The 122,327-nt window shown below is 37.0% G+C and overlaps 22 protein-coding genes across 32 annotated transcripts; 11 read left to right on the forward strand and 11 right to left on the reverse strand.

The window, feature by feature from the left end:
* Window positions 1–346: 346 nt before the first annotated feature.
* On the forward strand, window positions 347–4,117 carry LOC120005543 (VAMP-like protein YKT61). Its single transcript, XM_038855229.1, has 6 exons — window positions 347–686; window positions 1,135–1,232; window positions 1,669–1,773; window positions 1,954–2,019; window positions 2,838–2,924; window positions 3,767–4,117. Exons 1-6 carry the CDS (start codon window positions 494–496, stop codon window positions 3,815–3,817), a joined length of 600 nt encoding a protein of 199 aa, XP_038711157.1. The 5' UTR covers window positions 347–493; the 3' UTR covers window positions 3,818–4,117.
* A 109-nt stretch (window positions 4,118–4,226) lies between these two features.
* Window positions 4,227–5,348, reverse strand: LOC120005544 (temperature-induced lipocalin-1-like). The gene is made up of 2 exons (XM_038855230.1): window positions 4,849–5,348; window positions 4,227–4,689 (listed from the first exon to the last, which is right to left on the reverse strand). Exons 1-2 carry the CDS (start codon window positions 5,221–5,223, stop codon window positions 4,504–4,506), a joined length of 561 nt encoding a protein of 186 aa, XP_038711158.1. The 5' UTR covers window positions 5,224–5,348; the 3' UTR covers window positions 4,227–4,503.
* A 795-nt stretch (window positions 5,349–6,143) lies between these two features.
* LOC120006444 (lysosomal Pro-X carboxypeptidase) lies at window positions 6,144–9,507 on the forward strand. The gene is made up of 10 exons (XM_038856484.1): window positions 6,144–6,741; window positions 6,889–7,069; window positions 7,325–7,458; window positions 7,555–7,664; window positions 8,041–8,164; window positions 8,288–8,443; window positions 8,617–8,769; window positions 8,838–8,917; window positions 9,020–9,069; window positions 9,239–9,507. Exons 1-10 carry the CDS (start codon window positions 6,343–6,345, stop codon window positions 9,379–9,381), a joined length of 1,530 nt encoding a protein of 509 aa, XP_038712412.1. The 5' UTR covers window positions 6,144–6,342; the 3' UTR covers window positions 9,382–9,507.
* A 1,166-nt stretch (window positions 9,508–10,673) lies between these two features.
* Window positions 10,674–13,624, forward strand: LOC120005741. The gene is made up of 3 exons (XM_038855541.1): window positions 10,674–10,973; window positions 12,733–12,756; window positions 13,191–13,624. Exons 1-3 carry the CDS (start codon window positions 10,775–10,777, stop codon window positions 13,490–13,492), a joined length of 525 nt encoding a protein of 174 aa, XP_038711469.1. The 5' UTR covers window positions 10,674–10,774; the 3' UTR covers window positions 13,493–13,624.
* A 77-nt stretch (window positions 13,625–13,701) lies between these two features.
* LOC120005738 (F-box/LRR-repeat protein At3g58900-like) lies at window positions 13,702–20,326 on the reverse strand. Of its 3 annotated transcripts, XM_038855538.1 has the most exons (5): window positions 20,010–20,326; window positions 19,746–19,862; window positions 15,039–15,794; window positions 14,784–14,927; window positions 13,702–14,051 (listed from the first exon to the last, which is right to left on the reverse strand). In XM_038855538.1, the coding sequence occupies exons 1-5, from the start codon at window positions 20,055–20,057 to the stop codon at window positions 13,725–13,727; spliced, it is 1,392 nt and encodes a 463-aa protein (XP_038711466.1). In that variant the 5' UTR covers window positions 20,058–20,326; the 3' UTR covers window positions 13,702–13,724. The 3 variants fall into 3 exon arrangements, with proteins under 3 accessions (XP_038711466.1, XP_038711465.1, XP_038711467.1); XM_038855537.1 differs by lacking the exons at window positions 19,746–19,862; window positions 20,010–20,326 and adding an exon at window positions 16,042–16,511 and having other exon boundaries at window positions 15,039–15,896; XM_038855539.1 differs by lacking the exons at window positions 19,746–19,862; window positions 20,010–20,326 and adding an exon at window positions 16,042–16,510 and having other exon boundaries at window positions 13,702–13,898; window positions 15,039–15,896.
* LOC120005740 lies at window positions 18,095–19,734 on the reverse strand. Its single transcript, XM_038855540.1, has 3 exons — window positions 19,006–19,734; window positions 18,768–18,911; window positions 18,095–18,488 (listed from the first exon to the last, which is right to left on the reverse strand). Exons 1-3 carry the CDS (start codon window positions 19,618–19,620, stop codon window positions 18,174–18,176), a joined length of 1,074 nt encoding a protein of 357 aa, XP_038711468.1. The 5' UTR covers window positions 19,621–19,734; the 3' UTR covers window positions 18,095–18,173.
* Window positions 20,327–25,950: 5,624 nt separating the features above from the next.
* Window positions 25,951–28,904, forward strand: LOC120006227 (bHLH transcription factor RHL1-like). Its single transcript, XM_038856184.1, has 7 exons — window positions 25,951–26,510; window positions 26,595–26,699; window positions 26,796–26,990; window positions 27,119–27,184; window positions 27,434–27,499; window positions 27,590–27,658; window positions 28,182–28,904. The coding sequence occupies exons 1-7, from the start codon at window positions 26,067–26,069 to the stop codon at window positions 28,521–28,523; spliced, it is 1,287 nt and encodes a 428-aa protein (XP_038712112.1). The 5' UTR covers window positions 25,951–26,066; the 3' UTR covers window positions 28,524–28,904.
* A 3,270-nt stretch (window positions 28,905–32,174) lies between these two features.
* Window positions 32,175–33,406, reverse strand: LOC120006307. Of its 2 annotated transcripts, XM_038856311.1 has the most exons (4): window positions 33,245–33,406; window positions 33,003–33,140; window positions 32,821–32,896; window positions 32,175–32,424 (listed from the first exon to the last, which is right to left on the reverse strand). In XM_038856311.1, exons 1-4 carry the CDS (start codon window positions 33,326–33,328, stop codon window positions 32,417–32,419), a joined length of 306 nt encoding a protein of 101 aa, XP_038712239.1. In that variant the 5' UTR covers window positions 33,329–33,406; the 3' UTR covers window positions 32,175–32,416. The 2 variants fall into 2 exon arrangements, with proteins under 2 accessions (XP_038712239.1, XP_038712238.1); XM_038856310.1 differs by lacking the exon at window positions 32,175–32,424 and having other exon boundaries at window positions 32,497–32,896.
* A 2,813-nt stretch (window positions 33,407–36,219) lies between these two features.
* Window positions 36,220–42,863, forward strand: LOC120006367 (AP2/ERF and B3 domain-containing transcription factor At1g50680-like). Of its 3 annotated transcripts, XM_038856384.1 has the most exons (3): window positions 36,220–37,176; window positions 37,360–37,408; window positions 41,595–42,849. In XM_038856384.1, the coding sequence occupies exon 3, from the start codon at window positions 41,602–41,604 to the stop codon at window positions 42,613–42,615; it is 1,014 nt and encodes a 337-aa protein (XP_038712312.1). In that variant the 5' UTR covers window positions 36,220–37,176; window positions 37,360–37,408; window positions 41,595–41,601; the 3' UTR covers window positions 42,616–42,849. The 3 variants fall into 3 exon arrangements, with proteins under 3 accessions (XP_038712312.1, XP_038712311.1, XP_038712313.1); XM_038856383.1 differs by lacking the exon at window positions 37,360–37,408; XM_038856385.1 differs by lacking the exons at window positions 36,220–37,176; window positions 37,360–37,408 and adding an exon at window positions 39,433–40,656 and having other exon boundaries at window positions 41,595–42,863.
* A 2,630-nt stretch (window positions 42,864–45,493) lies between these two features.
* On the reverse strand, window positions 45,494–47,367 carry LOC120005889 (CBL-interacting serine/threonine-protein kinase 6-like). Its single transcript, XM_038855772.1, has one exon. The coding sequence runs from the start codon at window positions 47,068–47,070 to the stop codon at window positions 45,769–45,771; it is 1,302 nt and encodes a 433-aa protein (XP_038711700.1). The 5' UTR covers window positions 47,071–47,367; the 3' UTR covers window positions 45,494–45,768.
* A 5,398-nt stretch (window positions 47,368–52,765) lies between these two features.
* Window positions 52,766–57,747, reverse strand: LOC120004896 (RNA polymerase II C-terminal domain phosphatase-like 4). Of its 4 annotated transcripts, none has more exons than XM_038854238.1 (10): window positions 57,529–57,746; window positions 57,405–57,431; window positions 56,273–56,457; window positions 55,887–56,011; window positions 55,464–55,576; window positions 55,148–55,328; window positions 54,446–54,726; window positions 54,036–54,221; window positions 53,908–53,946; window positions 52,766–53,520 (listed from the first exon to the last, which is right to left on the reverse strand). In XM_038854238.1, exons 3-10 carry the CDS (start codon window positions 56,455–56,457, stop codon window positions 53,206–53,208), a joined length of 1,425 nt encoding a protein of 474 aa, XP_038710166.1. In that variant the 5' UTR covers window positions 57,405–57,431; window positions 57,529–57,746; the 3' UTR covers window positions 52,766–53,205. The 4 variants fall into 4 exon arrangements, with proteins under 4 accessions (XP_038710166.1, XP_038710164.1, XP_038710165.1 ...); XM_038854236.1 differs by having other exon boundaries at window positions 55,464–55,579; window positions 57,529–57,745; XM_038854237.1 differs by having other exon boundaries at window positions 55,464–55,579; window positions 57,523–57,745.
* Window positions 57,748–58,140: 393 nt separating this feature from the next.
* Window positions 58,141–62,826, reverse strand: LOC120005119 (reticulon-like protein B21). The gene is made up of 9 exons (XM_038854590.1): window positions 61,459–62,826; window positions 61,305–61,364; window positions 61,124–61,226; window positions 60,951–61,025; window positions 60,706–60,850; window positions 60,537–60,606; window positions 60,136–60,201; window positions 58,707–58,829; window positions 58,141–58,483 (listed from the first exon to the last, which is right to left on the reverse strand). The coding sequence occupies exons 1-9, from the start codon at window positions 62,630–62,632 to the stop codon at window positions 58,314–58,316; spliced, it is 1,986 nt and encodes a 661-aa protein (XP_038710518.1). The 5' UTR covers window positions 62,633–62,826; the 3' UTR covers window positions 58,141–58,313.
* Window positions 62,827–67,987: 5,161 nt separating this feature from the next.
* Window positions 67,988–80,777, reverse strand: LOC120006435 (formin-like protein 13). The gene is made up of 19 exons (XM_038856473.1): window positions 80,625–80,777; window positions 80,428–80,530; window positions 78,501–79,201; window positions 77,520–77,741; window positions 76,824–77,439; window positions 75,863–76,730; window positions 75,635–75,758; window positions 75,062–75,133; window positions 73,977–74,075; window positions 73,767–73,808; window positions 72,784–72,864; window positions 72,645–72,695; window positions 72,476–72,557; window positions 71,334–71,428; window positions 70,227–70,298; window positions 70,024–70,140; window positions 68,669–68,737; window positions 68,507–68,573; window positions 67,988–68,277 (listed from the first exon to the last, which is right to left on the reverse strand). The coding sequence occupies exons 2-19, from the start codon at window positions 80,498–80,500 to the stop codon at window positions 68,099–68,101; spliced, it is 3,630 nt and encodes a 1,209-aa protein (XP_038712401.1). The 5' UTR covers window positions 80,501–80,530; window positions 80,625–80,777; the 3' UTR covers window positions 67,988–68,098.
* A 1,207-nt stretch (window positions 80,778–81,984) lies between these two features.
* LOC120006301 (eukaryotic translation initiation factor 5A) lies at window positions 81,985–84,076 on the forward strand. The gene is made up of 5 exons (XM_038856304.1): window positions 81,985–82,175; window positions 82,771–82,893; window positions 82,995–83,051; window positions 83,560–83,634; window positions 83,755–84,076. Exons 1-5 carry the CDS (start codon window positions 82,053–82,055, stop codon window positions 83,857–83,859), a joined length of 483 nt encoding a protein of 160 aa, XP_038712232.1. The 5' UTR covers window positions 81,985–82,052; the 3' UTR covers window positions 83,860–84,076.
* An 82-nt stretch (window positions 84,077–84,158) lies between these two features.
* On the reverse strand, window positions 84,159–86,951 carry LOC120006300 (probable purine permease 5). The gene is made up of 2 exons (XM_038856303.1): window positions 86,796–86,951; window positions 84,159–85,485 (listed from the first exon to the last, which is right to left on the reverse strand). Exon 2 carries the CDS (start codon window positions 85,475–85,477, stop codon window positions 84,419–84,421), a length of 1,059 nt encoding a protein of 352 aa, XP_038712231.1. The 5' UTR covers window positions 85,478–85,485; window positions 86,796–86,951; the 3' UTR covers window positions 84,159–84,418.
* A 202-nt stretch (window positions 86,952–87,153) lies between these two features.
* On the forward strand, window positions 87,154–91,274 carry LOC120005437 (probable WRKY transcription factor 32). The gene is made up of 6 exons (XM_038855059.1): window positions 87,154–87,672; window positions 87,737–87,774; window positions 87,829–87,887; window positions 88,743–89,449; window positions 89,585–89,743; window positions 90,688–91,274. Exons 1-6 carry the CDS (start codon window positions 87,410–87,412, stop codon window positions 91,043–91,045), a joined length of 1,584 nt encoding a protein of 527 aa, XP_038710987.1. The 5' UTR covers window positions 87,154–87,409; the 3' UTR covers window positions 91,046–91,274.
* A 333-nt stretch (window positions 91,275–91,607) lies between these two features.
* On the reverse strand, window positions 91,608–96,256 carry LOC120006302 (probable GMP synthase [glutamine-hydrolyzing]). The gene is made up of 6 exons (XM_038856305.1): window positions 96,098–96,256; window positions 94,856–95,875; window positions 93,167–93,224; window positions 92,987–93,070; window positions 92,740–92,881; window positions 91,608–92,240 (listed from the first exon to the last, which is right to left on the reverse strand). Exons 2-6 carry the CDS (start codon window positions 95,331–95,333, stop codon window positions 91,869–91,871), a joined length of 1,134 nt encoding a protein of 377 aa, XP_038712233.1. The 5' UTR covers window positions 95,334–95,875; window positions 96,098–96,256; the 3' UTR covers window positions 91,608–91,868.
* A 939-nt stretch (window positions 96,257–97,195) lies between these two features.
* Window positions 97,196–101,138, forward strand: LOC120006289 (SUN domain-containing protein 1-like). Of its 2 annotated transcripts, XM_038856284.1 has the most exons (3): window positions 97,196–98,457; window positions 100,143–100,334; window positions 101,001–101,138. In XM_038856284.1, exons 1-3 carry the CDS (start codon window positions 97,426–97,428, stop codon window positions 101,034–101,036), a joined length of 1,260 nt encoding a protein of 419 aa, XP_038712212.1. In that variant the 5' UTR covers window positions 97,196–97,425; the 3' UTR covers window positions 101,037–101,138. The 2 variants fall into 2 exon arrangements, with proteins under 2 accessions (XP_038712212.1, XP_038712211.1); XM_038856283.1 differs by lacking the exon at window positions 101,001–101,138 and having other exon boundaries at window positions 97,197–98,457; window positions 100,143–100,679.
* A 306-nt stretch (window positions 101,139–101,444) lies between these two features.
* Window positions 101,445–106,058, forward strand: LOC120004758 (transmembrane 9 superfamily member 10). 2 transcript variants are annotated; one of them, XM_038854048.1, is made up of 7 exons: window positions 101,445–101,931; window positions 103,323–103,588; window positions 103,677–103,786; window positions 103,891–103,999; window positions 104,101–104,213; window positions 104,323–104,473; window positions 104,580–106,058. In XM_038854048.1, the coding sequence occupies exons 2-7, from the start codon at window positions 103,409–103,411 to the stop codon at window positions 105,735–105,737; spliced, it is 1,821 nt and encodes a 606-aa protein (XP_038709976.1). In that variant the 5' UTR covers window positions 101,445–101,931; window positions 103,323–103,408; the 3' UTR covers window positions 105,738–106,058. The 2 variants fall into 2 exon arrangements, with proteins under 2 accessions (XP_038709976.1, XP_038709975.1); XM_038854047.1 differs by having other exon boundaries at window positions 101,448–101,931; window positions 103,424–103,588.
* Window positions 106,059–106,894: 836 nt separating this feature from the next.
* Window positions 106,895–108,573, forward strand: LOC120004855 (ribonuclease 1-like). The gene is made up of 3 exons (XM_038854180.1): window positions 106,895–107,284; window positions 107,392–107,593; window positions 108,419–108,573. Exons 1-3 carry the CDS (start codon window positions 106,991–106,993, stop codon window positions 108,460–108,462), a joined length of 540 nt encoding a protein of 179 aa, XP_038710108.1. The 5' UTR covers window positions 106,895–106,990; the 3' UTR covers window positions 108,463–108,573.
* A 1,024-nt stretch (window positions 108,574–109,597) lies between these two features.
* On the reverse strand, window positions 109,598–117,871 carry LOC120005615 (probable cyclic nucleotide-gated ion channel 5). The gene is made up of 8 exons (XM_038855363.1): window positions 117,707–117,871; window positions 116,428–116,515; window positions 114,697–115,279; window positions 113,380–113,592; window positions 112,570–112,874; window positions 111,767–111,878; window positions 111,419–111,655; window positions 109,598–110,592 (listed from the first exon to the last, which is right to left on the reverse strand). Exons 2-8 carry the CDS (start codon window positions 116,484–116,486, stop codon window positions 109,888–109,890), a joined length of 2,214 nt encoding a protein of 737 aa, XP_038711291.1. The 5' UTR covers window positions 116,487–116,515; window positions 117,707–117,871; the 3' UTR covers window positions 109,598–109,887.
* Window positions 117,872–119,300: 1,429 nt separating this feature from the next.
* LOC120006699 lies at window positions 119,301–121,427 on the forward strand. Its single transcript, XM_038856834.1, has 3 exons — window positions 119,301–120,159; window positions 120,244–120,393; window positions 120,951–121,427. Exons 2-3 carry the CDS (start codon window positions 120,250–120,252, stop codon window positions 121,272–121,274), a joined length of 468 nt encoding a protein of 155 aa, XP_038712762.1. The 5' UTR covers window positions 119,301–120,159; window positions 120,244–120,249; the 3' UTR covers window positions 121,275–121,427.
* Window positions 121,428–122,327: the final 900 nt, after the last annotated feature.

Consider the following 122,327-nt stretch of genomic DNA (forward strand, 5'->3'; position numbering starts at 1 on the left):
ACGTTGGGTCGTCGCAGCTGTGTGTGGGTGTTTATCCCACATCGGTTGTTCTTAGTCCGCTTAAGTAGTATATAAGTTCTCTCTATCACACACTTTTTTGCCTGTGATGTAATACTCACAGGTACTATGTTGTAGGTTTACTTATATAACACTTGAGTAGTATGTTCAAAAAAGTTTGATCTTAATTTTGTTGTAAATAAAAATCACTGAAAGAAAGAACACCTAAAAAGGAGCGTATCACGGACCCCACATTTTCAAAGAATCATATTCTACTGCGTATATTTGAAGCTGCCATGATATTATATGACGGTTGTGATGCCAGATTCAGTTTATCCCGAACAAAGAACGGTCAGATGTCTCGCGTGCCAATACAGCTACCTGCATACACCACACCTGATCGTAACTAGTTTTTCCATTTCTTCCCTCTCTAACGAGGTCCCCGACATCAAATAGTTCCACGCAACTCGTAACTGAGAGAGAGAGAGATTTTGAGATGAAGATCACGGCACTTTTGGTATTGAAGTGCGATGGAGAAGGATCGGATCCGATCATACTGGCAAACGCCTCCGATGTCAGCCACTTTGGCTACTTTCAGAGGTCGAGCGTCAAGGAGTTCCTTGTCTTCGTCGGTCGCACCGTCGCCAGGCGAACCCCTCCTGGCCAGCGTCAATCAGTACAGCACGAAGGTTTTGCCCCCATTCCCTGCCTTCCCATCTCTTTTTCTTTCGCTTGATTCAGTTTTGGCTGCATAAGAATCTCTTATCGAATTTCGTTGATTATGTGTGGGGTCGTGGTAGTTCTGTGTCATACGAGCTTGAATTGTGAGTTTTCACAAGAAGTTGTGGGTCTCTGTTGTGTCTGGGTGTTGGATTGGGATCTTTTTAGGATTTGTCGGTTGTAATTGGGATTGGGAATTTTATTGCTAATGTATTATTGATTGCTTCCTGTTTTTTTTTGCATGGTTGTGGATTTGGATTCTAAGTTTGTGTTTTGCTTCAATTGATTAAAAAAATTCAAATTTCTTGTACCTTCAATTGAGGAGAAGTAAAAATTGTGTTGATGCTGATTTTGTTATTCCTTGTTGAACTTGCGGTTAATTTTGTGTAAATTTCGTCCTTAATGTTTTGGGTGCAGAGTACAAGGTGCATGCTTATAACAGCAATGGCCTCTGTGCGCTGGGTTTTATGGATGATCACTATCCAGTTAGGAGTTCGTTTTCCCTTCTTAATCAGGTAATTTCAAGTCTTTGAAATCCACAGAATCAAAAGGTGGAGGAAATTTTGACACTTTGTATTACTATTTTTGAGGTCAAAGTTAGTGAACCCTTATAATATCTGGCTGCGCTATCACTAGATATAACTGCTGCATGTCAGATCAAGTTTTATATCGGGCGAAGGTTAAAAATCGCGTAGTTTAGCATTCACACGAGGAAAAATATTATGTTGTAGATTTTCGTATATTTTCTGTAGTCCTTCAGAATTGGTGAACCCTTGTGCTGTTGTTACTTGTTGACATCAAAGAATGATCATTTTCCTTGATGGATGACATATTGACATTTTTTGCGTCCTTAAATTGTTCCGTGTCTAGAACTGTTTATGGTTCGTAATATGTTGGATACTTCTAATTGCTTAGTTTCTTGGTCGGAAAATGAACCATTGCATTTGGTAGGTGCTAGACGAGTACAAGAAGAATTTTGGTGAATCATGGAGGACTATACAGGCAGATAGCACACAACCATGGCCTTATTTGACCGAAGCATTGGCTAAATTTCAGGTAAATCTCTTTCGCTTGGGATCAGTTATAGTTATTGTGCTGTAGATTGGTGAATTTTAATTGATTTTTCTTTTTGGTTGAAAATTTTCTAATCTTGTTTATTCTTTGATGGGAATCTTAGATGTCAAATATGGGATATCTTTTTTCTTACTAATTTTATTTCCAATTCTGAATATCCAGGACCCTGCTGAGGCGGACAAGTTGTTGAAAATTCAGAGGGAGTTGGATGAGACAAAAATCATTCTTGTAAGTTTTTATAGAGCAGTATTTTTTTATCCTATTTCCTTTTTCTGTTAATACCCTGAGATATGTTTGTGATTATGTTTACAAAGTTTAAATGACATTTTTTTTTCAAAGTAGGCTTCCTTAGGAATTTTTTAAAAAGATTTTAAGGCAGTTCTAGCGTACATTGCTTTTTTAAATCTACTAGAGCAAACTTCAGCATTTTCATATTGTATTTTGATTAAAATATAAAGGTATTTGGTTCTTTTAGAAATTGAATTGTAAATGGCACTTTGTTGAAAGTCTTTGATTTCAAAGCTTGCCAATTTATTACAAAAAGGGTTGGGATATGTTGAATTTTATTCACATAATCAATTAAATTTCACCAAGGTAAAGAGTAAACAGCTCACGTGCACAAAGTTCCCGTAGTTGGCGAGGTCGGGGACACATGATGTACACTGACCTTACCCCCACATCCCCCACATAATATGTGAAGAGGTTGCTTTCAAGAATTGAACTTGTGGCCTTTCGTTTGCACCATTGCAACTCTACCGTTAGGCCACATATTTGCCTGTAAATTTCACCATCTGAAACAAAAAATTCCTCCCTTCAATAGTCAATTATTCCAGGTACAATGTGTTACTCAATATAGTGTGATTAACTTGGTTATAGAAAATAAGTTTTAGCCACTTGGTGGGTTATCATTTATGCAATCACGCATATTTATGATTAGTTTTTCACATGGATCAATTGGATCAATTCGAGGCATGTTGTATCTCTCTCTCTCTCTCATGTTTCATTTCTCTCTCTTACTCTCTCTCATGTTTCATTGTTTGATACAGCATAAAACTATTGATAGCGTGCTTGCGCGAGGTGAGAAGCTGGACAGTTTAGTTGAGAAGAGTTCAGATCTGAGTGCAGCATCTCAGGTACGTAAACTCTGTTTTTGAATTTTTGGTTGGGTTGCTACTTTAGACTCCAACTGATGTGCATTGGCTCGTGTGTGTATCGATATAAGAAATTGCACATGAGCACAATTCAGCACATTAATGATTGAAACTATTTTGAATGCTTTGAGCAAAATATTGACCCTGCAAATTCTTTGCAAAACTTGAAATGTTCTGCACAAGAGCATTAGATCCTGGATTATAAAGGACAATCACTCTTCATTAGTGTGGAGGTTTACCGGAACTGTACCTGTATGATAGATGTGCTTTTGAATTCCATTCATCTCATGGAGGTGTGGTGTTATTTAGATAGCAAAATTTTAATCAGTTATGTTGATTCTGCTTTGTAGAGGCTCAACTGTCTTCTGTCTTCTTTTTAATTTTCTTTCCTCTGCAATAAATGGGGCCTTGGTAGTCACCTTGTCGTAGGACAGGAAAGATAGAGAACAGTATATCTGAACATTCTGACTTATTGAATGCCAATATACACACGGGGTTCTATTTAGGCACCCACGGTTTGTTTGCATCAAGCAATTGTATACCCTCTCGGAACCATGGGAACATTATTCTGCAGCTAACACTTTTCCTTGTGCATTCATCATGTATCGTATTTGCAATTGCATTATAGCTTTACTGGTACATGAATTGTGAAAACCTGGACGTAGAGAGTAGAGACCTAGGCTGAAACAGAGAACCTTTGATATTAGTTTATGGAGTCTGGGGATTGTTACTTTCTGAAATTTGAGGCTCTGGATCTGATATGGTCTGCACATCGGGTAGAACTTTTCTTTGTAGCTAATGCAGTTCTTATATCTTTGAAACAGATGTTCTACAAGCAAGCAAAAAAGACCAACCAGTGTTGTACCATACTGTAAGCTTCTGAGGCATGCGAGCTAAATGCAACTGCTTTCACTTGAAGCAGATGGATGACAGATTGATGATTGTAATATGTTTATACATTTATCAATTGTTTTGCGTCGCCGAGTCCTGACCTTGTCCTTCTATATGTTCTTGTGAATTAAAGAAGGGAGTGGATGATGTTGGCGAAAGATTTTCTGATATATTACTCAGTATCTCCTGTTCACTGGCCTAGCTCACATGTATCCGTTTGTATATGCAGTACACTCATGTTTTGATTTTAATATTTATACAGTATTCACAAGTATGTTTGCCAATTCTTTTTAAGCTGTTTTGTCCCAATGTTCATATGAAGTTAACCATGTGCAAAACAAGTTTTAGCAGTTATGGTAGGAATCTCAACAATTATGATCGGAATCTCAGAGCTGATATCAATGTTGGGATCTTCATCATTTTTTCGTATACCGGACGTCATCAGAACTTCCACTGAACAGAGAAATATTCGAATTTCGTAATGTACAAACACACATTCATAGACCAGGTGCCAAAACTTGGCACTAATAAAGAACAAAAAGAAACGCCAAACAGAGTACAACTATTTCCAGTTACAGCAAAAACACTACTACACAGGAGTTGTGGTATACTTGTCTGCATTCAACATAACACGTTCATCAAGCTTTGGTTCAGTAACCCCCAGCATTTCCTACTTCCCGAATATGGATTTGATCCACCAGAAACCTTTTTTATCTACAGGACCCTCGACACCTTCCGGAGGTGGATCACTCTGTGGAGTCTTGTGCAGTTTGCTCACATCGTAGCCCTCATCTGTGGCCTTCTGCAGAAGCATGCTGTAGATCTCATCGTCCAGATGCGTCTGTCTGCAAAGTATCTGTAAAAATGCCATAGAGAAAGATAATCACTCTGATAGGCTTCTTTCAATCCACTCTTTTAGCTCCCAGAGAGTAAAAATCCAAACTTTCCATTCTGATGGTTTCAGAGAAGGAAAAGAAGAAGAAATGATTGATTTAAGAGAGTTTAGAAAACATACCCAGAGATACTTCTTGGTAGGTCCTCCAATCAAGGCATACTGATAATCATCATCAATATACAAAACCCAGTAATCCCCTGTTACAGGAATGATGGGCAAGAAGGGAGGCACATAGAATTTCACTTTCAGCTTGGCTTCATCACTGTTAGGATCAGCCTTATAAGCAGTCCCTTCTATAGAACTCTTCTTCCCATCATTCCATGTCTCATTGAGAACATTCACAGTCCCATCATCCTTCAAAGTGTAGGTAGCTCTTGTATTCACTCCATTCTTGGGCTGGAAAAATGAAGGAAATGATGCAATCTCATACCACCTACCCATGTACCTCTCTACATCCAAATTCCTCACCACTTCAGTTTCTTTCTTAGCTGCCATGGCTTGTAACAAAAAGTTTAGGTTCTTTTTGACTAAATTGAGAGAGAACGAGGCTTGTGGTTTAAACGGATAGAAATTGGGCTACCTTTAATGGGTATTTTCTGTGATTCTTGATAAGGTAGTGTAGTGATTGATTGCCGCGGTGATATAAAGATTTAAGAATGAGACGTGGAGGATTAAGGGCCTCACAAGTCACAAAGTGTGTGTTGCGGTGTGAATGCTTGAAATTGCCATACGTGAACGTTTTGGATTGGGATTGTGAAATTGTTGTGCATGCATGTGTAGATAAATTTCTAGGCTGTTTGTTGCAAGCGTTGGGCTTCCATTACATCTAGCCTGTCACACCCAAACCTGGCCACTTGGGGCACAACTAAACTTAGTAATGAAGGAACAATTTCTACTTAGTGACGAAGTCTAGGTCAAATCGTGGGGACGAGGCCAATCCAGAAGAAAGCCGAGAGAATCGTTTGAAAAGACGTAAAGAGAACAAGACGAAGTGGGGTGGGCCAGAAAGAGAGGAAATGATAAGAACATTATCTTTGTAATTTGGGCTTAGACCTCATGACAAGAATATTGGGCTCAACAGCTCAATATTTAGGCCCATACTTGGGCCCATGGGCTACCTTCGTAAATTGACGCACAGTGTCAGTAGCAGTCGACACCATATAAAAATGGCCGGACCTGATGGGCTGGATATTTCAACCTAGCCCGTGAGAGGTATATGGGCCGGGTCTAGCAGGGCTCCTTGACTTTGATCAACAGACAGATCTGGCCCAGCCCCAAACAAGCCGGGCGTGTCGGGCTCACATGCCGCTGGCCGGTTTGTCATCTATACATGGTAAATTGAAGAATAAGATAATTTCAAGAAGTTGAATAAGAGATTTTTTTTAAGGTAAAAGATTTTGTATTTTTTTGTGGGTGTAGTGCTTTTCAGTCTCTGTGACCTTGTTCTTGACATTTTCTGCAATCATCATCTGTTGCCATCCAATTTTAGCTGGATGACAACCTTTGTTCTGTAGAGATTGTTTGCTTGTACTGAATTTGCATTTACTTTTCCCTGCCAAATCCCAATAAAACAAAAAGGCTAATGATATTCAGAGAGCACAGTCACAGACCACAATGAGAGGGAGAGAGATAATGGGTTCTTCTACAACGTCTCTTCTTCTCCTTCTCTTTCTCTACTCCACCAATGTTGCAACAGCTACAACCGTAAAATCACTGCCAGCACTTTTTCCCCGAGCAACCTATCAATCCTTGAGTGAGAATCCTAAGAAGTTGAAACCAAAGATTCCGTACAAGACCCACTACTTCCCTCAGATTCTAGACCACTTCACTTTTCATCCAAGAAGCTATAAAATTTTCCACCAAAAGTACTTGATCAACGATCGATCCTGGCAAAGGGGAGGACCAATTTTTGTTTATACTGGCAATGAAGGTGACATTGATTGGTTTGCTTCCAACACTGGGTTCTTGCTCGACATTGCTCCCAAGTTCCATGCCCTCCTAGTTTTCATCGAAGTACTGAAACAATGATTAACCATCTTGATAGAAATTGCTTCTCCTTTTTTTTTGTTAATTTATTGTGATTTGTGAGCAAAGTTCAGTTTTGTAATTGGGTGTGAACATTCTGTGATGCATATGTACTTTCTTATGAAATATTTCCAGCATAGATTTTATGGGGAATCACTGCCATTTGGAGATGACTCTTACAAGTCAGCTGAGACATTGGGGTTCTTAACTTCACAGCAAGCATTGGCTGATTTTGCAGTTTTGATAAGGAGTTTGAAGCAGAATCTGTCCACTGAAGCATCTCCTGTGGTGGTCTTTGGTGGTTCCTATGGAGGAAGTAAGTAAAAAAATATGACCAAATTGGGTTTGAAAAAGCTAATGAATTCATAATCCTGTTTTCAATTTCGATTGTGTTACATGAGAGTAATAAATTCAGTGGCACTGCACCTTTGTTCTATTTGGCATTAATGGAACAGCCATAAATGTGTTTTGTAGCACTGTGCTTTTAGTTGGTTTAGTAGTAGTCTTTACTCTAGTTGGAAATTTTGTTTTAGGTTGTGTTCTTCATTTCTGAAACTATTCTCTCTTTTAGTGCTGGCAGCATGGTTCAGACTGAAATACCCACATATAGCTATTGGTGCCTTGGCCTCTTCAGCCCCTATTCTGCAGTTTGATGACATTACACCATGGTCAAGCTTTTATGATGCAGTTTCCCAGGACTATAAGGTTATTTCTCTCTCTAGTGGATCAAATTGTGAGAGTTGTTTTGAATTTCGGTGTTCCACTTCTACTAAGTTCATTGTGTATAATTGATATGAGCAGGAAGCAAGCTCGAATTGCTATGAAGTGATCAAGGGAAGCTGGGCAGAGGTTGAGTCAGTAGCTCACAAGGAAGGTTTAGCTGAACTAAGCAGAAATTTCAGGGCTTGCAAGTAATCCTCCCCGTTAACTCCTAGAGTTTATAATGAAAATGACAGAAAGGAAAGGGATGTAAAACAAACATAGGACAATTTTCCATGAAATCTGCCCTAAGAGTTTTCTTTCGATGGATGAGCTAGTGGAAGTAGACTCTCAAATCCTCAATGAAATGCACTAATATAATCTATGAGGCTTATTGCAAGCTTATTATCATTCAAGTGAATTCAATTCACTTAAAAGGGGTTATAAGTTCCAAATTAATTCGTATGTGAGAATACGAGAAAGTTGACAACATGGAAAATTACACTGCTTTCCATAGCTTAGGAATGATTTTGGTCATGCCTTGGTTTGTAGACCTTATACTAGTAGTATTATTTTATCAACATGCAGGCGCATTAAGTCAATGTATTCAGCTCGGGACTGGTTAGAGGAAGCTTTTGTTTACACTGCTATGGTGAATTACCCAACGGAGTCCAATTTTATGATGCCATTACCTCCATATCCTGTGGAGAAGGTAAGACTTACACAAAATGCACGCCTATATTAGCATTGCTGAATATCGATTTAGCTTTAGTTTCAATCCCCTAAAGGCTCCGCAATAATTTTATTTCCTTCAAATTTCTTCTTTCTGTTGAAGATGTGCAAGATTATTGATGGATTACCATCCACAGCTTCCAAGCTTAGCAGGGTTTTTGCTGCTGCAAGCCTTTATTACAACTATTCAGCAACTGAAAAGTGCTTCCAGTTGGAAAATGAACCCGACTCTCATGGTCTTCATGGTTGGGACTGGCAGGTGCATACTCTTTTGTCATAACAAAGATTCCACTGATTTTACTCCTCAATATGTAATATTCGGACTGTTCTTTCTGATTTATCAGCAAATATCCACTTTATAACGACAATCAATGATTTATGTCTGAAAGTTTGTGGTTGCATGAATAAATATTTTTCTCTTTAATCATGCAGGCATGTACAGAAATGATGATGCCAATGAGTTGCTCAAACGATAGCATGTTTCCTTCATATGATTTTGACTACAAAGAGGCCAAAAAGGACTGCAAGAAGAGCTTTGGCGTTACCCCTCGACCTCATTGGATAACTACTGAATTCGGGGGAAAAGTGAGTTCCTCTTTTCCATTAAAATAATGTTTGGAATTTGAAGTATTGACTGTAGATTGTCTTGGCAGAGAATTGACCAAGTATTGAAGAGATTCGGTTCCAACATTATATTTTTCAATGGAATGCAAGACCCTTGGAGCAGAGGAAGGTAAGTCCATCCTCTCTTCGTTTATTCTCCAGTAGCAATCATAATTCCAAACTTTTTGGTTCTCTCAAAAAATTCTGTGTCAACTTGTTTTGTATTACTCAGTGTTCTGAAGAACATATCTCGCAGCATTGTTGCTATTGTCGCGGAGAAAGGTACGCAAACTTCAAGTCATTCTACATACCTTTGTCAAACCATATTTCAAACCTGAAGCTATACATATTAGCTTCAACATGTAGCATTGTTGCTATTCTCATTGCAGACATGTTTTGTGATTGCTCTGGATGATAGACCAATTAAAGCTCTAATTTGCTATATCATCAGGAGCACATCACGTCGATCTCCGAGCAGCGACAAAAGATGACCCAGATTGGCTTGTAGACGTGAGGAAGCAAGAAGTCGAGATTATTAAGAGTTGGATAGATGAATACTATGCTGATCTAAAACAACGTTACAACAATGAATGAAGTTTTCCCAACACATCCTCAAGCTGGTTTTGGCTGAGAAGTATTTGTGGTGCATAAATATTGTATTTGTATATCATAAATTTCAATTGCCATATATCATATGGATCATGAATTCATGATTGATTTGGATAAGGCAAATGCAATGGTTGCTTATTTGCTGGGTCAACAAAAATGTTGACCCGGTCCCACCTCTATTACACAAAATATTACACAAAAAGTCAAGTTAAACACGTATTCTAATACAATCATATCAGCAAAACACATATTCCAATACAACCACATCAACAAAACATAAATTTATGTATAATTTCTCTTCTCATCCAACATGAAGGCCAATAACATTTCATTCCTCTATATTATCGGGATGGGTGTGGCTGGAATAATTCCACCCATCACAGCCATTGCATCATCATTGATTGCACTTAATTACCTTATCAATCAAGTGCTATCAATGGCTGGGATGGGTGGAATTGGTTGGAAAACACTTATCCCAATACAGTCAGATAAGCAAAACACATTTTACAATACAGTCACATCAATAAAAGACAACATCTTTATTGACCCAATGATACTTTACCATTGCATTTGCCCTAAATGGGAGGAGGTGTTCATTTTGTGACAGTATTGGGCCCAACCTACCATGTTGGGTAAAGGCCCTTTATTAGGCATTTAACATCAAGACAGTTGTCTCTGATGTTCCATTTTGTTTTGCAGAAAAATATTTGCCTTCACTTGTTCTTGCTTTTCAGCATTAAATGGTGCATATTGTGTGCTCATCTCTAAGAATGAATTTAACAGAAATACAGCGTAACACCCGAGTCATTGATTGGACTGATAAGTATAATGTATATACAGATGATCAGGTTTCGATCCTCTTTATTTCAAAAAATAGAAATACGGCATATACAATTATCTGAAGAAAACCATCCCGATGGGTATTTGCCTTTACTAAAGTGAATCTTATAAATAATTGAAAAAGAGAGAGAGAAATTATGGGCTTTGGGAGATCAAATCAAAGATCCACCGACTCATTGATTCTTGTAAGGATAATGTTAGAGACCCTAAAATTTAACTCTCAAAAATCTCTCAAATTTATGTGACATTAAAATAATCATTGATTAAAAACACATATAAAACCTACTTTACATCTAATACTTCATATTAAATGGGGGTTTTTGATCACCTTTTGGGATGTCAAGCATTATTTTTCTTCTAAAACTGAAATATCACACACGGACTAAAAGCGGCTGCCCCGTGCACAAATGTAGGAAGAGAAGGAAAAATGAAAATGAAAGAATATTTACCAGAAGCGGAGTGTTCTTACTCATTAGAGTATTGCACAGTACACGCGCATTGAGAAAGAGAGAGACGGAGAAACAGAGAGTGGGGAGAGATGTCAAGGCGATCAGGGGCTTGCTTGAGGTGTTGTTTGGTGATTTTTGCGATAGTATCAGCTCTGGCCGTGTGTGGCCCTGCTCTCTACTGGAAATTCAAGAAGGGCGTGAGATTGGGTGGTTCTGCTTCTTCTTCTTCTTGCCCTCCTTGCATCTGTGATTGTCCACCTCCTCTTTCCCTTCTTAAGATTGTTCCGGGTATTGCTCTCTCTCCATATTATTACTACATCCTTTTTTTTTCTCGTAGGGCATTTTGGGATGTTTGTTTATGTGGGTTGTTGCCAATCATTGATTTTATTCGATCATATGTTGCATAGAGTACTGGATCTGCTATTGTTCCTAATTTTTTATCTTGAGCTCGTTCAAAGATAGGCCAATGGAATAGTTCTTGATAAAAGTGGAACCCAGTTGTTTATTGAAGTTTATTTCCTAAGTGGTGTCCATTAACGCTGTGTGTAAGGTACCCGGTTCATCAATTCCCTTTATTGATCTGCTGTGATTGGTGTATGGGATATGAGCTTCCTCTTTGATAGGCTTCGTGAATGTTTCCAACAGGCAAAGTACATATATTTCGTCATATTTGTTACATTCAGTTGGTTACATACTTACATAGTTACATCCAACTGGAGTGGATTATAACTTGCCTTTTCTTTCCTTCTTTGGGAATTTCCTTTCCTCGTTGTTGTGTTTCCATTGTAACTTACCATGTAGGGGGAACACCAATTTTAGTTTTCGATGTTGAAGAGATCAAAGTAAACAGAACTTAGAAGTGTTTCGGAGGATTATCTGTTGTCAAAGTTTTTGAAATTGGACTTATGAATGAATGTTCAGGCTTTCATTGAGTATGTCTTATGAATGAATGTGCTGTGTGTTATTGAACGACTCTATATTGCTTCATGAAGAGGTATTCTGAATATTTGCATTGGCATTTTTAAGTTTCTTGATGCTATATTAGCAAATTGATTTTTATTCATAAAATCTTGTTGGGTAGCAAGGCTATTAGATTAATCTCATGGTTCCAAGTGCTGCTGGGATTGATTTGAGAAATTAGCAGGAATTTTGTGGCTAGAAACACACTGCAAGTAGATATTGGATGATTATGTTCATGAGTACAAATAGTTGAGTTCATTAGAAACATCAGATCAGGAACAATTCGTAATGGTACCGCATGCAGTTTTCTGTTTGAGAATTATTATATGATATTGATATGCATTTTATGGATCCTTGTGACCTTTATATCATTTTGGTCAGTGTAGTTTCATGGAAAACTTGACAGTCAATAGTGATGTAACCTTTTCTTTGTCAATGTTATAATTGCCATGCCCTTTCTGTGATTGTGAACTAACTTCTGTTACTTTTCTAGCTTTTCCTCTGTTGTCAATAACTGATGGGCGCTAATGTGTTCATTGTGTGTACTAGTTTGATGGATTATGTAAACTTGTGTACTTTAGTATTTTTCGAGCTTCGTTGTTTTGTTAGGTGAATTATCCTATCCCTGTCCTGCATCTTTGTGAAGTGTAGCAAGTGAATTATGGTTGAGAAGATACACATCCAGATATTAGTTTCTTTGTCGAGAAGTGCATATCCCTTTCATGGCTGTGATGGATAAATTGAGAATTGCCTTGTGGCTGTAAGACGAAAGAAAATCCATATCTCAAGAGTCAAGAAAGAGAAACATGTCCTTATCATTTTAACATGTTCGATTGCTTGTTCATATTTCCTTTGTTTTTTTCCATTTCATCATGCATTGTGGTTTAATTCAGTGGCATCAGCCCTTTTCCACCTGATCATGTGAAGCTATTTTAAATTTGATGCTAAATCAAGACTCTTTTTGCTGTCTGATTCTTCATATTCTGAGTGATAGTACTTTTGTTTTTCCTCTTCATGTTTATTGTGTTTTGAATGACTGGCTTAAATATATATGGTAACCATCTTCTGCTGTTCTCACTATTTGCAGGGTTGGCCAATCTCTCAGTCACAGGTTAGAATTCATCCTTGTATGCCTAGCAAATTCTTGTCCTCTTAGGTGATTAAAAAAAAAACTAGTGTATTTTTTCTCTCCTTTAGCTAGAAATTTAATCCCCCCGTTACTATTGTGACTATTATCAGCATAAGCACAATTTCATCAATTACAGTAGAGGTTGGTTGTCCTTTCAGCCTAGTTTGCACGAGTTTATGTATTTCTTTTTCTTTTTTGTTCCCTGTTATGGTAGATATTCTTTTTTGGCAAGGTAATTGAAGAATTTCTTAATAAAAAGGTTAACAAGAGTATCAATTTAGAAGCTTTCCCATGTCAAATTTCAACCATCGAAAGGTTTCGAGTTTCGACAGCTGCCTCTTTGTATGTTGTCTCTCCCATATATTTGTGGAATTATGATCACATATGTTTTAGTATTGATTATGCTTACAATTCAGATTGTGGAAGTAATGACCCGGAACTCAAGCAGGAGATGGAAAAGCAGTTTGTCGACCTCCTAACGGAGGAATTAAAATTGCAAGAAGCTGTTGTTGAAGAGCACAACCACCATATGAACATCACACTGGCCGAGGCAAAAAGGGTGGCTTCCCAGTACCAGAAGGAAGCAGAAAAATGCAATGCTGCCACAGAAACATGCGAGGAGGCAAGAGAATGGGCTGTGGCATCGCTTACAAAGGAGAAAAAGCTTACTTCCTTGTGGGAGAGAAGAGCCCGCCAACTAGGCTGGGGTGGAGAATAATTGTATGATTTTGAACCATTACGCTTTACATCCTCCGTAATTTATACTGGCAAAGCAAGCACAGCACAGTGCTTGTCTTCTTCCAATAGTGATGCTCGAACACATGTACTCTTCGCAATTGAATTGAATACATCAATACACAATAATTTTTCAAGGAGGTGAAATTCAAAGGATAAAGATACAATTATTTAAGTCTCTCGCAAAGGCACAACAAATTATCCTAAATTAAAAATCACCAAAAATTGCGAAGTATTAATTTGTCTCCCAGGGAAAATTCATATTTGAGTTTCATTACTTGCTCCTTGATAATTTGTATCTCCTTAGATTTATCGTCCACGAATGGGCAGCGTCCCATCCGATATGAATCCATAGGAGCAATGATAATTTTCTCCAACGCAATTGCATTCTGAATCAAATATATTGCAAATTCCATGTCAATAGCATGCCCTACAAAGCCATCAAATTCCACTTCTTTAAGGCAGTGGTGTGGACATTTTGGGGTCTTCTTTCGATTCCTTCGACTCCTCATCTTTTCCAAAGTTAGCTCAATCCAACAAAACTACAATGAGAGCTAGCTAGTTAGGAGAAATAAAATACACCCCTTAAAGAAGACAATTCACAAGACAATGTTAATAATATGATTTATTACTGAGAGTAAGATATACTGGACTTGTCTAAAACTTGTCTTTTTTAGATATTGGTTGTCTGATGGTAAGAACTCCTACTGCTTATCAAAAAAAGACAATTAACAAGACAATGTTAAGAATATGATTTATCATTCAATGTAAGATATAAAGGACTTAGTCTAAAACTTGGCTAGCTTTGTTAAAAAAAATTCTTTTAAGTACTAAATATGTTCCCACTGAAGGAATTTGGTGCCAATAACTACAAGTAAGCCATGTAGACAAATAGATTATTCAAGCTGCGATTGGATTTTGCATCCTTCAACCTTCCTTCTCATATTACAGCTTTAGTTAGCTTGGTCATACCTCCTTAATCTCCCCCAACTAAACTATACTTACTGTTTTGCTGTTAAATTGCTGTTTCAGTTTTCAAAAAGAAAATCTTGATTAAAATACAAGAAATATCTAGTGCTCCTCTAACATTAGATTGAATGTCACAACTCACAAGAACAGACATAAGACAAATATCTATGGAAATTGCAATAAAGGATTATTCATTTATCTGTATCTTGATCTTGTAAAGAAAATTGCTGTGTGCTTTTTATAATGACATGCAGCCAAAGTAATTCACCAGTGTCAAAAGAAAAGCGTAAAACTAGAACACTTACGTCCAATGCAAATCTAACCAAAGAAGGAGCTGCCTCGATCAAAGGAGCAAAGGCAAGAAGAGTCTCAAACTCGCGTCCATAAACCTTCAATTCAAAATTATTGAGGTGTGCAAGCAAAGGGAATTTACGACGTTTTACCTTTTCCTAAATAACATCAACATCATAGACACGCATAAGACAACATGATCCAATCAAATTAAAGAAAAGAAATCTAGGAGAAGAGAAATAAGAAAACATAATATGAAGCACGCAAACCTCGAGTTGCGGCACAGCTAGTTTAAGCGTCACTAGTTGAGATGCAAAATTTGAAAGATGGGGAAAGTTACGGATAATGTATTCAGAATAGTTCCCCCGAAAAGATAGTTCAACGAGTTTGGGTACATTCGCGAAAGTGATCTTTGCCCCTAGACCACGATACTCGAATGATAAGAGATTTGCTGCAGAGATATATATGCTTCTCAAATTGTCGCAATATGCTAGCTTCAAGTACTCCAAGCAAAGTGATTCTCCAGAAACTTTAAGACCAACCATAGAATCTGAATATTCAACAGATAACTGCCTAAGAGATGGGCAACTAGCTATCAAGTATTCAACAACACATCCACTTATGTTTACACCAATCAACTCTAGAGCTGTAAGGGATCTTCTACTCTTGAAAGTAGTGTCACATAATGGGGGGAAAGAGTAAAGCTTTTTATTATACGTAGCCATTGAGTACTCCTGAAACTCCATCACCAGCCGTTTAACTTTCTTTTCAAATGCAAAGTAAACCCATTTGTCAATATGACAAGAATGTTTTTCATCCAAATCAAACTGCACTCGAAATTCGTCTACGGAATATCCCTGATATGCCTCCAAGGCAAGATTTACCCAATCGATATATTTGTCCACAAGCATCTTATTATCACGTGCTCCCAATATTTTTCTTCGTTCCTTCAGGGCAAGAGAACGAAACACTTGTGAAGGATCAAAATCCAAGTTGGGAATAAAAGTCCAAACCTTGCGCCATCGTCGCGCAAGGACACTAGTCCTTGCTGCTTCTTTCATTGATAAAAGAGACAGAATGGACAACAGAACTTCATCTGGTAGTCCACTTATCTTATCCTCCTCTCTCTTCTCTCAAAATCAAAAAAGAAAACAATTTAGACATCTCATCAATATATCTCTATTCTACCAAAAAAAAATTAAGAATAAATTTTAAGATTGATAATTCAAAACTTCAAGATGATGAACAGGTATGGAATTCTAAGTTTTGTACCTTTTGTTTTTTTGCACGTACAGATTTTCGCAGCCACTTCCTTCCCGTTATAAGCTTAAACATCATTCTTAGAATAATAAACAATAAACAAGATGTAGATCCAAAGGATTCTCACAATCGAAAGATGCGAAAAAAAACTTTGACCTTTGACAGAAAACACGAGCAGTTGTTAAACTCTCCGATGGGCGTGTCTTGTGAAAAATTCTTCGCCTCAGGTTACCTACCAAAGAAAAATACTTCGCCTCACGCCTCTTGTTTTTTTGGAAATATCAGTCTTAAAATAGTAATGCCTGAAAGATTTTCACAATGGCTTCAGAGTTGCGAAAAAAAAAGCTTAAACACCAGCAGATCTCGTATTTATTAATAGTTTATAGAACTGTGTGAGCTCTCTCCAGCAGAACCCCCTTCTTCTTCAAGGTTTTGTTTTGATGTCGTATTGGAATTATATATCGGAGAAACAAAGGAATCAGGGTTAATATAAGAAGACACTCACCAGCAGAACCCCCTCTTTAAGGTTTTGTTTTGATGTTCTATTCGCACTATATATCAGAGAACAAAGGAATCAGGGTTAGATGGCCCATAAGCGAAGACGGGACTGTTCCTGAATATTGGTTTGAAGCCCAATAGACCCAATTCTAAATAGAATACTGAAGTCCACAGATCCTGGCCCAATTCATTCTAATCTAACTTTCAAACACATATAGCCCATGGCTTAAAACCCCAACCTAACTCAATTTTTTTTTTCCCAAGATGAGATTAAGAGTTAATACAATTTTTGGTAACTGAAAATGTTGGCACATTCCAACTCAATCACCAAATATTCAAATGTTACAACTTAACAACTTAAATTTGTTCCAATCTAAAAATCCGATAAATTTCCTAGCTGCTGACGTGACGTTAAAAAGTGTCAAGGTGGCATTAAAAATTTAAATAAATAATTTTAATTAATTTGCTTCTCTTTCACACTCTCTCTTAAACAAGAGATTTATCACCAAATCCATATCTATAAACATCATTCTTGTTCTGCTTGTCAATTATCCAACCCGACCCGGATCGCTCCCCACCCGAATCTCTCCCCCCATGATTGAAACCACCAGACCATCAAGTACAGATCCAGGCCCCCCCATTTTGGAGTCTTCATCTGCAAATGCCCATCAAATTGCAGACGATTCAAAATTCAACAGTGGAGCCCATTTTGGAGTCTTCATCAAACCATAGTCCACAATATATAAAGACTTTGTTAATGCTAACAGGCCCAATTAAAAGCCCAACTTTTTGTAGAGCCCATTTGAAGTCCTCAATTAATTTATTTTATTGATTATTATGAGCTGCCAAATTTTTTTTTGGTCTAACCTGTTTAATATTATATTCTTACTTTTTATTACGATATGATATTTTCAATTGATTAATGTGAATATATATTATAAGATTTAATTGATCTTGAACCACATATATTAATTTAGGTACTTAATTAGAATATGCTCTTGTCTGGTAGATGACCAGAAACAATTTTCTTCTCTATCTTCTTCTTATTTGATGAGAAACCTACAGATCCCTAATTGAAATATAAAAATTCCTACACCATGTAATTAATATTGTTCTAATAACAAAAGTCATGAGTAGACATATAGTTTATGCCAAGTTGGTACAAATTATGAGCTTAATTAATTGCAATGAGCCAATGAGGCTGGACTAATCATGATCGATTTCCAACCGATTGTTCAATTTTATTTTATTTTCCGGATTTCAGACAATTAGATTTTGATTTTAATGGAGAACTATGTAATTTTTTTTAAAAAAAAGTATACCAATCGATCAATTTAGATTTTTCGGATTTTTTCTTACGACTCTTAAAAATACCAACAAACAGCAATTAGAGCAATCAACATCAACAGTATATCCATTTGGCAAAGGTTTTTTTTATATAAATTTGAATACATCAATGCAAAATAATTTTCATCAAGGATATGAAATTTAAAGGAGAAAGATACAATTATTTAAGTGTCTCGCAAAGACTTTAATGATGCACACCCTAATTAAGTACGAAAAAAAATTATCCTAAATTAAAAATCACCACATTAAAAAGAATAAATATACATCTAAACACCACATTAAAAAGAATAAATATACATCTAAACGTCAAAAAAATTGCGAAGTTTTAATCTGTCTCCCAAGGAAAATTCAGATTTGAGTTCCATTACTTGCTTCTTGATAGTTTGTATCTCTTTCAATTTCTCGTCCGGTGGGTAGCTAGTCCAAAATGAATGCAGAGGATCAATGATAATTTTCTCCAATGCAATGGCATTCTCAAACAAATATATTGCAAATTCCATGTCAATAGCCTGCCCTACAAAGCCAGCAAGTTCCACTTCTTTAAGGCAATGGTGTAGACATTTTGGGATCTTCTTTTGTTTCCTCTTTCTCCTAGTATCCTCAAACCAATGGAACTACAGTGAGAGCGAACCAAGTTAGGAATAAGAAAATAAAAGAAAATAGACCCCTTAAAAAAAACAATTTACAAGACAATGTTAAGACGATGTTAACATTCGATTTAATATCACAACTCACAAGAACATAAATAAGACAAAATATCTATAGAAATTGCAATAAAAGACTATTCATTTATCTGTATCTTGTAAACAAAATTGCTGTGCGCATTTTACAATGACATGCATCCAAAGTAATTCACCAGTGTCAAAAGAAAAGCGTAAAACTAGAACACTCACGTCCAATGCAAATCTAACCAAAGAAGGAGCTGCCTCGATCAAAGGAGCAAAAGCAAGAAGACTCTCATCCTCACTTCCATAAGCACTCAATTCAAAATTCTTGAGGTGTGCAAGCAAAGGGAATTTACGAGGTTTTTTCTTTACCTAAATAACATCATAGACAAGCATAAGACAACATGTTCTAATCAAAAGAAATCTAGGAGAACAGAAATAAGAAAACATAATTAAGCATGCTAACCTCGAGATGCATCACAACTAGTTTAAGTGTCACCAGTTGAAATGCAAAATTTGAGAGCTGAGGAAAGTTACGGATGATGTATTCAGAATATCTCCCCTGAAAAGATAATTCAACGAGGTTGGGTACATTCGCGAAAGTGATCTCTACCGCTGGACCAATATACTCGAATGATGAGAGATTTGCTGCAGAGATATATATGCTTTCCAAATTGAAGCAAAGTGCCATCTTCAAGTACTCCAAGCAAAGTGATTCTCCAGAAACTTTAACATCAACCATAGATTCTGAATATTCAACTGATAATTGCCTAAGAGACGGGCAACTAGCTATGAAGTATTCAACAACATCTCCACTTATGTTTACACTATTCAATTCTAGAGCTATAAGGGATCTACAATAATGCAGCCTCTTAAAAGTGTCACATAATGGTGGGAAAGAGTAAACCTTATCATTACGCACAGCACGTAAGTACTTCTGGAAATCCATCACCAGCCGTTTAACTTTTTTTTTCAAATGCAAAGTAAACCCATTTGTCAATAGCACACTTATGTTTTTCATCCAAATCAAATCGAACTCTAAATTCGTCAATGGAAGATCCCTGATATGCATCCAAGACATGATTTACCCAATCGACATATTTGTCCCTTTCCACAACAAGCATCTCATTACCAAATGTTCCCACTATTCTTTTTCGTTTCTTCAGGGCAAGTAACGCTTGTGGATCATCAAAATTCAAGCCATCGTCGGGCAAGGACACTAGTCCTTGCCGCTACTTTCATTGACAAGAGAGACAGAATGGACAACAGAACTTCATCCGGTAGCCCACTTATCTTATCCTCCGCTACATCATATTCTCTCTTCTCCCAAATAATAATTAAAAAAAAAACAATTTAGACATTTATCAACATTTCAGGAAAAATATATATATTCAAATTCAAGATGAACGATGAATACAGAACAGAACACAAAAGAGTGCCGTCAGTCATGGAATTCAATTTTTGTAGCTTTTGTTTTTTTGCACGCAGCCACCTTTTTCCCGTTATAAGCTTAAACATCACTCTTGAAATAGTAAACAACAAGATGTAGATGCCTGAAAGATTTTCACAATGGCTTGAGAGATTCGAATAAAGCTTTGAACTTTGACAGAAAACACCAGCTGATCGTATTTATCGATGGTTGATACAAACTGTGTGAGCTTTCCAACAGAGCTCCTCCTTCAAAGTTTGAGGGTTTTGATGTTCTACTCCCATTATATATCGGAGAACAAAGGAATTAGGACGAACGTACGAAGAGCTGGTTAGGGGTTAGGACACTGTTCATATGCTGAGACAGATGAATTAGGTAGGGTTTGAAGCCCTAAATACCAAATTCTAAATAGAATACTGAAGCCCACGTCCTCATATCAAGGCCCAATTAATTATAAAGATTAGTTTCAAGCACAATAGCCCATGGCTTAAAACTTGGCCCTAACTCAACTTTTTTTCCCACGACGAGATTATGAGTTAATACAATTTTTGGTAAGTAAAAGAGTTGGCACATTCCAATTCAATAACTAAATATTCAAACGTTACAATTTAATAACTAATGTTTAAATTTGTTCCAATCTAAAAACTTGGGTAAATTTCCCGGCTGCTGATGTCACATTAAAAAGGTGTTAAGGAGGCATTAAAAATTCAAATAACTAATTTTGATTAATTTGCTTCTCTATCATCCTCTCTCTTGTTCTGCTTGTCAATTATCCAACCCGACCCGAATCTCTCACTCCCATGATTGAAACCCACCCGACCCATCAAGTACAAACCCAGACCCGATTTTGGAGTCTTCATCAAAAAAAAAAAATTAAAAAACTTTGTTAATGCTAACCGGCCCAATTAAAAGCCCAACTTTTTTTTCTTGTGGAGCCCATTTGAAATCCTTTAATTAATTTGGATTAATTTATTTTATTGATTATTCGGAGCTGCCAAACTTTTGTTTTCCTAACCTGTTTAATATTCTATTCTTACTTTTTATTACTATATGATATTTTCAATTGATTATTGTGAATATATTATAAGATTTAGTTTATCTTGAACCACATTTATTAATTTAATTAGAATATGCTCTTGTATGGCAGATGACCATAAACAATTTTCTTCTCTATCTTCTTATTTGATGACAAATCTAAAGATCCCTAATTGAAATATAAACATTTCTAGAGTTGACTACCATGTAATTAATATATTCTAATCACAAAAGGCATGACTAGACATATAGTTTTATACGAAGTTGGTACAAATCATGAGCTTAATTAATTGCAATAAGGCTGGACTAATTAACTTCATTAATGTTAATCTCAACTACTAAAGATAGTAAAACAAATGGAAAGAAAAAAAAGGGGAGAAGTTTACTTGTTAACCAATCATGTATGAGTGGAATTTTTGATTGAATTTGTGATGAAAGATCGATAGTTGATATAAGATGTCATGCTGTTGTGAAAAATTAATGTATTTAATTATACCTAGATTCAAATATGTTCTAATCATTACGACGAGACTTTAGGAGATCTTGTTGCATATTAATATTATCCCCTTATCCCACCAAGTAGATTACATGTTTTATTTGGAGTTTTCATCAATCAATTTTTAATTTTCTCATTGGGTATTGATCATCAATTATTTTGCACTAACTAAAGGGAAGTTTGTTCCTTAAAGAGATTTGTCGGACCACGCGTTAGGATTCAGTCCAACTCACATTATTGTCATGTGAGAAAAAATTTCCGTGCGGGTTTGATTTTTGAGATTCATATCGAATGTTGTATAATATCATACTTAGTTACCATAAAAAAAAAAAGTATTGGACCAAAGTTGTTCATATAGTTAGTTAAATGAATTTTGGATGCTCAATTTGAATTATTCTATGCTGCATAAATTAGATTTGGCATACAAGGAGATTGATTGACAAAAAGAAATTTAAGGATTATTCTTGGAACCTGCTTGTCTTGATTCTTTCATTAACATTTGAAGAAGTAACATTTCTTTATAACATACAACTATATAAACATACTATATACAAATATGATGCGATTAACCTGTTGTATTGTACATACCAGGCAAGATAATCATGAATATATATATATATATTATATAATGGAGTTGGGAGTAGTATTGGTTTAGGTGGGTTGAGGTGTAAAGAGGGAGAGGCGATCACCTGAAGTGAAGATGTGATTGGTACAAAGACAAGGACATATACCCACAACATTTTCGCCATTTCCATTCATGTTTCTTTTTTTAACCATATCCTTTAAACATCTAACATGATCTAAACTCTATTATTAGATCCGTGCGCACACAATTTTTTATTCTAACGATATGATAAGTTGGATCAAAGCACAACACGTGACCATAAAGAATTGCTCCCAATGAGTATCGAATTCAACATCGTTAGAGTCCATACGGTTTGGTTTCAAAGAAAACCCATTTTATTAAAGATGTTAACGTTATTCATCAGTTACAGGCAAAACCATACCCTGCCTTCCCTATTGATTTGGTCACACACTTGCCTACGCAGAAAATGTCAGCTTTTGTTAGAAAATATTTGATCTTCCACAATGGTGATGATGGGAAGTACAAGAGTATTAATAACCAATATGTATTATAGTGTGGTCCATGTCTAAGACAACTCAAAATTCCATCATGCTTACCTACAATAATAATTATATTTATCCAGAACAATAATAGTACAATATTTATAGGGATTTGTTCACATTTTTAAAAAATGTACTTCAAACAACTATATTATACATTTTATATTAAAGAATTTATCTAGAAGATCTCACAAAGAGTCAATGATCAAGGATCATGTATTTGTATATGTTCATCACAATTAATTTCTTTCTACTCCTTTTATTTAGTTTGGTTGTGTTAAGATTCGTATCTCATATTAGTTCGTTGTAAGCCATCGATGTGATCATTTATATATAAAGTTTAAATCCCTCTCAACTAAAATGATTCTTTTAAATGACAAAACCATGTAGGCCTTAGACCTAGAGAGGATAATACATTTTCGAATTGTTTATATTGAATTTAATACGGTGCTTTCACAAGTATCCAATTATCTTATATTTGCTTAGTTACCTAATTCAATATACGGTTCAATGAATATGGTTTCTAGACAGCTAACCAAAATTGGGTGAACTAGTTAAGGTAGTAGTACTACTTAGACGAAGACAATGTCATCATAATACCATTCATGTGTTGTTGGTCGTTGATTAAGCAAGCAAATCAAGAATATAATTTCAAAGAGAATATTTAAAAACAAATGTAGTCGTAGACCCAGCCCACATTGAGTACCGGGACAATGTGTTGTAATCAAGATCCTGCATGAGTCATAATATCTTTATTATTGTGAATTAATATTGTCATTGAGAAATGAAGAGATCATAGTTGTAGTAATATTTATTAATTAAAATTAATTATATATATTTAAATTTTTAAAAGAAAAACACACATACAATACACCCCAAGTTATGAAGATAAATATTCTCTTTGGAAGGGGCAAAATTCTGAATTGGGACTCGGAAATTATACATTAATATATTTTGTCTAAATATGGGGATTTTTGTTGTTCCAATGTATACAAGAAAAACAACCAAACACATATATTAATGTAGTACTTGTGAATTCATAAAGAAATATTGTGTTTGGACAATGTATGTGGCTCGAGATAGAACCCCTAGAACAACAAGTGGGTTAATGTAGGCAAGTTGGATAAAATATTAGTACAGTCCTAATTAGTGGTGTCTAGTGTCTACTTTTAATTATTAGAGAATATCTTGTCATTTTTTCATTTTTTTTAAATACCGTTAAGAAATAACTTCACGTTAAAATCGAATATTGCACACATATATGCCTAATCCAGTCGATTACCAATCGAATCACGTTGATTTATTTTTTTCATCTATAATTCAACTTCATACTCTTTTTTCCATTGAAAATAACTATGATATGCATTCATTGAAATTGGCACCAAGAGCTCGAAAATTTTAAAAAAAAATTCCTAGAAAAATAATATTTTACCGAAAAATGAGAGATGAGATGATAATAGGCATGCATAAGCTAGTGTCATATTAGTGCATTACATACAAGGATTGCATAATCGTGACATATATTCATATTTTGTTCTTACCGATAAAAGCACTACATTTACCATGATATCTTCTCATACTTCACTCGATCGTACGTGTTAGTAAAGAAAATATAATTTTGTATCATAATTATAGTAATAAGTCAATTTATCCATATATATTTACACATAATTGTGTGATTTTGTGCATTATATATTTTTTTTGTGTTGTTTTAACTACCTAAACTCTAAATCTTTAAATCCATTACAAGGTGACCTCATGGAAAATCAAAAGAGTTATAGTTTTGCAAGTGAGCCGTTAGTTAAACGACAATCACATTGCACATAAGAAATCACCCACCCATTAGGTCGTAGGTTTGAATCCTATCCCCTCCCTACATCTCTGTTTCAAAAAGAGCCATAGTTTTGAGTTGCAATTCATGTGTTCTTGTTCTTTAAATCAAAAATATTTTCCATCGTTTAGAGTATATTTATTTGGATTCCAGGGAGTATCGGTGGACTTCGTTAAACCCGTTTATTTTTTAGCCGTTAGATCATAGGATGTAGATATAACGGCTTTCATTTTTAAATTTTATTAAGAAAATTATTGTGAAAGAAAAAAGAAACAGCCGAAAGTGGGGGGAGAGGGATTTAGAAATCGGCGGTGAAATTGAAGAAAGGAAAAGAAAAACAATTTTGGCGGCCAAATGTGAGGAGCGTGGTGTGGTTAAGCATACTCGCGGAGTTTGTTTAAACTAATGAACTCGCTTTTACTTGCTGACACCTAGCGAGTACAGCTTGGGGCTTCATGATTAGACTTTAAGAATGCCAGTTAATAAGCAATTATGAGTGATTTGTCTGTTATTAGAGGTTTTGATCATAACTTATTAGACGCGTACGAATGTCAGATAGCCACCTTAAAAGCGATCCCTAATGAGACGGACCAGATCAATGAACCATTTTATCTTTTATCAAATAATTTTTTAAAATTTTAAAATAACAAATGATAAGTAAGCATAATTTTGGCGTTAAATCATGTTTTCAAGTGTTCCAATTTATTGAGAACCACGACCAATTCAGATGTTATTCATATGTATGGTATTTTAAAGAAGTTTCAAGTTCGAACCTCCTCATCATTTTTCCTAATATTCAAGGAAAAAAAAGTGTTCCAATTTATTTTGTTTAATGAACTTTTTTTTTAAATGAAAAAAAATATAATCTGATTTATAATCTTACATACTTGTCACTTAAGAGCACTTGCATCAATTTATCTTACCGAATTTTCTAAGATACAGATAAAATGTTAATGTTCTCGGTTTTACATATTACCTATCGAACTACTACTAAATCAAATTGTCTATCCGTTTAAAAAAAATAAATTATCTATCATATTCACTATTTTATTAAAAATAATGGTTCACTCTTTTTTTTAATAGTACAAAAAAGGATGACAGAGGAATTTTGTTTGAGTAATATGATGACGATGTCATGATATTTTTATGAAAATTTTAAAACTATTTTGTATGTCAAAATGGGCTATTTGAAGTTTTGAACATCTTCCAATTAGTTAGTGATTAGAGGTTATCCCAATACTAAGAAGTGATTATACAAAATTACTATTAGTCTATTTTATAACTAAGAAGTTGAGCAGACGCGCTTGGATGCGAATGCAGAAAATACCCCACATAGAACCAGAGGGAAAAAAAAAACCATTAAACGAAAAAAAAACTCCCAGTTTTTTTCTATTTAATCTCTCTAAACGAGCCATCAAAGAAACACACAGAGAGAGCTTCACCTGACAATAATAATAATAATAATAATCATAATAAATTAATAATAAACATAAAATCAAAGCCAGCTACAATGTTCCCTCTTGGGTTTCTCTTCCCCTAAAAACACAGTCCTCTCTCTCTCTAAATTTCTTTATATAGAAGTGTGAATTTCGAAAAGAGATCAATCGATCGATGCAGCCTTGTAGCAGAGAATTGCAAGCAATGAACTCTCTCATAACCCAATCCCTTCAAGACCAACAACAGACTCACCAAACCTCCCAAAACCCTCACTTCGATCCCACCTCATCCTCTCACGACGACTTCCTCGACCAAATGCTCTCTTCTATCTCTCCCTCTTCATGGACGGACCTCAAATCCCCCTGGGACCTCACCTCCAGCGGCAGACCACCCGCCGACGACACGGCGCCAGAGAATGTTGGATTCCACTTCGATGAGTCTGCCATTTTGGCCTCCAAGCTCCTCCAACACCAGATCAGCGGCGGTGGCTCGGCGAAGATGATGTTGCAGCAGCAGCAGATGTTGATGCCGGCTAACAGAGCGGGTTTGGGGCCTATGCCGTTGTCTCTCGGGAATGGAAACGACGTCGTGGACGGGTTCAAGTCGCCTACTAGTCAGGTAAGTAACCAGAGAGAGGGATTGGGGGTATTGATGTAATTAGCTGCGATTGGATAAATCAGGATCGCGCGTTTTGTTTTGTAGGGAGGAGATGGTACCGTCCAAGCCCTGTTTAACGGGTTTACTGGATCTCTGCACGGGTCGGGTCAGACACCGAACCATGGTCAACAGCATTTTCACCATCCACCGGTACATCTTCAGCTCTAAAAGCAAAATTGTTCGACGTTCTTGAGATAACTGTCTTTTAATCTTTATTATTGTTGTTTATTACTGCAATTTCGGCAGGGAGGGACTATGCAAGCACATAACTATGGTGTTCCGGGGGCAGTGATGAATCAATCTCAGGCTCCGAATCCGACTCCGGCCCAACCAACTGGTGGTCAAGCAAGTGGTTCAACTGGTGGTCAACCGGGGCAGCCCAGGCAAAGAGTCAGGGCTCGAAGAGGTCAAGCCACTGATCCCCATAGCATCGCTGAAAGGGTACATGTTATTTGCTTAATTGTCTCTTCAAGACCTGTTTGGATTTGTCAGAAAATGATTGATTGGCATCTAAAATCTCAATTTGTCTTGTATTTATTTCTCTGAACGTAAATATGTTATTGGCGCAGTTAAGGAGAGAGAGAATTGCAGAGAGAATGAAAGCTCTGCAGGAACTGGTTCCCAACGGAAACAAGGTAATAAAATAATTGTTTGTTTCTTGAGTTTCCCTGCTATGGCGGTTGTGAAATACTGAACTCTGTGTCTCTGTGTAACCTCTTGTGTAATATTACTAAAATCAAGGGTTATTTTGGTCACTGAAATTTTCTACTTCCATGGTAGTCATAACTCGTAACTCCCCTAATATTCTGGCAAAATTATTCTATAATTCTTTGATTAGTTAAGTGAGAAATTCTGATGCATGGGAGTGTTTTGTGGAATGACAGACGGACAAGGCTTCAATGCTGGATGAGATCATAGACTACGTCAAATTTCTCCAGCTCCAAGTCAAGGTATCCACATTTAAACTAATCCACTCAATTCATCTAAACTAATATACACTAATATAGATGACTTCTTTTTTTATGTACAATTAATAATAGGTCTTGAGCATGAGCAGACTGGGTGGTGCTGCTGCTGTGGCTCCTCTTGTTGCTGATATGTCTTCTGAGGTAAATCAAACCGAATCAACACTCTTATGGATCTCAATATTTTTTGTCTTAGTTATCTCAGATACATACACGATTTGATATGAATCACGTGGGAAAGATGGAGATCATTAGCATTTTCGAAACCATATTCGTAGTAGTTTTGATCATCATTTGTTTGTATTAAGGATATTAGTTTGATTATCATGAAACTGTGAAAGAAAAACATATGAAGATTTCCATTTAAAGAAAAGAAAAGAAAAGAAAAGGGAAGAGGAGATATACATGTGAAACACGTAACATCAGGAGTCGTTTTACTAGTTCTCTCTCAAGCACGCAAAGAGACACACTGGCAGTCTCTTTTAGTCCAGAACCAACCACACTCACCAGACCAACTATCAAATACCTAATCACCACAAAACGACAAAACAAAAGCAGCACGCGTGCTCCCCCTCACTCTTTTACAGATTCCATCTCCACGAGTCCTTTTCATCTCTCTCTTGTGGATAAACAAACGTAGAAACACATGTTTTGTTTGTCTTTGTAGGGTGGTGGAGGTGATTGTATCCAAGCAACTGCCAACGGTGGGGCCTCTAACAGCAACGCCGAGAGCCTGACGGTGACGGAGCACCAAGTGGCCAAGTTAATGGAGGAAGACATGGGCTCCGCCATGCAGTACTTACAAGGGAAAGGACTCTGTCTCATGCCCATCTCACTTGCTACAGCTATATCAACCGCCACGTGTCACACCAGGAACCCCATCAACAACCCACTACTCCAATCCAACGGTGACGGCCCGTCCTCGCCTAGCTTGTCCGTGTTGACTGTCCAGTCAGCCACTATTGGTAACGGCGGAGGGGTTGACGGTGCTTCTGTTTCGAAGCCGTGATCACGGCGCTGACTGGCTTTTAGCTTTTTTTATTTTTATTTTAAGGTAAATAAAGAAAAAAGTTGAATAGATAGTGTGTGGAAGCCGTTTCAAAGTCTACGAAAATAGGGACGTCAATATACCTTAATGGTTAGACGACGCCGTATTTACTAGGACTTTGTTTTGGGTAGAGGCTTAGAGCTAACTTCTTTCAACCAGCACCACCAACAGGAACCAAAAAAAGATCACATCAAATCCCGAAAACAAGCTAGTCTTTGTTTTCTTGGGAAGGCTAGGTTTTCTTTTTTTAATTTGTTTAATCGTTTTGATGTAATTTTTTATATAATATATGGATCAGGATTTGGTGTATTATGTAATGAGAGCGTTTTTATTATATTCCATCCATATCATTGATGTTGGTATTATTAAAATCATCTGATTAATTAGTATTTAAACTTTAATAATTGCTAAATTATTATTTCGCCATGTCAATAATGATGAAGGCAGCTTTGATTACTTTTGAGGCTTTTGTCTTTGGATTTGTCCAAGCTTTTCCTTGTGATAGACTTTGGCCAAAAGAAGAATGAATGGAAGGCAATGGATTAGATTTAAAGTCAACTGCGTGTAGCTGTTGTTTTGTTTTTGTATATTGTAACAAAAAGCAATCAAGTCTGAAAAGCATACACTAGAGATTAAGACTTTTTTTTTCTGGGAAGATTAAAGCATAAAATGACAAGTTTTTTTTTGTTTGTTTGAATTTTATTGTGGGCAATTTAGAAAGTGACATAACCCTTGGAGCCTTGACCTTTGTTTTGGAAGTTAATAATGTAACCATGCAATTTTTTTCTCTCTCAAACATACATATATGAGAATATGATTATTGGAGGATCATAATTGGGCATTCCACATATCACATATAAATAAGTAAAATAGGAGATTTTTTATGGGTAAATTGGAAAGAATCTTGTTATAAATCGTATAATTATATTGTTTGCTCTGCACTAAAGTCCATATGATTTTGTACTTAAAACGGACCTTTAAATTGAGAGTGATTGTATCTTTACTTATAAATCATATTGATAGTTTATACATAACCGATACGGGATACAAATCTAAACATATGCAACAAATTTTGGCACAACCAAATAATAGTGCATAGGGTTATAACAAAAACACCATACTCCAAAGAAGCACTACAAAATTGAGCATTGAAGCAATTTGATGTTGAGGTAAGACGAGTTTCTTATACTTGTAAATTAACATTCTATCCAGTGATTACATCAATTGATTGGAGCAGTTAGAACTGGTGAAGGGCTAGGTATGTTGTCCAAATCAAAGATGTTATCCTAAACACAATTGTTTGACCATAAAGTAGCAATAATTCTATTAGGTTTACATTATCGTCACTGTCTTCCATTGTAGTATATCTCTGTCCCTTTTATGTTTTCTTAGAAGTAGGAGTTACGTTTAGACAAGATGTGTGTCGTTTCTCTATTGTGGGAACCAAATTGAAAACTGTGACATTCTTTTCTTGCAACAACTTTAAATTTATGTGCAATGTCTTCGTTAGGTAAGGACACATCACGACCACAACATTTCTCAAATTGGAGAATTGGACGGTCTAGATTGAGAGACCAAACAAAGTGGGAAGCGACTAAGGAGGACTTGAGTTTTGACCCATTACACAATCCATACAGGGAAATGTTTTCTCCTTGACGCGTGATGCCGTTGTTCCGTCTTCCCTGGTGTGAACATTATTCTTTTTGTAAAAAAATAATAAATAAAAATTCTCGTTTATTAATTTTGATCGAGACCCAATTTTGAAATGAATCATACAATAAACAACATTAATCATATACTAATTTTTTAAAACTGAGAATGACACCATATGAGTTTGTTATTTGTATATTCAATATGAACCTAAACTCGGTCATCAAGCCTGCGCAAACAAAATTTATCACCTGACGACCGGATAAGTTAGACTAAAGTACAGTGCGTGGCCACAAATATATTGCTATGTGTGGAAATCGAACTTAGAAGCTCACCCAAGTGGTTTACTTTAAAACATGCTGCCAAACATAACTTAGGGTTTTTGAGTATAGTGTACCTCTTGCGGCCTTCTACAATCTTATTTAGCTGAAAGGACTGTGTGTATTCCTATATGAGTGCTTACCAATTAAAAAAAAAGGAGGTAAGGTTTATCTGCTTCCAGAAGCACTAAAAGCAGATTCTACCAATCTTGGCAGAATGTCATCGTCACACACAGCATGGCTGTGGTAAAATGAATATTTGGAACTGAAATTGGTGGCAGAATGAAGTTCCGAGGGATCTCAGTCTCATGAGTATCAGCTACAAATTGAATGTCAACAAAAGAGGCACATGGGGGATTCTACTCAAGACATGTAGTCCACTCACTACTTCAATCCTCACTAGACACCACGAACTTAATATATCGCTTATTGAGTTAAACTAAATATATTTGCCCATACGTCCACTTCAATGTGAGAGCCAAGTCAGAGCAATATATAGTTCTGTATTACTCTGGAACAAACTATTTAGAATTAGTTCTTCCCCTCTTTAATTTATGTAAACTTTGATTTTATTTTCTTTTTGGCGTGCCGGGCTTATCCGCGACCGTTTGAAAGTTGAAACTCATTCCCAGGCCAGGCTGGGATCCCGGACGGAGCCCCATGAAAGTAAAGTGGGCTGGGCCTAGCACGACCCATGAACACACTGGCTGGTTAGTCCGTTCCCCAATTTCAAAATAAAGCATCCACCATCCTCTGCAGCAACTTATTCCCAGTCCTTGGCTATGAAATCAAAACTGCTTCACATGCAAAACCCACTATCATTGCACGGGTGGTTTTACTTTGGATCTCAAACAATGCCATACTTTGCTTATTCAATCCTGTGGTTATTAAAACGCCACTCTATTTATTTGTTCATTCATCATTGCTGATTTACAATAATAAAATGGCCTAAAGAAGGATGGGTAGTCTAAGCAGATAACAGCGGACAGCATAGACCAAAACCCTTTTACATGAAGAGAGAGATGCGACATGTACAAACTTAGATATCCACTTAAACGATTCATTTTCAGTCCTAGATATGGTACTATGCTTCAATATTTCTTTCTGAAATTTCAGCTCCAATAAATAAAACGAAAATAATTGACCACAGTGACCAAAGACTGAAGTGTGGTTAGAAAACATTAAGCTACCGTTAAAAACTGGTATAACCGTATAAGTAATCAATCTCTACAATGACAATGGATATCAATCAAGGAACTTCAGCAAACGCATGCAAACCTCCACTCTCCATGCCATATCAAGCTAATAAGTATTGACCAATTGCAATCCTCTCCCTCTTACGAAACCAACACAAACACAGACACACACAGAGCAAAGAAAAAGAAAAGGGAAACCATGTTTAGAGATTATTACCAAATAAAGAAAAAGGGTTTTTTTTTTTGGGGGGGGGGGGAGGGGGATACTTCTAAATCTCTCAAAAATGCACTTATGCAACCATGACCATATACTCATCACATAACTTCCACTTCTCTGTTTAGGTGTAACACTTGTGAGGCTCTATTCTATGAGCACTGTGCGCATATAACAATACATTAGATGACGTTAGATGATCAGGCAAAAAAAAAAGTTTGCAATCTAAAAATAAAAGAAAACAAAGATTTGCAATTTACCAAGGGTTACATTATTTAATAAGCAATTTATCTCACAATTCACGCTAAAGATGAATATAATAAAGCTCAAACACGTTTTGACTCACTAACTCTAAGAACGACAAAAGATATCCCGTAGCCTACAGCCTCACTCTCTGGCTTGCACAAGGCACAAAAGATTCACCAATGATGCACCATATAATTGCTTCCATCATCTTAAAGGCTGAGATATGCTTTATACCCCTGCCAAAAAGGGATTACTTACCTCATAAGGGTACATTCACATCAAAAACTCCTACTAACACAATGCTCATGTACTCCCAAAGAACCAAAACATAGTTCATTAACTTTAATTAATAAATTTACTTTAAGCAGGAATCTAGAAAGCTTCAGAATAATAAGTCAGCAAATCAGTGAGCAGTCACAGTAAAGAGTGATAACCTATTTGCAGCCTAATACAGAAAAGTAAACCGTAGTTTCTATCTATTTAACTATAACCCCCATCCCAGTACAATTTTATTAAAATGACCAACAAAAACACTACTCAATTCCAGAATGATCCACCACATAGTGCACCCAAATTGTGGAATCAAGCAGTATTGGGCTTAAAAGTGTAGCGCTGTGGAAGGGACAACGGACCTTTCCTCGAGTCATTGTCATCCAGCAGCCTTTGCACTCTCTTGTTTCTACAGTACAGCCTATCAAAATGCTTCACCTGCACCTCCAAAGAACCACACAATCAACATGAATTAATCAAAAAATACTTCAAATTGAAAATTTGAGAACGAAAATTCAATTATCGAGAAGAAGATTTAGGTTACCCATGAAGCGCGACAACTCTTCTCATACTCAACCCTGGATGATTTGCACTCAACCGGGTACAAGAGCCCCACGCACCCAATTTCGGTGGGTTTCTTATCAGATTCTTTCTCAAAGCAAGCATAAAAAGCATCACGAGCCTTCCAAAATCCATCAATTTCAGAAATCAGAGTCTATAAATTCATCTAAATATTTCAAAAAACGAATAAACAAAAACAAAAACTTAATTGAAAAGAAAGAATACCTTGTAGCAAGATTCTCTGGATTTTGAGAGAACGTCGGTGTGAATTTCTACCGGATTGTTGGAGGCGTAGGTGCCCATAGTCATTGTTAGGTCTTTGGATACTGGAGAATGCCTTCACTGTTTTACTTCCCCTCTTTTTGTTTGGAGAGCAGGGCAATCAACGATGGGAGGAGAGTAGATTCAACGAAGTTGGGCTGGGCTTTAATTCTTCTAATCCATTAGTGATCCTATATGGGCTCAACTGGTTACAGGCCCATATATTTATTCGTGACATAGTGGGCTGGATCTAGTCATGATTGAATGGCTAGGAAACTATATCAGATATGGGCTTGGGCTTAGGCTTGTCATGCCCAGTCCATATATGACTGATCCGCTTTCAAGGAGCCCAATCCATATCAGAAACAAAACTACTCCAACAAAATTGGACCAAACTTCGCCAAGCCCAATGCACAATGACCATTAGATGTTTTTTTAGCGACCAACACATATTGGTAAAGCTGGATAAGAAGATAAATAGTTTCAATAAACACATCATATTCCGCCAATGTTGATGTTAGCTTGGTGGCAAAGTTCATGTTAGTAATGTTCTCCCACTCATGCATGAATTTGCCTGACATGCGTAATTTATCTTTGTGGACTAGTACACAAACCCAATGAATTTCTCCAATGTGCATCCAAATAATAATAACAACAGATTCCATCATAAAAACACACATCATATCTCATATCCCAATTAAAAGAATTGTATGGAATTACAAAACCTGTGTGATTTAGATTTATATGATCTAGTTGGATATCTAATAAATGCTGGAACAATAGGACACCCATTGACCCCTTAAAATGATCTATTTGCAACGATCTGTCACTTCAGTCATCAATCAAACAACTTAAAGTCGTCTATAAAAATTTTGAAAAAATCTTGTAGTCTCAAAGTTATCTTATCCTAAGAACATACAATTGATTGACAAATGACAAACAAATACTAGATTCATCGAATGAAAACGTCTATTTCAAGAGTCATGACTAAGAAGATAAAACGCTAGTTGCCCCAATTGACTTTACATTTTTTTGAGGATGTAATAAAGAAAAATGTTGTCAACATTGTTCACACCGAATTGGGCCATGTCGGATCAAATAGGGTATATATATATTTGCAGTTTCATAACAGTACTGTAGACGACTCGATGTGAAGATTATATAATTTCTAAGATCGTTATATTTCGTCTTTTTTGTAAAAAAAAAACACACTTTAGTTGATTAATAATGCAGATTATGGTAATAATGATGTTTTGTTTATGTATAATTTCCACCCTGTCACTTTACTGAACTGGAAAGAAAAGGCATTATTATCTTCAGAGACCTGTAACATTATATTTAATAAAGAAATCAAAAAAAAATTGAAAGTACTATTGGAATGTACTACTAATCTTCTATTTTGCATTGTAACTTGTGAAATGTACTTGAATGGCGTGTGTTGTGTTGTGTTTGTGCTTGTGCTTGTGCTTGTGCATGCTTTGACATGGGGAACCAGCTAGGATCTTTAAAATCTCGCAAAAGAGACCCTATTGCCATATTCTCTTATTGCTCACAATCCCTTTTTCTTTTTTATTCAACATCATGACCACTACTGTACCGAGTTCATATCCACACCCCAATCTTCTCGTGATAAAGGGTAAGGGTAAATCTTATCAGTTGATTCTTATAAAAAAAAAATCTTATGACTAAACAATTACTCGTAGCTTCCTCGATGAGGTGACATCGTTGCTGCTCAGGGCCCCATATTTTTTAAAAATATCAGTATTATATAACCAAAATTAATTTAAATAATATATGATATTTTGAAGAGAATTCCATTTTTAGACTTCGCATAAGATCCCATAAAACTTAGGTACGTCATTGCATACCAGCACGCTTTGAATGAGGGATGATTGCATGAGCTAGAAAATTAAATACTGATAATTCAAAAAAAGTATTCTCTAACAAAAAATTAAATTGATATATTATTTAATTGAATTTGGATCACTATAATACTGATAATTAAAAAAAATATATATGAGGTCCTGATCGACGATCCATGTCACCTCCCCCAGGAAGTAAAAATTTGAGGGCTGATGAAGATTGGAAGTTGTATAACTAATTAATTATGACTAATTCCACACACTTGAACTTGATCTTAGCTAAAAGCGTTAAAAAGACTAATTCGTATCCTTGTCGTGTTTAGGTCAATTTCTACTTCTGGTTCTGGATGGACCCCATCGGGCACTTGATGTGTGATCCAACGATTGGAAATTCTCCTCCAATCAATTAATTAAATAATATCTACAAAGTCAAGCCGTCAAACAAGCCCCATTCACACCATCTTATCTTCAGCCCATAACGAATTGACACATCACAATCACTGTCCCTCCCCGTGTTCTTCACTTCTTCTTCTCTCTAAAACTCGTGTTATGGAGCATATGAATTGATTTTGTCCTTGAAATTTCCTTCCATGGCCAAACCCAGTCACTCTTAACAAAACACACCAGCTACTCTGGATAGTCTCAACTTCACCCAATCGAGAGAGGAGTACAAAGGTGGTTCCTATCCTATCGTATGTAGAGATAGAGAGAAGAAAAAGTAGCAACCCTAAAAATGTTGTTGTGTCCGTGACTCTGTGGATTCTTGGAATTATGGTATACATATAGGTGTTTTTTCCACAGATCTCTAGAGAGAGAGTGACAGAGAGTTGCCACAGATCTCTAGATAGAGTGAGAGAGAGAGGGAAACAAGAAAAACTGACAGAAGAGAGTGAGCACCCTCAGGCAATTGTACAATGCATATTCTTTTGCCGGTGCGTGCTCATTTCTCTTTCTGTCAGCTTTAGTTTTCACTCTCATCAACAACAACAATACGCAGCAGGTGTCCTCTCTCCCCTCTTTTTCCACCTATACAGCTGTCGCTTCCCTTCTCCATATATACTCACAAATGGCTAGTACCAGATGGTTTTCGAGTGGCTAGTACCAGATGGTATTCGAGGCGGTGACATATATGAATCGGAAGAGGTAAGTCTGCTACTGCCACCAATACTACTAGTCTTCGCTATTTTGATGTCGTTTTTTGTTTTTTAGTTCATCAGAGCAGCTTGACTCGTCGACTATTTTATAATATAATACTTTTTGTGGTAGAGCTGTAGTGAACAACAGTTGTACCCGGAAACTGGATTAGCGTGACTTTTAATGGTCCTTTTTGTAAAAAATTTGTTGACGATGATGCGGTACTACGCTTCCTCCGGGCGTTATTCCGCCCATTTAACGGAAAATGGTACTTTTTTTCTTTAAAAACAATGTTATCTAGGGTTTTTTTTTTAATAACTCTCTCTTTTCTTCTCCATTAATTGTTCTGGAATGCGAGGGGAGGGGTCTGTTTGGTTGCTGTAAAGTCATATCACGCTAAATCTGGCACCGATTTTGGTTTTTCTTGTATTCCCTACGGGATAGGGTTTCGCGTACCAGATATTTCGATTTTGTTTGATTACAGTACTGACGATGCAGATTGTTTCAAGTTGCGAATACTATTTGGGGCTTCTCGATTTGGTTTTGTTGACATGGAAGAGGAAGAAGAAGAAGAGAAGGAAAGTTCGGGAGTTGATCTCACAAATATGGGAAGTATATTGTGTTTCCTCTTCGTGTGCAGATCATAATCACTATTTGGCAGTCATGGACACGGTTTGTAATTAGATGATGCATAATCAGCTGACTTAATTCTCTTGATTTTTTATTTTGTTTCCTATTTTGTGCGATCTGATTTTGGTTTTTCCGACTCATTCGTTTTTTAGTGTTTTCTGTCTCTTTTATTTAAAATCGTTAACATGGTTTTGTTAATTGTACAAGACACACTTGATTGTTTGGGCGGCGAGAAACAGCTTCTATTTGTTGCAGCTTATTCTCTCTCAGGTATGTATGTCTTGGTGATTAAGTTTTCTATTGCATGTTTAGCATCAGTTCTCATTATTTTTATGTGGAGTGTCAAATGTGTTTAATTTTTCATCTTAGATTTGGAAAAAATCTGCTTCTAATGGTTGGTTAGTTTTACATGATTTTGTAAAACTTCGCTTCTTTTACACGTTGCTGTTTTAGGAACCCTCATAGAGCCAGTCCAGCTTTGGGATTCACTAAATTAGATAAGGTGACCTCTTTTCGTTCGAATTAATTTACAAATGCTGCTGGTTATAAATGTATGTCATGGATTCAAATTCCCCATTGTTCTGTTGGTAGGTTGAGATAATTGACATTTTTATATGCCTACTGGAATTGGAAATATTTGAAATAGCTCCTAGATATGTTAAAGAGAATATATCGTTCTAACACGGGGAGTTTGAATTTGGAAAATGTTAAAAGCTTTCAAGAAATAATGTGATGACGTTATTTTATTAAAAAGGAAGAAGAGAGCATAGGCAGTGCCTATTGTTTGTGTTGATTTGAGTTCTGTACCCCAAGTTAAGAGACAGTGAATAGCAGTTATATTCATGATTGATTTTCCTTAATTGGTTCTGTGAGCATTTAGTGTGAAAGACAGCGTGTTTTATATTGCATAGGATGTATGCGTTTTATCAACTTGAAACATATCGCAAAAAATTTCTTATCCTTAAAAAGTATTTTTGTGCATAGAGTACTACCTCAATTAATTTGAAGTGGTCATAATATGATGAATAAATGTTGTTGTCTTGGCAATGAAAAGGCTTGCCATGATGCTGATTTTGACACTTTAGTAGTGCTGGTACTCTCTGCCAATCTACCTTTGCAATGTATTCTTGTAGATGCCACACATCACCACATTTCTCATGCTGCTTACTTGTAGAAACCGCAAATGTTTTGTGTCATCTCTTGCTAGCTACGCATCATTGATTTTTGTCAAAGATATAAACATGTTCTGTGCCTTAAGAAGGAGCAAAATGATACTTTAAAGCCTTAATTTACAGGATTCCATGATTTGGTTATATAGGTTTATAAACGATAAGTTATTTGAACAGTTTTCAGGAATTCTTTTATGTGAGCTTGTTAGAGTGGCTTGTAGAAATAGAAACTATTTTATGTAACAAAACGATTACATTGAGACAAGGTAAATTATAAATTTAAATATTTATTTATTTTACTTGAACATGAATCAAATTGCTCAACTGCAATGCTTTGTTAGGTCTTTTTCTATTAGGTGACTGTTTAGTTTTTTGTAGTTGTCTTACTGTCCTTATATAGTTTGTTGTGTTTGTCTACGTCTTGCCAGGCTTATGTCTCCTTAAGCCTTTTGTCTATGCCTTTGATCAATAAAATTCGAACTCCGTCATAGAGAAAAATGATATTATTGAATATTGATTGTCGCATTGTTAAGAAGTAGCTGTCATTAAAGGGATGTAATGGAGATGAAAATGATCAAGACTAGTGTGTATTGATGTCCGGAGAAATATTTGCTAATTAATTTAGAATTAGCGCTAATTGAAATTGGAGCAAAAGAAATTGATTAATATTTGCTTCAAGATATAGAATGTGGGAATCTGAATGCCTTGATGTAGAAATTTTAAGCACAAAATATCTAAGAATAAGTGAGAGAGGTTAGAAAAGACTCGAATAAAAGTTATTTGAACAAATATAGAAATGAAGTTGTCAAACTTATATGAACAAATAGTTGTCAAAATCACCTCTCAGGCAGGAAAAAAGGCGAGATGATAAGTTGGGCCAAATTGGGGTTCAAGATGTGTTCTTAAGCCAAATTTGAAGGTTTAGAATTGGGTTACATAGATCGGACAAGCCCATGTGGTTTGGAACCAAATTTGCTCCTCTACCATCAGTAATTAGAAGTGTGAAACGAGAAGAAAATCAAAGCAGAAACGGTATGCATCATTGACTGAAGAGCAAAAACACTATCTCGCAATCTCCTCTTTGTTTTGCTCAGTAAATCGAACAAATCATCCTCGGTAAGGTCACCTGTTCCTCTAAAATATAGAATTTTGATGTATTTTTTTCTTTCTCGACTAGATCTTGCCCTTTTAATCCATTTGAATTTCAGATTGTACAGGTTACAATGTACACTCTCTCTCTCTCTCTCTCTCTCTCTCTCTCTCTCTCTCTCTATCTCTTATTTATCAAGCCTTTTCTATTTTTTTTTTTTGAACCAAACACACACACACAACAATAAACCTAGCAATAAATCTAGGTCTTCCCTAGTTATTTTTATTTAATTAATTTTGAGCCTAGTGTCTCTCAATCGAGCCTCTTATAGTGCGCCTTGGGCGATAGGAGCCATTTGCTCCTTAAGTACACATCTAGCATTTACAACTATGTAACTTTTACATTAGTTTTTTGTTGGATCGGTGGTGATGGTTAAGGCTGTTGTTGCTGATAATATGCTTACTTTGGAAATTGAAGTGTCCTTTAAAAATCATGTGTAAAATAACTATTTTTTTTTCCTGAATAGCTTGGTTTTGTGGAAGACTTCGGTGCTAGTTCTATTCAGTATTTCATACATATATGTGGTAGGATTGTTTCACTTTAAGGTCGTGCAGTGTAAGATAAAGGAATACATGCATTAAGAGTATGATATGGTGTCAACCTTCGCACAAGCCTATTGGTGGCCTACTTCTTATTGATTTGAATCAGCTGGACAAGATACCGGGTTCTATTCTCCCCCTCCGTTCCCCCTCTCGCTAAAAAGATCATAAATTATCGAGAAAAAAAAATGGAGTCAATCCTTGTCAGTCCGTGAGTACTTCCCAATTGTGTGTTCTTGTTTACCATATTATGATTTTTGGCTGAAGGTTTATAAGAACAGTAACCGGTTTGTGACATCTGCCAGCTTGTCTTGTCACTTTCTTGGCAGATCTATAAGTTCTTCTCTCTATATCATTCTTGGGGGAGAGTTTGACCAAGGTTTAGTGCATGCCCTTCGTAGCTCTGTTTATTGTTTCCAGTTTTTCCGTTCTTGTATTTTTTACTGGATCTGAAAATGGATGTTTGTATGGCCATTTATTGTGATATGAACTGGAGACAAAATTCTTAGGTACGCACAAGTGTGTATGATCTCTTTTCTGACAAGTTAATTGAGAAAATTGACAGCGATGAAATGAGATTGTCTCTGAAGGGCTTTCATCCGTTCATGCCTCGATAGAAATGTAGATGACTATCTGTTCACCTTCATGCATAAGTGTGCATCTTGTGCAGGATGTGAAGTGAGATTGTAAAACTAATAGTTGGACAAGAATTTTTGGCCATTCATCTTGGCTGTTTATGTGTTTCAGCTGCAAAGAAAGTACACAACATTCTTTTTCTAAAAGCATTGAAATTTTCACCATATGTCTTGAGTATCGCATAAGGTACTTCTTTTGATGCAGTCTTAGGTGAGTTTAAGGAGTTCAGTCAACCTAAGCATTTCCCACTAATCAGGTATCTGTTTTGTTTCAGCTCTACTGGGTTGTATAATCTTATTGTGAACTAAGTGCACCTGGCCTTTGTGTTTTTGTTACATCATGAACTTTTCAGTAGTATCCTTGTCTTAGATGTCTGTCTTATTGGTAATATATAGTTGACATATCTCCATGCTTCCTTATCATTAAAAAGGATGTATTTGCATTGATGCCTTCGATTTTTTTTCTTTTGGTAATTGATTGAATGATTTGAATAGGTCACTTTGTTTGTGATACTCCTTTTGCCAGCCTGCCCCTATAATATAAGCCCATTTTGCCCTTAGTAGAAAATCTGGCTTCATTCTTTTAACTATCTTGCAAGCAAAAGTCTCAATTCTCGAGAGAGAGCTCAAGTCTTTGGGACTAGTTTTGAGTTCCAATTTTCAGTTCTTGGATGATAATGCAGGCATATGACGTATGCATAAGCATTTACAGAAAAGGAGGTTCATTAGTGTCAATAAATTTTGTCGTTCAGAAAGTTCAAGCTACATAGGCAATAATCAAGGAATAGATCTTATATCTTGTGAAGGAATAGGATTTTCGCAGTCTTTCGAATTTGTGGTTGTTAACTGAAGTTATCTATTCCGTACTCATACTGACTTGATTTCAATCTGGAGTTTTTCATACTTTCATATCATTAGAAAAAGTGAGAAATATGTAGTGTAGCATGCTTGATCTTTGCCACATTATTTCAGTCACTAGGAAGTTTTGATGTGTTTTCTGGATTTTGTACATGTATTTTGCTTGTCATATTGACTGTTTTGATGTTTTGGGTTTACAAAAGCCACACACTTTTATTTTCCTATGCCATTTCTATCTTACCGTTGCAGTAAAGTCCATGGCTATGATATGCCTTTATTTAAATGTCAACTTTACCTGGTTCTGTCGGATGAATTGTTGTATATTGTTTGTTTTCAGATTTCCAATGGAAGGAGAAATGGAGTGCTTGATTTCAAGTAGCATGGTTTCGGATTCAAATAGCAGCACCCATCAGCATCCTGCAAGCAAAGAAGGCAGGTATGTTGGCAGTAGTTTAAAATTCAAAGGTGTGGTACCACAGCAAAATGGTCACTGGGGTGCACAAATATATGCTAATCACCAAAGAATTTGGCTTGGAACTTTCAAAGCTGAAAAAGAAGCAGCTATGGCTTATGATAGCGCAGCAATCAAACTCCGCAGTGGAGATTGTCACAGGAATTTCCCATGGACCAACATCACTGTCGAGGAGCCAAAATTTCAGTGTCTCTATAGTTCTGAAGCAGTTCTTAACATGATAAGAGACGGTTCTTATGCATCCAAGTTTGCAGATTATATAAGGACTCGTTCCCAAAGCGTGCAGGCCGGAGTTGGTCTTAATCCGGCAACAGCGCCTGGCAATGTAGGTGTATTATTCAAACAAATGTTCCAAAAGGAACTCACTCCAAGTGATGTTGGTAAGCTGAATAGGCTAGTCATCCCAAAGAAATACGCTGTTAAGTTCTTCCCAAATATGTTTCAAGATGCGGAAGAACTTATGATTGATGGGAAGGCGGGTGGCGTTCAGCTAGTTTTCTATGACAGGTCGATGAGGCAATGGAAATTTAGGTATTGTTACTGGAGCAGCAGTCAGAGTTTTGTGTTCACTAGTGGTTGGAGTCGATTTGTGAAGGAAAATCACCTAAAGGCTAACGACACAATCACATTTTATAATTGCAAGGCTGAAGAGGCAGGTGCATTTTTCATGATTGAAGCTGACAAGGTTGAAAGTAACACTGTTACTGGAACTCTGAAGATGTCCAACCAGTGTGTGGAGACTCAAGCTGAATTGCAGCTCGGCGGAGTTGCAGATAAAGAATGTGGGAGGGTGGTCGAAGAAGACGAGGAACCAATGCAAGCTGAGCCAACATGTGATGGTGAGAGAAAGTGTTTAAAACTTTTTGGAGTACATATCATGATCTGAAGGCGAAGTAGGTGTTTTGACACTGTTGACATCTTTAAAAGGGTTGTCCAAAGGTTTGGCCAAAGTATTAATATGGCCAAACCATATTGTTTCGTAATTAGTTTCTTTTTTTTAAAAAAAAATTATAATCTTGGTTGCCAAAAGTTTGGCCAAAGTATTTATATGGTCAGAACTTATTGGAAGCTTTTGATAACATTGTTGGGAGTAACATTTGTTTCTTTTTCTTTGATTTCATTTTCTTCTTATCGTATAAGGTGATTTATTTATTTGAATAAAGTATTTTACTTTTTATGTATGAGGTATTATCTTTAATTAAAAGAAGAAGAAGAATAGAAATAGATCAATAGACTCGAAGTGCATTATATTATTTAAAAGGCCAAGTACAATTTGCAGGCCCAGCTATACGTCAAAGGTTTGAGGCCCAGCAGGCTACTTTCAATTCATGAACCCTATCTAAGTTGGTCCAATTACAGTTAAAACCTAAGCCCAAAGCCCATGAACCTTCATAACAATATAGCTCGCCCAAAGAAGCTCGTCCGTCAGATGAGAAATATGCTGCATTTGCAGACCTATCGTCTACTTCCGCCTGTGAGGTGTTTCTTGCGAAATCTTTTACTGGATATGGGCCTGGAATGTCCAGCTATTAAAGGTTAAAGACATTGGGCCCATTATAGGTCCATTTGACAACTACATACTTCCGTACCTTAGCATACCTATATAATGGGCCCCATCAATGTTGTTTGAAGAATCAAGAATGTTTTGGGCCCATGAATATCGGATGGTCAATATACACTAATTACTAATTAGGCTGGTTTACGAGTCATAGACGTGTGGGCCCGTGGCGTCCTCAAGCTAATCACCTACCCTACAGCAAGCATTTCATCGTCAAATCTTGTCTTTCTTGTGACAAAGATTAATTATGACAATTAAACAATGATCTGTTAGATTTCATCATCAATGGTAGTTTATTGGATTACTCGTATTATATTATATAGTTAGAACATGTGTTCAGTGTTAGAATTGTAAATGTGCAACTTAGAGGTCACACGTTCAATTCTTGAAAACGGTCTTTCTACATATTATAAGATATGCGTACATCTTGCATGTCCCCGACTCGACATGTCCCAGAACTATTTTATTAAGTATGTATTTGTACAAGGTAGTGTGATTAATTTTATTTTGTATAGGAAATGCCGCATTTAGAATGCATGATTGTACTTAAAAATCAAGAAGTGTTCAATTAATCAATGATACTATAATAATCCAAAAACTTTATTGCTGATAATGTAATACATCCATATGTTATGATAAATAGGCACGTGGAAGGTCTCAAAATGAACGTCATAGCTCCATTAGCTTGTGACCATCAAACCGATAAAACTTTCTTAAATGAGTAATTGAATTAACTTAGGAGATGAAGTTGGCCAGAATTTGGTGTATGAATTGAATTGATATTTTTCCTTCCCTTATTTCATGAAAAAGAAGAAGAAATCTCTAATTGGGGATAAATCGTATGGATTCGGAAGGTCATGAGTTCGATTCCTACTAGGATCAATACTCTTATTGTCGTCAGGTGGAAAACTTCTATGCGCAAAAGTTTTTGATGGCCGAGTTTGTATCCATATAGAATGTTTAAAGGGTAAGGTTGTTTGATGATTACCCAAAAAATAATGATCAAAGTATAGCAATTATATATGTATATAATGTGTATATTATACGTATACTTTTTCTAACAGCTGAAGTTAGGTACCTAAACCAAATAGATGAATAAAAGGGAAGATAAGGCATGGATATTTCCCCCCTTCAATAGAATTTTTCATTCACATGAGAAGTCAATTATTCAATAAGGCCAAGAGTATGTATGTGTGGCTAATATTATTACGTTACAAAATCAGTATGTATACCAATCAATGCATTAATTTGCACATGTATGGACCATCAAATTATTGTAGCAAACATGTATTTGAGACCTCATTGAGGAAGAAACGGGGAATGAAGAAACAATGCAAAGAGAGTGGCCAAATTCATGTGAAGGGAAGCAAGCCTAATTAATAACCAGGAATGCATCCAACACTTTGAAGCCCAACATTTGTCATTTTGGTACCAGAAAATTAAGAATGAATATTCACAATTGCTCTCAACTTGCAATATTTCTTGTCAAAATTGGCACAAACAAACCTTTGCTTACTTTGTCTTCATAGTAAAGATTAGATAACATATTAGTCATAAAGTATTTTCTTGTTTGCTTTTAATCTCTCTTTTTACCTAACAGGCTAACAATGAAGTCGACGACAACAGTTGGTATGTTTGACAAAACCACTTAGGTGATAACCTAGTTGGTGAATCTCTTTAGAATCAAATCGCATACACTCAAAAGGTTTTAAGTTCAATTCTCACTAGACAATATATTTGTGGCCAAACACTGAGCTTTGTTATTTACTTGACATCATATTAGGGTTGTTGGTGTATGTCCACCAATACCCCACCAAGTATGGATGGAGGAATTCTGAAGTTTCGCAGACTCATAAATTCATATCTAAAGGTGAATAATATGACAAAGTTATGTGTAGAAGATATCTGACAAAGTTATGTTTGCGCATCTACGAAGCCGATGGAGAGAATTGCAGACCCCGGGATTGCACCAACATGAGAGACATGAACAGGAGAGAAATCAAGAAAGTAAGACCCAGTCACATCAATTGCACTTTCTCCTGTTTTTATTTTTTCAGAATGTACGTAAAAAAGGTTTAGAGGTTATAGTGAGTGTGAATGAATTAATAGGACAATAATTGAGAAAAAAAAAGACGTTGGCATATTTCGAGATATGAATGAAATACGACAGAAAGAAAAAGCTTCATAATTGCAAATACTCCAAACGTGCCAACTCTTAACAATTATTCTAGGAATTAGCTTTGAATCTTCTTCAATCATGGACCAGTGGTCTTGACAACACTTGAACAGAATGCTAACAAATATGAAGAAAGAAAACGAAAACAAAAGGAACCCACTCCATTTGAACATTTTCACAAACACAAGGAAGACATCACAACAAAACCAACAATGCTGATGTTCTTGTTGATGGATACAAAACGTTGAGAATGATAAGAAGAAGAAGAACAATAACATAAATACTGGTAGGTTGAACGTATGAATTCAAGCTAATGTTGAGTTCTCGGCCGGCGACGTCCAGACGATGTCCTTGAGCGCCGGTCTGAGCTCGTTGCTACAGAACTGGTTGTATTCTAGAGTGTCACCGTTGTCTTTCTTCACCTCCACAACCAGGAACGACGGCGTCACTGCCAAGATGTCCGCCACTATACCCAATCTTCCTTTCCGACCACTCTCCTGCCCCTGTAATCTCACACAAGTCTCGCTTTTCTTGACGTTGAATTTCGTCGACTTCGCCACATCCTCCAGTCTGGAAATCACGCTGCTGGCGGGCCTCGTGGTTGCGAACCTCAGCTCCTCCTTTTCCTCCCTCTTCTTCCCTTCGAACATGGGAGAGAGGTCGAACCCCTGCGATAGAGATATGATGTGAAAGGCGTTGAGTGTCTCTGGCTGTTTTGATTTGTCCCCATCCAAAGTCAAGGCATCGAACTCCATTTCTGCTTTGCTTATCATGGACTTGGGCACCGATTTCTTAAACCAAGAAGAATCCATCAGTTTGGCTATGGTAATTCGACTATTAGGGTTTGGATCGAGAAGCTTTGTGATTAATCTACGAGCGTCGCCGGAGAACCACGGTGGGCATTTGAAGTCTCCTCTGTAAATTTTTTTATACATGGCGACGATGTTGTCCTCTTGGAAGGGCAAGAATCCGGCGAGGAGAACATAGAGAATTACACCGCAAGACCACAGATCTGCTTTTGCACCATCATAGCCTTTCTTCCCAATCACCTCCGGCGCAACATATGCTGGTGTGCCACAAGTCGTGTGAAGCAAACCGTCTTGCTTCGAGTTCTCAGCAAAGGCACTGAGTCCGAAATCCGTGACCTTCAAGTTTCCGTCCTCGTCCAATAACAGATTCTCTGGCTTCAAATCGCGGTGGTAAACACTGCGGCTGTGGCAAAAATCGATGGCCGAAATCAATTGTTGAAAATAAACTCTGGCCGCGTCTTCCCTCAGCCGGCCCTTTGCGACCTTGGAGAACAATTCGCCGCCACGAACGAGTTCCATGGAGATATAGATCTTGGATTTGCTCGCCATGACCTCGTGTAGCTCGACGATGTTCGGATGCTTCACCATCTTCATCACGGAGATCTCGCGCTTGATCTGGTCCATCATACCGACCTTAATCACCTTCTCCTTGCCAACCACCTTCATCGCCACACTCTTCCCAGTCCGAAGGTTCCGCGCATGGTAAACCTTGGCGAAAGTTCCGTAGCCAAGCATACGGCCGAGCTCGTACTTTCCGTCCAGCAAGGTTGGGTTACCGCCTCTGACCTTCTCTGCCATCTCTAGTAGATTCGCTACAGAAAACTATAAATATCTACGGAAATTTTTGGGTACACAAAGGAGCTTTGGTTCCAGGGAATGTGCTTGATGAATGTTGTGGCAGAGACAGGGGGGAGACAGAATATGAAAATCGAGAGTCCGAGTTGATCGCCCGTCCTCGACGTGCTTTCTGTGACAATTTCTGCCGCCGGTGCTCCTCTTGGAACTCCCACTCAGTTCAGGCTTTGTCAGCGAAGTTCCTCTCATTTCTCTGCATTCCCCACAGAACTCTCTGTTTCTGGTCCGGCTTTCTTTCGCAGCATAAATGGTTCATTATATAGCGGATTGATGGTTGAGTTTACGCAATGACGGTTCTAACCCTAACTACAGTAACCATTTTTGTAACCGTGATCTGACGGTTTTGAGTCACGTTTAATGTCTGCCACGTATCATGATCTAGATTACGTGGACCAGGAAGATTGATCCGGATTTCGTTTATAACATAGTTTGGTGGTCTGGAACCGCCAAGGCGCCACTGGTAAGTTTGTAATGACAAATTTATCCTTGAAACGGTAAATTACAAAATTTTATATAATACGCCATAATAGCTGGCATGTTCCCTGTTGGTTTTCAATTATTTTTGTTGATTTTTTGACATAAATTTAACTGATCGGTCAATTATTGATTATTTGATGAGTTTTTTCGATCAATCTTCACTAATATGTATTTGACAATAACTAACTAAATGATCGGTTGACGATTAGTTTGGTTTGACACGATTTTTTTGTACAATTATAATACTAACAAAAGTTTTAATAAAAATTAGGTGGATCCATCTTTGAATTTTCAAATTGAGCCAAAATGTAAATTCTAGAAACTTGGATTGCCCGACTCTTTTCAAATACTTGATATGTCGCAAAGTATTTATATGGAGAATTAAACTTTGATCTCTCCATTGAAATGATTTATTCCCACCAACTCGTTCACCCACTGATTAAGTATATAATCTCCGGATACCTCAACAAATTAAATAAAATATAAAATAAAAATTGGTAAGTTATAAGTGTATGTTAGCCGTGAAAGATTGTTGTAAGTTGTCATATAGATAAACATGAACTATTAACACGTAAAGAGCAGGTTTTAATTCTTATGTGGGATTCGTCTCAAACTTTTAGTCTGAGAAAGTTCCAAATTTAATTTTTCAATTTCAATTAATATGGTATATAATTTTTTTTTAAAGGAAAGGAAAATTTGAAACTAATTTGGAGGATATTTCAATCTCACCTAACACCTGCCAATGTAAATCCTTACACTTTCATTGCTAGTTATTATCCTTTAACAATTTTATTGCGATATTAGCAGTTTAAATTGTTGATAATTATTAGGTTTTGAGTCCATCCTGCTATATTAATCACTTAACTTTTTTATAATTATCTCGATTGAGAAGATAAAAATACCTAAAACTTACATTTATCCTCGCAAAAAAATTTTAAAAAAATAAACAAATTAGTGTTGACAAACTGGTTGGAAATGCAGTTTGCCGAGCGGACTAGAGGACCATAAGACTGTTGGATGTCGCATTGTGAAAAAAATGTAATCTTCAACGGCATGACATGAATCCAATGTTTACTACACAGCCAAGCATCGTTTTTGGTTGCCACAATAAAACAAAGTTGCCACCGATATATATATATATATATATATGAATGCCTATTTAGTAACATGTATGTGTGCATGTGTATATAATTATATATGCTATATATGGGTAGATAATTGTATGCTCTTGTGGACTTGGAACAGAATAAAACGTGACGTGACATGTATTGTTACTTGTTAGTCGACCAACGAACAAAAGTTGAAAAGAAAAATAGAGATAATATAAATAGTTTGTAGAAACAAATTTACAAAATTATAATAAAGAGAGGCGTATGCTGACTGCTATTTTCTGGTTCGGGTTGGCCTTTTTACATGTTGATATTAACATGTCCCACTCACCATATGGTCTTCCAACTTTATGTCCATATATATATATATTGATTATTCTGGACGATATAATTTAATAAAAAAAGATTTATTAAATTTTAGTGTTACACATATAGGATATATATGTATTAATTTTATTATTGTATTATTTGTAAGATAAAAGAAATCGTTATTTTTTTCCTCATTCCTCCTCTTTATTCATTATTTAAGAAAAACGACCCGATTCATATAAGTCTGAATTGCCCTTGTTAATGTCATTTCTTATATATATATATATATATATGCCACCTGTTTTTATTGACGAGAGCAGATAAAGAGATTATAATTAATTTCATATATACAAACAAATCAATTCAGATTTAAATTGATAATTAATAATAATTGGAATTCAATAAACTGAACTAAGCCAAACACAAATTAACCTAACTAGTTTCGCAAGTATAATATATATGTAACAGTAACATACGTTTTAATTTAAGCAATATCAGTGCACTTTACCTAGCTAATCACTATTAAATGGATGGTTGTGGTGGTGGCTGTATTTTTATATGACATCAGGTAATATTGGAGTAATTATATATATATATATATATATATATATATATATATATAATTTGCAAAATGAAGAGTCTTGTGCCTTTGCAGAGGACAAAATGCCCAATTAGTTTCTGGACCCATTAAATAAAACAAAATAATTACCATTAAATATAAATAATTTGATGGGATAAAAAGATTCGTCGTGTATTACAGCTATGCATGTTGTTTGATTTGACTACACTTTGGACAGCAACATTTTTTTATACTCGCATGCAGAGCCGTTTCCATATATGGACAGCCGAATAGGAGAATATCTACGAACGATACATACATACGATATCATTTTCTTTCCTTCTCTCTTGTTCCGGCAGGCCATGATTTCTGATAATTGACTCACCAAATTGAAGCCTAGACCATATCACCATCAAAATCCCATAAGCCTTGATCATCGATGTTCCGTATTTCGATCATAATCAAGTTCAGAAGATACATACATTGCAATGAAGAACAACCCCAATCTAGCCATTAGTAAACATCATCACCAAAGTGTTTCTTAGAGTGTGTTTGACCTAACTCGCCCCTTAGTCAATTGGAGAAGCAGTTGAAAACGAAAACAGAGATAGACATGAGTGAGAGACACGGGAAGGAAAGAGAAATGAAAAAATCTCTCATTTTTCATCATTGTTCAGAATCGACGGTTGAGATTAAAATGTTCATAAACAATAAACAATAATGTTTACAGACGTCCGTAGCTGAGAATTCTATATAGATATAGTGGACCCAAAACATGATATTCGAATAGAGTATGTGGGGATAGGGAGTCATTAACGCTTGTAGAACATGACCACTGCTTTCGTGGACATTCATTGCAAGTATACATACATATGAAACATAAAAACAAAAATGCATAAATTAGTGCAACAGCCTTTAATTATGCTTTAGTAATATTAATTGTTTTATGAAAACTCATATGCTACGATGCAAGAAATATCTTTAAAATTTCCGTTGATAACTTTATTTTATAATTTCCTTTCTGTCCTGGTCCGTACGACTAGTTGTTGAGCTTTCATTTTCTTTTAATTCATATATTTTTTTTCTTTAATTTATCTTATTATCTATGCCACGATAATATTCAAATCCAAAATTGTCAACCCTTTGTTGCTTAATTAATTATTTTATTAGTATGATTGATTTTGATATTATGTGTGTCTCTTGTACTTCTTTATAATTAGTAGTCGTATTTATTAGTACTATATATGAATATATAACTAATATACATATTAATTTTACTTCTCCGAGCTATTATGAGTGTTGAGCATTGAGAATTAATTCAGCGAAAATTCAATATCCACTCTCTCACTTGAATACATGACCTTTTAATAGTGAATCACGAACAAAAATAGTTTAGGTATGTATAATAAGAGGAAATACTTATTCACAGAATATTTAGTGGCTCCAAAGAATCTTTATGAATCAACTAATTAATCAAAGAATAGGTCAATTAATGTAAGTAAATATTATAATTACTTATGACGTGAGACATGAAGAACAACTTGAGCCAAGCATAAGAAATGCAAATCATATTCAAAACAGGAAAATAAGAGCCACATATCATTGATTCACAGTATTGGCCGGTGAGATAAAATTAAAGAAGCTAGCACAATCACTAGCTAGAATACAGACATTGACCAATTTGTCTTTTGCAATTAACATATATACAAAATCTCCATCTTTTTTCAATTTTTTTTTATAATAAGATAACTGTTTGCTTTAAAATATTGTGTTTAAGTCAATAATTACGGATTGAAAACATATAATATGTTATGTTAATATTTGTATATATTCCATATCGGTTAGGTGTAAGCCATCGATATGATTTTCAAGTAAAAATTTAAACCCTCTCAATCAAGATGACTCTTTTAAGGACAAAATCGTGCGGGCCCGTAGAGTTAGAGCGAACATTACCTCTTAAAATTATATGGGTTAGATTTATGTGGTCTTCAATATTCGATTTATGACAAATATAATAATATATCACTGAAAAGTCAAATATTTTATTTGCTTGATAAATAATTCATTCTCTTTGCTTGGGATCTAGAATATGCAAGGACTCATCATAAGTTAGTTGATGGAAAAGTGTGGGTGGAGGTCCAAGACAACGGAAGTACTACTCTCATGCATTTGATATCGACCTTCACGAGAGAGGAGATGATGACATTCTAATAAAGTAAAAGATAGAATATCTTTTTAAGACATGGGCAATAATAGAGAGTAATACATGCCTTTTGTTCAAGATAAGCTCTCAATTAATTTCAACTGTCTCAACGAACAACATGTTGAATAATGTAACTCCATGAATGATGAATCAATATATGTATTCAACCCTTGAGCATGATTGATTAGTCTGGCTAGCTAATTAAGGTCTCACACATTGTTTTGTCACTTTCAAATATCGTTATCTGGTCCTTAGTCTCAGTTACCTAATCGACAGCAAAAAAACACGTGGAAGTGTGTAATAACAGAGAGAGCAACTATTGTTCTTTTCTGTCGTATGCTTTTCTATATGTGGTTGGATTTTCTAAACTACAAGTCCCTTCTGGTTGAGGGATCGTTAGTTGAGACTTGACTTGAGTGACAAATCATCGACTTACCGTAAAATGTTAAAGAGGAACACTTGCTCATGCATGCATGGCATTGTCGACTTCAATCGGTTGTGAAATAACACAGGCTCAAGCGACAAAATAACAAAGGCTCACACCTAGAAGAGCCCAATAGACCCACGACCTAGGCATGAAGACCACACAGGCCCATAATGTAGAAGAATCCAACAGGCTCACGGCCTGGACATGAAGATTTAGATGATTACGCATATCCAATTATCCATGGCCTAGAAGAGCCCAACAGACTCACAACCTAAAGCAAATGTCAACTTCAGGCCCATTCTGAAAAATCTCCTTTCAGAATGCTTTGTACTACTACTACATATTCTGAGGACCGACTTCAGCCTATCATGAAAGAAAATATGCTACAGAAGAATACGTTCCCAAAATTTCCTCTTTTTGGATCCGAGGCAAAGTCCAAATTAACATCAGACTACACTAGCAACTTAGAAACCATAAGCTAATTTGAAGGACCTAAAATCCTTCAAGAAGTTTTAAGGAGTTGGACGATGATTCAGAACAACAGCTATCAATGCTATGGGAAACCATATTTACATCTCAAGAAACTTTAGTGCGCACACAATAAAAGCTCCAGATATGACAGATAGCTATAAACAACAAGAAATTCCACAGGCCTCCCCGCAAAACAAAAATGAGAAATCACTGCAATAGGTAAACTGATGACGACAATAGCATCCAGTCCTAGGCTACGAATTGTGCGCTCTGCAGCAGAACTAGGCATGTCATCTTACGATTTGTCCTGAACTCATGAAAACGAGAATGCCTCTGCATCATCCAGGAACTGGAAATGCCAGTAGCAAACAGATTCAACTGATATCCAGGGACATCATTTTACCCATAGTTTACAGTAAATAATGGTCCCATGTGATTTTGAGTGGCTTGATCTATTATAATGAAAATGAAGTAACTCCTACTATTCACAACTAGGAGGGCGTGCATCTATGCAAAGATTTCTCTACTGGTTCTTTTGTTGGTTGACGGCAAAGTTCTCCTCAGGTTGCCTTTGCCACAAATAGTTGGCTGCCTCTATCCACCTTGGATGGACCAAAAACTTCTTCTCTTTCACTGCCCAACGGGACTTCTCAGTTCCAGCGTCTGTCGAGACCACATGAGTGACTGTTTGATCAAGTTCTGTTGAGCAAGAAGCTCCCAATTGCTCAGCCATCTTCCATAGCTGGTGCTTTTCAGCCTGGAACATGGTAGTAGGGAAAACACGGCTGAAGACAAGTTTACAATTCTTGAGAACTTCCTTTCGTACTGTTTTTAGCACCTGAAAAAATTCAATTCAACATCCAGATTAGAGAGACATTCTTCATAAGTCACTAATGAAAAACCAGCAGTCGCAATTGAGAAACGGCAAAATGGACCAGAGAAGGGAAAAATACATCACCTTGATTGAAAGGTATAACACAATTAATAGAGGAGTCCCAAGACATGCACTAGACCAAATCAAAATAATGGACTTTTTTTAAAAATATAATAACAATGCTACATCCAAAATTATACAATGCCCAGATTCCCCAAGTGATGCGAATGCCCATCAATTGGGGATCCAGGACAGTGAACAAATATGTTTATCAGAGGAGTTAATTGTTCAGCGAAAACAATGCAATGAAAATGAAAAGTCATGTTCAATAGTCTCCAGAAATAATTTTACCTGTCTCACATCTCTGTCATCAACAGTATCACCCAGCTCCTACAAGAAAGTGCAGCATCAATAAATCAATTGCAAACAACCATATGCTCATAGCTCCATCGGGGAAGATGCGAAAGAGCAATACATACATCAAAAAACAAATTGTGAATTTGCCTGAGAACTTTGAGAACAGATGAGAGTGCTCCATCAGACTCATTTTCATCACTCTTCAGCTCAGAAAGAGATTTACAATTGAAGCCAAATTGGTGGCAACTTGAAGCAAAGAAATGATATCTCTCCATTAGTATCAGATTGTCTTTGTGCTTTGTCCATGCCTTTACAATAAAATGAAACTATCAAAATTAATGTATGAGAAAAAGAAAAGAAACGGTTGCATGCAATGGTACTGCAACATAACTTTTGTGACAGTTTGATTTGGCCGGAAAAAGGAAAAAAAAATTATGGGACCACATTGCAGATGAAGACATAAATCATGGCATAATGTGATATTGATAGAATTAGGAAGATATATAAGTAGTTTGATTGCACATTTACTTACATTTTCCGTATCATCAAGGATCAAAACAGTGCTATCTTGTCCTAGAACCACATCAAGACCCTTCTGATGTTTCTCAGTACCATCATCTCGAGAAATAACTCTAGAATCAAAGTACTCTCTTCTGGGATCAAGCAGCTTAGCCATTTCCAATGCATAAGATCTATCACCCATCGTGTATATGTACATCTCGAACATTGCACTTGCTTCTTTTAGAAAGGTATGAACAAAGGGCCTTAATTTGGTCATCATATGCATAGAGTTCAACTTGAAAAGGCTGCCTTCTGAACATATGTTGATAATTGAAATAAACCAAGTGAAACAAAATTGAGGATTAAGAAGGAAATAGCCATCACAAATGCTTTATTGAAGGACACAGATGCAAATGCCCAGAGAGAAAATACAAAAATGAAGGCTAATAGACATGTAAGCATAATAGACTGTATTCTCAAGTAAGATTGAGTTTAGGCTACAGAAACATGGCATTGGATAAAGAAGCATGTTACTTACCCAAAACATTTAAAATAACGGTTTGCGGTTATTTTTGCTGTAATCAAATTAAAAGGTGTAGATCCAATTTTATACAGATTTATAAAAATTCCCTTGATAAAGAGTAATTAATTTGCAAAGCCAAATAGGTATGCCCATTATAAACGCTGGAATTCAAAACATTGCATTCCAAAATACCAATTTAACAGAACATACCTTGCAAGGAATCTGTTTGTTCTTTCAGGTATTCCTCCTCTGCCGTCAAGTGCAAAAGTAGAGTGGAATTAAGCAGAGTGTGATCAAGATCAAGAACTAAATAGAGCTTCTTATGACGCAGCAAATTCTTCATGTCTGTAGTGCGTAGCCGAACAATCTCATCATTACCAAGTCTTAATTCCTGCAAGTACAGTTGTTCTTTCTATCTTACTAATTCTAATAAAAAAACAGGGAATATCAGATGATCAGATTAAATTTCGGCAAAGGTTTATTTCCACGAAAAACAGTTTTATTTTTATTTTTATAGAAGTTATACCTTATGGATATACCGTAAAGTCACGCCAGATTCCGAGTCCAACCTTTGGCCACAAACTATGCACATTTCACCAAATGATCCCGGATGTTTACATATATCCTTCTTCCAGGATGCTTCTGACGACAAAAACATGTTAATAAAAAAATAGAGCCAAGAAAACATAATTCTCAATGAAAGCAAGTCCAGAAGATGCATCAAGGGTAAAAACTATGCCCGTCAGTTGCACCCATATTCTGTACTTGAGACTAATATCTTACATCGAGAAATAAATTCAAACATCCTAGTGGGGTTCCTAGCTAAAAGAAATAGAAGACACAAACTCACTAGCAGAACACCTTTCCTCACTATACTCCTACCCATAAAAAATGCAGACACACATGAAAAGCATGCATCCACTCACAATCCACTCACAAAACACTTTACCTAAGTGCTGTTCCACGAACCCATGAGAAGTTGACCACTGGGTTTCTCCTAACTGCTGTTCCACAAACCCATTAGAAGTTGACCCCTGGGTTTCTTCTATGCTCTCCAAATTCTCCACCCTGGGCCTTTATTCGGCAGTTTCAATAAAAATTACTCGTGGAGGGTATACAATAAAAAATGATTAAATAAAATGATGACAACAATATCCACAAGCATGGTGGACACATGCACGGACACAAATATAAAATGGGATGAAAAAAGAAGAACAAGCTTCTTCCAACAAGCAAAATAAAACTATAAAAGAAGAAAAAGGAGAACAAATAAATACTTTCAAAACTTTTCTCAGAGACCAGAAAATATGATAAAAGAGAATAACAAAGACATACCTCTTTCTTATGAGATTGCAGTCATCTTTAGCTTCTTTGTCAGAAGAATCAGAATGCACATCAGAAATTGCTTCTTCATCTGGTGATGAATCTGAAGATTTAGAATCCAGCGTAGCATCAAGAAAGGCTGCAAAATCACCGCTGCTACTAGATGAGTGTACCGGAGAGTCAGTCACAAGACTCATCTGAAAGATCAATCAGCAATCGATATCAATTTTTGTGGTTCATGTGTAGCAGGCTCGTGTGATTCCAAAGCCAACAGAAAAGACCAGCACAGACAGTTAAATAAAATGCAAAAAAAAATTCTGAAACCCCAAAACCCTAATGTAGTTTGAAACTACTGATGACGAATTTGTTTTTAGGATTGAGCAACCAAAACACCAATTTTTAGAACAGTTTGCCCTGGTTCTCTCATGTAGGGACGGATAGTTTCACCTTCCCCTCTCAGCATCTCCCCTATTTGTGAATTATTGTTGTAAAATTTCAGACTACTCATAACTAAGGCAAACAAGCCTTTAAATTGAAGTTACAATCAAATCCTAGCAGAATTAGAAAACCTAGAATCACATAGGCTTCATGGGCAAAGGCTGACCGCTGACATGACCTGCAATTTAAAGGAAATCCTCTTATCATAAGGATTCCTACAAAACCCAAATTAAAGGAAATTATACTCTAATAAGGATTCCTACAAAACCTAAATTAAAGGAATTCTACTCTAATAAGGATTCCTACCCCTGCATCAAACCTTCACAGCCTCACAGAGAATTCCAACAAACAGTTAAACGAAAATGCCTGATTATTTTCAGACAGTTAAAGAAAAATACCTAAACCCTCACTATTTTGCATTCTAATCATTTTAAAACTGATAAATATTGATTAACCCCCAATCTCGGCCCCCATGCTTTTCCAAATCTATCAAAATTTTGATTTAATAATGAGACTATCCAGACCATAAGAACTTCCATAATGCAACAACTATCGAGAGTCACACGGTCCCTTCACATTTATATCAGTCTAGGTCTAGGTTTAGGTCTAAAGATCATCAAACAAACAAAGTCATAAGACAAAAATCAACAAGAAAAGAAAAGGTAATGAAACTGAAGAGAATCGTGGGGAGTGTAAAAGAACTTACAGAATTCTATGTCAAGAACAACAATATCTGCAAATTTCAACGAAAAAAGGGACAATGAATCGAAAGACGAGAGTTCAACGTTCAAAAGAACCAATCAACAAAAGCCGAGAAATTGAACCCGAACATGCGTGTATGTACGGACTGAACGAGAGCAGAGAACACGCCGAAAACGCCCGAGACGAAATACGCGAGACGAAGTCCGAAGACGGGGTCGGAGGTCGCAGAAGCCGGAGAGAGAACTTTCGGGTCGTTGACAACTGAGCCTACGAATATGGATTTCCCACTTTTCCTTTCCTGAACAAGATTGATATTTTACCGCGCCTCTGTTTGGCTCCCGAAAATTTCCGGTTCGCTTAACCGAATGTTCACAAACCGGAAAGTTGGGCTTGGGCTTTTCAATGTTTGCAATGTTAGGTGGGTAACTTTAGTCACCACTAGTTTTTTCTGAAAATACCCCGTCAAATGATTTTTAGAAATAGTGAACAACTTAGATTGACGTGTCTTTAGAAAAAATCGGGATATGACTAAAGCTATCCATGTTAGATTGAGCCCAATCTTCTACCGTGTATGGAATTGTAATTGGGCTCATTTCCAACAGTTTGTTCCATTAAACGTCGTAACTGATCATAACCTGAAATAGCCCAATCGGCCTCTTATTCCATTGGTTCTCCATTTTCCATATTCTTTTACTAATTTTTTCCCAAAAAACTGATTAGATTTGCCGATTCTACTATTCTAGACAAAAAAAGAGGAAAGTTTTCAAAGCAAAGATAATTATACATTATTCATACATGTAGTCTGCTTCCACACTGGACTATGCTAGCTGAACAATGTCACATGCACGTATTTACAATAACAAAAAAAAAGGAAATAATACAAATAAGAGTTGCCTAAGCGGGAGGAATGTGCTTAGGTTCCTTTCTTTGCCTTAATTACGTCGACTAATGTGGGTCCACGCCTTTGTCCTTGTCCTCCAATCTGTCCATCCCATGCTTCCTCACCTGCTGCCTCGTCCTCTGCCCATTCATCCCTCACCAACGAATGCTGATAGTATCGGACGGCCACAAACAGCATGAACACTACAAACAGTGTATCCAAATCGCACATTAGAAAACCCATAAAAACAACCAGATTTTTAGCGTCCTAAATGTCTCAAATATTATGTGTCAAGTAACGAGTGGATTTAAGTGGGAATTTTGCAGTTAAGTTTAAAATAAATTAAACAATTTATTGTGTGACACATCCTATTTGGAACACTTGAGATACTAATTTTCGGGAACTTTATTACTGTTGAATCCTCACCTGCCCAAATACGAGCAACGATTGAAGATAAATTCCACACAAGGGTAAAGAAAGCGAACGCCACTGCTTTCTTGTGTGCACATGACTCCCAAGCATCACCAAATCTTCGCACCCAGAATTTAGCTTCACAAAGTTTTCATCAATCTTTAATTAGTAATCCAAACTATGATTAATTAATTAGCTTAACAAGAGAAAAACAATCAATGAATCATACTTAATACACAAGTTCTTGCCACCACTATAATCAATGACCTCTATTTGAATCCACTTGTTTCACCTCGCATAATCGGGTTCACAAGTGTGAAGAGTGTCAAAACTTATTATCCCACATCGGATTAACAAAATCCAATTGAGTGACATCTAAACAAAGGTAAAGACCTCTCGCACAACAAACATGTTTTATGTGCCTAAGTACTACATATACAGTTTAGAAAAACAAACCCGTACGGATCCGTGATCAATAATGGACAATATTTATTGATGTGTTTGAGCTTGAATTTGAATTTGCTGATATAAATGATTCATCCTTAGAGTGTGTTTGGATTGAGGGATTTGGAGGGAAGGGAAAGGAAGGGAAATAGAGTTGCCTTCCAATTCCTTTGTTTGGATAGTTGATTAAAAATTAAGGGGAGAGATTTGAGGGGATTTAGGAGGAAGATTTCATTAAATTTTTGTTAAAATTCTTTCTCTCCAAAATGGAGTCATTTGGAGGGAAGAGATTACTAATTAAGTCATTTGTAAGTTAAATATCTATTTTACCCTTGTACATAATATTTTAACATAAAAATAAGGATAAATTCGTAAATTAAATAAATTTTATTTCTTTCTTTTTTTTATCTATCCAAATATGGAAGAGGGAAAAATAGTCTCCCTTCTCCTCCCTTCACTTCTCTCCCCCTCCCCTCCCTTCTATTCCCTTTCTCCCAAATCTCTCAATCCAAACACACTCTTAATCTCGGTTACTTTTTGGTAGTTAAAGCCTACAAATTCATTTTCTTAATTTGAATCCTACAGATCCTATAGTCGAGGGATTCCATACTCTATGATTTAGAGATAATTTAGGCCAACTGGCAAAGACCAGAAGGAGCCCATTATCGTGGTAGGGCCTACAGATAAAAAAGTAAGGCTTACTCAGGACTCAGGACCCAACAACTTATGACCCATTTCGGCCTTAGGGCCCATAAAATCCTAATCATCTGGGGTCCAGAGGAGTAACGAAAGAGCCGTTACATGATGTGACACAGAACCTGCCATTAACTACAAAGGTCCATTGGGCCCCAACTATCATAATTTTGTTGACAGGTCACATTGACTTCGAATCTACGATCACCAAATGCAAGTCTACCATTTCTCTGCTGATCTGAAGGCATGCTATCATAACCCAAATATGCAGACAGACAAAATGGCATTAAATTCAATGAGATTTTACCATATAAAGTTAACTGTGTAGAGTACGAAGAGCAGACTTTTGGTACAGTGAAAACTCCAAAGAAACCTGAGCAACAACCATGTGTCAGCAAAAGAAAAAAAACAAAGAAAGTGAAAAGAACATGCAGAGAATTTAACAGTAATGTACTCCTGTTTGGCTCCCCAGAAAATTTTTAGAAAAAAACTGCTTAAATTTTCCTACACCCCTCTTTGTTTTACTTTTTCAAGTAGCAAGTCATGCCAAATGACAACGTGGGTTTGGTATATCATGAAATGGGCCCAACAACAATGGTGAAAGACAATTACATCACCATGAGGTCCATGACATTGGCATAATTTATTTTTTGCAAAATTGGGTTTTCAATTTCTTTTCGTTGATTTGACAATTCTAGTGAAACTTACCCAATTTTGCCATCTTCCAGATGGTTATGGAATTGCCACACCTGCCCAGTACAAACAGAAGCACTGCCAACTGCCATTGTCACAGAAAAAGAACTTATCGTTTGTGCACTCAAGGAAGATAAAGTATTCAAGAAATAAACAAATAGGAGAAGAAAAGCATGAAAATAACCTTCATTGTAGTAGCAGGCTCTCCAGAAAAAAGTGCTTTTAGTTTCAACAGGAATTCATTTATATAAGGTAAAATCAATCTCAGCAGCCAAACAGCTTCTTCTTCTCCTAGAACATAACTTGCATCATCTATGTCTATGATTCCTCTGAAAGTAAAACAAACAAGGTTTACTGTAACAAATGAGATCAATTTGATTTATCTGTTTGTTGTCTAAAAATTTGTTGAAAGTCGTCAAGAAGTGGTACCTGCGGATAATGGATCTGTAGAGGAAGATGGCAGCAAGATAAACAAGACCCAGATAGGAAACCACAGAAATAAAGCTGTAGAGGCAATTACAAACAGAATTTAGTTTTGGGGCTCTGTTTTGAAACAGAGGATGCCAAATGGGAATTTAAGTCAATAATGAAGGAATCTTGACCTGATGTTTAGATCCTTGGTGTATGATGAGGAGACTATAATAAATGTTCCAATTCCAAAGATAAATGCTGATCTTGAGATATCTCTCCACATCACCAAATCCACTGAAAAATAGAAACTATGGAAGTGAATTTCAAATTTCAGGCAAAAAAATAATAACCAAGCAAGATGTGGAATTTCACCTAAACTCTGCAATTTGCTCTGGGTTTGTGGGTGACTTTGGTATCCATCTGAAACTGGAACTGAAAGGAATCAAGGTATTAAAAACAGTAAATTAGGAAAACAAACCTGAGAGTTTAACAAGAACATTGTAGTAAATCAATATAATAAGCTTACCAGAAGCAGGTTTTGAAGGATTTTGAAGATTTTGATAGATAGTAGCTCTCCTTCTAACTGTGGGAGGCTGTTTAGTCACAATGGGAGGTGTAGGTACTTCTTTGACGACCTTATTGGGTGTCGTCTCTTCATTCACAACCTTATCAGGTTTCTTTTCTGGTACATTGATTACCTTCACATCAATATTCTTCTCAATCTCAGTTTCAACTTCCTCATCCTCCTCTTCAAATTCTTCACCAACATGTTCATCATCATCATCAGCATCATCATCATGTTTCTCCATACCCACAGTGCTTACATTACTCAAAATGGCCTTTTCTTGGCATTCATCAAACTCCTTACAAGAATCATCCGATCCATTCTTCTCAATTTCATCTGGGTTTTTGTCAATTCCATCCACAGGCTCGCCATTGCTACTCCTCTTTCCAGATTGTTTCACAATCTCAATAGGCTCTGACTCTGCCCTCCTAGTCTGAACTGAATTCCATCCAATTTCACCTTCACTGTCACCAAGATTCTTGCCAGACTGATTCATTACCTTATTTGTCTCTGATTTCGCCTTCCTTAATTGATCTGAATTTCTTTCAACTACTCTCAAACTTGATTCAACATCCTTACAAAATTCACTAGACCCAGATCTTGGTTTCCTTATCTGAATTGGACTTCTCTCATTTCCATCAACAGATGCAACAACACCAACCTCCTTGATTCCCTCAGATCTTCCCTTCTTAACCTGAATTGGGCTTCTCTCAATTCCATCAGTAGACAAACTAAGCTCTCTACTACTGCCTTCAAATTTCCCCTTCCTTGTCTGAATTGGACTCCTTTTGACTCCATTCACAGAAACACTAATTTCGTTGCACTGTTCCTCAAAATTTTTGTCAGAATCGGATCTTGATTTAGCAATCTGAATTGGGTTCCCCTCAGATTTCCATGTCTTTCTCTTCCCACTGACAGCAACCCCACCAACAGAATTCTGGGTTTGCCCTCTCTTCACTACCCTTTTCGAGGCCGGACTATCCGAAACACCCTCTTCTTGATTACTATCTTCGCCACCGCCATTGAAGACCTTGATTCCTCCTTTCACTTCATCAAGCTTCATTCTGCTTTCCCACACAGACCCTGCAGCAACTACACTACTCCTATCCCCACCTCTTCTCCTACTCACATCCATCTCTTATTTATCTCTTTATCTCCCTTTCTTTCTCTCCAGTAATTGAGTACTACTCTGACATGGGAGTGTCAATGATGATTATTTGGATATGAAGCTTTAAGCTTAAGAAATGGTGGTTGGTGAGGAGAGACGCATTGGGATCCCTTTGTCTTCACAAAGCAATTTTGAGAGAAAGAAAGAGAGGATTGTGTTATAAGACATGCAGGTGTGCTTTTGTCCGTTAACAAAAGTTAATGGTAACTCTGACCAAGTCACAAACTCACAGTGGATGATTCCCCCTCTCTCTCCTTTCTTTGCTTTTCTTTTTGTGTTTTTATTCCTCAAAGGATATCTGTGAACACTATTACCAAGAATCCCAAAGTCCATCAAGTGCCACATGCATGTATACAAATACAACATATATATATATATATATTATAATATATGGACAGAGAGAAGCAAAATTTGCTGATTTGCCTGGAAATGAAAGTCAAGAGACACACGTGATGTTAAAGACTGCAAATTTGTTGTAGAAGCAGAAGCAGAAGCTTTATGGTGACATTCTAATATACTAATCCCAGATTTGGGCCAAAGCTTATGCAAAATAATCATGGCGTGCAAAAACCTATTATAGCATTTTATGTGTTCTTTTTCCTCAAATCTAAAGTGGGTCTATGGTTATCCTATTCCAATACCATAACTCAATAAAGAGTTGTTACTGAATGGGTAATAGAAATGTTTGGGGACCTGAAGTTGTAGAAAAGATGTGATCTTTATGACAAAATTATGATTATGATAATTAAATAATTAATGGATAATGTTTGGAAGTAATTAGACTGGAAGACTTGTCGGTGAAATCCGAAATTTTTTTTTTTTAAAAAAGAGAGAGATAAAGGTGGTGCAGTACAACTCCAAACCAACCACTGAGTCACTGACCATATGAAGCCAAATTGTGCTCTCAGAAAACTACAATCTAAGCCTCTAAGGTTCCTCACACCGACACAAAAAACACCAATAATAATTAATAATTTTTTTTATGAGTTAAATTATATTTTAATTGTGTACACACACTCGGTGTCTTATTTTTTTGTTAAGAGACACATGCCAAGTCGTCTCCGAATTTAATTACTCATTGGAGAACAAATCTTCTTCCTTCTGAGCTAACATCTTCTGGTTCAGGTGGCTGTATGATAAATTACAAAAAATAAAAGTTGAAAAGACAAATATTACTGATTTTATGATGTTTATTATTGTAAAAAATACTGACATTTGCAAAATCAAGGCCGAATAAAATAATTTTGCACAACTGATGATAGTTTTGGGAGGGGGATTGGGATCTGTATTTGGATTGTGAATGTTTTGGGATTGTTGAGGATTATAAGGTGATGGTGTCTATTATTTTGTAATCACCTGAGTGATAGTATAAATAGTGAATCTCCATGGTTTCAAATCGTACGGATCATAAAGGTATTAAGTTTGATTTTCATTAGGAACAATACCTTTATGATCATGCGTTGATTTTGACTCAACTTGTCATGTCATTAGGTAAGCAACTTCTGTACACGATGGTTTAACAGTATGAGATCAAATCCATATCGAATGTTCAAATGAAAAATTGGTGAGGTGTTTTTTAAAAAAGAAAAGAAGAATAAAGAGTGTATTGTTTTTGTGCCCGTTGAGGGCACGTGATTAGCCATGATATATTAGTGACTTGGAATTTCGGACACAACCCTCTCACCTGGGAAAATTCCAATATTTATATAATCATGTCCACCACTACAAATTAAAAACTGAATGATTGCTAATAAAGCCTTAAAAAGTTGGTTGATTGCATACTACTAATGTTTACCTATGAAAAAGAAAAAAGAAAAGGGTAACACTATTAAAACCCCTTCCTATATCTCTATAAACCCCCCTAGGGGTTATTTATCCAAACCCAAAAGAAAACTTAGTTGAGGCATTATTATTATTTTTTTTGCGAATTTAGGCCTTCAACTTATTAAAATTGGAAAAATTAAAAGATTTTGTTTGGTATGTTTATATTTTTATGTATTCTTTGTTTTATTTTTTTTAAAACAAAAAAATCCCGCAACACATGTTTGATTCTTATTTTAGAAAATTCAGAAAATAAGAAATCACTTGAAAAAAGTTTGAAAATACAAAACGAAAAGATGACATTTTCCTAAAAAAACTTAAAATAAACCAAATGGAGCCCAACGAATTCCGTTTAGGTCCGTGATCTTTAAAAGAAGTAATTTACGTTAATAATGTTTTTAATTAGAATTAGTTTGTCACGTGGACCCACGAGACATGTTCTGTCAAGTTTAACGGCAATTGGCAACTGAAGGGGCGGTGTTTGCCTCTTAACGAAAGTTTTGGGCGGTGTTTCAGAAATTAAGGGGAGAAAATGAAATTTTCAAATAATTTAGGGGTGATCGTTGTTATTTCATTCATGTACAGTGGACACAACTACGCATACATGTTGGCGCGGGCAGCTGTCACACACCAAATTTCAAAACGCAACTCTTCTTTGCCGCCTTTTCAAACTGGTTTCCTTCTATTGCACAAAACAAATCTCGGACGAAATCGGGGATCTGCTCTCTCACGCAGCTCATCTCTTGGACGGAATCAATATGTCTTCTCGGTGAGATTAATCGATCGCTCACACCGTCACGGCTGGTGTTGATTGTTGTAGGCAGCTAATCTTGGTGTCCGAGATTCGAGTGGATACTGTTTGATTAGGAGCGAAAGACAGGTAAGGAAATATATGTCGATTCGATTGCTCACACCGTAACGGCTATAATTTTGGTTTTACTGGTGTTGATTTCATTACTGATTTCCTTCTCTTGCACAAACCAAATCTTGGACGAAATCGGAGATCTGTTCTCTCACGCAGCTCCTCTCAATATGTCTTCTCGGTGAGACGAATCGATCGCTCACACCGTCACGGCTATAATTTTGGTTTTACTGGTGTTGATTTCGCTATGTGAAAGTGATTTTTGTAGCAGGAACGATACTCCCATGGCAGCTAATCATGGGATCCGAGATTCTGGTGGACACTGCTTGAGTAGGACTGAAAGATAGGCAAGGGAAATATATGTAGACTCCTCATGAAGGTCAATGAATCATTGTCGTAAGTGTTAGATCTTCATCTTCTTTGCTGTATAATGATATTTACGTGTGATTTCTTCTTTTTCCTAACAAGAGTGTCCGATTCCTTTATCTGACTATTCATAAGAAGATTGGATACTGCTACAGACGCCTCGGCTGATCCTTCTTCGGATGCTCCTAGACTCCTAGTCCATTCCTACTGTATAGGTATATAGCTTGATCATACTCATACTCATAGCGTGGAATGGTTAGCTTGGCCATACTCATTGCGTGGAATGGTTAGTTTAGTCGTACTCATGGCATGGAATGGTTAGCTTGGTCATATTTATGGAATGTTACATATGGTTTGGTTGGTCTTATTGCCTACCCTGTTCGCCAGATCCGCGGGGCAGAGCAGAGCACAAGTGGCGCCTTGGCAACCAGCTATTGCTATCGCCCCCAGCGGGGGCTCTCGTTAGTCTCACGCTCCTCCAATGAGACTTGGCTGCAAACACTATATACAATAGCCATCACTTATTCTCACAAATCACTCCACATTGATCTCCCCTTATCTCTCTGTAAGTATACATCTTGTCTTTTCTCATGAATCTGCTTGTTATATTAATGTTATTACTCTTCTATCATTGGCCCTGTCCACAATAGCCATCGCTACCAACCAAGAAGATTTTCTGTACCACATATCCACAGTCACTCCTTGCTTGCTCAAAGCAACAATGCTACAAGCTATGAGATGGTAATTTCTAACTTGCACTACTTAATTTCAAGATTCATTGGAGAATTGCCTCTGCAATGAAGGGGGTAGCAGATATTTATTTTTTGCTGATAATCTCCGGAATCACCTTTTTATTGTTGATCCTCAACCATCTTCATTTCTGGTGGAATTTTTTTTAGGACAGCCACAAGTTCCTCAACTAGCTGTGATGGACACTGGAAGTGGTTATACTTCCAAATCCTCCACGTAAGTTCCTAAAACTTTACTTGTCTCACATTTGCAAAAACAATAAAGAAGCTCCTTTTGAATCAAATTTGTGTCATATTTCAAGATGGTATGGTAATCGGGGATTGCCATATCAAGGAACCATTGCAATTTTAAAAAATCTCGCTCAATACATAAGATGATGTCAAATTGGGCAACGTAGTTCTGTCAAGGGTTCTGTTTGGTGTGGTACTAAGGATACAGATTTTTTTTGGTAGTGTCGGAGTTGGACCTGATAGTGAGCTTCTGTTGAATCATATGTACTCCAAATTTGCCTAATGTGTTGGGAACGTGATGGACGCTAGTTATAAAAGTACCTTGACTCGTTTTTGGTGAGCAGACATATTCCTCAAGGATATTCAACGCCGTTAGATTTGGTTATCATGTCAGACATAATGTTGGAGAGGAAAGACTTGACATCCGATCTTTGCTCCATACTCTGAATGTCCATATAGGCGTATATTGTGCCAAAAGATGGTATAAATATGGGTTCTTACAAACTAAAATTGTTCGCAAAAATGACACGGTCTTTGAAGACGTTTTGATCTATGTTAAGTCTCTTCTCTCCAACACTTATGTCTTCCATTGTAACATGTTTACAAGCTAAATCTAATGGCGTTGAACATCCTGCAATATATGCACAATGAAAACGAGTATTTTACTTTTATAGCTAATGTCCATCATGTTACCTACACAAGTTTCCATATAGAGCATAATGAGCGAAGTACGTTAACATCTTTCTAAAAAATTTTGCTGTCTGAGTTTACGATACATGACAGGTTAATTAATATACAATCCAATTTTGAAAACTGAAGAAGTAATTTAAATCTAATCTTGGAACTTATTGAGAGATATATCAAAGTTAATGGAACAGAAGTTCAAGGGGAAAAAAAAAATCTAATACCAAAAGGTCTGTAAAATTACTTGCGACCGATATATTTATTCTGTCAACTATTTACAACTTACAAGTAATATAATGAAGGAAAAAAAAGAATGGCGCTGACCCCCAATTGCTGCAAAAAGAGGAATTACTCAAATTGATAATGCAAAAAAAGGCGAAAAAATATTTAAAAAAGGAATAATTGCTCAAAAAGTAGAAACTGGTTTATCTAGCATAAGACAGGTAAAAGGGGTATAGGTTAAATGCGGCTGACCTTTTGGAAGCTAAATTCAACCTTGTCAGAATAGGTGGAGAGGTTATTCCCATGAATTGAACTTATGACCTTTGTCATTAGTTTCATGTTATGCTGAATTATGTCAGATTTGATCTCTACTCCGAATTTACCTTCTTCTCCCAACACCAACAAGATCCTTCATACTTTATCTCACTAATTTTGGCTGTTCCGCAAAATTTTCGTTTTTTTTATCCAGACAAGGGGATACATTTTGTGTCTCTTTGATCATTTTACGTTGCTACTCTGGATTTGAGTATGTAACAAGCGTTCGGACTCCTTATGTGAAGCACCAGTCTTCATCCTATCACTTTCTGCTGATTTCTTCATCTCTAACTCAAGCTGCTTGCAGTTGTCCTCGTGGGCTTTCACGAACATTCTCACAAAATTAAGCAGAGTGGAAATAGCTGCAGCAATTTAGGTCATAAAATATCAGAAAGTAGCAGGCATTAAAGGAAGAGGTTAAAGGGAGACCCATTCTGTCCACTCACGCTGCAAGCTCGCAGCTCTAGCATGCTATCTCCTATTCTACTGATAATTAGGCTAAAACAAAACCTCATCATCATCATCATCTCTCATCTAAATAGTACATGATAACAATCCTTTTTATCCGAATTTATAGTAAGTAACAAATACCTTGTTCAAAGGTACAGCGAGCTGGATCTTCCCCAAAGTAGACAATCAATGCATCTACATTTCTACCCTGGAAAAGATCACGGCCAAGTTTAAATAATGATCTCACATGATGAAAACTATAGAAGCATAATGAATATCTTCAAGCAGAAAACCGGGACATACCACCACAGAATACAGTGAAGCCAAGGTCCTTACTTCAGCTTCAGCAAAGTGAAGGAATTCCTTTAAAGCCTTAACAACAGAAAACAGGCCGTAAGTTTTACAAATGGTGAACACATGGCGTAAGCACATAACATGCATCATGGAAGCATACAAACAAGCACAGTCACACCTTTCATCAAGACATCCATTGTACTAATGCGGCTACAAGTTCCCCTCAATTCAATATCCAAAATTTAATCTTCACCTTGACTCTGAAGCCTTTACTTAATTCTTAAAGAAATTAAGCTCTTGCTTCACCATCTTCTAAAGATAAGTGAAATTTGAGTCTGTCATTATATCCTTCATACATGCTACCACGATAGTCAGCTTCAGTTTTCATTCCCTTCACTCTATCATCATGACTAAAAGCATATGTTTGCCATTAATCCCTCATATTGACTAATTAATCTAACTCGAAGTGCTAAAACTCTCATATCCTCTTCTTTTCTAACACAGACAAGCGCATGCATGGGTGAGCCGACAAATGTCAGTCCTCAACCAGATGCACCTCCTTCCAAAATTGCATTGCCGTGGGACCCCATTGAGTGACCCCAACCAACTGCTATGACACAAATTTGTACTTTGATAGCCTCCTACTGATTAGAAAGAGCATTGGACCAGGTGGAGGAGCAGTTTTTCATAATTGTAATTAAATAGGACTGAATTTACTGGATCAATCATATCTATTTTGGAATACATGTTATATCTACCAGAAGGAACAGTTCGAGACAAATACTTAAATGGATCAGATTATTTAACCATTACCATTATGTCCAATTTTATCAACATACATATGTCACACTCAGATGATGATGCATATATCACAGCCAATACACCTGTCTCAAATAAAAAAAAAAATCCATACAGCTCAGAGCCTGTAAAAGCATCATGACCAAAAATCATAAACAAGAATTATAAGCACAAGAAAAGTTATAGACAAGTGTGCATTCACACGTTATGCACATGTACAGATATGTAATTCCTTATTAAATCCATCATGTTGGTATTTCAAGTCGACTCGTTTCAAAAAATTTCCATACTTGTTATTCTTCAATGGGTCAATTAGTTGTTTGTGTAGGGTTGACTAAGTTGACATAAAACTATATCCTAACCAAACCTGTGAAATCCCTACTCTTTGGGTAGGTAGGTTGATCAAGTGATTCTAGCAGCATAATAAGTTCAGACACAAAACCCATGAAAATGAGGAACAATGAGGTCTGAAAAATATAGCAAAGCATCTCTGCAGTGACAGTTACCAAAACACGCAACTAATATGCATGAAGAAGATGTCAACATCATTAATACGCTTAGCATACCTTACTGAAGTTTTCTGATATGGGCCCATCATTCTCAGAGGTGGACAATTCTTGCACCACTTTTTCTAATCCTTTGCTTATGGCTTGCATTTCCTCTGCCAAAAATTTCAGTTGTATCTACATGGAATAAAAAGAAACATTAATGAGGCCAAATTTAATATAATAACGCACAGAGCAACTTGCACGTTAAGAAAACAGAGTACCTTTGATGAAGGTTCCAAACTGGTGAGGTCTTTTGAGAAATCTAGAAGTTCTGGCAGTTTGTCAGCAATAACCTACAATTTATCAAGAAATGAAGAGTATGGCCAACTATAAATACAATGTTAATGACTTGCCAGTAACAGATAGCTAGCAGCACCAAGACCCATGGTCCACAGACTCAAACTCCACAGATAAAAGTTTGCAGACTGCAGACATATCTTCAAACATGTATTTCGGACAAACAAGAGTGTTCATGGCCTCACTAGTGAAATGGAGTGTGACAAAGAAAACTAACACTAACAGACATCGCGCTTAAGGAAGAAACTGATGAGAACACATCAATCCAAGAAACAGAAATACAAGCAGAGTTTAGCATTTCATGCATCCTGAGACCAATATGCGGCCAGATATTAGTACTGAGAATTTGAGAGAAGATGACATATTATATCAGGGTTTAATGCGTGAAGTTCAGGTTCTTAGTTCAATATTTTATGAAGTGTAACATTTAGAATAACAAATCTTACAGCACCCTTGGCATCTTATCCATCGTAACTCCATAAACTCGTTTTCCTATTTCATTTTTCTTGAATACGACGCAGCTGCTATGACTAAAACAGGCCAAATTTAAAGAACTTCAAGAATTCTTAACTGGCAAGAAAGCAGTCGGCATCAAGCTTTCCAGCCAGGAATATCAATCGCCCTTCGCACAATCGCACTAACAGTTATCGGCTTATCGCCAAATGTGAACAAAACATCTAACCATCTTGATCAGCTTTCTGGTTTACTAATGTTTGTATCTACAAATCAAACTAGTTTTACACTCCATTTTAATATGAAGACAAGACTGCAACTATTGTATGCTAAATGATTAACCCACGATTTGTATAAAAATGCACAAAATCCAAGACCCTAACCCCTAAACTTAATATGGCAGCCTCTATTTAGTCAGTATTCATGGATTAAAAGAAATTGTTGAAGGAAAACTACATTTTCTTGTAATATGACTGTTATTTCTTCATAAGCATATCAAAGCGGTAAAAATCTTAATATTGATGTTGCATTCATTAATCTAATTAGCAATCACCAGAAGGAGAATTGTGAAGTCGTACCTTACAAAGATAATGCATGAGAGTCATCTTATTGTCCCGTGCTCGAGTCTCAGTGAGTTTAAGAAGGCTATCCAGCCTAAATCCAATAGCAGAGCCTAAAACAAGAAAATGAATTTTGGAAACTAAAAGGAACAAGAAAGCCAGTCGAGAACAAACCAACTACACATCTAACACAGGCCTGAGCATGAAATGAAAAAGAATCATAAAAGGGATATCAAGAGTATCCGATAGGGTACTGGCTAATGTTGAAATGCAGACTGAAATGCTACAGCTCACAGCTTATGAAAACAATCATGTTAACATAGCAGGCCAAACCCAGTTCCTTCAGACTGCAAAGTGATAAGCAAAAAGGTTTCAAGCAGTCTTAGGTTAGATTGTCTGCAGTCAAAGGACGGCTAAGAGTAGAGTAGGACTTCATTTAGTTATTGAAAGAGAGAGAGAGAGAGCTATCAATTCATGCGACAAAGTAATTTCAAAAGTGACATGCCAATTATTATTGTTGCTCAATCAACCCAAAAAAAAACATGGAAAATCCTAAAGTTTGACAGTGATAATATACACTTTGTTGAGTTGATGGCAACAGGCACGATGGAAAAGTACAACTGAAAATAAGTTCAATTGGCATCATTCTCAGCAACATGTCATCGGAAAACATAATAAAGAAACATAACTAACATATGCTCGAAATGACAATTATGCAAGGAGGTTGACATGATAGATTTCAAAGCCTCATCATGTTGACATATTTAGGTTAACATGGCTCCCTTGTGGTTCGCTTTTTTAGGTTTTTGGTACCAGACAATATGCAGAAATAAATTTTATCAACATAATCCATCACTTCATAGACCAAGTTGAAAAACTGCACATGACACCGAATAGATGTCAATAAACATTTTAGCACATGCTGAATCACCTAAACTAATTAGTTAATGTGATCAAGATTTCCAAAGTTGCTCATACAGAGTACTGGAACCAGAGCCTGAGGGGCCTTAGCAGAGGTGCAGAACAGATATTTCATAACTGGCATCACTATTGACTCCACATTCCAATGGAGAGTGAAAAATACTGACAAGTTTTGCATATTATAAAATAATAGTTGATGAACTTAAACATGCTATCTCACCAAATCAACAGTGACTCACCCCTAGCAGTTCCCTGGTTCAAAGCATTTCCTAGCGAAAGTATTGTCTGCATGACTCTCTTCAATTTGGCAGAGTTCTTTATCTGACCAAAGCATCAGAAAGAAGATAAGCGTCAAACGTGATGTCTAGGTCACTCCAGAAAAACAATGATCATAAGATGATAACTTGCCTCCTCTGCTGCAGAGTTTACGATATTCAGGCTATTTCTAAGGTCACGAACCTAAAAAGAAGATTAAAGAAACAGAAAGATTAAAGTTAAACAAAGCCGGAATAATGAGAAAGCAGTTCATTGGATACACTATTCCAACCTGGGAATGAAACTGCATCTTAAATGAGAAAACTCTGAGCTTGGATTCTACTCTGGGTACTTTCATCAACTCCAAGAAAAACTGCAGAAAAATTGAAAACGATTTTGACTATTCTGATGCCAAAAGCAAAGGTGGCTTAAGCTATATCTCTATATCATGAAGCTTTTACATTTTAACTAAACAGAGTTCATGGATATTCTACTTTGTAAGAACTGAAATCACCCAAAAATTGTTCAGAAAAAAGGGTATGCACATCAGCACATGGATGGAGAACAATAAAAATTACTTCACGACACCTTTTTCACCAAAGGAAAACAGGACGGGGGATTAGCAGGATTTTGTTTCACAATTAATCATTCCAATGAAACCTTGTGGCAGTTTTTTATTTTATTTTTTATCATCAATTTTTCTAAGAAGTGAGGAACCATGATAGTTAAATAGCGATGGATAGTTTTAAGTCAAATACAAAAATCAAACCACCACAATAATGTGGAGCATAACTGATGTTTTTAACTGCAACACAAACACCGCCAACATAAGTCCATCTAGATGGACTCATAGTCAAAAACTCTTTGTATAACATCAAACGAAAATTATTGTTTGTAACTGGTCAGAGAAAAAAATTCTAAATCCATTTCATATAGATTTAAAATAGTAAACTGAATTCCGCAATATTGCTGGATCGAACTTACGCCCATTATTCCTTTTGGAAACTCTTTCTATTTGCTGCGATTTTTTTTTTGTAGAAGTACAGTGCAGAATCCTATATGTAAACGTGGCAAAACTACCCAATTTCACAATAAATTCCTGTATGTTTTTCCTTTGGAATATTTTAATTACCCATCATAGGTTCCATCTAATGAAGCAGCCATTAAGTTTTGAAAAGGCACCCATGTGCATGCAATGGAGATGAAGATCAATAATCTCACATCCTCCGAAAACAGAACTTGAAAATCAAATGAATTAAAACAAAGCCAACACACCTGTTCACATTTTCCCAACTTTTCCTTATCTCCTGTATAGCCCTGAAAGTAGTAAAAAAAAAAACATGATTATAACTCAAGAAGAAAGACTTCGTCCGCTTCTGGTACCCAACTTTCTGGATAAACAAATATTTGATAATCAGAAAAAATATTGAGCTTAAGGTTCCAATGATGAACTCAAAGGAACAATTAATGCAATGTTCACCTAACCTTAAGCAGTTCCATCTCCTCTTTTGTTGGGCAAAATTTTATGAGATTGTCAACCTGATCAACATCTAACGCTGAATCCTCCAGAACAAGCACTGAACTCTATCAATGGTCCACAGTAACATAAGTACAGAAATCAGAAAATAGCTCGAAATAAATTGATGCTGGAGTGACCAGTTATATTCCAACAAAAAAAATTATGCAATGAGCACGTCCTTTGTAAGAATAAGAATCATCTAATCTTGCAAATAATCTGTTAAATTTTCGGCACAATCCAACCTCTATTTACAGAGCAAAGTCTGACATTTAGAATAACAAATCGGAATGTTGTTGCTTCTATTTCATTTTCAGTTACTTTTCTCGATTACCAATGAGAATATACATGTTATTCTTAGATTCACTGAAAATTAGGCAGAAAAGTGGCGTCTACAAGTTCTTTGAGTTGTTAGATCAGATAGAGAGAAACCGACAAAAAGTACAAGAGAAGTTTTGAGGGGAAAGATCACCTCTTTGAATTGCAAGGTATAGAGCTTAAAAAATTATGTCCTTTTGATTGAGAAGCTTCATTGCAAACAATTATATGATGCTAGAGCTCCTATATACGATTAATTCTCACCTTTTTGTAAATGGGCAGCTCTAATTGGTACATTTATTTGTAAATTACTTCTATCATTAAAAAATACCTTCATATTGAACTTCCACAATTTTAGACTATATACAAGAAAACAAATCTTCTTCAATTCAATAAGATCAGTTTCAAGAAAACCTCATGGCTATTAATTGGCCCCAAGGAATGCAAGATCCGATTATAATTCTTCTAATTCTATATGGGTACTAAGGCGCAACTGTCTAAATTTCAGGATTCAAGAATATGCAGCTGCAATCCACTAATTTATACACATGAAAATGAAATTAGAAAGACCCCACCCCACCACTCTAATTCTCAAATCAAGGAGCACCAAAAGGATCTTGAAAGTCTGATGTGGACCACATATGTCTTAAGAATTGAGGAAGCCCCCAGGACTCAAACTGGGATGAAGGCTGATATAGAAGAATAACATTAGATGTGAATAATAAAATCAACTCACCATTAATTCATGCAATGGAACTTTCACTTTTGAAAGCATTATTTCACAATTATATGCTCGCCTGTGGTCAATCTGCGGGAATCAAATAATATCTTTAAGATCTCGTCAACAATGCAACACTAATAAATAATCAGTGTCAATGCTGATATAAGTATATCTATACTAGACTAAGTTCTGTATAATCAAGCTCATCTGTGACAGTCATCACTCTTCCGATGGGCCAAGACTTTCACTCCCGCTTTTCCACATAAACATTTAGTTCACTTGACAAAAATCTTACCAACGTGGCTTATGTGAAACCTAAGGAAAAATAATAATTACTAAGAAACAAATCAAAGAGGTATAAAGAAACTGAAATAATCACTCAAGTTCGTTTATGGTACTCTTTTAAGAGTTATCTACCAAATTGTATTCCAAACAAAGGGATTTGAAATCCAGACCTTACATACGCCCTAAAACACAGTGATAGTGACATGATAATAGTGAAGGCTGAAAGTAGATGTATAAAACTTCAACCTTGTCAACTTTACGCAGCAAACATAAATCTTTTTTTTAAGAGAAAATTAAGATTACCAGTTGCACTCTGTCGGATTTAGGTGCATGTGACGTTCGCAAACTTGATTTCCCACCACAATCTGAATTTGGAACTGCTGCTGAGAAAAGACTCTCAAGCTCTGACATGTCAATTTCTGGGGCCCTGAATGGAGAGAAAGCAACCAAGATATCTAGTGAAAGCTAAGAGTACGCTGAAGAACCTAGCTCAACATATGAGGAACCTCTTTTGAAGCAAAAGAATCATACTTGGAAGCTTCACCGGACTTCTGTTCCTCGGCCCACAAGCTTCCTTGCGCAGCTCTTGATAACTTCAACCAATGCAATGGCTTCAGTTTCTTGGCTTGACTAGTCCTTGAATTTAATGTCCGGGACAAACGTCCCTTTGCACTAGCAGAAGAACTAAGCAGAGGCGCAGATGGTGGCATGGACGGTGGTGCAGGAGATGGTGATCGAACATCTTTGCTTGAAATCCCTTTGGTAGGAACAGGAGGCGGCGGCACAGAAGGGACACGAGATGAATTCGATGATGGTCTCGACTCAAGTGGAGGTGGTGGTGGTGCAGAAGGTTTCCCAGAGCTAAAAGGAGGGGGTGGAGGTGGAGGAGGTCCAGCTCTAATAGCCAGATCCCCACTAAGAGGTAGCATCGATGGAGGCATAACACTAGCAGTTGGATTATGCTTAAAACAAGGTGTTATGGGAGGGGGAGGGGGAGGTCCAGCTCTCATAGATGGATTCTCATTCAAAGGTGGCGGGGAAGGGGAAGGAACAGGTCCAGCTCTAATAGATGGATTCTTGTTCAAAGGAGGTGGTGAAGGGGGAGAGGGTGGAGGAGGTCCAGCTTTAATTGATGTATTCTCGCTCAAACGTGGCGGTGGTGGAGGAGGTCCAGCTCTAATAGATGTATTCTTGTTCAAAGGTGGCATTGGAGGAGGAAGTGGTGGAGGAGGTCCAGCTTTAATAGATGGATTATCGTTCAAAGGTGGCGGTGGTGGAGGGGATGGAGGAGGTCCAACCCTAATAGATTGATTCTCGTTCAAAGGTGGTGGTGGAGGAGGAGGGTGTGCTGGGGAAGGTTGAATGGTAGTTGGTGGATTAGATGAAGCAACAGAAGAAGCTGAAAAGAAATGAGAATCAGGTGAACAATTAAAAATTATACCAAAAAATCGAGTCTCAAGTGTAGTAGATGAACCAGCTAAAGAAATTCTACCTCTGTCCTCCGAAGAGCTCTCAGTCTCTTTGGCAGCAGGAGTTGGATCCAAAGTCAAAGAATGAGAAGGTGGTGTAGGAGGAGGTGGTGGCGGCGGAGGAGTAAGAAGTTTCGTGGAAGAAGTCTTGGGAGGTTGCACCAGAGGAGGTGTTGATGGAGCAATTGAGGCAATTTTGGATTCCACAACTGGATCGAACACAGCTTGAGAAGCAGTTATCTGATTAGAGATCTCGGTACTAGCCATCGAGTCAGCCTCTTTCCTTGCATCTGCGTCTGAAGATGATTTTAGTGAAGAGACAGCCTGAATCATTTGAAGCGAGGACAGGGAGCTCCTTCTGCCATGCTTCTTGTTGTCCCCTCTCCTCCTAGGACTTAGTAACAGGCCCATTTCAAAGCTCTGACGAGAATCAGCTTCTGATATTTCTTGAACAATATTTGCTGCTCCTATGTGCTGGAGCACATTAAGTGCAGCATCTGCCTTGGGATCTAACCAGTCAACATAATTAAAGATCTCATGAACTTTAGCAAATGCTTCCACCGGAAGGCCCTCGTCCTCAAAGTGGGAAAAATCAAATGCAAGAACCGCAGCAGCAGCATCCATTTCTGAGAATAGAATCTTCATCCAAAGAAGATACCATAAATTAGAAAAAAAAAAGTACCACTAAATAGCTTTGCTATCAAATGCTCCTGTCATACCTCTGTCCTGAAGACCTTTGAAAATTGATCCTTGGTATCCCACAGCATGTCTATCTCATCACGGTTAAGGATTAAGATGTTAGACCTAATGAAGGCTGTATTGAACATGACTCGAAACATCATCTCTTCTCGTTCCATGTCATCATTTAAGCTGATACACTCGAGCACAACATCACCTTGGATATGGCAATTGATGTCAAATTTAGCTAATTCACATTCTGCCTACAAGAAACAGATAACACATTTAGAAAAACCTAAAGTTCAAACATTGGATCAGACAGTAGCTGCTAGATCAAAAAATACATGCAAAAAAGGGAAGGAAAAAAAATAAGAAGAAGAAGAAAAACTGAACTTTCACAACAGAAATAAATATATTGAATCACTAAGTAATGAAAGCATCTATTATCAGCAAAATTTGCCATCCAAGGATCAAGATCAAATGCAACAGACTCGATCTTACTAACTCCTGATCCCGAAGTCCAAATAAAGCTGAACCATCTAAGACACGACTTCAGTTTTGCTACATAACCCCTCAAATTGATTGTGCCCCCTTGCACAGTCATACAGATGGTTGCAGCAAAACTTAGAAGCAGGTGACTTCTGACTGTAATCTTGATGTTCTTCCTAATTGATTCTTCCCAATTCTCATTCTGTAAATGAACCATAGGCAACCCACAAGAAAAATGGAAAGCACAAGAAGAATCATATGCATCTTCCTAACTGACACAGAGTAAATATCATTCTCTTGAATGAGAGCAAAATAAAAGTAAAAATCTTATTCAGGAACTAGAAAAAGTTAAATGGATAAAAAAGCTTCTTGATGAATGGTTCTCAGGATAAATTATGAAAGTTCCTTTCCTTTTTCTTTTTTTTTTAGAAAATAAATTATGAAAGTTTTCCTTAAAAAGAATGTAAACAAAACATGACATGGAGAATATAAGAACATAAACAAAACATGACATTGAGATTATACAAAATTACCTGCTTATAAGTGCGGACAGCTTTGCTTCTCTTTGGAGTCGAGTATAACACTTTGGTAGTTTTATCTGAAACAAGAAAAGGATCTTGTCCATATATACGGAATAGTGGTCGGCAGCCACCCTCTCCATCAAAATTAGGAATAAATCTTAAAATGATACAGTCCAACGTGAGCGCTCGATCCAATGGAGGCCATTCGGAGGCCACATTTCTCCTTGAGACATACTTTAGATACCTCAGTTGCGACGGAATAGGATTCAATGGTGACAGCAACTGCAAAAGCTCACGGGGAGCCTGCCTGTAGATCATGTCCAAGGTCTTATGCTCCCCACTGTACAGCCTCCTGTAAATCAAGAGTGCTGCAAGCATGAATGCCAAAATTGGCCATCCACCCCTCTCACAATGCATTATTAGAACATTATGCTGCCCGAGTGAGAGCCAACTTTCACATGATCTTAGGAAATGATGGAGCATCTCCATTGTGAGCAAGGGACAACCCTCGTAGTGCCGGGGGTAATCCATTATGGTCATATCGTATTCAGACAAGATATCTGCCAGCTCACTTCGTGTCTCACCCTCACGGAAATTGAACACTAAAAATGAAGCATCTGGCAAGTGTTCTTTAAGTTGACCAACTATTCCTCCAATATAATCTTTGTAATTTTCTTCTTCCCATCCATCAGTAGTGAAGCAACAATCAAAAGCTACAAATACAGAAAGTACATAACTGTCAGTCACAGGGTCTAAGGTTACTTGCAAGCATTCACAAAATGAGAATTTAACTGATGTTTTAAGTCATGATCTCAAATGTCAACATGAGTTGAAAGTCTTTGAACGTTACTTCTTCCAAGCCACTGGGAGATTGGCTGTAGAGGATTTAATGTGCATATATTTTAAGTTAGAAGTATTGTTGCATAATCATCCTAAGTGCGCATATTTTAAAATGCATATATTTTGAACAAGGGGATTAACTTCTCCATATATAGAAGATACATTCGGTATCACAGCCCCATATAGTTTCCAAGAGTAATCATGGTACACAAATGAATACAAAATGTCAATAACAGAAAAAAATTTCCTAGTTTCATGGCTGTTGGCAATTGAATTTTTCGAAGGCCCCATGGTTGAAGCAATATCTCAATTATAAACTGATGTAAAATACACTGGTTCTGCATTTAGATCAGAACCTGTTTCCAATGTAAGTACACACATTTTCAAGAAATTCTCACTCATTCGGATAACGAAAGAAAAAAAGTTGGCAGGTAAATTTTAAAGTGTTCCATTCTTTATCCAACTTCACAACCATCAAGCAGGTTGGTGGTTTAGTTTTCACCTAGGAGAAGTACAGTGCCAAAAAAGGATATAGATTACAATACACTGCCTTCATTTCATGATTAGGAAGAGCATAATGATCAAATCCACATAAAAATTCAAGCAGACAGAACCCCAACTATTCACTCACTCATTTTGAACTGTTTAATTATCATGAATTAGAACCAAGCGCGACTCGAAGCGTAATAATTTGAATTCACACGGTTCCAATGTCCGGTTATCCATCAAAAACACCATATCCGTTGCTTACACGGAAATAAAATCACTAATTATACTGCCTTCATTTCATGATTAGGAAGATCATTATGATCAAATCCACATAAAAATTCAAGCAGACAGAACCCCCGACTATTCACTCATTCATTCATTTGAAATGTTTAATTATCATGAATTAGAACCAATGGCGCAACTCGAAACGTAATAATTTGAATTCACGCAGTTCCACTGTCCGGTTATCCATCAAAAACACCATATCCGTTGCTTACACGGAAATAAAATCCCGAAATCCAAATCCAGTTGGAATAAATTAACAAATCAGATAAAATTCACAGGAAGAATTCAAAAGTACACAATAAAACGACGAGAACATAAAACGCACCGTAAACTCGCTCGCAGATCTCAAGAAGACCATCCGGTGGCTTCTTGTAAAACAATTTACGAAACAACGCCATCTCTCGCCGGTTTCACTGCCCGCAAAATCCCTGAATTAACAACAACAAAACATCAAGCTCCAATTTCTAGCTCATACGCACACATATACATATAACATAACCATGCAAACACTCGGATACGTACGCAGATAGATATACGCATAGATGTATATGAGCTTGGAAGCAATGGAGGAGTGTCGTGCGAGGTTTAATTTGAATTTTGGCTTTCAGTGAAGGACAGCCGAGAAGGTTTTGGGTGTTTGTTGTCGGGTTGCTCGAACAGTGTTGTTTGAAAAGATGCAAATGGGTTTGTTAGTTTCTGAACCTAATAAATCAAGTTGCTACAGGGATGGTGTGATGACGTGGAACCATTACTATCCGACATGTAAGCATTAAAAATCTCCTTTTTTCCCGCTTCTTTTTCCCTCTTTTGCTAAGGCAAGTATACTAATAATAATAATAATAATAAAATATGGCTTTGAAATTTTGGTTTAATTTATTTTAATTTATCTTAATAGTAGTTTGTCTTTCGGGGACAAAAAAGATAATGTTTGAGACTCCAAAATATCTCGTTTCATGTGGAATATTTTATGTGAAGCATGCCCTACGGCCCCTACATATGTATTTTTAATCAAATGATTATTTTAATGTCACATTGATTTTGGGGTCACAAAATGAGATATTTATCATTATCCAAACAAAAAATGTGTAAGGATTATTATTACTCAAATAATTTATGATCTAGGAGTTGTGAACTAGTACCTTTATGTAAAAGATAAAAGTTTATTTTTTTAAATGTTTTAATGATTTTAATTTAATATGATTTGATTTTGTCTTGTAATTCATTGGGATGAAACAATTCTTTCAGGTTATGCTCTATATAATGTTATCATTTATAAAGTCAACTAATCTACCATGCCTTTCCAAGTGACCCTCCAACCATACCTTACTATTATGCCTTCTACTTCCCTATAGTAATTTCAAATTGCACTAATTAAATGATAACATCATTTCAATCCTGCCAACTTATGTAAGTATATAAATGCTTAATATGTGTGTATTTGATAGGAATCAAATATGAAATAACCTACCACCTTGTTGTTTATCAACGAACTTACATGGTTTAAAAATTCAGTTACATGATTATCCAGTATAAATTATCTCTCTATTAGAGAGAGAATTTATCCAGAGGTTGTAGCATATTTTTATAAATGAAAATTATCTTTTACTTGATTTTTTTTTAATATCAGCATAAAATGATAAATAGCTCCACTTTTTAATTATTTTTTCATGAGTTTTTATTTTGTTTATGTGACTAAAATAGCTTTTTTCCACCTGTCAACTCCTGCAAAGAGGAATAAAAGAGAAAGCGGGAGGCTTAACTCACGGTCTAAATCCAACGACCAGGATTGTATGAGTTTTAACCATAGTTAAGATTAAGAACGTGATCAGTGATGAACTGGATATTGAAGAGAGGTGATCACCGAATGGATCTTCCTCTTCTTTCTCCACGACTGATACAGGAAAAAAAAAGAAGAGAAGTAAGAGTAAGAGAGACAGAGAAGAAGAAAACATGTCCGACGAGGAGCACCACTTCGAGTCAAAGGCCGATGCAGGCGCCTCCAAGACATATCCTCAACAGGCTGGTGCCATTCGTAAGAATGCCTACATCGTCATCAAGAATCGCCCCTGCAAGGTCCACTGCTTTTGGTCATTGTTTTGATTAGGTTTTTTTCTATGATTTTTTTTTCGAGGCTAATTCCATGATGGTTTGTGCTCTCTTCTCCTCCTGATCTTTAACGGTTCTGTTTTGATTTTTCGATGATTTATTTTTGAATCACTTTCTCGGTTTTGTTTGGTTTTGATTGGGAGAGAGTTTGAGTGTGTATTGTTTTATAACAAAAGGAGGCCATTGATTTCGATGCTATATCCTGTGATTTAATCGGTGTGTGCTGGAGGTTTGGGTATCAATAGTGCGAGAATTACTAGATGCACACACGATGTGTTGGCTGCGCTTTGGTTTTCTGGCAGTAATAGGAAATTGACACGAGTAATCGGTTTCCATATGAGCTTTGTCTTCAATTGACTTATATTGGAACAAGATAGTGTGTCCCGTATGGGTGTATATCTTTGTAAATTGTGTTGATTTATTGATATGTACGTATATAAAGAAGTTGAAGGTATATAATACTGCGTAAGGATTTTGTTATAGTTGGAGGCTTCACTTTCTTTAAGCATATTTTTCAGTTGAACTCAATATAACAACTGCAAATATTTATCTTTCTGAACAGGTTGTGGAAGTTTCCACTTCAAAGACAGGCAAGCATGGGCATGCTAAGTGCCACTTTGTTGGAATTGATATCTTTAACGGAAAGAAGCTTGAGGATATTGTGCCTTCATCTCACAATTGTGATGTAATGCAATTCTTCTTATGTTACTCATTTTTTTGTTGTCTTTCTTTCAAAGTGCTTATTAACTTGTTCCACTTATTTTACTTTCATCTGTAATTAAACAGGTTCCCCATGTCAATCGTACTGACTATCAGCTTATTGACATCTCTAAAGATGGTTTTGTAAGTTTGTTTTATATTTATAATAAATTGTGGTGCGTGGGAATGATGTGGTTTGACTGAGAGTTAACGGTAAAAGTGGGTAAATATCGACAATAATTTATATTTCATATCCATGAAAGCACATACCTGGTCGCAACCTTTTTTCTCTTACATGGCTGCTTTTCTCATGAATTATTGGCCTGAATATTATGATGAACTGCTTGAAACATTCTGGAATTTGATTTTCTTTCATTTATAAAAAGCAAGATACTTATAAGTTTCATGAGAGACTGCCAAGGCGTGTGATGTAAGTGCCATTTCACACCTCAAGCAGCTGGTGTGCAATTATGCGCATTCTGTGGGGAATTTTGTCTTCAATTGAATCTCAAGATTCTTACTTTGATATTTGTCATTTGTACTTAAGATGCCATTGCAGCTGGCAAAGTGATGGATTTTGCACTTTGGTTTCACCGAATTGCTTTCTTCCAAATGCTTTTATCTCATGTGATTGGAGTCTACTGTCTTGCAGGTGAGTCTCTTAACTGAAAATGGAAACACCAAGGATGATCTGAGGCTTCCCACCGATGATAGTCTGCTTAGTCAGGTATTTTGTCTCCTTGGAAGTTCGAAATAAGTCATTTTGGAGCTGGCCTTGATATTCTCAGTCTCGTTTGTTTTTAAGCCAAAGAGCAATCACTTATTTTACTGCCTTTTTGTTTCTAAGATTAAAGATGGGTTTGCTGAAGGGAAGGACCTTGTGGTGACTGTTATGTCAGCCATGGGAGAGGAGCAGATCTGTGCCCTTAAGGACATTGGCCCAAAAAATTAAATATGATGCCATTGCATTAGCTATGGCTGATGGTAAAACAAACCTTTGTGTTCCCAATGAGGAGTTTATTTACGATCCTTGTGTGCGCGAAACATAAATTACAATAGTACGGTAGCTCCGTATAGTTACGGAAAAGAAACTGGGATATGCCAATTTCCTGGAAGGAACTTGTGTTTACGGCAAGATGGAATTTATATATGGTGTTGCTTCTTTGTAATGTTCTTTTTTGACCTGTGATTTGGGGTTTATATTTCATTGGATTTGATATTTTTGTTCCATGATGGGTGCCTCATAAATAGTGAAGCATAATGGAATTACTATATTCTCAATCCATGCACAAGATAAATACACGGAGAAAGGAAATATGTTATAGTTATCTCACTAGAGATCCAGCGAGTATGTGGAAGTGTCACCTTGCGTTATCTCTCATATTCTCATATTGGGTCTCGTTCCATGTCTTAACTAGTCCATGAGGATTGTGGGGTCTTCTATGTGGTTCGGAATTTACGAACCAATTATTTGATAGATGGCTGGACGAGTTCCACGTCACCCAAAAAAATCAGGAGGCGGCTTTAAAGGAATTGCCATATATGTATGTACTGAATCCCCAGAAGGTAATAACCAAAGACAAGATCTTGAAGCCACTCATGGGGTCATGAAGCAATATAACAGCAGCAATGCTTGTGATTGGTACCCTCACTGCATTGAGAACACCAGCCAGAACAGTAGAAGCCAAATAGAGCACAGCAGTGCCTCCCAAAACACCTAATTGGAAAGTAATGGCACCCCAGATTAGTACCAAGATATATGCAGCCTCGCCACCTTCAAAACTTTTGGCTTCAGAAGCCATTCCTTGAAAGTCCTTGCTTATGACTGTGCCAATCGTTGTAAACACAAAAGCAAGAAAAGACACCATGACTTGTTGTTCCAACACAACATGGAAAGATCTTTTCCCCAATAACTTCACAAAAACTAGTTCTGAAAGAGCGAAAATGAGCCCGTGGAGAGCAGATCCCATAACATCCCATATAAATCCCATGACGTACTGATTCTGACTAACGTTGCCATATCGATCAGAATCTGAATCCAATGCAATAATTATAATACCTGCCGTAATTACCACAATAGCATTTATCATCGCAGCATTCAGTTTGTTCTTCACGATAAGACGTCCAAATAGTGCGGAGAATATCAGGGATGATGTTGCAATAAGGGCAGCAGTTGATGCTGGGAGGTATGCATAGGCATATGCATACATGAGGTTGTCAGCAGCACTTAAGAAACCGAGAACTATGTAACAAAGAGTGAGCTTAGTATTCAAAGGAGTAGGAGACGTTCCCCAAAAAATGTACATCGGAAGTAAGATTAAAGCAGTGAGAGGCCACCCAGCAACTGCCACCCATGAAATAATCCACTTGCTTGTGCCTCCATTGGAGTAATATACACGAGATAGAAGGCTTGACGCCGGGAATGCTACAAGCATAGCCCCAGTGCTCAGGCCTAGAAGAATCCAATGAGATGCAGGCTTTCTTTTGTATTCTTCAAAAGCCAGTCTCTTCCAATTCAGAACCCTATCCCATAATGAAGCAGAAGGCTTTGGCGGTGATCCCTCCTCCATTCACTACCCTATAATGGAAAAGAGAGTGATGAGAAAAGCCTATCAAAATAATAAACATCGCGATCACCATTTAGAGAACTGGTTGCGTTAATGATTGAATCAAAAAAGATCATAGAAAACAGAGAATTCTATTAATTATGCTTTTGACAGTAGAAAACCTGTATGAGGAAATCTAAGACAAAAAAAAAAACCATAATGGATAGAAAATCAACTAATAAGAACATAACCTAATTCCTAATAAGGCACCTTGATTCTAAGCACAATTTTGTTTGTTCTTTTCAATTAGTGACAAGAAAGAATAGCCACGAAAATGAAACTCCAAGAAAAAATGTAATAAAAGCAAACCAATCCCCAAACTTCAACAACTACGCTTCATGGAATTAAAGTAGTATGGTTCCATATATTTTGGCATCCCAAACAACAAGCATAACTCCAATACCTAGCTCCTCCTCTCAGTATTAGCAAAATTTTACCTTAAAATATGCTCTCTTAGAAGTTAAGCTCCTTTGCTCGGTGCAGATGAACAAATGCATAAGACAGCACCATACATAGCCTTCAAGTTGGAGGCTTTTCCAGCTCTGCCCTAAATATCAGCCAGTACCAAGAAACACACAAAGTTGGTGGGAATATATTTCTAAAGCATCGGGCAACTTCGGTGATAGTATGGTTGGTAAATCTCTCTAAGGTCAAACTATATGGATTCGGGAGATCTTGGGAACTATACTCTTGTGGCCACGTGCTCAGTGCGCACGGGTTGATAGTCCGAGTTTATGCCTATATCGAATGTTTAAAGAGTAGACTTTTATGGTGTCATTCTCAGTTACTAAACAAAAAAAACCTTTGACCTCGACAAATATTTACCCGCAGAAGCGATGTATCATACTATCATCCCTTCATTCAAAACCTGTCTTTCCTTTAAAGGATGGGCATCTTGCACAAACTAAGGAAGGGACACCTTGCGAATAACTCTTGTCGACTAATCAAACACCCATTCAACAATACAAAGGTTCGAATTTATGATTAAAAACTCTTTTATTGGCTCAAACTCAATCCTGTCCCCCTTTTAAACCCAAACAGTAAAATTGAACCATATTTACAGATGAACAACTCTGTAATCGTAAGAGTTGATCCCTTGCAGATTAGCTCAACTACTTCATTACATCCAAAATCATTAGCAAAACCCAAATGACCATCACTCAAACTAAACACCATCAATCAAACTAAACACCATCAATCAACGTTGCATTAGGCCAGGAGTAACTAGATTTGAAAAAAAGTAAGGTCATAATTAGAGCTAAAGAAGAGAGCAAGCCGAAACCTGGTTCGAGCAGCGACCGACTACAAATAGAGTAAAACGCAACGTACTGGCGGTTTCGTCATGCAGATCACGTTTGTGTTGTTTTCAGGGGCTTCGTCGTCTCGGTGGGTAGTAGGTGACTTGGTGGACTGCGGAATCCGCCTGAAGAGTTGGTGTGGTTCGTGGGCTGGGCTGATCATGGCCATTTTGATTAGTTAAAAATTGAAATGGGCTGAATCAAAACCCTCATGTACAAGAAAAAGCCCGCGGGCGCCATTAAGAATCCGTCAAAGTCAACAAAGCAAACGGTGATCCCCGCACCAGAAGCAACGGTGATATCGACGGCAGTTTTTTACAAGAAACCACCTGAGTCAATTCTAGTCGAAGACACATATATACTCCCCTTCACGGCTTCACCAACCCAAAACGGCAAAACCTTCCACGTGCGCTCATTTACTTCCATTGCCATCCGTGTGAGCACGCATAAAATCCGATACGCAGTCCATCCCGCACGTACCGTTTCGGGTCTTCCAATTTCGGGATTCAGTTTCGGACAGTTTGAGTATGAACTGTTGTAAACATCGAACTTTACTCTCTGTCTCCCTACCTTGTGCGAAAGAATCTGTCAATCTGCCATGGGTGAGAGCACGAGCTTTGAAGTTCCGCCATTAGAAAGTCAAGAACGACGTGATGAGGAACCGCTTGAGGAATTGGAGGAATTCCACGTAGAAGATGATGACGAAGAAGAAGAAGAAGAAGAAGAGAAGAGTCAACTCAGTGAGTCGCAGCAACTCGGTGAGTTGCCGAGTACTGAAGCGGAAGTGAGAGAGCCTCAATCGGAAAACCTAGAACCGCCTTCTACAGTTGCTTCTTTCTCGGAGAACGGTCGGGTGTGCTGGTAGGTTTTTATTATTTTATTTTTTGCTTTCGTTTTGTTTTTACAATAATTTATCTGAAAACAGTCCAGTGTTTTTCTGGTGGACTTTTTCTTTGTTTTATAGTCCTATTGGGTGGAGTTGATAGATGATTCGTGGTTTAGGTGAGTGATCCACAGGTCTGCGGGTGAATTCTGCCCCAAAATTCCACGAGAGATCGGAGTTGAAGATTAGTGACGTGAGTTTGCTCGTTATGTTTGTTTTTCATTTCTGCCCTTTTGTTTTATGCTTATTCTTGCTTAGTATTTCGAGTGTTCTAGAGATCATCTGGGCCTGTTGGCATGATTTTATCAATGTTTTGTGTTTGCTTGTGTTATATTTCTATAATTTGAGTTAAGAAAGTTTGCTCTAGTCTTTGGGATATAAAGAACCTGTGCCTTGAGAATTGAGTGAAAACAGTTTGTTTTTCGTCTAGTGATTGTTGAGTAGGGATTTAGATTTTTAGTTATGTTTTGAGTTGCTCTGGGTTGTCTTGTCCGTGCGTTTGTGGATAGTAAAATTCTTTCTTAATATGTAGGAATCATACCTCCAATACTTATTTAATTCATTGACTATGTTTTACGTAGGAAATAGAACTCTATAAGACAAATAGATCGTGAAAATGCTTTCTTTTAACCAACATCTTTTCTTAGACCCCAGGAAAAAACTTTGTGGAGGAATCCACAAAGTAGAGTCCATCATGGGGCATTTGAGCATTTCCCTTTCCATCTAGAACCCGCACCCGAACTAACTCATGTTTTAGTCTCAATACCCATGCTGGTAATGTGTGAATTGGCTTACACATACAAGAATATGGTGCTTTGAATTTGGAATCAGTTTTGAACTTTAGTTGCATAGCAATTCTAAATGCAATAGTAGAAGTGACGTGTGGTTCATTTTTAGTGTATCTAGGAAGAGGTTCTATTAAAAGTACATTTTCCAATCTCCCAGCATAGTTTACCATTTTTGCAAGACTTTATCCCCCTTTTTATTAAATTTATTGATAACATTATTTTTTCTTTCATCGTGTATTTTCTCTGTTTAATCTTCATAGAAGCAAGTTGAAGTGACTCACCAGGACGGTATGGGAAGTGTTATGGCTCAGTGTTCTGAACCTCAAACACAAAGTCAGCTTGAGTCATCTGCTTGTCCTGCTCCCTTATCAAAACTGTCGCCGACTGCTGTTACGCAATGCATATCTTCTGCTCAAAGTCCAACATTTGTAGAACAAAGACTGTCAACGCCAAAGGTCGATAGCTTTTGCACACCCAAAGCAATTAAACCGAAGTCTTCAGACATTAAAACTCTGTCTGTTGTTCCGGTTCTGAAAACTTCAGTTTTGGATGGTTACAGCTGGCGAAAATATGGTCAAAAACAAGTTAACAGTCCCAAAGGCTCTCGAAGCTATTACAAGTGTACTCATTCTGACTGCAGCGTTAAGAAGATTGAACGCTCTGATCACGTGGGCCATGTAATAGAGATTGTTAATAAAGGAATGCATACTCATGATCCTCCAAAGAAGAGTAACAGCATCAGAGAAAACAGGCTTGCAGTATCTCCTACACCGGCTTTGGCAAGTAATGTCAAGGAGCATCCTATTGGAATGCCTCCTGATTCAGATGCATCCGCTTCTTTGAGACAGCCTATAGAGCAAACAAGTACCATGCCTGAAAGAAAACGACAGACCTCAAGTGACTCCAAGGGGAACGGTGAAAGTCAAGTGAAGGAGGAGCAGGTTAATGAGCCAGAGGCAAAACGGAGGTAGACGTTTCCATGAAATTACTTTCTTCACATCTTTGTCCCATTTGGTGTTGCCCCGTGTTTTCCATAATATCATTGTGAAAGGGTGTTGGGGATGGTTTATTTTAATATGCTTTCCTCTTTGCTGATGACCAGATTGAAGAAAGACAATTTGGTGTGTTCAGATTCTCTACTAAAACCTGGAAAAAAACAAAAGTTTGTTGTGCATGCAGCGGGTGATGTGGGCATCTCAGGTGATGGATACAGATGGCGCAAGTATGGACAGAAAATGGTGAAAGGAAATCCGCATCCCAGGTGCGTGCCTTTTTCTTGATAGTCTTATTGATAGGTTTATGAATATAACCAAGTTGATCACTTGAGTTTCTAACATTGTGCTGTCAGTGTTATTTACCTTCAGTATGATTTGCTTGTAGTTTGTATCATAACTGTGAATTCCGGTTTATTTCTCTAATAATTGATAATTTTGTTCTTCCGGATTGTTTATAATTGATGATTCACATCAAATCTCTAATATTGTAGCTATCACAGGATGGCTTTCCATCATTTTTCCATGTGGCTTATTGTAGAGGCTTTTCCAAATTCTGCTGTTCTGACTTCTGAACACCAATAGGATACCAAATATTGCAAAAGATTTATTCTGGAAAGGAATTTCAAAATTTTCATTTGCCTCCCCTAATCTCATATAGAATCATGTTACATTGTCAAAGTAATTTTGTTTGTCTATTATGTTGCCTCAACTTAATTTTATTCTTTATTTCCATCTAGAACCAGCACATAAATGATAAATCCATGGTGATTTTTCGTATTTCTTGACATTGGGTGTTATTGGATGGTCAAAACGTGATTGTTTAGCACACATCATCAGTGCCTTGTATATAAACGCTGACTTAGCACCCATTATTTGGCTCCTCACATTCATGACTGGCCTGAGCCAATCAATTAAGGTTCTCCCGGAAACTGTTGACAGGTGAACATGTGGCCTGAGACAGTCTCTCTATATATTATGCGGGTGAAGGCTATGTAAATCTTATTTGTTCCTGATCCCTCTCATTGTGGGAGCCTTGTGCATGGGAGTTGTCTACTTTTTTATTATAGAGAACTGTTACTTTTGGAATTTGTATTACCATGATCTCCTTGACTCTTGACCGCCATTGGACTGAGGAAGTAACTACATAGGAAACAGTTGAGCAGCTCTTGAGTTTTATGCGTTCTAACTCACTGCTTGAATGGATTTACAGGAACTACTACAGATGCACTTCCGCTGGATGTCCTGTCCGTAAGCACATTGAAACCTCCGTAGATAACACAAATGCTGTTATTATTACATATAAAGGAGTACATGACCATGACACGCCCGTACCAAAGAAACGACATGGCCCACCAAGTGATCCTCTTGTTGCTGCTGCTGCTCCTGCTGCTATGAACAATGTGCGATTGAAGAAAAGTGAATCCTTCCAAAACCAAAAAACTTCAACCCAGTGGTCTGTAGGCATTGAAGGTGAATTAACTGGTGAGGCATTGGACGTTGGGGGTGAGAAAGCAATGGAATCAGCTCGAACTCTTTTGAGCATTGGATTTGAAATCAAGCCTTGTTGAGCCCTCATCGGTGTTCTCGAGTGTACCAGGAACAGTATTAATGACCCCTTGTTAATATGGATGATGATCTCCTTGATAAGTGGCTAAGTTGTGAGGTTTAACAATTTCCTTGACCACTTTTAAAGTTATTTTTTCTTCTCTTCTTGCTTTAGTGCATCGGTTCAAAGTTGTATACTTGATGTTGTTCAGCCTAGTCTTATCTAACGGTCCGAGATCTATGCCCACTCAACTATCCGAAAGACATGTTAGAATGAGTGGTTCCTTAGTTACCAAAACATATGTCTGCAAATCAAGAGGCCTTAATTGAATCAAGAGACAACATTACCCTACAACACCAGTAATTTCAATCCAACGACAACCATGTATCATAATTGGGAGTCTGGACTCCGGAGCAACCACAAGGGGACACAAAATTCATGCCCATCCATGGTGTCAGCCATTTAAAGCAACATACATGAATCTCCCCAGGTTTTAGCTGTCCACCACATTCTAAGGCAATCATTGGGTCAAGTAGTCCTGTAGTCCCAACCAACATGTACTCCTGGTTCCCCATACACCCTAATGGTCTAATCAATCAAAGATTGGGTCTATGTTTTGTGAGCTAATCCTAGCTAACTCTTGCAACTGTACAAAAATTAATACATTAACATTAAGCATGCTCATCAGTCTATTGACATCAACTTCTGATAATCTACAATCCAGAAATCCATGATGCACAAGGAATCTGTGAAATTTATACAGAAAATCTTCTTTCATTACGACCCGGAAGCGTAGCTGTGAATCAGTCAATGTTTCCACTTTCCACCAAAGATACACAAGTTTATCACTCTGATGAGAAGCTCAATCCATCCATAGCTATGGACAATTCAGATTCCATCACTCCATCTGGTCTTCTCTCTGTGTCTGCTGCAACATTGATGCCATTTTCTTCCTTCCCTTCTGCTGCATTTACGCATTCCTGGAATCTGAAGCAACTGATGAGATGATCATTTGTTATACCAGCTACCTGCATAAATGAGTAGACAACAGTGGGGCCTACGCTGCGGAATCCCCTTCTCACCAGGTCTTTGCTTATTACATCTGCTTTGGGAGTTTTCACTGGAACCTGACGAGGGTACCGGAATTTACCAACTATAGGCTTGCAGTTGACAAAACTCCATATGTATTTGTCAAATGACCCAAACTCTTCTATCACCTGACATCAACAAACCGGTAAAACCTTAGTTTCTTGCAAGCCGTTGCTTGGTTGGTGAGTTCATTAATGACCTTGCCCATAGCTCATCAAGTAAGACAAATGAACAATGGGACTTACTAAGCACAAAGCAAGAGTTTCTCTTGACAATAAGATAAAAATCTATAAAAGCCAAGCTATATGAATAGTAGGTTTTATGATTTGTACTACACAGGTGATATAACTCGCAGAAGCAACCAGGACCACTCAACCACTTTTCACCTAACCTGACTGGTCTTATGATCGCTAAGCATACATTATATGTCATTTAAACGCCGGTCCAGATCAGAGAAAGGAAATGCCCCCCCCCCCCACACACCAATAAGTCCAAGACATAACTGCTATACCTACTAATAGGTCTCCCTTTTAGCATCTTGCACGTTCAGCTAATACATGGTTTTTCGAGCACAAAATATGTTCAGTGCCTTAAACATAAAACTGCATCAAAGAGAGAAGAATTTACCTTAGACATGTGGCATGCATTCTCAATGATAGCACGCAGTTTAAGTTCTGATAAAAGGGAGCTCGCAGTGCTTCCTGGTGCCATAAGCTTCTTCTCATTCAATTTGGAGACCGCAGCAGGATCAAAATCTAAAAAGACTTCCCTGCATAAGAAAGCTAATCAATAATGTAAAATTTTAATATTTAAATTAACTAAAGATAAGAAATCAATAGAAAAAACGAAGGTGGAAATTTCAGGTCAACAATACCGGAATATGTGTCTTTTGCTGAGAATGGCAGGCCAAGCAAGTTCTGCCAAAGCACCCGAAAGGACAAGAAGCTCAAACAATTTCCTGCACAAAGGTAAGAATATCAAGCAAAGAAAAATGTTAAAAGGAGCAATCGTTTCAAACAAGAAAATAAGGAAGCAAGAACATTCTGAATCGTACTTGTCATCATGTATTGGAACTCCCCACTCTTCATCATGGAAAGCAGCATAACACGGCTCTGATTCAACATATGAAGATGATTTAGCGATCATATAGACACATTTGAAGCAACTAGGCAAAATCAAAATCAATAGGCTCCAGTAAGTACATTACGATCTAATAATGCCAACATGATATACAAGCTCCACATTCTAGAAACCTGATGCTTTTAACCAACCACTAAATTCATCAGCCAAAAACCAAATCTTTTAATGTTTTTCTTTTATGTTGAGATTTATATCACAGTACAAAGGAAAACAACTAGATGGCAAGTATCAAACATAAGTGCAGGGTGAGGGAGCAAGATAGATAGAAATGAAGTGGACAACATAGTTTCTGATGAAAATTGACAACATTCAGCCATAAGATACAACTCATTCATTTGAAAACCAAATGCCAGCGTGTGGAGAAGCTCCAAGCTATTGTCAATTATACAGTTCTATTGCCTACCATGGTTACTGTAGAAAGCGAAACACAAAAACATAATATAAAATGTAAACAACTCCTGTGCACAAGACTCCTGCAGTGAGCAGGGTCGGAGACGGAGATTATGCATGCAGACCTTGCAATTCTACCACTGAGCCACGTGCTCGCATGTACACAAATACATAATATATTGTCCTATAAATAAACTAATGTATAGAGACTCAAGAATGAGCATAAGTAAGCCGCATGAACTTCTTGCCACAGTTAAAATGTTAAGAAACTAAATGATGTTTTGTGCCCTTGTGAAGTTGACATTATAGAACTATGGGGATTTGTAACCAAATTAGGCAAAAACTAACTCAATCCATCTGGGTTGCTTTGTTGGAAATCTGATAGCCGATGAAATAGACCAAACTTGAAAACAAAAAAATCAAATATAATTACAGAATAAGCAAAAAAAGCCAGATTAACCTCATACACTGCCCACTGACTCCATCAATTTCATATATTCCAGCAGGAAATATGATCTGGCATCACAATCCTCCATTCCACAAAACATTTTCTCAATCCAAACCATACATCAAGACACACATACATACATACCGGAATAGTAGAAAGTAGAAACCCTTCAACATGTACATGGATTCAGGGTAAAGACACTGTAGTAATCATTCATTAAGGGCCATTAAAAAAACTAAATCAAAAAAAGAGAAAACATTTAGCTGATAACAAGAATGCAAATACTAAAGCCAAATACGATTTAACTGTCTTTCATCATTGAAAGGAACTACTTCCTAGACCATGTACACCCCGAGTTACCAATCCTGATTTCAATGCAGTTGATAATAATATGCAAATCTATCGGTTCAGTTTTGGCCCAATTCTAGGTTGATGGAGAGCCAAACATTCTAAATAAGCATGAAATTACGGGTTACATTAAGCAAAGAAAATGATTAAAAAAAATACTTGCTTTCAAAACTAAACTACAAAAGCTCTCATTACTCTCATTACCAAGGTTAGCTACAGAAAGGTAAAAGGTCATTGGGAATACTAGTTTTTTAAAGGCATACCAAGCAAATGAAATAACAGCCGCAGGAGACATATTCTGGCCAATTAAAATTCTCTGCTACTGATAATTAGTATGATATATGCATAATAATAAGAATTCTCGCAAGCATTCTCCACAACCATAACTTTTAGACCAGATCAGATAGAAGAATCTACCAGTATTTGGCGTCACCCAAGCACACCTCCTCTTGTTTGAAGAGCCATCAATCGAAGAAGATTCTAAAAAACCATCTGAAGCAACACTCCCTGGCTTTGAAACATTCTGCTTCCTCCTACTTCCTGTACTAAATGACCGTGTTAACCTGCCAGTAGATGCCCGACTATGGAAGGAATCTGTAGAGGCATCAGATGAACATGAAGCATTCAGTGACAAATTTGAATGCAATAATTGCTCATGGCGCCGAAGAACTGAATGAGCTTTAGGAGATGAAGCCGTAGTGACAGTAGTAGATGCAAGTGTTTTCTTCTCTTCAGCCACCATAACGTCCTCGGGTGATTTTTGAGTCTTTCTCAGTGGCTTTGAGGCAGGTTTTCGGGCACTCAATGACCCAGCCTTGTTACCTGCAGGTCCAAGGACAGACCTGGTCTCTGAATCGGCAACATTCATGGACCTAACCCTAGGTGCTCCAGACATCCTAAAAGCCCTCCTTTCCAACAAAGATTTTGAACCGACGAAGGCTATGCGGCCTCAGCAGCAGCTCAAAGTTTCAAAGCTTACCAATATGGGTGTTTCTAACTAACCCTCAACGTCCTATAAAATCCAATACCAGAATCCACTGATTCCCCCATCTTTACCGATAATGGAGTTCAAATCAGCACGGAGCCCTTAAATCAACCAAAAGTTATCCACTTGTAGTGAACACCAATCATCAACAAGTCCCTTGCAGCACCAAGCACAGATCTTGGCTTTCCACCCAAACACCATCAAATTGAAACTTAGTACTAGTCCTAGATTTCAGTCAAATCCACCACAGAAAACCCATCAAAAACCCTCACTCATTCCAACTCAAATCAGCTCGAAGCCTCAAACAACCACAAAAATTGTGACACTCCAAAAAATAATGTAGAAATGAAGAGCCCTTTTGACCAAAGCTTGAATCTTATACGAACATACACACACAGAGAAGGGGATTTTTAGTGTATTCAAAATCAGCCTCGGAGCTCAGAGATTCCATCCTGCATTGCAGAAACCGAGAGAAAACACTGTTTATCCTCCAAAAAGGAAAAGTGGGTTCTTTTTAAAACTGTGTCGTTTCAGTGACTCCACATGGGAAAAAGAAAAGCCGACACACTACTCATTCGTTTGCAATTCTTACTCTTTTCGTGTGTTTTAAAATCATTTTCTCGAGAAGAATAATTTTTCCGAGGAAATGCAGCAAAAGTGTGGGTTCTGCCTACCTGCGAGAGCTGATCGGAGACTCCCGAGAGAGAATTGCCGATCTATGGAAGTTGAGTTTCTCTCTCTAGAACGAGAGCAAAGGACAGAGAAACGTAGTAGTGGTAGCGAATGAGTGCAAGAGAGAGGAAGCCAAGAATGGGGTTGGGAGTTCGTAGTTTTTTTACCTTTTTTGTATTTTTTTGTTGTCCATTTAGAAAATGCTGAAAATAGTAAATTTGAAAAAAAAAAGTTTTTTCAAAAATAGAAAACAATTAGAGTGAAAAAGAAGAACAAATAAACTTGTTTAAGGAGATAAGAAATAGATTTGATGACCAAGGAGAGATGATTCGTTGACAATCAATTAAGTTAGACATATATTTTCAAAGTTTGATTTCATTGAAAAACGTATTTCTCAACGGTATTTCATAAAAAAGAAGAAATACTCCATTAGATGAATTTTACTGGAACACATTGATTTCTAATATCGTTTCCGACTCATGATCTTTTACATACTCCCAGTCTTGTCAATCTGCCTTTCTAGTTTCTTGTCTCCCTTTTTTTATACTGAGGGTGGTAGCATGACCTCCTCAAAGATTTTAAACAAAATTTATGCAAGTCAAATAGAAACATGACTAAATAATAGTATCTTTTCAAGTTGCTTGCTTTTACACCAATTCTTAATTCAAATACAATATTATTTTCAGGTTTGGTGCAGCAATTGGTGGACTTTTTTTGGGTCTAATCAAATTCATGAACATTGCATTTCCCATTTAAAAAAGCAACACGAGACAGACACAATGCGGTGGTGCAATGGGCCTAAGGAAGGATTATCAAAGCCCAATAAAGAAAGCTTCAAGCCCAAAAAAAGAAGGTTATAAAATGGGCCTAAAATGGCAACTGAGCCCAACATGATAGCTTACACAACGGGCCGAAAGAAGAAAGATCAAGCAAAAAGATGCATATACAGAAAGTTTCAACATTGGGCCTGAAGATGGAAGTAAAGCCCAATAAAGAAAGCTTAAACAATGGGCTTAAGAAGGAAGAGCAGCCCAAGGATATGCTAACCGGCCCAGTCCAATCTTTGACTCATATCGTTGGGTACGCGGCGCACGCCTTGAAATCAAGAAAGTTGGGGTTCGTTCGCTGCGCTCGTAGTCGTTGGGTTTGGTTTAGATTTCGAATCAGACCGCTAATCCGCTATTGTATAATCATAAACTCCCTGAATTTTCATATTTACTGATCTTTGATTCTTTCTCATCTGGCTGTTGGCTTTGATTTCGTTTACAAATTCCTGAATTTCGATTACACATATAGGGTTTCGAAATCTAAGTCGTTGCTGTCGCAACCTATGTCCGCTTCGACGGTGTCGATCACCGCGGCTCGGAGGAGACCGGTTGTTGTCGGCGAGAAGAAGTCCGACCTAGAACTCTTTCCCAACGAGGCACAAGTAAATGGAGTCGCCGCCGCCGCCGGCAATAGCAAAGATCTCAGCCACCACTCAATCAGAGGTGAGCCGGTGGCGCATGTGAAAAAGTCTCTGCCTAATTCCACCGTGTCCCCACGCCGAACTCGGAAGGTCGCCATTACGAGGCCTGAGAAGCCGTTGTGGCTGAGGGTAGTGAGTGTGTTCACCAAGAATTTCGTGCTGTTTTTGATACTTATCGGATTGGTGCAGATGGTTAGGAAACTGGCCTTGAAATCTGGGGATCCTGTTTTGGGGACACAGATGGGATTCTCAGAACTCGAGGGGAGAATTGCGGAAGTAGAGAAGACTATGAAGACTACATCAAGAATGCTTCAGGGGCAAGTGAAGATTGTCGACAAGAAGATCGAGAATGAGGTTGAGGGATTGAGAAAGGAAGTGAACACGAAGATTGAGGACATTGGTAAATATTTTGAAAGTGAATTGAAGAAATTAGCGTCTAGGAGTGAAGTAATGGAGGGGTTATTGAGAGAATTGAACTTGGCAGATTGGTTATCGAAGGAAGAGTTTGAGAAGTTCATTGAGGAGTGGAGGAAAGGGAAGATCGGTGATGAAAATGGTTTAAGTCTGGATGATGTGAGGGCATATGCAAGGGATTTGGTTGTGAACGAGATTGAGAAGCACGCAGCAGATGGGCTTGGAAGGATAGACTATGCACTGGCCTCTGGTGGGGCTGTGGTTGTTAAGCACTCGGAAACCTATCTGGCTGGGAGTAGAGGCAATTGGTTTGCACTGATTAATAGAAATGGGGTTCACAAGGATGCAGAGAAGATGTTGAAACCAAGTTTTGGTGAGCCAGGGAATTGTTTTTCATTGAAAGGAAGTGGCGGGTTCGTCCAGATTAGGCTGCGAAGTGCTATTGTTCCTGAGGCGGTCACTTTGGAACATGTTGCAAAGGTAATGATATCCATTTCACTCGATGAAAATTTGGTGGTTTTGTTTATCTTCTCCTCTTTTTTTTTTTTCTTTTCTTTTTTGCATTTGATAAGTGTGTTGATAAGGATCTGTTTTTCATAGGTACTTGCACATTCTTGTTTTTCAGTGAAAGATTATGCATATGTTATCGTGTACTGTTAATCCTAGTAATATGCCCCGGGTGAAAGCACAATGTAGTTGCACTTGCATATAGGTGTAAAATTTGTAACTTTTCAAAATACTAATTTTTTACTAGAAGGGAGTTAACACTGTTGCATCATATCAAAGCTATTGGTTCAGGTGTTTTCCAATTATTACAGTTGAATCATACCAAATCCTGTTGAGTGTGGAAGTGGAATACTAACACTTTTATTCAGGTTTTCGTAGCAAGATGCTGATCCTTTTTTACGTGCTTACTGAGGGAACTTTTTTTCAAAGAAGCAGGAAAGGAGGCTGGTATATGGGGGTATTAGGTGCAAATGTATAGTTTCTTCTTTTTTTTTTAAATAATGATGTTTTGGGTTTCATAACCATCATGATATTTGCCTGATATTCTTTGTCACTATGGCCTTTAGTTTCCTATCATTGAGATATTGTTGATTAGAAGTAGGATTCCTAGTAATAGAATCTCCATGTTCAAGAGTAATAGATATATACTACTTTCCATTTATCATCATTGCTTTTCAGGGTAGGAAATTGAGTTCTTTGTTCAGTTTGGACTTTGTAGGCATGCATGCTTAAGGATTCTTCCCCTCTTTTTTTACTTTGGTGTAAGGTTGGTTCTTGCTTATAATCTTAGAATGAAATATACGGGAGAGAACATATGAGTGAACTTGCCACTGCTGTTTTTGTAAAGACCAATCCTTTTTTTGCATATTATCATATGCATATGCTCTAGGTTAGAGCGTCTATTTCAGTCTTCAATTTCTATGTTGTTTAGAGATGCTGACTTCTGAGGTAACTTTTAGTATATATTTCATACCCTCATGCTCTTTATAAATGCTGTTCATTCTGGAAATGCTCATTATTCTGTGCTGAGTTTCACTTCATGGTTAAAACAACCTTGGCTTCCCTTGTTGCACCACCAACTCTAATCCCCATCCATGACCATGAGTGATAATTTCTCCTGTAGAAGGCCTGTAAAACTCATACAATTGGTGTGGATTTGGAATTCATTTTATGCTTATGTATTATGGTTTAACATTAACATTTTCAGGCATGTCTATGAGTTTGGTGTACTTATGCTGTTGTGCAGATAACAATGTGTTTGGTTTATAGGCCCTAATCAATTAATGTATTTTTTGCTGACATTTCTTTATTATGATGTTTGAAATTTGAAATCACTTAATTATTTTTAATTTGTACGTGGTGGATTTTCAATTGTTTTGTGGCTCTCCTTTGAATTCAAGTTTTCTCTTTATTTCTTTGTTCGCTGTTGCATTGAATTTAGTGTTAGGCGAAGGGATGAGTTGTGGCTTTTATACTTGGTGGGTGTAGGGCTAATTATCATCCCCAATTCACCATCCTCATCATTGTAATTCAATTGTAGTACATTCTCAAATCATCTTCTTCTTGCTACTTTCGATTGTTTTTTTGTATTCTTTTTCAAGATTGCTTTCTTCAACTAGTTAATATGCTAAAATTTGTTGCATCTTTTGATTGAACAGAATGTTGCATACGATAGATCAAGTGCACCGAAAGACTGCCGGGTATCTGGGTGGCTTCAAGGTGCTGGTCTTAGTACAGCAGATGGTGTCGAGAAGATGCTTCTATTGACAGAATTTACATACGACTTGGAGAAGAGCAATGCTCAGACCTTCAACGTTTTGGATTCAGCAGCCTCCAGTGTTGTTGACACGGTCAGATTTGACTTCACATCTAACCATGGTCACGACACTTTTACTTGCATTTATCGCTTGAGGTTGCATGGCCATGAACCTGAATCAGTTTCCATGATTCCCGCGCTGGCATGATAAACTCCATATCTTGTAATTGTATGCTTTGATTCTTTGTTCAGTTCACGCTTTGTAGCTTATAGCTTCTGTAGTTGCTAGATGCAGAGTTAACCTGTTCCTGTGATTAGATTTACTCCTTCAACATGTAAGATTTTTTTTCTTCACCATCACCAAGTTTTGGTTCAGTTCTCTTCCTTTTCTAGTCTTCGAGGTGTCGCATTGGAAATGATATACTTTATATTATATTCACATATATTTTTTTTTAGGGCCGAGAATTAGCTTGTCCAACATGTCCGCTCCACACTGGCGAAAGTTTAGTAAGTCATGTAGAAGCTTGTGCATGTAGAAGCCTGTGGTGGATTAGGTCGTGGTTGGTTAAGAAGTAAGATGGTTATGATGACACAATGATAGCATTTGTTTCTTAAGAAAAGTCAAGATTAGAACCTGGCTTATTTGTTTATTACTTAATCATCTGTAAAGGAATCAATAAACAACCTTTAATACTAAATTAATAATTAAAAAGGGTATTTGTTTTTCTGACCATTATTCATCACCTGGTGCTTCTATCAGGTTTTGCTTGGTGACTGGTGTGATGTGATACTCTGAGGTCCCACTCTCACCTTACAATCTTTGTTAGGGGGTCTCAATCACAATCACAATCACTTTGGTCTACCCCAAAATTCTTGGCAACATTCATAGCACAATTTGTTTGATACGCATGGTTTTTTTTTTTTTTTTTTGTCGTCGTCATCGTCATTGACACATAGATTGAGAAAACGTGTCGTGTGCATGAAGTTGAACATTTGCTTATGAACTATTTGGATGGGTTATTGTCATTGACATTTAGATTGAGAAAACGTGTTGTGTGGAAGAAGTTGAACATTTATTTATAAACTATTTGGATGGGTTATTATCGATCCGATGTGTGATATTAATCTTCGCATGTTTGATGATTTTAATTATTAGACATCTTTATAAAAAAAATAGATCTTGCCTTATGATTAAGAAATGAAAGTGAGATTTGATACTTTCCACATTAGCGAGGAGCCCATAATGATTATCATGTTCTAAAAAAATAGCAATCACCGTTGATTAATGAAACTCAATATCCACCGTGGATCTGGTTTTATATATATTAAATCGGACGGCAAGGAAGCCTTTCGTCAGTCGCTTAGCCGCATTGTCTCGTAAATCCCCCCACAATTTTGTACAGTCTGTCTACATCTATCGTTATCGTTCTTCTCGTGCTTTTAAAGAAACAACAATCAAACGTAGAACCAAATGACGTTACGTGGAAGCAGTTAACACACAACGAGAGAGAGAGAGAGTCCGTGTGGTAGTGGGATCTGGAGATATTTGCGAAATAGCAGAGTAAGAGAGAAGAGAAGCCATGGCGAGAGGATCTCTCGCAGTTCATCTATGGATCTCTGTTTATACTCTGCTTCTTCTCAGCTGCCATTGCTTCTACCTCCCCGGAGTCGCACCCGAGGATTTCCAAAAGGTACGCGCAATGCGTTTGTTGAATTTGTATACGGAAATATATGTGTGCATTGAGTGTGATTAGATAGTCAATAGTTGTTGCATGCGCTACGGCTTCGAATCTATACCTAGATCGTTGTTGATTCTGGATGATTTGTTAGTTTCGGTTACTTATTTCGTTCAGATCTGTTTCAAATCTTATTGTGCTGGCCGTTTGTTGTCTATGATGCGCGTTCGGCTTACACAGATGAATTTCATGCTGTAGCTTGATGGTGATAGTTTATGATGCATGGGTTGGTTGAGATTGTTTTGTTGGTTTCAAACTCCATTAGGATCATAGGGCATCAACTATCGTCTGAATGATGGAGACTGGAGAGATTTTGGAGCTGAAGTTTGATTGTTTTAAGTGCATGTAGAGTTTGGTCTTGGTCATTCTGTTTGTATTTCGAGATCAATTTTGAATCCAGCTTTTGAACCCTTTAGATGATGATAGATGATCCCATGTTGGACAGTGAGCTTGGATTGCCTTCTCTAGATTGAATTTGTCCTAGAGAACCTGAAACCATGTGACATTGAATTCGTATAACAGTTTTTTTATTCCTTAGAAAAAGACTCCAAATATAGTTTTGGATTTTTGAAAACTGAAAAAATGACATGACCTTTTATGCCTTTCTAATTAAACGGTCGCCATGTGCGGGCTTCTGCCACTACAGAGTTTGGGGAGAGTGGTATGGTGTACTCTTAACAAATAATGGAGAAGTGATTTCCATAATTTTAACATTGGATACGTTGTTTCTGTAGAGCTATCTTGTTGTGGTTCTCCTATTCTTTAGGACTCTATTTTCTTAAAATCTCTAAAAGTTTATATCAGAGGTGTTGCAAATGAGGTTAACTTCGATGCAGGGGATGCTGATGTTGTGGTTTAGGAAGATGAAATGTTAGAGATGAATTAATGAGCATCCCTTAGCTTAGGAAGAGATCCTTGGCGGGATTTTTTGATAGGGTGCTGAAAGATTATGGTCTTTCGACAGTTTTAAGTACACATAAATTATTATCTGCTCACCCTTTTACTTTCCCCCTACTCTTGTTTGGGGTTGGTTGCTGGGGTGGGGTTTGGCTTTATGTTAAATCTCTTTCTCAAAATCGTTGACAATCTGATGATACTATTAATAAATCCTGCTGTTCTCTTGCACAGGGTATATATAATACATTACACTGAGATGCAATGTTGTGCATTTGCATCAATGGTTCATATTGTGCAGTTATAATATATATCCTTTTTTAAAAAAAAGTTCTTTTGCTGGATTTTTTTTTTTGTATTTTGTTGGTGATTTGATGAACCTGTGAGTTTGCATTGTCTAAGGACGAAATGGATTATCTCTTCAATTTGAGTATTCTATGTCCACTGTGCAGGGAGAGTTGTTGTCAGTTAAAATGAACAAACTGACCTCTACAAAAACACAACTTCCTTACTCCTACTATTCTCATTTGAGTATTCTATGTCCACTGCGCAGGGAGAGTTGTTGTCAGTTAAAGTGAACAAACTGACATCTACAAAAACACTACTTCCTTACTCCTACTATTCTCTGCCTTATTGCCGCCCACAACATATAGTTGATAGTGCTGAAAATCTTGGGGAAGTTCTTCGTGGTGATCGCATTGAAAATTCTCCCTTTGTGGTAAGTTTGTGTCTTGGATGATTTGCCGTCTTCTTGCTTTGCCTTTATTTAATAGTGTTGTTGAGCGGCGAACTAATGTTTATTGCAGTTTAAAATGAGAGAACCAGAAATGTGCAAGATAGTATGTCGTTTAACACTTAATGCCAAATCTGCGAAAGAATTCAAAGAAAAGATTATTGATGAGTATCGGGTGAACATGTGAGCCACTCATTCTGATTAAATTTAAGTGTTAGTTTCTGTCAACATGATATTTGCCGTAATGCTGTGACATTATTTTTTTGATAATTTGTTTCCTGTAACAGGATTTTGGATAATCTTCCTCTCGTTTTCCCAATTGAAAGACCTGAGCAGGAAAAATCTATTGTGTATCAACATGGTTTTCATGTTGGTCTAAAAGGACAGTATGCTGGGGTAAGTGTCAGACAAGTCATTACCTGTTTAAAAGTGGTAATACTTTACTAGAAGCTAATGCAATCAGTATTGGGTTTTCTTTTGTCCTTCATTGTATGCAGAGCAAAGAAGAAAAGCATTTTATTCACAATCACTTATCATTTACAGTCAAATATCACAAAGATATTCAGACGGATACTTCAAGAATTGTAGGATTTGAGGTCAAACCATTCAGGTTACAGTTTATGATTATTTTCTAACTGCATAATTCTGTGTTAATTTCTCTTCTAAGTGGTCATCATTCCTGCTCTGCTTATTGATACCAATTATTTTGATGTCTCCAGTGTTAAACATGAATATGAAGGTGAATGGAACGATAACATCCGTTTGACAACTTGTGATCCTCATGCGAAACGATTGGTTACCAACTCTGATTCTCCTCAAGAGGTTGGAGATAAGAAGGAAGTTATTTTTACGTATGATATTGAATTTGAGGTGAGGCCCCATATGGCTTAAGAAGACCTCCTGCGGGTTTCTTTTCGATAATCAGGCTAATGGTGTTTGTCTTTTAAGACCTACTTCTTGTTTGATTACTTTGCAGGCAAGTGATGTAAAGTGGGCATCTAGGTGGGATAGCTATCTTCTGATGGCTGATGATCAAATTCATTGGTTTTCAGTTGTCAATTCTTTGATGATCGTGCTTTTTCTCTCTGGTATGGTGGCCATGATCATGTTGCGGACACTTTACCGTGATATCTCCAAGTACAACCAATTAGAAACACAGGAGGAAGCCCAAGAAGAGACAGGATGGAAGCTTGTCCATGGGGACGTTTTCAGACCTCCCACAAACTCAGATTTACTCTGTGTCTACGTAGGGACAGGGGTTCAATTTTTCGGGATGATTCTTGTCACCATGATCTTTGCTGTTCTTGGCTTCCTCTCACCTTCAAACCGAGGTGGGTTGATGACAGTCATGCTCCTACTTTGGGTCTTCATGGGCCTGTTCGCTGGTTATTCTTCGGCTCGTCTTTATAAGATGTTCAAGGGAACTGAATGGAAGAAAATTACTCTGAAAACTGCTTTCATGTTTCCAGCAATTGTGTTTGCCATCTTCTTTGTCCTGAACGCACTAATATGGGGACAGAAATCCTCTGGGGCATTGCCGTTTGGAACAATGTTTGCTCTGGTATTCTTATGGTTTGGCATCTCAGTCCCACTAGTCTTTGTTGGTAGTTATATGGGTTTCAAGAAGCCAGCAATTGAAGATCCAGTAAAAACGAATAAGATTCCTAGGCAGATCCCGGAACAGGCCTGGTACATGAACCCAGCCTTCTCAATCTTGATTGGTGGCATACTCCCATTTGGAGCTGTCTTCATTGAGCTCTTTTTCATCCTCACCTCAATATGGCTGCATCAGTTTTACTACATATTTGGTTTTCTCTTCCTTGTCTTCATCATCCTCATTGTCACTTGTGCGGAGATCACGATTGTGCTATGCTATTTCCAGCTGTGCAGTGAGGACTATCTTTGGTGGTGGAGGTCATACTTGACTTCTGGTTCTTCTGCTCTCTATCTGTTTCTATATGCCGTGTTCTACTTCTTCACAAAGCTTGAGATCACAAAGCCGGTATCCGGGATGTTGTACTTTGGGTACATGCTAATTGTCTCATATGCTTTCTTTGTACTGACTGGCACGGTTGGCTTCTACGCGTGCTTCTGGTTCACACGGCTCATCTACTCATCTGTGAAGATTGATTGATCCACGTTATCAGTGAGGGAACGAACCATAGATGGGTTCTTGCTCTCTCCAGGATTATCATTTGAGTTCAGTTTTGAATCTTGAACCATAGAAATTCAAACTAGCACTTCCAATACAGGTTCTTTGGCAGGTTTTTTTAGCTCTTTTTATTATATTTGTTTGTCGGATAATCTCACTTAGTGAACGAAATATTCTGTATGAATGTGGGATAATCTCCCTATTGAATCCGGTAGATCGTAACACTTGGATTTGGGGGCTCCGCAATTCTTTAGAGTCTACAATTCACAAAAATCAGTATCATCACTTGAATTTAGGTCTTGATAATATTTTTTTTTTTTTTTGGGTTGGATTTAGATCTCCAATTTTTGTTAGAATTTTTTTTTGGTGGTTTTGTAGCGGTATTGCAAATTTATTTTTAGCAATAAAATTTCTGGCATCCACAAAAAAGTGTAATTAAAATTTAAAAAATCTTATTTGGCAAAATTATGCAGCTAGCTATAGATAGGCTATAGCCATGTAATATCTTATTATAACAATGTTTTTGAGACATGTTGAACGATCATTTGGAATAAAACAAAATACTGTAGTTATTTGCTAAATATATAGTATTTCTCGCTACAATTTGGATCATTATTTTCAAAGTCGAATCTTTTGCGGCCGGCACACAATAATTATCTCATGCTTTGAACGCTTAATTATAATATTTTGAGCCCAGTTGTCCAAATGTTGAACAATGATTGATTAGTGTTTAGTGAGATTAGCACGAGAGTATAAAATTATATGAGTAAAGTATATATCGGTGAATGGGAGATAGATTTCATAGCATAAACCCCCCTTGCAATACAATGCTGCACCAGTTGTTCATGTAGTTGTTTGTCGATTAGTGGCAAGAAAACAATTATCAGTTGATGTACCATATGTTGAATGAACATTTGTAATAAAACAAATTTCTCGCTACAATTTGGATCATTATTTTCAAACTCGAATCTTTTCCGGCCGACACACAATAATTATCTTATGCTTTAACAGCTTGATTATAATATTTTGAGACTAGTACGTGCTACTTTTCCAATGAACAATGATTTATTAGTGTTTAATTAGTGAGATTAGCAGGAGAGTATAAAATTATACGGAAACTTTCATCTAGTATAGTTTCGGTGATTGCGAGATAGATTTCATAGCATAAAACCCCCCTGCAATACAATGATATATGCATCAATTCATTTGGTTGTTTGTCGATCGAGAAATCAGAAATGGCAAGAAAATTATCAGTTGGTGCTTACATTCTTGCAATCTTGATAACATGTTCTTCAGCAGTACTGTTTAATGTCGGAGCGATTAAAATAGGTCTGCCTGATTACTATCGAACTGCCGTCCGTTGGCCTCAATCTTACTGCAACACTGGGAAGTTTGTCTGTGCTAAGCCAACCCCATTTCATTTCATCATACACGCTCTCATTCCAATGTATCATGGTCATGAGAAAGTTCCACAGTTCAACAAAACTGGATGCACCCACACCCAACCAAAGACAGAAAAAGATATTAACGTGAGTAGTTTAATTTAATTGCTTCTTATATATATATGCCCTATCAATACCAAAGTTGTTCATTAATTACTGATTTTATTTTTGGTTGATGTTGATGCAACAAGCAGAACGAGCTATTAGCTCCATTGGGAGATGAACTGAGAATAAATTGGCCCTCACTTGGAATTGAGAAACACTATTTAAAGCTTTGGAGGTATGGATGGAAACTTCATGGAATGTGTTCTGAATTCGCCGATCATCCTTTCGATTACTTTGACAAGGCCTTAAGTTTGGTTAGGCAACATGATTTCATGCTGGAACTCATTAGAGGTAATTCTTTTTCACTTCAGTTCACAGAGACTATATATATGCATGCAATTTCTTAGTAAAGTAATTAACTAATTATGGTTAGGATTAACCACCACTTGGGTGATAGTATAGTTGATGATCCTTCTAGTACAAAAATATACGGACTTGGGAAGTACTTCCCGAATTCGATTCTCATTGGGAGCAATAACACTCTTGTGGCTGTGCACTGAGCTTAGGGTCAACTTACCCTATTGTTAGGTGAGAAAATTCTATGCTTGAGGGTCTAATAACTCGAGTTTAGGCTCATATTGGATGCCTAAAGGCCAAGTTTGTATGGTGTCGTTCTCGATTATCAAAAATAATTATGCTTAGGCCTTAATTTATATTAACTAGTTAATGACAGACAATCCTAATTAATCTTTTTGGTGATTGGTTTGAAACAGAAAATAAATTTCCCAGTCTAAATCGCAGATATGAACCATCGGAAATTGTAAATGTTATAACAGAGAAGGTGGGATATCAAGTAGAAATTGAATGTAACCGAGATGTTAATGGAAATCTACAGCTCTATGAGATTTCGGTATGCTACAATAACGAAGGTTTGACCATGCCATGCGAAAATGATTATATTTATACCACCTGCAATGAGACCATCAAGTTCCCTCTACCCGACCTCACCCGGTCGGAATGAGCGCCAAGACTAAACCAGTAATAATTATTATTTTCTCCTTAATTTTCTTGTTTTAGTTTCATAAATACTCAAGATTTAATGAATTAAACACTTACTGTTGTTGGGTATGGGGAGAGCTAGCTTTGCCCTAATCAAATTACCTTTTTATATTGCAGGTTCTGGACCGAAAAACCATATGTTTGAGAAGAGATGTCCTTGACAAGGAGATATTCATAAAGAAAGAATTGAAGGATAATGTTTGTCATATTTAAAAAATAATGATCAAATAGCTAATGCACAATATATATTGTCCATTCCTAATTCTATAATGTGTGTCTTGAGAATGAAAATGACAATATTATGACTATATATATATATATATATGTTGTTATATCTTTGCTTTTGATGCTCAGTTTAATTATACTGGAAGATGCTTAGTTTGAAAAGGCAGCATTTAATTACCCCCAAAATCCCCCTCAAATTATGCTTTTATAAGTTTTTTTTAGTGTTATTGAGTAATTTGATTGTTAGAACATAAATGATTTTTTTTAAAAAAATCCTAAATTTAAAATCTCAAATTCTAAACCCTCAATCCTAAATTTTAAAAAATTTATTCGAATGGATTTGGAGCGGTAATTAGCTGCCCCACTTTTTTCAGAAGAGATAAAGGATTGGGTTGTCATATCTGCATTGGACCATGGGCCTGTCAATGACTCATGAGCTCCTAATGGGCCGGGAGCCGTTAGTGGGCTATCAGCCTGTCAACGGGATTTGAGTCTAGGGAATTGAGCCAGGACAATTTTTGGCCACGTAACAATTACAAACACCGACAGAGCAATCCATGCATTAAAAAAACATTCCAACGATCCAATATATCACTTCTAAATGAGCCCAACAAAATACAGCCCCAATCTCATAGAGTGCACAACCGCAGCGGGGGAGAAAATATCAAAGAACCCACTCATTGCTAGTCATATTAGTCGGAAGAAGTTATTCCCAACGAACAAATCATCTTTTTAAAACAATTAAAGCTCAACAATTTAGAGCTAATAGAGTGTTAAATATCATATAGACTATTGGGCCTAGCACTACGCTGTGTAATTGGGCTACATAGGATTGGGCTTCAGTGGTCCTAATTACGTTTTTGTCTGTTTTCTATGCTATTAGTCTCCATAACTTTGGTTACAAGATGAGTGTTGTAACATTGTTGTTTCAGTTCTCCCTCCAAGCTTCTTATGTTTGTTTCGTCTATATGACAACATCTCGACACGGTTTTCTGGTCTTTTTCTTTGCACAGCGGCAGTGTTTAATGTTTTTGAGTCTCATGCAAAAATAAGAGGGAAAACAAAAACACATGTACCTAAGCGCCGAGCTTCAGCCCAATTTACAAGTGGAAAAATTTTATACTCGCGGGCATGAATTTAAGCCCACATCAGATGTCACAGGGAATGGCTTTATATCAGCAGCAAAAGTTATTCACGGCACGGCAGCAATCTGGCAACTGTACCGTGTCAATGCCCAAATTCATATAACAGCAGCATCTAGTGTGAAAAAAAAAAAATAGCGTTTATTACATGTTTTCAGCATCTCTCATCCTGTAGAACCGCAAAAGTTATCATCAAAGATGAGTACCATAAATGGAAAATCAATCTGCATCTTCAGCGGTAAAATCTGGTTCCCGAGGCTTCTGTAGTTTCACCAATTCTCTAGCAGTCTTAGCATTCCGATTTCGATGTACACCGCGAAGAGCATTAGCTGCAAACCTGGATGCCAACAAGGTGGCGCCAAGACTGTAAGAACCACCACCAACATTGTTGATGGCACCATCTGATCCTTCTGCTTCTACTTCGTCTTCTTCCTTCTGCCGCAGCTCCATATTCTTCCTTCTTAAATGGCGGCGCCATGCTGCTTGGATAAAACAAGCAGCCCAAGTTCTCCACTGTTGTGAGTAAAATCGGAAGGTGTGTTGAACCTGTCTACTGTGAAGGCGCCTAAACTGACTAGCCACAAATTTCAACTCTTCAGCTATCAAAGCAAAAGCCTCGACCTCTGTTATAGCCTTCACAGTCCGAGTAGAAGAAGGAAGGTTTGCCCCAGATTTTGGATCCAGTGCCCACGTTAAGAGCTCCTCTCCACAGAAATCCCCTTCTTTCAACATACTGCGGTTGAAGAACCCACTCCTCCCACCATCCGTAGTTACACTCTCAAGGCGACCACGGATTATAAAAAGCATCTCGTCAACTGGATCTCCCTCGCGAACTATGTAAGTCCTCTCAGTAAATAAACTTGGTTTCAGCCGCTCACAAATTGCATCAAGCAACCTCTCCTCCATATTCTCAAAAAGAGGAACCTACAAACACCAGCAAAGCAATCCATCATCCATGCATTAAAAAAACATTGCAACTATCAAATATCACTTCTAATTATAAGCCGAACAAAATACAGCTCCAAATCCCCCAATGGTCACAACAGCAGTGGGGAGAAAATATCAAAGAACCCACTCATTGCTAGTCATCATCGGAAGATGTTTACAAGAAGTTGTTCTCCAAGAACAAATCTTTTACAAAAATTAAAAGCTCAAGAATTTAGAGGTAATGCATAGCATCATATGGAAATAATGAAAATAATTAAACTAATAATATTGGGTTGTTTATCATATGAAAATCATTAAAATTTAGCCAATTGTTATCCTAATTGAAGGGTATCATCACCAGTCCACTCTCATCTCGATAATCACTGCATAAAGTGATTGACAACTAAAATTTTGGTTAAACTTCCCAATAGTTTAGACATTTATTTGTTTAACCCAACTAGTGAAACACGATGGCTCCGATCAGACTTCAGCAAATTGTATACTCATCAATTAACAACAATTTTTAATACTTTGTCGTCAGTAAATTAATGAGATAATACTGAGCTCTACTAAGCCCCATTTTAAATTCCTGATCATATTGAGATACCGAAAATGAAAAAACTAGGTTGCTCCTTTACAGGAAAAGCATGCAAATACTAAACAAGCTTGATTGTTGAACAAAGCTATCTCAAGACAAATCGCTAAAATGCACATACATCAGACTCAGAGTGAACAAAATTGTAAAAACAAGGCGGCAGAAGAACTCTCTACCGCAACACCAAATAAAGAAATTAAATTAAAAAGTGCCATAGAAAATGCATACCCTCCGAACCAATGCGAGACAGAGGTGTCTTTTAATATCTCTCCTAAGATCCTTTGGCAGGCTCTGAACTATACTCTCCTCATCGACGCCACGTGTTTCCAGCCACTTATACTGGTCATATCGTCTAACACGTTCCCTAAGATCTTGAGGAAGCAGGCGATGATGCATCCACTGCTCTGAATCACGCCTTTTGATCCTCATTTCTTCTAGCCGAATGGTAAGAGATTGAAGATAGGTCTGTTATAACAGCACCAAATCAAGATTTAAACACTGTAATATAAAAAAATTAAATCATTTGGAAGAAAACAAAAGCCTCGCTTTAAAAAAATCAATTAATTAAGAGTCTACCTGCATGTTGCCTATCAGAAGAGCAAAAAGGATGAGACCAAGTATTGCAAGTGCGATAGAAAATATAATCTCCCCAACAAAGGTACTTGTTTGAAGCCCCTGGCCAAGCGTACTGTAAAGAGCAGGAAATACAAGTGAAAACTGGGTAAAATCAAAAAGTTCACGGATGCAAACTTGTAGAGCTATAACTTGTAGAGCTATACTTGAAGAAGAAAACTTCTAACTAAAGCTGGTGTGACAGACTAGACCAGCCCCAGGTTTTACCCCCAACAAGTGGTAATTTGGACATTAAGGGTGATTTCAACTTCGATTTCCAACATTCTAAAAGAAAAGGTAAACAACTCCTGTGCATACAGCTTCTGCAGTGGGTCGGTTCGGGGACATACAGGATGTACGCTGACCTTACCCTACATAATATGTGGAGAGACTATTTCCAGGAATTGAACTTGTGATCTCTAGGTTGCACTTGCACCCAAACAACTCTACCACTGAGCCAAAAATAAAAGGAAGAATATACCAAAATAAAAGGAAGATATGGGGGTAGCCACATATGTCTTTTATTTGGTTAAGGAAAATTAAAAGGGGATATTTAAATTCAAATAATCTGGTAATATCTCATAAATCTTCTTCTTGATATAAATATGACGGAATGACCACTTTCACCCAGTCATTGTACCAAAATTTGGCTAAATTCATACAACCTAGTCATATAAGCAATATAATGAAAATTTCAATCTAATGACTTCCTTCAATAAAGGGACCAGGTTAAAACAAACACACACACATATAAAAAGTTTATTTACCTCAAATTTTGAAGCCCCCACCACAAACAGTAACAGATTTTAGATATAAAATTATTAGAAGAAACAATGCCTGATGATAACGCATTGGTATAGATTCCAAAATCAAACGGTGGATTTTGATCATCTGCTAAGCATTTTGACTGAAGAACAGAATAACTGATATTGCTCCAAGCATCGTATCCTTCCATATGCTGATTGCCGCAATACAAAAACTTTTTATTGCACTTTACGTCATCAGTACAAGCACCCCGCCAACAAGAATCATTTCGTTCTATAGCCAACAAGTACCAAAATGCCCCAACTACCTACAATTATAAACTACCACCAATCAGAATTCAATTAAGGGCCCAAGATAGTGTGGATAAACAAACATCTAAGTACAGTACAAAGGTTATCGGTTATCAGTGATACATCATTTATATACAATAATCACGAGAAGGGATAAAAAATTATACATAAAATCAAAATCCTGGGACTTGCAATAAACAAGATGCTTTTTTCATGTGCAGGATACTGATTCATGCTACAAATAGCAAAACAATAATGCTACTCTATAAGAATAGCATAGATACCCCAAACAAAAATTTGAACACTTGTCAATAAGTTTGATGTATTAACCATTCCCCGGTACATGAAAACCTTAACATGCATTACGCTTAGAGATTGGTAGAGGAAGCGTGCACACACAGAAAACCTTAGATAGCCAGAAAAGGTAGTACTAAACCGCATCCATCAGTTGAAACAAAACAAAACCAAAAAAAAAATCAAAATCATAAAAGTTACAAAAACTACCCCAAAATGGGTACTTACATGACTAGCAAGCATGTACAACAGCAAATAATACGCAGCACCTGCCCAAGCAGTTTCAGCAAAGACACCTGCTGTCCTTTTCAGTTCTGAAGTCAAGGGTAACATTCGAAGAAATCTAGACAGGTACTGAAACAATACAATAAAGAATAAAGCCTGTTTTGTAGCAAGTACATTTGAACCGCCGGAGCTCTGCAGAAATCTCCAAACCACAATCTGCATATATGAGAAGATACATAAGCATCACTTGACCTCCTATATAATCATTTTTGATATGAAAATGCACGTACCCTAAAATTACAAGAATCTTGTTGATAGCTTTTTCTCTCTTTGTTTTTGTTAAGTCCTGGGAATATATTCTTATTTTCTATGGGAGGGGGAATCAAAATTTGCACCTGTAAGGAGTTGGCTACCATTAGGCCACAAGCTCCTTATTGTGTCTTGTTCATAGTTAAAAAGGTAAACAACTCCTATGTACAAAGCTCCCATAAGCAGTTTGAATTTCAACACAGAAACTCACCAAATAGGTGAATTGCCCAACCGGTCCTTATAATCCCATGAACCACCCAGTAAACACCGGACGTGTGATCAACACATGCCACGTGTACACCTTTGTGACAGCGCCAACAGTGGAGTGGGCAGATGCATATATCCTTAACCCTACAAGCTGAGAGGCTGTTTAAGGGATTCCAACCTATGACCGCCAGGTTAAAATGAAGAAACTCTACCACTGGCCAACAAGTTCGACCTTAAGAGTTCTATTCATAAGTACTTATTAAACTTTTTTCAAATGGGTAGCTCATTTCTGGAATACAACATTAAAGGACCAACTACACGGCATAGTTTGGCTACATACCTTAACTAGATTGCACTTCAACCTGGCCAGTGATGAAAGGTTATGAAACCGGTAAAGAACTTTTACAATATAGAACTATCAACTCCAAAATGAAGACCACAGAGTTTTAGATTAAGAGTCAATCAAGACACTAAACTCATTACTTGTGCTTTTAACATTTCATATTTATGTTTTGCTAACAAGAGTAAAGTAAAAAATCCTGAAATCTTATTTACATGAGAGCAAACCCATTGCTTAGGCTTTCTTTACTGTTTGAAAAATTCAATATGATTTGGAGAAGCAATTAGCTTGAGATTGACATTAGGATATTATTTATCAGGCAAGCCTAATCCGAACAAAGTAACTGCTTTCTATGAATTTGCAATTATGTTTGCCCAACTTTAATAATTGGCTGGATAATCCAAATAAGAGATAAGAATGCGGCCTTTGAGTGATCAAATGAATGCAGCTAAATGACTTTTAACCTGTGGAAGTGGAAGCACAGCAAGAAAATCAACAATGAACCACTGACGCAGGTATCGCCGGGCTATCTGCGCAGGATCTATCACAAGTTCACCTCGTCCAAAAACTCGCGATGATGGGGCAATATAAGCTGTTCGGAACATGAGAGCCATGTGAAATAGATAGAACGCATCAATAATTGTCCGCAATGTTGTCGCTGTAATCGCTAGCTTTCGATCTATACCAAGACACTTGGATGAGTCATTACTAACTGGAAGATAAAAAAATAAGGGGTCCACAGATACTGCCAGAATACAAGATATGACAAATAGTTTATTGCACAGTAAAAGGAACTTGTCTTGAGGATCAAATATTTTCTTCTCGGAAACTTTCAGATCTTCTGGGAAAACTGCCCGAGAAACCCCAAATCTAAGAGACCGACCAATCGATTTAAGTCCTTCAGATCCTTTTCTAATTCCTTTCTTAAAAGACTGAGATGTTTCATCACTTGAATGACCAGCATGACCCAGTGCCTCAATATTGAATCCACAATTTTTCACGCCAGATGCAGATGGTGATGATGACCTGGAGTCTAAGTCATCCAATCTATAGAACATAGAAACATCACCAAAACAACAAAATTAAATTTATCCAAACTACAGCACCTGGGAAAGATGAAAATAAAACAAAAAGAATTATGCTCAACTTTACCGACACCATCTGGGTTTACTCTTTCATCAAATAAAGTGAGGAGATGTGATTGGGTGCAATGACTGGTGCAATGGCAAGATTCTTGGGATGATGACTATGAAGTTACATGATAGAGGCCATTGTCTTTGAGGGCTTAAAAACTTTCATGCATAAATCCTGAAGGCTTACATTTCAAAGTTCCCCTCTCAGACCATACTTGTGGAAAAAAGAGCAGGGGGTAGGGGAAGGGCCTAATTTGAAACCAAAAGAAGTGCTAAATTCCAATATATATCCTTCCCATGGACTAAGACTGAGTGGTTAACATTTACAAAATGTATTACTCTCCACCTTCACAAAGAAACTGAAATGCCCAGAGACAGGAGATAAATGGACCAAAAGACAAGGGCAGGGGAAAATAATTTGCAGGACAATTACAAAAAAAAAAAAAAAAAAGAGTACAAATAAGCATGTTTGAAAATTCAGTTGCAAAAATAAAGTCAAAAGGTTCAAACTATAAGGAATGGAAACTATAGAAAAAAGGCCACTAAATTAGTACGACATTTCTTATATATCTGCTTCTCTCGAACACATCAATTACCATGAAACTAATCCAATGAAATAGAAATAAATGTGGCTAAATGCTTCATCTAGAGCAGGTAATATCATATGCAGATTTTTTACAAATCCTTTCCTTCATGTAGGAACTTGTTAATGCAATCATTTTCATATTGCACCAGTTGACAGAAGAGCCATATACTCCCTTGTCCAAATTCTGTCACTCGCAACTAACATAGTTATTTAATCTTCTACAGGTTGACCAAGTTCAGTAATATTGCTACAAGAGCGTGCAGTGGAAGTGGGGTCAAGGAAAGTTAGACGTACACAGCTTTAACCCAAATGGCAAAGAAGATTAAACTTATTTTCAGCCCAAATTCTAGAAATAGTCCATTGGTTCTTACCAAAAGAAAATATATTAAGAAAGACAAATAGATGTTAGATATCCAGATAAGTAAACACTTGCTCTTTCGAAATACCCAACAACAAAAGAGTGGAAAAGCATATACCTGAAAAACTTCTCTCGTTGGCCATCTAAATATTGCGACTTATAACCACCATAAACCATTTTGATATACTTTACCAAATTAATACCACCTACAAACCAATGACAGACAAGTTTACTCGCATTAATGAAATCGGTAAAGACAATTTTATCTATTGAAAAACACAAGGCCACCTAAAGTACTAATCAATTGGCACTACAAACCATCCTCCAGCCATTGAAAACATTTTCTACTCAACTCTTCACTAATGTGGTGCTTAATGTACAATGCTAACCAACCACTCACCTATTTACAACACAAGCACAACAAAATAAAAGTCAGATCAAGGAACTGCTACATGTTTAAACTTTGAATCCAATCATAGTATTTCTTAGTGGCATTTCGAAATCATTTCTGGTTTGCCATCTAAGGACATTATGCGCATTATTTAGGAGGAATTGTCACTTAAATATGGTGTTTGAAATGTAAGGATGAAGAAATACAGCAATTGAAGCTCGGCCCCTTGTTTTCAAGCTAGAGAAGGAGATCAACAAACTCTTTATGCAGTCAAAGATGTCGAGGGGAAGAAGAATGTCTACCTATAGATGCTCCTGGTGGAAAGTGGAAACGCAGCAGACACTGGAAAGTTTGATACCGAAAACCCTAAAATAGTAAATTGTCATAGTAAAGGTAATGCTAAAGGAAGAATATTGCATTCTAATGGTAGTGAAGTGTGAAGTGGTGTGCTGATTAACCTTTCTGTTAAGGCCATAGAGCTATGACGGGACTTTTTTGGCAAATCAAACCAGTGAACCAACAGAAACATATTGGAATTTTGATGAAGAGGTGAGAAGTGTGAACCAACAGAAAAAAAATTGGAAGAGAACAAAGGTTTAGACCAAGCAAGGAAGGACCAACATACATGAGAAAGAGGACTTCTCTCGCAGGAGGGATTGGTCTCAATAGCAATAGATGGCAGCACATACAATTGTAAGCCAATATAGACAGTTTTATGCATAAGATCTCCAGAAACGACTACAAAACCCCAATTGATTCCTCCTTCTTTCAAATATTTCCTATAATTTCAATTTTTCTCCCATATCCCCTTATCCCAATAGTTGACTGCTGAAATTTAACAAACATAAATGTGCAGAAATCGACGAACACTATTTTAAGTAACAAAAAATCAACAATACATCTAAAACTAAAGATTGATTGATTTGATCAACGGTAACATCCGATTATATGTTCAAAAGTTGGACAAGTAACGGAAAAAGCAAGATTTGAGCAAGTGACGACTTACAGTGAAATCTCTCTGCAGATTAAGAACAAACAACAACGAATTGGATCAAAACTCCATCTAGGTTTAGCGACTTCGTTGAAAATTAGGCGCGGTTTGCGGTTGTGAAATAGCTAGAGAAGAAGAGGAAAATATGAGACTCGAAAAGAAACGCGGTAAGACCGTAAGAGGACTTGTGAGATATTTAATCAACTTTTGCCGTTTTACAATATATATCTAAACAATAATAAATTCCATCAAAATCTTTATTCAAATATTTTAATATTAAAATATAATTTGTTGGTTTTTTATAATAGTCTTTAACTAATATCTAAAACACAGAGTAAAGTCGTACTTTCCGTGCGAGTCTCTTCGATTTTTCATGTTTGCGCATTTTTTTTCGGCCCTTCGTCAGTAAAACATCGTTGTATTGGGGTGTATGAATTATTTTCTTCATGTTCCGTACTTCCGTCAAAAAGTGACGTTGTTTTTATTTTTTATTTTTTATTTGCGTCTGGACGAACAAAATGACGTTGTTTTCGTTGCTTCTTCAACTCGGATCGTCCGATTACATGTGGTGCTTTTGATCTTGACTGTAGAAACTGATTCATGCACCTTCTCTCTTATATTAATCTCCTTGTGCGCACCTCTGCTTCTAATGTCATCCAAATTATTTATATTAAATACACGAGCAACGAAAACAACGTCGCTTCTCGACGAAACATAAAGAAAGTAAATCCTACACCTCAATACGATGATGTTTTACTGACAAAGGGCAAAAAAAAAATGCACTAGTATGAAAAATCAAAGAGACTTGTGAGGGGAACACGTGATGAAGATCAAGCACGTCAACTCAAGAACGCTTATGATCGTGCTCGTCATCATAAGATTAAGCTGAACTGGGCTCAGCTAAGTCAAGATATTCAAGTCCCTGTATCCAATCAGGTGAGTAGAGAGGAAGACTTGAGTTGCACGGTAGAAGATGTATAACCTCAAGGAGATTGAAACCTTTTAGAATTGGTAGTAATATTAGTAGCAGTAGTATAATTAGTTACTATTACTGTTAGCCATGCTTGATGACAGTATTTGGGGATTTCTATTACACTACTCGGAGAAGTATTCTATTCTTATTAGAGGTAGGATTTGTTTACTTTAAATAGTTGCTTGTAGCTCAGTAGAAGGATGTCGATTGAATTAATCAGAAACGAGAATTATTCTCACATAGGCTTTTCCAACTATCGATAACTACGATCTGTTGTTCTCTGTCCAAAATTCAGATTTTTTTTCGCATCTTTCAATTTCTCATCTTCATTGATGTTTAAGCTCAAAATGGGAAGGAGGTGTATATCTGTCTATGCAAAAGAACAGAAGGTACCGAAGTTGAATTTCATGACTCAAACTTCAAACTGCACTCCTCTGTTTTGGAATCATCATTCATCTTGAATTTTACATTTTTTTTTGATTTATAATATGTTGATGAGATGTCTAAATTTCTGTTTTGGAATCATCATTCATCTTGAATTTTACATTTTTTTTTGATTTCTAATATGTTGATGAGATGTCTAAATTGTTTTTTTTTTTTTTTGATTTGGGGAGTAGAGAGAGGATGATGTTGAGGAGGATAAGATAAGTGGACTACCAGATGAAGTTCTGTTGTACCTTCTGTCTCTCTTGTCATTGAAAGAAGCAGCAAGGACTAGTGTTCTTGCGCGACGATGGCGCAAGGTTTGGACTTTTATTCCCGTCTTGAATTTTGATGCTTCGCAGGCGTTACTTGCCCTGAAGGAACGAAGAAGAAGATTTGGAATAGTTGATAATAGGATGCTTGCTCTGGAAAGGGATAGATATGTCGATTGGGTAAATCTTGTCTTGGAGGCATATCAGGGATCTTCCATAGAAGAATTTCGAGTTCGATTTGATTTGGATGAAAATCATGGGTATGATATTGACAAATGGGTTTACTTCGCAATTGAAAAGAAAGTTAAACGGCTGGTGATGGAGTTCCAGAAGTTCTTAGTTGCTGTGCACAATGAAAAGGTTTACTCTTTCCCCCCATTACGTAGCATTTTTAAGAGGCTGCATAACTGTAGATCCCTTATAGCGCTAGAGTTGAATTGTGTAAACATAAGTGGAGGTGTTGTTGAATACTTCATAGCTAGTTGCCCACATCTTAGGCAATTATCAGTTGAAGGTTCAGAGTCTATGGTTGATCTTAAAGTTTCTGGAGAATCACTTTGCTTGGAGTACTTGAAGATAGCAAATTGCTACAAGTTGGAAAGCATATATATCTCTGCAGCAAATCTCTCATCATTCGCATATTTGGTGAAGCGATAGATATCTCTTTTGTGAATGTACCCAACCTCGTTGAACTATCTTTTTGTGGGAGATATTCTCAATACATCGTCCGTAGCTTTCGTGAGCTTTCAAATTTTGCATTTCAACTAGTGAAACTTAAACTAGTTGTGCCGAAACTCGAGGTTAGCATGCTAAATTATGTTTGCTTCTGCTTTTTTCCCCTAGATTTCTTTCTATGTCTTATGCGTGTCTTTGTTCTTATTTAGAAAAAGATGGTACCTGAAAAATTCAAGTTCCCTTTGCTTGCAAACCTCAAGAATTTTGAATTGAAGACTTATGGAAGTGAGAGTGACAGTCTTCTTAATTTTGCTCCTTTGATAGAGGCAGCTCCTTCTATGCTTAGATTTTCATTGGAGGTAAGTGTTCTGGCTTTAGGCCTTTCTTTTGACACTCATGAATTACGTTGGACATTTTTTTTTTTTTGTCTCGCAAGATACAGAAAACTGAATAATATTTGAGTGAAATTTCTTGAATTTCCTGAGCTATAGATGTTTGTCTTGTGTCTGTTTTTGTGACATTAAATCTATGTCACAGCACTAGATATTTCTTGGTACTTTAATCAAAACTTTCTTTTCTGAAAACTGCAACAGCAAAACAAAATGTATAATTGAGAGTGATTAAGGAAGGAATGACATAGGACAAGAATCAAGCTAACTAAAGTTGTAATATGATAAGGAAGGTTGAAGGATGCAAAATACTATTGCAGCTTGACTACAAAGAAAATATTGAGTACCTAAGAAATTTTTTAACAAAACCAAGTTTTAGACTAACTCCATTGTATATTTACATTGAATAATGAATCATATTGCTGAAATTGTCATGCGAATTGACTTTTAAGGAGTTTATTTTCTTTTATTTCGTTTTTCTCTCAAAATAGTCAAAGTAAGTGTAGCTTGGTTTGCTCTTACGATAGTTTATTTGGATTGAGAATGCTTGGTTGAACGGGAGGAGACAAAAGAAGGCGGCCACAAAATGTCCACACCAATGCCTTAAAGAAGTGGAACTTGCTGGCTTTGTAGGGCATGCTATTGACATGGAGTTTGCAGAGTATTTGATCGAGAATGCTATTGCATTGGAGAAAATTATCATTGATCCTGCAAATCTAAGTTGGAGAGGATACGAGTTGTCGTTGCCGGACGAGAGATTGAAGGAGATACCAAATATCATAGAGCAAGTAATGAAACTCCAATCTAAATATTCCCTAGGAGATAAATTAGTACTTCACAATTTAGAGTAGATTAGTAAGTATTTTGCAATTTAGTTAGTACTTCGCAATTTTTGACCTACACCCCCTAGATTATTAGATTAGTAAGTACTTCGCAATTTTTGAATTTCAGTTTTAGCTATATATTTATCTTTTTAATGTTGTAATTTGTAATTTTAGATGATTGATTTTTTTTTTATATACTTTGGGTGCGCATGCATTAAAGCCTTTGCCAGACTCCCGTTTTCCGTTTTTCGTTTTTGTTCGATGTGGGATTAGTCCCCACTCATAAAATCATTTTCAACCACTCTTTTTGCGGGACCCAAAGACAAGACAAAACGCCCAGCTTTCTAACGCTAGCAAACCCAATTGAAGGGCACTTCCACACAGATTTCTTTTAACAGACACTATAGCAAAAAATGAGGAACGCGCAGTGAGAGACAGATTTTCAAAACAGATCTTCAAAGGTTAAATAATCAAGCTCATCATATGAGTAAAGCTTAGAAATCTACCTTAAAATCAAGATAGCCAAAATGAGAAAGCTGCACAAATTCAGAAACAGGACATACGTTGTGCATGTACAGATCAAGCTCAAACGATAATCAAAGAATCTATAACATCAATTAAATTATGATTTGAAGAAAGAGGTGCATGTACCGCAGACCTCAAAAGGAGCATAAAACGACGTAACTCTGAAGAAGCACAAGTCAAAGAACGAAGCCATAATCAGTGAAACGACGTCATCCTGAACATCGATCAAAACGACTTCGTTTTGTTAAACGCTGGTCTTTTTTTTAAAAAAAAAAAAAACCACACCCAAGAAAAAAGGTGAAAGACGACGCAAAAGACGCGGCACCCAAGAAAAAGGGCAAAAGATGACGCAGAAGACGTGGCAAGAGTCCGAGGGGCCTGTTTGGTTATGCATCCTAACTCCAATTTTACTTGCGCAACAACTTATATGAAATTAGTTGTATACCCGCGCTACACGCGTTACGTATGAATATCGAATAATAAGGATTGAAGTAATGATTCAACATTAAAAAGATATTATATGGTTCATTTATAGTAACATACTACAATTTTGAT

The sequence above is a fragment of the Tripterygium wilfordii genome, chromosome 9 (genome assembly GCF_013401445.1).
Source record: "Tripterygium wilfordii isolate XIE 37 chromosome 9, ASM1340144v1, whole genome shotgun sequence".
NCBI classification, from domain to species: Eukaryota; Viridiplantae; Streptophyta; class Magnoliopsida; order Celastrales; family Celastraceae; genus Tripterygium; species Tripterygium wilfordii.

Bases quoted from the DNA above. Each gene is read 5' to 3' on its own strand.
- LOC120006289 (XM_038856283.1), top strand. From the start codon at position 97,426: ATGTCCGCTTCGACGGTGTCGATCACCGCGGCTCGGAGGAGACCGGTT. The intron at 98,458-100,142 runs GTAATGATATCC...TTGATTGAACAG, and splicing joins CTTTGGAACATGTTGCAAAG to AATGTTGCATACGATAGATC.
- LOC120005738 (XM_038855537.1), bottom strand. From the start codon at position 16,107: ATGATGTTTAAGCTTATAACGGGAAGGAAGTGGCTGCGAAAATCTGTA. The intron at 15,897-16,041 runs GTACAAAACTTA...TTTTGAGAGAAG, and splicing joins TACGTGCAAAAAAACAAAAG to AGAGAGGAGGATAAGATAAG. The intron at 14,928-15,038 runs GTTTGCGTGCTT...GATGTTATTTAG, and splicing joins TAGCTGTGCCGCAACTCGAG to GAAAAGGTAAAACGTCGTAA.
- LOC120006435 (XM_038856473.1), bottom strand. From the start codon at position 80,500: ATGGCGTTGTTTCGTAAATTGTTTTACAAGAAGCCACCGGATGGTCTT. The intron at 70,299-71,333 runs GTACGACTTCAC...GATAAATTGTAG, and splicing joins TCATGCATTATCTTTGTAAG to GTTATTGCTGACAAACTGCC. The intron at 68,278-68,506 runs GTATTTGTTACT...AAATTGCTGCAG, and splicing joins TCGCTGTACCTTTGAACAAG to CTATTTCCACTCTGCTTAAT.
- LOC120006367 (XM_038856384.1), top strand. From the start codon at position 41,602: ATGGAAGGAGAAATGGAGTGCTTGATTTCAAGTAGCATGGTTTCGGAT.
- LOC120005544 (XM_038855230.1), bottom strand. From the start codon at position 5,223: ATGGCAGCTAAGAAAGAAACTGAAGTGGTGAGGAATTTGGATGTAGAG. The intron at 4,690-4,848 runs GTATGTTTTCTA...GCATTTTTACAG, and splicing joins CTACCAAGAAGTATCTCTGG to ATACTTTGCAGACAGACGCA.
- LOC120005615 (XM_038855363.1), bottom strand. From the start codon at position 116,486: ATGGTTTATGGTGGTTATAAGTCGCAATATTTAGATGGCCAACGAGAG. The intron at 115,280-116,427 runs GTATATGCTTTT...TATGTTCTATAG, and splicing joins CAACGAGAGAAGTTTTTCAG to ATTGGATGACTTAGACTCCA. The intron at 112,875-113,379 runs GTAAGTACCCAT...TTATAATTGTAG, and splicing joins TGTACATGCTTGCTAGTCAT to GTAGTTGGGGCATTTTGGTA.
- LOC120004896 (XM_038854236.1), bottom strand. From the start codon at position 56,457: ATGAGTCTTGTGACTGACTCTCCGGTACACTCATCTAGTAGCAGCGGT. The intron at 54,727-55,147 runs GTATGTTCTGTT...ACATATGTTCAG, and splicing joins ACAAACAGATTCCTTGCAAG to AAGGCAGCCTTTTCAAGTTG. The intron at 53,947-54,035 runs GTATGTATTGCT...ACTTTCTTGTAG, and splicing joins TTCACAATTTGTTTTTTGAT to GAGCTGGGTGATACTGTTGA.
- LOC120006699 (XM_038856834.1), top strand. From the start codon at position 120,250: ATGGTACCTGAAAAATTCAAGTTCCCTTTGCTTGCAAACCTCAAGAAT. The intron at 120,394-120,950 runs GTAAGTGTTCTG...CTCTTACGATAG, and splicing joins TGCTTAGATTTTCATTGGAG to TTTATTTGGATTGAGAATGC.
- LOC120006444 (XM_038856484.1), top strand. From the start codon at position 6,343: ATGAGAGGGAGAGAGATAATGGGTTCTTCTACAACGTCTCTTCTTCTC. The intron at 7,459-7,554 runs GTTATTTCTCTC...TGATATGAGCAG, and splicing joins CAGTTTCCCAGGACTATAAG to GAAGCAAGCTCGAATTGCTA. The intron at 8,918-9,019 runs GTAAGTCCATCC...TGTATTACTCAG, and splicing joins GACCCTTGGAGCAGAGGAAG to TGTTCTGAAGAACATATCTC.
- LOC120005437 (XM_038855059.1), top strand. From the start codon at position 87,410: ATGGGTGAGAGCACGAGCTTTGAAGTTCCGCCATTAGAAAGTCAAGAA. The intron at 87,673-87,736 runs GTAGGTTTTTAT...ATCTGAAAACAG, and splicing joins GAGAACGGTCGGGTGTGCTG to TCCAGTGTTTTTCTGGTGGA. The intron at 89,744-90,687 runs GTGCGTGCCTTT...ATGGATTTACAG, and splicing joins AAAGGAAATCCGCATCCCAG to GAACTACTACAGATGCACTT.
- LOC120005889 (XM_038855772.1), bottom strand. From the start codon at position 47,070: ATGGCAGAGAAGGTCAGAGGCGGTAACCCAACCTTGCTGGACGGAAAG.
- LOC120005543 (XM_038855229.1), top strand. From the start codon at position 494: ATGAAGATCACGGCACTTTTGGTATTGAAGTGCGATGGAGAAGGATCG. The intron at 687-1,134 runs GTTTTGCCCCCA...TTTTGGGTGCAG, and splicing joins TCAATCAGTACAGCACGAAG to AGTACAAGGTGCATGCTTAT. The intron at 2,020-2,837 runs GTAAGTTTTTAT...TGTTTGATACAG, and splicing joins ATGAGACAAAAATCATTCTT to CATAAAACTATTGATAGCGT.
- LOC120004758 (XM_038854047.1), top strand. From the start codon at position 101,821: ATGGCGAGAGGATCTCTCGCAGTTCATCTATGGATCTCTGTTTATACT. The intron at 101,932-103,423 runs GTACGCGCAATG...TCCACTGCGCAG, and splicing joins CACCCGAGGATTTCCAAAAG to GGAGAGTTGTTGTCAGTTAA. The intron at 104,474-104,579 runs GTGAGGCCCCAT...ATTACTTTGCAG, and splicing joins CGTATGATATTGAATTTGAG to GCAAGTGATGTAAAGTGGGC.
- LOC120006227 (XM_038856184.1), top strand. From the start codon at position 26,067: ATGCAGCCTTGTAGCAGAGAATTGCAAGCAATGAACTCTCTCATAACC. The intron at 26,700-26,795 runs GTACATCTTCAG...CAATTTCGGCAG, and splicing joins AGCATTTTCACCATCCACCG to GGAGGGACTATGCAAGCACA. The intron at 27,500-27,589 runs GTATCCACATTT...AATTAATAATAG, and splicing joins TTCTCCAGCTCCAAGTCAAG to GTCTTGAGCATGAGCAGACT.
- LOC120005119 (XM_038854590.1), bottom strand. From the start codon at position 62,632: ATGGATGTGAGTAGGAGAAGAGGTGGGGATAGGAGTAGTGTAGTTGCT. The intron at 61,365-61,458 runs GTAAGCTTATTA...GATTCCTTTCAG, and splicing joins TCCTTCAAAACCTGCTTCTG to TTCCAGTTTCAGATGGATAC. The intron at 61,227-61,304 runs GTGAAATTCCAC...TCTATTTTTCAG, and splicing joins GAGCAAATTGCAGAGTTTAG to TGGATTTGGTGATGTGGAGA.
- LOC120004855 (XM_038854180.1), top strand. From the start codon at position 106,991: ATGGCAAGAAAATTATCAGTTGGTGCTTACATTCTTGCAATCTTGATA. The intron at 107,285-107,391 runs GTGAGTAGTTTA...TGCAACAAGCAG, and splicing joins AGACAGAAAAAGATATTAAC to AACGAGCTATTAGCTCCATT. The intron at 107,594-108,418 runs GTAATTCTTTTT...TTTATATTGCAG, and splicing joins CATGCTGGAACTCATTAGAG to GTTCTGGACCGAAAAACCAT.
- LOC120005740 (XM_038855540.1), bottom strand. From the start codon at position 19,620: ATGTCTTGGATGCATATCAGGGATCTTCCATTGACGAATTTAGAGTTC. The intron at 18,912-19,005 runs GTTAGCATGCTT...GATGTTATTTAG, and splicing joins TAGTTGTGATGCATCTCGAG to GTAAAGAAAAAACCTCGTAA. The intron at 18,489-18,767 runs GTGAGTGTTCTA...CTCTCACTGTAG, and splicing joins TGGTTAGATTTGCATTGGAC to TTCCATTGGTTTGAGGATAC.
- LOC120006307 (XM_038856310.1), bottom strand. From the start codon at position 33,328: ATGACTATGGGCACCTACGCCTCCAACAATCCGGTAGAAATTCACACC. The intron at 33,141-33,244 runs GTATTCTTTCTT...GGATTTTGGAAG, and splicing joins CCAGAGAATCTTGCTACAAG to GCTCGTGATGCTTTTTATGC. The intron at 32,897-33,002 runs GTAACCTAAATC...TTGGAGGTGCAG, and splicing joins AGAGTTGTCGCGCTTCATGG to GTGAAGCATTTTGATAGGCT.
- LOC120006300 (XM_038856303.1), bottom strand. From the start codon at position 85,477: ATGGAGGAGGGATCACCGCCAAAGCCTTCTGCTTCATTATGGGATAGG.
- LOC120006301 (XM_038856304.1), top strand. From the start codon at position 82,053: ATGTCCGACGAGGAGCACCACTTCGAGTCAAAGGCCGATGCAGGCGCC. The intron at 82,176-82,770 runs GTCCACTGCTTT...CTTTCTGAACAG, and splicing joins TCAAGAATCGCCCCTGCAAG to GTTGTGGAAGTTTCCACTTC. The intron at 83,052-83,559 runs GTAAGTTTGTTT...ACTGTCTTGCAG, and splicing joins ACATCTCTAAAGATGGTTTT to GTGAGTCTCTTAACTGAAAA.
- LOC120006302 (XM_038856305.1), bottom strand. From the start codon at position 95,333: ATGTCTGGAGCACCTAGGGTTAGGTCCATGAATGTTGCCGATTCAGAG. The intron at 93,225-94,855 runs GTAGATTCTTCT...ATGTTGAATCAG, and splicing joins TTGGGTGACGCCAAATACTG to AGCCGTGTTATGCTGCTTTC. The intron at 92,882-92,986 runs GTATTGTTGACC...TTTCTTATGCAG, and splicing joins AGCAAAAGACACATATTCCG to GGAAGTCTTTTTAGATTTTG.
- LOC120005741 (XM_038855541.1), top strand. From the start codon at position 10,775: ATGTCAAGGCGATCAGGGGCTTGCTTGAGGTGTTGTTTGGTGATTTTT. The intron at 10,974-12,732 runs GTATTGCTCTCT...CACTATTTGCAG, and splicing joins CCTTCTTAAGATTGTTCCGG to GGTTGGCCAATCTCTCAGTC. The intron at 12,757-13,190 runs GTTAGAATTCAT...CTTACAATTCAG, and splicing joins GGCCAATCTCTCAGTCACAG to ATTGTGGAAGTAATGACCCG.